The sequence below is a fragment of the Saccopteryx leptura genome, chromosome 4 (genome assembly GCF_036850995.1).
Source record: "Saccopteryx leptura isolate mSacLep1 chromosome 4, mSacLep1_pri_phased_curated, whole genome shotgun sequence".
In the NCBI taxonomy this organism is placed as follows: Eukaryota; Metazoa; Chordata; class Mammalia; order Chiroptera; family Emballonuridae; genus Saccopteryx; species Saccopteryx leptura.
This window is the reverse complement of record NC_089506.1, coordinates 188536353-188643371: the sequence shown is the minus strand read 5'-3', so window position 1 is coordinate 188643371 and position 107019 is coordinate 188536353. Positions and strand designations below refer to the sequence as shown.

Below are 107019 nucleotides of genomic sequence, written 5' to 3'. Positions count from 1 at the left end.
AGAAGCCAGAGGGGGAAGGGTGGAAAAGCAGATGGTCGCTTCTTCTGTGTGCCCTGATAGGGAATCAAACCTGGGATATCCACATACTGGGTGATGCTCTACCACTGAACCAAGCGGCCAGGGCCATTTTATGTACTTTAGCATTGACCTTGCTGCTAGAAAAGTGAAGGCTAAACTTATTCCTCACATGGAGCAACTTCTTTGCAATGAGTTTAATTACTGGTTTATCTACCTTTGCCAGTAATTATGTTATCATCTCTCAGCTCCAAACATATCTTTCCCTATACAGTTAACAGTTCTTTATATTAAATTCTCTGTTAAAAGATGGTATGATTTCTGTCTCCTTTTCAAACTCTGACTGATACACTACGTTCTCTGCTTTCTGAGTTTTCCTTTTCATAAATCAATCTTTCTTATCTTGTATATTTTAAAAAATGTATATTGTATTTTGGAAATAGAATAGAAATAATATTTTTCTATGTAAACTCTGGGTTTCAAAGCTGCTCTCTTCCCCCAGCCGCTCACTCATGTCAACAGCCATGCCATTTGGAATCTTCCCATCCCCCATCTTGAAGCCCTGTCTCCCGTAGCGCTCAATCCTACGTAGAAGACAATGACAATTCCAACTCAGGAAAAAAACACTCAGTCTTCAAGCATCTGCTTAGGCATGGACTTTAAGTCTAGTTTCTGTCCAGAAAAGAGATATATAAATGGCCTTTGCCCCACAACACTGTTTTGTTCTACAGACATCAGTAGAAAAGAGTTTCTAGTAAGTGGGAAGAGGAAATTATTCTTTGTCTGAGGGTCTAGATCACACTTTTCTACAATGATTAATCTCCTCTTGCCTACAGACTTATTCTCACATTTCTTCTCTGCTATGTGTTCTCTGCCTCTAAGTTCATTCTGCTAAGAAGTGTGGTTCTCCCTTTCTTACTGCAGCTGCCTTTTCTTCACATTTGACCTAATTTTGGGCCCCTGAGTGGCTGCATTATCTATGTCTTTGCAGATGCTGTACTTTGGCACTAGTTGAAGCATGTGCAGCTGTTACCCTGTGAATTGCTATGAAGAGAAGAATCAAGACTTTGGGAACTTTACAGAAGAATGAGAAAGAACCAGAGGAGTTGAAAGGTATCCTGCAATGAGGTAACAGAGCTTTGGTTTCAGAAAGAAAATGAGAGCAAGGGAAGTGGATAGATGGAAGGATTCAGGTTTAGGGAACAGGAAATTTTGTCTATCTATATATCAAGCAATCAGTATGGATTAAAGTCACAATCCAGGTGAATTACTGTTTTTAATGTTGTGTGGAATACAAAGAAGGGCACAACGTATTGTGCCTGATTTTTATAAAGTACCATATTTCCCCATGTATAAGACGCACCTTCATTCGAAAAATTTGGAGTCTAAAGACTGGGTGTGTCTTATAGAGTGGTTGTAGATTTCTTTACTTGCATTTCCCATGTTTTCACGCTTGTTTTTGTACTCATTGTTGAAGACAGTGATTCGTCATCAGACACAGGTGAAGACAAGTAATGAATTGTAGTGTTGACAGTGATGAAGAGTTGTATGAATTTTATGATGAATAAAAACTTGAGTTCAATAACTTTATGTAATACTTTTTATTGTCAAATTTTGGGCCCTAAAATTAAGGTGCATCTTATACATGAGATCGTCTTATACATGGGGAAATATAGTAATGTGTCCAGGGCTTAACAAATAGAGCACTGGGTAATGTCCATGTGGGTATGAGACAACATCTTCTGAGTGGTCAGGAAGATGGGAGACTCAGGATTAGATAGGGCTTCAAGGAGGAGAAAGTGGTCAAAAGTTAAATACCACTGAGAACTTGAGAAAGATAGTGGGGTAAGAAACCTCAGAGATGACAATTAATAAAGGCAATCTTGGAGGAGAAGTGGGAGAGGATTCATGATTGGGAGGGGATAAAATAGATATTTTATTTCTAGAATATGTGTAGTAACTCTAGGATAAGATACAGGGTGTTTACTTCCCCAAACCAGTAACCTATGTCCAACTGGAAAGAGTCAGGGATGATGGCTAAGGTATTTTATTTTATTATTTTTATTTTATTTTATTTTATTAGGTGAGAGGAGGGGAGATAGTGAGACAAACTCCTGTATGTGCCCCAACCAGGATTTACCCAGCAACCAGATGTTCAAGTACCAAGCTATTTTTAGTGCCTGACACTGATGCGCTCCAGCGGAACTATCCTCAACTCCTGGGTTCATACTTGAATCAATTGAGCCTCTCTGGCTGCAGGATGGAAGTGGAAGAGAAAGGGGAGAGGGAGGCAGGGAGAAACAGTCACTTCTCCTGTGTGCCCTGACCAGGAATCGAACCCAGACGTCCATATGCCCAGCCAATGCTCTATCCACTGAGCCACTGGCTAAGGTATTTTAGATTATGGTGCTATACCAATAAGCCCAACACTGACCTGTGGCTCTGTATCCCCATTCATGGTTTCCTTGCATGTTCATTTTCATTCATGACCTGGATCAAAGGAGATAGAAAGATAACACTGAACAGTGACAGGGGCCCCAGCCACTGTGGTTTCCACTTCCTTTTTTTACTTTCATAGTCCACTGCTTGATGCAAGGCAATCATCTGGTCCTGAATACATTGTTGGCTGGGCAGCCATGTATACTGATTGCCACCCAAATTCCAAAAGTAACTTCAGGTCTATGTACAGTAATAACTTGTTCATCCATTGGCTGAACAGACTTCCCTGAGATGGCTTTGCTGGCATCCCTTTGGGGTTGAGTTATGAAGTCAAGTTGACTTTTCCCTGGGCATCATTTATAACTAGATAAATTTCTCTTCTTAGTCTGCTCTAGCAGAATGTGTCTGCTTAGATCCTAAGGTTGTGTTGGAGAGTATATGGAGCCTGTAACTCAATTTCAGCAGTAAAAGGGATCAAACTGAGTGGTAGGATGTCTGTATTTCTATGGGAAGATGGTCTGAATTCTTGGGTCTTCCATTAGCTTCAAGAAGTGAGCACTGAGGAGGACATAAGCTCCCTCCTAAAAAGAGGAGGAGGAATAAGAGCTTAGGCAACAGCTCTATGAAGTCGGAGAAGAGATTGCTGGCTCTGTCTTCAGTTTAAATTCTCTTATTATTATTTGCCTTTGGTTGAGTGAACATGATGTGGTAATCATGCTGGAAGAAGATGCCTGACAGTGTAGGATACCTAGATTTATTAGAGCAGAGCTGGTGGCTTTTAGACTTTAAGGAAGACTGTCCGACATTATAGATACAAGGAAACAGAAGTGGAATTTCTAGGTGCTTGATGAAGGTGAGAGAAATGAATAGGTAGGTGGAATTGAGACTAAGATCCTTGTATTTCAAAAATAAATAAATAAAATGAGAGTGTATTTGGAGATTGCTAACAGCAATTGGGGTCAGAATCTCTTTCATACACTCATTCCTGCCTCCCATCCTCATTTGAGTAGAAGCTAAAAATTTACCCAGCTGTGCTGTGCTGTTACTACTCCTATATTCCTGCTGTTGTTATTGCTTCACATTTTTATGGGGCCTCATAATTTTAATTACATTTTCATATCATATACTTACTCAGTCCCTGCTTGGACACTGTTAGAGACAATAATATGGAAAGTTACAATGAGATTGGTGACACCACTCATTTGCTGTCCTACCCCATGGCCCAATGCTCTTTGTTGCTCTGGATTAGAGAATAGGCAGAAGTTAATGTAGAAAGTCAAGAGCAGTTTCACTTTATCCTCAGCTTGATGGTCTCTCCTCCTCATGGCCAGGTTGTCACTGAGTCAAGCTGCATTAGTTTTTTGCTACTCCTAAGACTCATGCTCGACAGTGATAGGCCTACTTTTCAAGTTCCAGGCCAGGTTTTCAGGGAATACGTACATCCTTCTCTGATTTTAGATATCCTGGAAGAGCCCCTAAGTCCATGTGCCCCATGTCAGTAGTCCTTTGGGCTCTCCTCGGGCTTTGTTCTTGGGTCACCTGGTCCTTCTTCAGCCCTATTCTACTTAAACATGTCACCAGCCTCCAAAGCAATACCCATAAGTGTGCCTGTCTTTCCCCCACTTAATTTTGCCCTTGTCTGGGCTCCTGCCTCAAAGGAGGAAGAGATAATTCTTCCATGTAAGTACACATTTTATTTTGTGAGATATTGAGTGTGATAAGCCCAGTCCCTTCTTTTCAGTGTTTTCTGGGTGAGCTGTCCACTGAGAAATATGTTCTTTATTGCATTCTGCTGTCTTTTAATTGGTTAATTTAACCTGTTTACATTTATTGCAATGACAGTCTATAAATTAGGAATTGTTTCTTCCAATTTATTTCAAATAGTTCAGTTATTGTACTTTTTTCTCTTTCTTTACTTTCCAATAAATGTATTAATATTTTTCTGATGATTTGAACATTTTACATTCTATTTTTAGTCTTATATTGGTTACTTATATTTATTTTTACTTACCCCTGTTTTCTTGTCTATCCATATCCCTGAACAATAGAAATATTCTCACATCCTTTAATCTTACCACATGCACCACCTCTGCTATGTTAATATTGTCCAGAAATTAGTTATGAGTTAATAAATATACTTATTTTTATTTTCTCTGATCTTTGTTTTCCTCCTTTTATTAAAATATAATTTATATATATCACACTCACAGATATTAAGTGTATAAATTTTCACAAGTGTATATATCCATATAATCATCACACAATTCAAGATAAAGGACGTTACAGAACTCCATAAGTTTTCTTCATGCCCCCTTCCAGTCACCAGAGCCAACTGCTATTCTGATTTCTATCATCACAGATTAGTTTGTCACTTCCAGAATTATGTAATATGTAACTTTTGTGTTTGTTGTTTTTGCATTTATCAGTTTCTTGAGATGGAAACTGAGTTCATTAATTTGACCTTCTTTTCTGGCAAAGACATTTAATGCTATAAATTTTCCTCTGAGTATCCCACAAAATTTTATCAGCCTGTTTTTATTTTTCTTCCATTCAAAATACTTTCTAATTTCCTTTCAGATTTCTCCCTTGACCCTTTAGGCTATTAAAAAGTGTGTTATTGGCCCTGGCCAGTTGGCTCAGTGGTAGAGCGTTGGCCTGGTGTGCAGAAGTCCCGGGTTCGATTCCCGGCCGGGCACACAGGAGAAGCGCCCATCTGCTTCTCCACCCCTCCCCCTCTCCTTCCTCTTTGTCTCTCTCTTCCTCTCCCGCAGCCGAGGCTCCATTGGAGCAAAGATGGCCCGGGTGCTGGGGATGGCTCCTTGGCCTCTGCCCCAGGCACTAGAGTGGCTCTGGTCGCGACAGAGCGAAGCCCCAGAGGGGCAGAGCATCGCCCCCTGGTGGGCGTGCCGGGTGGATCCCGGTCGGGCTCATGCGGGAGTCTGTCTGACTGTCTCTCCCCGTTTCCAGCTTCAGAAAAACACACAAAAAAAGTGTGTTATTAAGTTTTTAAATATTTGAGGATTTTCTAGAATTGTTATTGACTTCTGATGTATTTTAGTAGTGATCAGAGAATACAAGTTTATATTATTTGAGACATTTGAAGAAAGAGAAGGAAAAAAATGTATGATCATCTCAATAGACATAGAAATAAAGCATTTGATGAAATTAAACATCTGTTCATGATTAAAAATCTTAGCAAACTAAGAAAGAAGGGAACTTAATCTGACAGAGGAAATCTACTTAACCATATTTAATGGTGGATGACTGAATCCTTTTCCAAAATCAGAAATATGGCAAGTTGATCTGTTTTCAGTACTCCTCTTCAACTTTGCACTAGAAGTCTTTTTTTTTTAATAAATAAATTTTTATTTAAATGGGGTGACATCAATAAATCAGGGTACATATATTCAAAGAAAACATTTCCAGGTTATTTTGTCATTTAGTTCTGTTGTATACCCATCACCCAAAGAGAGATCGTCCTCCGTCACCCTCTATCCAGTTTTCTTTGTACCCCTCCCCCTCCCCCCTCCCTCCTTCCCTCCCCCCACCCCCCCATAACCACTACACTCCTGTCCATGTCTCTTAGTCTTACTTTTATGTCCCACCAATGTATGGAATCCTGCAGTTCTTGTTTTTTTCTGATTCGCTTATTTCGCTCCGCATAATGTTATCAAGATTCCACCAATCTGCTGTAAGTGATCCGATGTCATCATTTCTTCTAGCTGACTAGTATACCATGGTGTATATGTGCCCCATCTTCTTTATCCAGCCTTCTATTTTTTTTTACAGTGATTAAAAGCCTTTAAGCAAACTCTTGGCCAATACAGCAAGAATCCATAAAAGAGTAGTGTCCTTAACATGTTCACCAAGTCCAAGTTGGCCCCATCACCATGTCAAATCCCTGAAAAATGCAACCCAACCACAGTTCAGTCTGTAGGATCTGTCACAGGGAGCAGGAGTCCAGGAAAAGTCCACATCCAAGAAAAGTCCGCATGGCACTGGAATTGTTGTCACCATTCTATACTTTGCAGCTTATGTCTAAGTCCCAGTGACCGCTGCTTCTAGCTGGTAATGATTCAGGTAGACTGGAGAAGCCATTTGCAGCATGCGTGGATATGGAGCTTCTGTTCTCCTCTGCCTGGAGAGATGATACCAGGTTGCTCTTCCCTGGAGCTCTGCGACTGTGGCATGGTAAAGAGAACCTTGGGATACACTAAGCTGGGTGGCAAAGGTAGATTCATAATAGAAGTTGGCAAAAGGGGGAAAGAGAGCTCTAAATTAGGAGTAGGTCCCAGCCTGAAATATGAGTGGGGCATTGAGATAGGAGGGATAAAGGAAACACTATATATTAAGAAAAGCAGCAGAACATAGGACTATCAACACCCACAACAGAGATCTTCGAGGGAAGAATAAAAAACCTGACTATTCAGGCCAAACATAGTTAAGTGGCCCTTGTGCAAATGAGATCAGTTTACTTGCTTCTTGGAACAAATACCCTGGGCTCGTCCAGCGTCATAGATGGGGCCGACGGCCCTGGGCACCTTCAGCCTTCGGTGGCAAACCCCAGCTTTCTGGGCAAGGTTAGGTCATAGGTGGCTGGAGCAAGGCTGGAAGAGACTGGACCCTCCCTTAGAGGAGTGAGGGGGAAGCCTACTTTCCAGTGTCCCTGTTTCCTCACAGTAGAGGCATGTAAGCCTGGCAGGCTTTAGCTCAATGACCTTCCTTTCCACTATTGAAGCAGGACCCAGATGGCATCCTAGGAGACCCCTTTGGGGTGTTGGAGCCTTTAAGGGCATATCCTAAAAGCTGGTAGTTTCCCTGATCTCTATTGGGCTTTTTCTGCCTCTAGGTATCTTAAAAGCCATGCTCAGAAGATCTCGCTGAGGGGTTTGAGGATCCCCATCCGCCTATGTACATCTTTTCCATATATCTGGAGCTAATTGGAAAAAGACAAAACAGTGTTATTAGCTGGATCTAATAAAGAAAGTAGTAGTTTGCAGGCGAAAAAGATTTGGTGTCTGCTGTTCATCAGCCAGTCTCGGTGTGGCTTCTTCAGTGTTCCTTGGTTGAAGAGTCCTCTTAGTTTAGTCCAATGTTGGTTTTTCCAGATGATAGTTCCAAAAATTAGTTTGTATTCCACTTTGGTTCTGGGAGGTAGATGTTGGTACATCCGCCTACTCCAGTGCCATCTTGTCTCTCCCTGCACTAGAAGTCTTAATGTAACAAGGCAAGAAAAAAAATAGGTATACAGATTGTAAAGGAAGTAGTAAATCTGTTTCTAGTCACAGAAGACAATATGTTCTATGTGGAAAACCCCAAGTGGCCCTGGCCAGTTGGCTCAGGGGTAGAGCGTCAGCCTGGCGTGCGGGGGACCCAGGTTCGATTCCCAGCCAGGGCACATAGAAGAAGCACCCATTTGCTTCTCCACCCCCCCTCCTTCCTCTCTGTCTCTCTCTTCCCCTCCCGCAGCCAAGGCTCCATTGGAGCAAAGATGGCCCGGGCGCTGGGGATGGCTCCTTGGCCTCTGCCCCAAGCGCTAGAGTGGCTCTGGTCGCGGCAGAGCGATGCCCCAGAGGGGCAGAGCATCACCCCCTGGTGGGCAGAGCGTCCCCCCTGGTGGGCGTGCCGGGTGGATCCCAGTCCGGAGCATGCGGGAGTCTGTCTGACTGTCTCGCAAGGTCATAGGATACAATATCAATATATGCAAATAAATTTTATTGCCATATATGAGCAACAAACAATTAGAAAAAAAATTTAAAGCATTGCCCTGGTTGGATAGTTCAGTTGGTTAGAGCAGTGCCCCAACATGCCACGGTTGTGAGTTCAATCCCCAGTCAGAGCACACACAAGAATCAACCAATGAATACATAAATAAGTGGAACAACAAATCAGTGTTTCTCTCTCTTTGTCTTCCTTCCTTTCTTTATAAAATCAATAAATAAAAATTTTCTTAAATTAAATCACCATTTCTAATAACACCAAACACTATGAAATACTTAGGTAAAAATGTAATAAAATATGTGTAAAATCTGTACACTGAAAACTACAAAACACTTATAAAAGAAATTATAGCATATCTAAATAAATTAAAAGATAATACAATGTAAATGAAATGGAGACTTAATGTTGTGAATATGTCTCCTATAAGGGGAAAATGTCATCTAAGAAGAACTTTCTAAATCAAAATAAATTTAGCACCGCTGAAGGATACAAAATCAACATATAAAAATCAACTGTATTTCTATATTCTAATAGTGAATCAAAGGAAATGAAAGTAATATTAAGAGAATGAAAAGACAAGCCATAGACTGAAGTAAAATAGTTTTAAATCATATTCTTATAAAGAAACTACATCCAAAATACATAAAAAACATTCAAATGTGATAAGAAAACAACCCAATAAAAAGATAAAAAAGATTTCTGCAGACACTTATTTCATGGACATAACCCTTCTCTGATCTTTTTGAGGATAGTAATGCTAATTTTTTTTTAATTCTTTTTTTTTTTTTTTCTGAAGCTGGAAACGGGGAGAGACAGTCAGACAGACTCCCGCATGCGCCCGACCGGGATCCACCTGGCACGCCCACCAGGGGCTACGCTCTGCCGCGACCAGAGCCACTCTAGCGCCTGGGGCAGAGGCCAAGGAGCCATCCCCAGCGCCTGGGCCATCTTTGCTCCAATGGAGCCTCGCTGCGGGAGGGGAAGAGAGAGACAGAGAGGAAGGGGGGGAGGTGGAGAAGCAAATGGGCGCTTCTCCTATGTGCCCTGGCCGGGAATCGAACCCGGGTCTCCTGCACGCCAGGCCGACGCTCTACCACTGAGCAACCGGCCAGGGCCAGTAATGCTAATTTTTAAAAAGATTTTATTTTATTCATTTTAGAGAGGAGAGAGAGAGAAAGAAGGAAGAGAGAAGGAGGGGAGGAGCAGGAAGCATCAACTCCCATATGTGCCTTGACCAGGCAAGCCCAGGGTTTTGAACTGGCGACCTCAGCATTCCAGGTTGATGCTTCATTCACTGTACTATCACAGGCCAGGCCAATGACAGATTTTTAAAGATTTTGTCTGTTATAGTCTCTGCTCATTTGCTTTGATTCTGTTTCTCAAATTAGGATATCTTCAGATGTGTGACAATACCTGGTTGTGTATTCATTTCTAAGAGTGAGGCTTTAGAAAGCTCTTTGGAAGCACTAAGCATATAAGTAGGATGTGACAACAATGGGCTTCACTGTAGGGTGACTGCGCTAGTGGGTTTATTGCAAAACCCATATGTTGTTAGTACTTTTACAAAAGTCTTTCCTCTTGGATAGATCAGATTCCTATGAAAAGAATTTTTTTAAATTCTTCTCTGGGATTGGTAGTCTATGCTTAACTTTCAGTCTTCTAGGAATTGAGTCTGGGAAGAAGGCTGGGGGTGAGGTTCAGGAAGGGAGGGGAAGATCTAAGCATTCAGGATGTAAACATTCTGCTCCCTGGGAAGGACTCCTCAGACATTGCTCTCCATGATCCTTGGCTTCATCCTCTGGGAAGGTCTGCCTTATTCATTACCCACCTTGGTTACATCTGAAGTGGACACTGAAGAAGTGATTTCAAATGTAGCAAAAAACTATCAGTTATCTATTAAACACCTTTACCTATAAACAGGAGCTCTAAACCAGGCCAAATGGAGAGCTAGTTTACTAGCACATTACCTCAGAGATTCCCGAATTTGGGGGAAGATAGATCCTTATACAAGCTCTGGGGATTTGAATTATAATTGGTCTCAACAATCAAGATTATATCATCTCCTAGCTCTGGCGGCCAATTGACACCTGCTAATGAAATAAAGGTGGAGGAGGTCCAAGATGACAGCAGTGCAGGAAGGCACTGAACTTGCCCTCTCCTGTGAACAAAATTTAAGCAGAAGTTCTTCTGGGTAGAACTTTTGGAGAAATACATTTTTTTCCAAACTAAAACGGGAAAATTCACCAAGCACAATGAGCCATTCCCCATTTTCTTGCTGGTACACAGACATGAGTACTGGAGGTACATACCTCTTGCACTATGGGGCAACAAATAACGAGACAAAGATAGCAGAAAGTCTGGATTCTGGATGACATTGTTGAACCACTAATCAGCCCTTGATCTTGTTTTGCGAGAAAAAATAAGACCATCATTCTTAAGCCACTATGTATTGGCTTTCCTGAAATTTGCAGCTAAACCATCTCTAACACATATAACTAAATTAGTTGAGTATTTTTTGACATTTATTTTCTTTTTAAAGTTCCCCTTCTGTAAATTGCCAGTTTATATACTTTGCCTATTTTTGTATTGAACTATTTAGTTTTTTTATGTTTTGTTTTTATTTTTGTTTTTTAGAGAGAAAGACAGAAACAGGCAAGGACAGACATATAAGAAGGTAAAGAGAGATGAGAAGCATCAACTCATAGTTGCAGCAACTTAGTTGTTCATTGACTGCTTTCTCATATGTGTCTTGACCAGGGAGCCTCAGCTGAGCCAGTGACACCTTGCTCAAGCCAGCAACCTTGAACTCAAGCCAGCAACCTTGGACTCAAGCCAGCAACCTTGGGCTCAAGCCAGCAACCTTGGGCTTCAAGCCAGCGACCTGTGGGCTCAAGTCAATAACCATGGGGTCATGTCTAAGATCCCACTCTCAAGCCGGCAACCTGCACTTAAGCTGGTGACCCCGCACTCAAGCTGGATGAGCCCACACTCAAGCCACATGAGCCTGCACTCAAGCCGGCGGGGTCTGGAACCTAGGTCCTCAGGGTTACAAGCCGATGCTCTATCCACAGTGCTACCACCTGGACAGGGCATCTTTTTCATGTTGATTTGTGGTCATTCCTCCTGTTTTCTGGGTTTAATCTTTTGTCTATTATATATGTTGCAAATACAATCTTTTGTCAATCTAAGATGTTTATTTCTTCATATTTGAACATTTCTGAAATTGAGATGTGTCTTATAAACTATGATATCTCATATTGCAGTCGACTGGGGAAGAGTTGGCTTTGCCAGGAAGCCAATGAGATTTAAGTTCAGAGTCCTTCACTTACAGTGATCTCTTCCAAGGCCCTGGGAAGGGTGCTAACATTGTAAAATTTACCATAGTAAACCATTTAGTCTCAATCTGTCAAAGTCATGTATCTTTCCATTACAACTTCTAGGTCAAGTGAAGTTGCAGTGGTCACAGGCATTTTTTTTTTTTAGATTCCATTAAGGGAAATTTGAATTGAGGAACTTGTAGCTTTTATTTAATGTGATTTGCAGTCATTCCTGTGTATAGTTACATTATAGCTAAATATCTAGGTATAGGAACAGCTTCCAGGAATACTCCTGTTCCATGCTGTGCCAACCCAGCATTATGACACAAAGAAAGAGCCAGGGGACCTATCATGGTATGAATGTTTCCTGTGAGACCCAGCACCAGAACCATGTGGATAGTGAAGGAGAAACAAGGTTCAAAATGACCTTTCCCTTCTTATTGAAAGGTAGTTGATACACTGACTCCATACCCCAGATGAAAATAAAATAGGGGCAGTACTCTTGTCCCTCTCATTAGGTTAGTGAAATCTAACTCTCATATCTTTTGTCAAACTGCTTCTCATATCTTATTAGCCAGAACTGGGAAACGCAAGAAGATTGAGAAAGTATAGAATGTGAATGTCATGATTGGCTCAGACAAATAATAATGCACTACACGATAATAATGAATCACATTTGCCTTTATTCTGACTCAAATAAAAATGGGATATTGGGTAAGCAACCCACAATGTCAGTCAAAAACCCCCTCCCCAAGTCTAGACTTTTGGAAACCTGCCTTAGAAGAGCCTGGTGAAAATGTAATAAAATATGTGTAAAATCTGTACACTGAAAACTACAAAACACTTATAAAAGAAAGAGACATACATATGCAGAATCACTGCACAAGAACACACATATGCAGAATCACTGTCTCTCATATGCAGGTCCTGAGAGTTCAGAGATGGAGGAAGAGAGAAAAGAAGCAAGGAGGGCCTCCTGGGTCAATAGGACTCTCATATTATCACCACACCAGAGTCACACACACCAAATTTAGAAAATGATAGCAAATTCCCACCCATCTGAGTAGTTTACCAGAAAACAAAGTTCCCAGAACCCAGTACCTAATGTAATCAAATCTCTGGTTTTGCCAAAGGCCAAAGCTGAGCCTCAGAGGTATCTAAAGGTAAGTCAGCAGGCAAAGAAGAGAAAAGTTCCTTTGTTTCAGCTTCACCAAACTGCTAGTTGTTTTGCATTGGTTGTCTAGTCTATGAACTTATAAAACTGTGAACTTCAATGTTATGGGAAATTTCTCCCACTGAGAATGATTGCATCCTATGTGTACAATAGCAGTAGAGGAAATCCGTTTCTACGTGCTGCTTCCTCTTTCAGAGAATGAAGTTTGGGATATTTTCTTCCTTTTGAAAAATCTGGAAATGTGGCAAAACAAAACCCTCATTGTCAGATCTTACTTGAACAGTTCATCTTTGTCCTAGCATGTATGTTTAAAGCATCTTAATTTCTTTCCTATTCCCTATTAAGTTCCATGTTCCTGATATCCAATTGCTGCATAAATTGTGGTTTCTGCAAATGGCACAATGGAACAACATTTATCAGTATATCTTTGTCTTCTGTGCTCTGTCCAAAGACTGTGGCCACTGATTCTTGCCCAAAAATTGTTCTGTCTCTTGAAACATGCCTCCAAGGAGAAGTTTCTCTCCTGGCCTCATATTGGTTTCAACTTCTGCAGGTTCCTAATCTAAAGCTGTTGTCTCTGAGGCTTTTGCCTTACTTTAGAAATATCCTCCCATTCTCCCCAACTACCCCAAATTTGTGCCCGGTAAGGAAAAGAGGAAAGACTGTAAGTCCAGACTCCATTACAGGCAAGAGTGGTCAATGAAACATAAGTAAAAGTTGTTCTGTGGGACTTCTAAAGCAATTTTGGTACTATGCCTTTCCTCCTTCCTGCTGACCCTGAAATGAATGTTATGGCTGGAACTCCAGCAGCCTTCTTGGGACCATGAGAAAAATGTCAAGGAATCATGGAGACCTGGCTCTTACATCCTTAAGACACCAATTGTCTACTTCCAGACACTTCACTTATTGTGAGAAAAAGACACTTTCTTTGTTTATGCCACTAAAGGTAGTATCTGTTACTACCAGTCGAAAGCAACTCTTTTTTTTTTTTTTTTTTTGTATTTTTCTGAAGCTGGAAACGGGGACGCAGTCAGACAGACTCCCGCATGCGCCCGACCGGGGTCCACCCGGCACGCCCACCAGGGGGCAATGCTCTGCCCATCAGGGCATCGCTCTGTCGTGACCAGAGCCACTCTAGCGCCTGGGGCAGAGGCCAAGGAGCCATCCCCAGCGCCCGGACCATCTTTTGCTCCAATGGAGCCTTGGCTGCGGGAGGGGAAGAGAGAGACAGAGAGGAAGGAGAGGGGGAGGGGTGGAGAAGCAGATGGGCGCTTCTCCTGTGTGCCCTGGCCGGGAATCAAACCCGGGACTTCTGCACGCCAGGCCGACGCTCTACCACTGAGCCAACCAGCCAGGGCCGAAAGCAACTCTTAACACACTTTTTTTTTCTTCTGCTTTTGCATTTTCCAGTATTCAAATAACTTACATTACATTGATGTTGGCAAATATATTTCTGTGCCATATCTTTCTCTGTAAAAGAGATTTTTTTCTGGTGTCATATTTCTCTTGATTATTCCCTAGTCATTTCAGAGGTATCAACTAAACTTTTAATATTTTAACATGATTTCTAATTAGTCCATTTTTGGACTAATTTGGACCCTGGTCAGGTAGCTCAGCTGATTAAAGTATTGTTCTGATATGCCAAGGTTGCAAGTTCAATCCCCAGTCAGGGCTCATACAAGAATCAGCCAGTGAATGCACAAATAAGTGGACCAACAAATCAATGTTTCTCTCTCTCTCTCCCCCTCCCTTCCTCTCTCTCTAAAATCAATAATTTTTTTAAAAATAATAAATTAATCAATCTATTTTCCTCTCCTTCATTATGGATTTCTTTTTTTATTTATTTTTATTTTTTTTACAGAGACAGAGTCAGCGAGAGAGAGAGATAGGGACAGACAGACGAGAATGGAGAGAGATGAGAAGCTTCAATCATCAGTTTTTAGTTGTGACACCTTAGTTGTTCATTGATTGCTTTCTCATATGTGCCTTGACCATGGGTCTTCAGCAGACTGAGTAACCCCTTGCTCGAGCCAGCGACCTTGGGTCCAAGCTGGTGAGCTTTTTGCTCAAACCAGATGAGCCCGCGCTCAAGCTGGCGACCTCGGGGTCTCGAACCAGGTCTTCCGCATCCCAGTCTGACGCTCTATCCACTGTGCCACCGCCAGGTCAGGCCATTATGGATTTCTTATGTCATCTTTTTCTCTGCATTCTTTTTCAATAAACACTAATCTACCCCTAGAGAGATGAGCCCCCTCAAGCTGACTGAGGGGAGGCGATATACTTTGAAATGCAACACAAACAAACCCATATGCTCTCTTGCCTTGGTAATCTAGCCCCAGTTTTAGGAGCAGATTTTAGAGTGAAGAGACTCATGACTTTTTAAAACACAAAGTGTGATAAGTTTAACTTTATGCACTGAGTGGTTTGAAGACATGGAGAAAGGGTACCTCATCTGGTCTATGATGGTTTTGTATTTTTCTGAAGCTGGAAATGGGGAGGCAGTCGACAGACTCCCACATGCGCGGGAGTGACAGTTTAGCTGAAACTTGAAGGGGAATCATGGAGCTCTGGCAAAAGAGAAGTGTCTTAGTTCTCTCTACCATACTGATGGTCCCTGCTCTCCAGCTTGAGCCCAAGGTCGCTGGCTTGAGCAAGGGGTCACTCACTCTGCTGTAGCCCCTCGATCAAGGCACGTATGAGAAAGCAATCAATGAACAACTAAGAAGACTAAGGAGCCACAACGAAGAATTGATGCTTCTCATCTCTCTCCCTTCCTGCCTGTCTGTCTCGGTCACACCAAAAAAAAAAAAAAAAAAAAAAAAGGACTTCAAGAGCTGAGAGAGTTGGCCACAGATATACATGGAGAAGAGGGTTCCAGACAGAGAGAGTGCAGTGGTGTACTTGGTGTGTCTGAGGAACAGCGAGGAAGCCAGATGGCTAAACGGAGTAAAGACTGGGGAGGTGGGAGGTGAAAACACCAGCGAGGTCAAGGGAAGGATGTGGCATAACCAGGAAGGGCTCTGTAAATACGTTGACTTTGCTGTAAGATAAAAGGGATCATTGCAGGATTTTGATCAGGAGATGGACTTGATAAAGAGTCTTTTGGCCCACTGTGTTGAGAATGAACTGTAGAAGGTTGAGGGAGAAGCTGGGAGAATGCTTTGACTTGAGATTGCAGTGGTAGAGGTGTCTAAAGTGAGTCATTTCTTGATATATTCTGAAAGCAGGACCCATAGGATCTTCTGAGACACACACATGGAATGTGCCAAAAAGTGAGACTGTGCAGGTGGCTGTAAGGGTTTGGCACCTGCTCACCTGGAGGAGAGTTGCCATCAGTTGAAGTAGGGAAAGCTCTGGGTAGGGCTGGTGGGTAAGTTTCCTGAGTAAGAGCTATTTTTAAGGATGGATGGAAGCACTCTCGCTGGTTAGCTCAATCGGTTCAGAGTGTCGTTCCAAAATGACAAGGTTGCAGGTTCAATCCCTGGTCAGAGGACATACGAGAAGCAATCAAAGAATGCACAACTGAGTAGATCAACAATGAATGCTTCCCTTCCCCCTCCCCTCTCTCTCCCTTTCTCTCTCTGTCTCTCTAAAAAAATCAATAAATTTAAGTCCTGACTAGATAGCTAGATTGGTTGGATAGAGCATTGCCCTGAAGTGCGGAATTTGCCACTTCCATTCCCCAGTCAGGGCACTTATAGGAGCAGCTCGATGTTCCTGTGTCTCTCTCTCCCTGCTTCTCTCAAAAAACAAAACACAGGCCCTGGCCAGTTGGCTCAGTGGTAGAGCATTGGCCTGGCGTGCAGAAGTCTCGGGTTCGATTCCCGGCCAGGGCACACAGGAGAAGCGCCCATCTGCTTCTCCATCCCTCCCCCTCTCCTTCCTCTCTGTCTCTCTCTTCCCCTCCCACAGCCGAGACTCCATTGGAGCAAGGATGGCCCGGGCGCTGGGGATGGCTCCCTGGCCTCTGCCCCAGGCGCTAGAGTGGCTTTGGTCGCAACAGAGCGATGCCCCGGAGGGGCAGAGCATCACCCCCTGGTGGGCAGAGCGTCGCCCCTGGTGGGCATGCTGGATGGATCCCGGTCGGGCGCATGCGGGAGTCTGTCTGACTGTCTCTCCCCGTTTCCAGCTTCAGAAAATTACCAAAAAAAAAAAAAAAAAAAAAAAAAAACCCACAAAAAACAAACAAAAAAAGATTGATGAAAGCTCATGATGGAAGATTTGAAAAACCAGAGACTCTGCTAGCTGATCTAGCACCTTTCTATGGAACAGAGAAAGGTAGTGGTGGGATTCAGCTGGTTTGCACCAGTTTGGCAGAACCAATACCTAAATTTTTGTTGAGTTCAGTGAGCCAGTTGTTAAGATGGCACTTGAAATTAGGGTTCTCTCTAAAGTGGGCACCTGGGCAGCTGCCCAATGTAGAAATCACAAAGTTACATTCCTTATCCTTTTTTTTTCTTTTTTTCCAAGTGAGAGGAGGGGACATAGAGAGACAGACTCTCATATGTACCCCAACCGGGATCTACCCAGCAAACCCTGTCTGGGGCCAATGCTCTGCCCATCTGGGGCCATGCTAACAACCGACCTATTTTTAGCAACTGAGGCAGAGCTCCACGGAGCCATCCTCAGCACCTGGGACTGCTGCGCTTGAACCAATTGAACCATGGCTGCAGGAAGGGCAGAGAGAGAGAGAGAGAGAGAGAAAAGGGGGAGTGGAAGGGGTGGAGAAGCAGATGGTTGCTCTCCTGTGTGCCCTGACTGGGGATCAAACCTGGGACATCCACACGCTGGGCCAGTGCTCTACCACTGAGCAAACCAGCCAAGGCTGCTTACTCTTTTTTAATGTTCATCTAAGCAAAAGCATATTCTAAGCATCCGTAGTAATGTTTATACTGTCCATAGATGAAAAAAATTGCAAGTGATGATGCCAATCAAGAAGTAATATGGAACCAGAGGAAAAGAGGACAGAGGGAAAGGGGATGATAGGATGGGATAAACCTGAAGGGAAGGGGGGAGGGTGCTATGGGGAAAGGGGCAAGGGAGATGTTGAGGAGAATATGGGGGAGGGGGGATGCATCAGGGCAACACTAGAATCTATGTAAACACAATAAATTAAAATCAATAATAATTTTAAAAAAATTTTTAAATAAGTAATATGGGAAAATGTTACATAACAGTTTTATTGTTTTTTGTCAGGTATTAATAATTTTCATTAATATTTTAAAACTCTTATAATCTAAGCCTGACCAGGTGGTGGCGCAGTAGATACAGCATCGGACTGAGATGCAGAGGACCCATGTTTGAGACCCCTAGGTCGCCAGCTTGAGCGTGGGCTCATCTGGTTTGAGCAAAAAGCTCACCAGCTTGGACCCAAGGTCGCTGGCTGGAGCAAGGGGTTACTCCATCTGCTGAAGGCCCGCGGTCAAGGCACAAAAAAAAAAACCTCTTATAACCTAGTTTTGCGTACCTCTTTTGTTGTTCTTATTTAAGTATTAAATGCATGAAATAATAAACTACCTTTCAGTATATCATTTTTTAATACTTAAAACGGTCATTAGGGCTGAGAACCGGTTATTAAGTTATTTAAATCCCACTACTACAGAAAGGTGCCTCTCTGTGCCCACATAGCCATGGAGAACACAGTGGGGCAAGCAGGCAGGAACTTAGCACAAAGAAAGGAAGGGCCTTTTCCTGTGGGTGTGTCTAGCTCTCTGTCAGGGCACGAGACCAAGCAGACAGATTGTATTTCAGGAGCCTCTGCCCCCTTGGGCTGGCCACCATTGTGCAAGAACATAAACTTGACAACCTTGAGTCTCTACCCCGGCTAGGCTTCATCCACAGGTGGTGAATGAATGTGACTTGGAGTGCCCAGCCTGAAAGAAAGCTGTAGAGAGTGACAGCACACTGCTAAAAAGGGAGAGGAATTCCAAAGGAAAATCAATGAGACAAAATTCTACAAGGAGCCAGGGAGGCGGAGGACTGAGAATAGGTCTTCAGACTTGGTAACCAGCGGGTCACCGGCAATATTAGAGATTAAGGAACACAAAATCAGGTTATTGGGCCAAAGAATGATACAGAAAAGTGATGCATATTTCATATTTTAAACCAGGAGACTAAGGAGCCCCAACAAAGAATTGATGCATCTCATCTCTCTACCTTCTTGTCTGTTGCTATCTGTCCCTCTCTTTGTCTCTGTCACACACACACACACACACACACACACACACACACACACACAAATTCTATTCACAACTCCAGTACTCTCTTAACAGAAAGAAGTTTCACCAAATGGATATTAATAAAACAAAACGACCTCAGAACTACAACGAATGAGGAAAGGTTGTCTAATTTGGCATTACTGTCAACAGAAAACAAGTTATATGAAATTTTTTATTATAACAACATATTTAGTGATTTTCTGAGAAAAGGTGAAAAGATAAATTTTATATAATAAATACGTAGTAATTTAAGAATTCCATATATCATTAAGAGTCCTCCAAATATCACGATGCCATTAACAGAACATTCTATCTCGTGCTGTAATAGTTAAATACAGGTGTCTTTGTGTTGCTAACTTTGGTATAAAAACCATGTGTTTCTCAATTTTGCATTATGAAGGTATATCCCTCAGGGAAGAGAGCCAGAGAATTTTTTATTTAGTATATAATGAGCTTGATCATCAATGTTTAAATATTTTTGACATAAGGTGTGTGGGTCTCTGGCTGTGCTCTGGCGCAGGTCACATAACTTGTAGGGACAAGCCTATTGTCCACAAGGAAGGTGGCCAGCCTGTAGTGAATGGGCCACAATCCTGCTGGGCAACCCAGGCATGGGGCCAGGAGATGCCCCCCACCCCACCTCACTGTCCGTTCTCCCTGTTTCTATTCAGGATCCCATTGCTGCTCCCATTGTCGGAGCACAACCAGTCCTCACTCTCTCAGCCCTGAGAAGAGCAGGGCACAGGTGTGCATGGTGGTGTAAGGAAAAAGAGGTCATATCCAGCCATCTTGGCCAGCAATGTCATTCGTGGTACAACAGGAGAACCTGCCCTCTTTTGCTGCAGGAAGCACAACTCTGTTAATGTCTTGCTGATTTTGGTATCGTCTCCTTCACCCTTAGAAACAAAATTCACCAGTTTGCACTGAAGGACACTGCTTTTTGCTTGTACCAAATACTTACCCAAAGACATCACAGGTTAATAAAGGCCGGTGACAGATTGTGTGCTGAGGACAAGGACTACAAGCGTACTGACTCCAGTTTCCAGATCCCAGCCCTGGACTTCCAAGAAGCCTTCCTCCTTTGATCCCTTGTGTGGAGTCATCACCCTTGCTCACTTGTGTCAGCAAATATAAACTTTCCATTCCCTCCGGGATCTCACTCACCATTACAGCCTTGTGGAATCTGCAGTTCAGGGCTGTTTCCATCACAATTTCTGTCTAACCTCAGTGAATCACTCCGGAGCCATTGATCCCTTTTTGTGAACTGGGACCATCGTAACGCCTAATTGTAACACACATGGGAGGTGGAGATTGCAAGAAACCTGAGGATGCTGGGGCCACCAGGAGCTGGAAGAGGTGAGGAAGGAACTCTACCCTAGAATCTTCAGAGAAAGCACGGCCCTGTTGACCTCCTGATTTTGGACTTCTGGCCACCAGCACTGTGAGAGAATACATTTTCATTGCTTTAAACCAAAGACAAATAAATACCATGGGCCAGTGACGTGCAGTGACACGAAGTCCTGTGGGCTGAGGTGAACTGCAAACTCTGTTCAGAACCTTGGCTAGATAGTTGCCAATTCAGGCCTTGTTAGACATGCTCAGCCTTTCAGAATTATAGTTATTTAAAACTTTTACAAAGAGAGAGAGGAAAAAAATATAAGAATTTATGTTTCAATCATAATTTATCTTAAATCTGAATTCTTTGAAATGCACATAAACAAAATCATTTCATGGCCATTTTCTAAATTTGTTAGGCACCGATGATCACTGGGGACCCCAGGAAAAGGAGTATGCTGAAGCCAGTTGTTAAATTTTGGAAGATGTTATAAGCCAGTTGTTAAACATGGCCATTATTAAAAATTAAATATGTATACAACAATGTGAATGTACTAATACCAGTGAGATATACTCTTAAAAATTATTAAAATGGTAAATTTTATGTTATATATATTTTGCCACAAAAAAATTTTTAATCGAGGAAAATTAAATAATACAAACTTACAATAAAATAATTACATAAAAAATGAAGGAGCCTCATCACTTCCTAGTTATTTTATCATATTTTATTATTACCTATGCACTTGAAGTTATTTAAGCTGTTGTATCTGCACAATAGGAATACTATATATTGGTGTGCTACGTATTTCTTCTGGACTCACATTCAGTAACTTTACACTGGCCGTTGTATTAGTTAGTCAGCCTGGGCTGCCATAACGAAATATCACAGATGGCGTACCTTACCCAGTGGTTTTCAACTGCCAATCCACAGACTGGTGGAGGTCCATGAAAGAGTTAACCACCCTAATGTTGTGAAAACCACTGCCTTAAAGAACAGAAATTTCTTTCTCACAGTACTATTGATAGATGATGGGAAGTCCAAGATCAAGGTGCTAGCAGGGTAGGGTTTCATTCTGATGCCTCTACCCTTGGCTTGTAGGGTTCCAGCATCCTGCCATATGTGCACATGTCCTTTCCTTAGTGCACACAGTGGAGAAAGAGAGAATAAGCTCCCTGGTGTCACTTCATATAAGGACATACCCTATTGGGTCAGACCCCCACATAATTCATTTAGCCTTAATTATTCTTTAGGGCTCCATCTCCAAATATAATCACAATGGGAAGTTAAGGCTTCAACATGTAAATTTGGTCGAGGGGAGACCCAAACACTCAGTCCATACAGTAGTTAAATCAGTATTGTGGAAGTTTTTACAACATGGAAATTGGCAAATGCTACAAGTAAGTGCTTCTCAAATGGAAAGCTGTGAATATTGACCAGCACAGCACTGCTCTGAGGGGCAGGGAGACAATGATCTGCTCTTCCCTTCTCTGTGAGTATCCTCCTCTTCTTCCAATCTGGGAGCTCAGCAAGGTCAGGAGTCAACCTTTGCTTCCTGGTTCTCAGCCCTCTGCTCTCACCTCCTAGAAGCTCAAAATCTGCATTTGTCAGATTGAACAAGAGCTGAAATGCAATCTGGTAGCGTGGGAAGGAGGCCAACACGTGAGAAAGTCTCAGTCACATGACAAATGAAACTTGTGAATATGACAGAGGCAGAAACTACAGATGGCAGCTCTGGAGTCAGACTGCTGGAGCAAATGACTTCCCCACCCTGAGCCTGTTTTCTCAGCTATAAAGTGGAGATAATAACAGTACCTCCCTTAGAAGATCTGAGTGAGGACAGAATGAGGGAACAGAAAACACTGCCCCTGCCCGGAAATACGTGGATCATCGTCACCTGACACCCACCCTTTAAAGTGCCGTCCATTCCTCCATACACACTGGTCAGCACTGCTGCCCACACACTGTGCCAGCTGACAGGCACCCAGAGCTCCATGAGCCAGTGCCCCAGTCAGTCCTCAAGCATCTCCTTGTGTAGCAGGAAGACAGCACAGAAAAAGGAACTTGGTTGTTTTGTGACCTAGAGGACCGGTGACTCTTGTCACTGATAGGGAAGTGGTGGGGAACACGTACTCTGGCTCAGCCCCCACACCACAGCATTTACTACTGTGTGGCAGTTGCTGGCAATTTATCAATACTTTAGCTGAGACTCAAAATCTCACTGAGGATCTGTTGCCTGTTGTGTAAAATGAGAACTATAACAGACCGTGCCTGCCTCCTGAGGTTGCTAGGAGAGTTAGGCACTATTATAAATATACCCTGGATTAGTTTTAATCAAGTATGAAAAGACATGCAAACACAGAAAACACAGTCATGAAGGAAGAAGTTTATACTCACAAATCCCTAAAATCTGGATCCCTATAATCAAGAGGCATGGCAATCCATGCAGGGCCACGGTGGGGGGCACCAGGGGCAGGCAGGAGGCAGAGGGAGCCAGGGGGACATGTGGGCGGCAGCCTTTGTTTTAGTTTCTGTGAAGAAACTAGGCAAGGCCTAGTGGGAAGGATTAGGATTGGCTAATGGGCTCTGTGGATTAAAGGCAGGGGAATAGTGCCCCCTGGAGCACAAGAACCAGATAGAGGAGGTGGGTGTGAGTGTGGACTCTGGTTGGTTTGCATATGAAAGGCATGCTCTTGGGCAAGTTGACTGCTAGCTGCCTCTAAGAATTGGGTAGCTGTAGAAAGGGCAGTCTTTTCCTGGCCATTGAAGCCAAAGATGTCAGAGCATTAAGATTACAGCAAATAAACTACTGTTAATACACTTGCAAAGCGCCCAGCACACAGTAAGTGGGAAGTGTCATCCCTGCCTGTTTCACTCTAACGTGGTGGTACCTTGGCCTCCCTCTACTTGGTGAGTTTCCTCCTTCTGGCTGAACTCTAATTCCCGGAAGGCACACTACAGTGTCTCTAAGGCCCCCTTTTCTCTGACATTCCAGTGAGCTAACAGCAGCCTCACTGTTAGGTGAGATAGACAGTTATCAGGACACGAAAAGTGAGGTGGGGTTACTCACCCACTGAAGGAGAGAGTCAGCAGTTTTAAAATCTACCAAAACAAACTCACCAGATGTTCACATGGCCTTGAAACACTGTATGTTAGTCCCAGTACCAGGAAAGCTGAGTCTTGAAACCTTATATATTAGTCCCAATATCAGAAAAGGGGAGCCTTGGAATTTACAGCTAAAAAGTATATAACCTCCGAGACCCTAACAAGTAGGGGCACTCAGACTGGCTGAGTTTTCCTGCTTGTGCCTTGTGCCAAGTGTATAGCTTTGCTTAATGAACTGCTTGCTTTGCTTGAACTGCTGCAGTCTGTTGCCTGAATCCATTCTCACAAGTGTGACAAGAACCAAGGCGGGAGAGGCCCCAGTGACTCAGGTCTTCTCCGGTGAGAACAGCTATGGTTGCAATTACCTAAGAAGAGTTATAAACATACAGCCTCCTGGGGCTCACCCCAGAACTCTGCACTCTGATGCTGAGGCCCAGAGAGTCTGTGGTGCAGCCAGGTGAAAGCATCCAAAGGGAGCAGCAGGCTCTGTGGACGCAGCCAGACTGCAGTTCGAGTCCTAGGCCTACCACTTGAGCATCATGGACTTGGGGCACTTTCTGTAGAGTGATGAGGACAGAGGGCCCTGGAGATAGATCCAGTAATGCATTCTGTGGGTTGAGGTGTGGCCTCCAGAAGCCTCCTTTCTGAGGAGGTGGGAGTGTGAGCTCACCCTCACCTCTTCACCTCAGGGCAGGTGTGAGATTGCCCAGAAGTAACAGAACAGGGCGTGGTGGGCCTTGGTTCTGCCTGGGACTACGGGGAGGATGAGGGTCCAAGAGCAAGTTGGGTGTCCCTGCTTCTGGGTTAGGGGCCGAGGGCGTTTCACCATCAATGCCTCCCTACTTCACTCTCTAAGGGGCTGTAGCTGGGCAGAGACTCGTGGCTGCCTTTCCTCTCCTGAAAGAGCCTGAGCTGATCCTACTGCCCCTTCGCCTGGGATGAGAGAGAGAAACAGAGAAGCAGAGAAAAGGAGAGAGAGAGACAGAGGTGGGGACAGACTCCTAAGGAGATGAGGCAATCCCTCGCAGAGACAAGGAGTTGAGGTGGGAGAGGAGGGGCCCCGGGCAGCCAAGGTCAGGACCACACTTATCAGCATGAGGATGAGACAGGGACGTATATCATGGCTCTCTCTCTCTGCACTGACCACAGGGGAGGCCCTTTTGCAATAGAGGAAAAGAAGAAGCCAGATTGAAAAAGGAAGTGCTGGTCACTCTGGGACAGGCATGTTTGGGGAAGGCCCCTGCCCTCCCTCAGTCCCCTGAAGGAACCTGATCCTGCCTCTCCTGGTGATCAGAATACCAGGAGGCTGCCCTTCTACAGAGCCCCTCTGGCCTAGAGGCAGGAGAGCAAGGCGATGGGCCTGCCCCTGCTGCTGCCCCTGCTACTGCTGCTGCCAGCATCTCTGCAGGCTGGTGAGTGGCTGGACCACCTGGCTCTGCCCAGGACTATAGGGGAGCCCCGGGGAGGGGCTGTGGCCAGGCGTCAGGAGAAGGGGTCTGCTGGGGTAGCCAGCCAGGCTTCCCGCCTGCAACAAGCTGCTCCTACAGTGCTGGGTCTCCGCACCCTCATCCCCCTCCCCACCCCAAGCCTGGGGAGGCAGACTCCAGCCAGAGGGCCAGTCCTACCATCTCTCACACTTCTGCCCTTGACTGAGGGTGCCAGACGGCCTGCAGTTATCCTCTTTGTCTCTCCAGGTGGCTTCAAAGTCTCTCCCTCTCCCTCCCTCCTCCAGGTGGCTCAGCAAAATGCAAACCAAACAATATTTATGAAGTCAACCAACCAGAGCACCTCTCAGCCCCTGAGGGTGGCTCCATCCTCATCCCCTTCTCCTTCTGTTACCCCGGGAAGCCAGCCAAGAATCCCAGAGAGAGTATATCCTGGAGGTGGGGACATTACCATGGGGAGTTCATCTACAACACAACCCCACCTTTCATCCATAAGGATTTTAAGAACCGCCTCGTCCTGAACTGGACAAAGGGTGCGAGGAACGGCTCCCTCCTGATCTCTAACCTGCGGAAGGAGGACAACAGTACGTACTTCTGCCGAGTCCAGTTGACCACACAGAAAGAAGGCCAGCAGCTGTGGCAGTCCATCCCGGGGACCAGACTCACCATCACCAGAGGTGAGTCCTGCTACCCCGGCCACTGGTGCCCTCGTCCCTCAGGACTGGCCCAGGCGCCTCTCTTCCTGACCTGTCTCTCAAACTCCTCTCCGTGACTCAGACTCCTTCTCAGGCCTCTGACTTTACCTTTTTCATTGTAATCTCCCCCAAACTTGGGCTGCTTTCCTTGCCCACCCCCCTCACTGACCCCCCCCCAGATCCAGCCCCAACCCAATCCCGAGGCTTCAGCACCTTCCAGACTCCCTGGTTACCCTCCCTTCTTTCCCCAAGCTGGGGCTCCAGCCCTGCGCCCTGCCCCTGCCCCATGTCCTCCAGGTGGACTTGACTTTTTCAGGATGTGGCCTGCCTTCCCTTTGTCGTCAGTCTGTGTGGGGCCCCAGCTAGTCCATGTCTGAGTCTCCCCACAGCCATGAGCTCAGCCTGCAGACACAGGAGGCACCAACAGCTGCCTGAGGAATCCCCATTGCCTGGCCCCTGGTAACACCCTGTCACCTGTTCCCAGTCTTCCTGCTTCCCTTCCCCACTCTGCTCCCCAGAACATGGCCCTCAGGGCTCCCTCTCAACCCCATCTCTTCCCTCTCCTTCCCCACCTCCCTCTTTCTGTCACTGTGGTCCTTACCCTCCTTACCTCTCTCATGGCTCTAGCCCCACCTCCACCACATCAGAGCCCTTGGGTTGTCCCCCTTCTCCACGATGATGCTGGTCCTCTGTCCTGGCTGTTAGAGGTCCCTCTGCAACAGCAATAGGGAGGGTCTGTGCACTGTGTCTGGCTGAAACCCTGGTTTTCATCGCCCTTTAGCCTGTACCACAACCCCACAGTAACAGTAGATAGTGCCATCATCATCATGTTACAAATGGGGAAACTGAGGCTTGCAGAGCCTAAACATCAGTCCAAAGTCCCACTGGTGGCACAGGCAGAATTTGAACCCAATTTCACCCTAGAGTCTCCTCTCTTAACCATTATCCTCTAGCCTCGCCTATTAACTTGAACATCTTGTTGAGCTAACCTATTTTTAACTTAATATTGGTGCATTGTATTAATAGTCCTTCCTGTATTACTCAGTGGGGCCTGAGATCTTAAACCTGGGTTTATCTGTCTCCAAGCCAGTGAGGGGAGGGACACTCTCCCAGGCACAGGCAATGAAGGGATGTGTTGTCAGTCAGTTTGATTTTTATAATCACTTGTGCTGCCAACTCTACACTATGTCAGTGATGAATCACTCCTCCCATCTGGGAAGGACACTCTCCGTGCCTCACTCTGTCCACCCTGAGTAAACCACTCGTCCAGCTTGGCCACTGGGATAGTACTGAAGCAAATAGAAAGTGGCTCATATCCTGAATTATTCAAGATAGACTTGGATTTATATTTCCTGTACTTCCTCCATATCTCTTTAAATAGCCTGTTCTGAGAATTTTTGGCTCTCTTTAGAACCTTCTTATTGTTTTTCTAATTTCCTAATTTTCTCTATATTCTTTATCTTTATTAATAATTTTTGAATTTTTAAATAATATTCACTATAAAAGTAATGGATAAATTCTGACCAAGATGGTGAGTTATATACACGTTTATATCCACTGCCTACCAAAATTGATTTGGAATTTTTAAGACAAAAATCCACAATGACAAAAAATATAAGAGCTCAGCAGACAAAAACAAAATTTGGGAAACTAGAAACAGATGGACTAATGTAACTGGCTTACAAAACCAGAGAACCTAAACCCTTTAAGCCAGCAGTGGGGCAACCCAGAAGCACGGTGATTTGCACTACAAAACCCCTTAAGGGTTAAGGGATAGCAACCCCACGTACCCCTGAAAGTGGAAGTGGAAGGGGGTCTAACAACTAGAGGGTTCGTTGAAAATCTGTTTAAGAGCAAGGAATACCCTCCATACCCCTACCCCCAACCCCAGCAGAAGACTGGAGAGTTGCTTTCCAGAAAAAATAAAGAGGGACTCTGAGTGAAGTATCCTGGGCATAACTGGGGGCAAGGGTTCAGTCCTTAAAACTGGTGAGTTGGTGAGTTGATGAGACCCTACATACCCAACCCCCTTGATGCCTCCTAGGACCCAGGCAGGCTGGTGTCCCCCCACCTACCAAGGACAAAGGATCAGCCGACTCTTCTCTGGTAAACCTATCTGATGAGCCCCCCAAAAGATCTAGAAACCTAACAGATCATTCTGCAGCCACTAACATACCAGCACTTTCCCATGCCACACATAGGACTGCTATTGAACATGGTCCTCTGCAAGCTGGGAGCCAAGGGCACAAGGATATTGGGGTCTCTGTCTTGAACTAAATCCTCCAGCACTGAGGACTGTACCATTGCCTCAGCTAAAGACGCCATCTTAAAGTATGACTAAACTAACATTTAAGGAATACTTCTCCCATGAAATGCAGAGAGCAAAAGAAATGGGGTGGGGATGGTTGCAAAAAAAGAACCTAAATAAAACCAAAACAATGGAGGGAGAATAAAACTTTCAAACATCTATCATTCTCTGAAAGAGATCGCATGCATGTAACAAGAAAAGAGTGCTTTAGGAAGGAGCCTTCCAAACAGTAAAGGAGCCCTTGGAAACTAGAGATCTAACAGTAAAGATAGAAAACTTGGAAAAAGAATTGAAAGATGAAGTTTGTGGAAATCTCCCAGAAGGTAGAACAAAAGGTCAAAGATTTGGAAACTGTAGTGGGTTGTATAATAGCCCTCAAAAAGATATGTCCATGTCCTAATGCCCAGAACCTGTGAATATTAGCTTAAAACAGATATGATATGACTCAATTAAGGACTTTAGAGGAAGTGGTTATCTGGGGTCATCTGGGCCTGCCCTAAAAGCAAACCCATGTCCTTATAGGAGAGAGGCACAGAGAGAAGAGAAGGCAGTGTGACACAGAGGCAGGGACAGGAGTGATGCAGCCGCCAGGCGCTGGAGGAAACAGAGCCTCCCGAGGGAGCTCGACCCTACCGCCTCCCTGATTCTTTACTTCTGGCCTCTAGAAGGAACTCTCAGAGAATAAACTTCTGTTGTTTGAAGTCACCCAGTTTATGGTAATTTGTTACAGCAGCCACAGGAATATTACATAGAAACTATAAGGAAAGATGGAGGATTGGCCTAAGAGATCCGACCTCTGAATAATGTTAGTTCCAGAAACAGAGAAGAGAATAGGCCGTGAGGAAGAAAATACTGAAGCAATCACTCTAGAACTTTTCCAGAACAAAAGAACCCAATAAAATGAATAAAGATAAAAGGAACTACCTCAGGGCGCTGCAATATGAAATTTCAAAATGTCAGGGATAAAAAGAAGATTCAACAGATTTCCAAGAAAGAAAGAAACATGAGAAATACAGAAATCTGGGAATCAGTTGGCTTCAGATGTCTCAATAGTAACACAAGAAGCTGAAAGATAATGGCTGAATGGCTTGAAATTCCAAGGAGAAATTGTTTCATTCATTCATTTAACAAATATTAATTGATTGCCTGCTATGTTTCAGGTGCTAATCTGGGCACTGGGGAATCGGCAGTTAAAACAAAACAAAAAATGCCTACAAAGATAGAATTTACTCCTGAGTGTGAGAAGAAGACCTCTCACCCCAACAACAAAAAGCAAATATGAAAATAAAAACAAAATAAAATAAAAAGTAATTGTGTCAGGTGGTAGTGAAGAGAAAAGGAGGAAAATGAAGCAGAATCAATGGGATAGAAGCTACTGGGGAGCTTTTTTCCCAGATGGAACAGAGAGGGCCTCTGGGACACTAGTCAGAGTCCCAGCAGGAAGCAGCCACTCAAACAGGGTAATGAGGAGAATTCTGAGTGGGGCACAGGGTAGGAAAACCTATCAGGGATGGTGAGACACCTGGAACCAGCCACAGGCCTAAGGAACAGGGGAGGGAGTGGGTACTGGGCCCTGGAGAGGAGCTGTGGCCTCTGGGGAGAGCAAGCATGCCCATGAGTGTTAGTTTTATGTGTCAACTTGACTGGGCTAAGGGCTACCCTGATAGCTGGTGAGACATTATCTCTGGAGGTTAAGGGTTTTTGGAAATAATTAGCAGTGGGCATCGTCATTCCCTTGTGGGCCTGAGTAGAACAAAAAGGTGCAGGAAGAGCATATTTGCTGAGCTGGGACATCCATCTTCTCCTCCCTCAAACATCAGAGCTCCTAGTTCTCAGGCCTTCAGGTTTGAACTGGAACTATTCCTCTGGCTTTCCTGGTCCTCCAGCTTGTAGACAGCAGATCATGATACTTCTCAGCCTCCATAATTATGTGAGCCAATTCCACATGATAAAACTCCTTCTGTATCTGGAGAACTCTGACTAATGCAATACCTATCAGGGAGATGGCAAAGAGCTATGACCTGACCTACCCTCTGCTTTCCGTTCATCTCCTGCCATTGGTCACTGAATGGGAACAAAGGGTGAGAGAGCCCATGGATGGGGTCCACAGGACTAGCCTCCAAAAGCTCACAGCATGGATAGAAGAGCTGGAAAGTGGGTCTAGAGAAGCCAAAAGAAAAATCCAGCCTAGGACAGATCTGTAGGAAATAAGGAGAGGTCTTAAGAAGAATGTTCCAGTCAAGAGGGAACAGTGGGACAAAGGTGGTGAGGGGAGACATGTATGGCTGAAGCAGATAAAGAGGCTGAGGGTGACAAGAGGTTGAGTCAAAACAGGCAGATGTCTACATATAGCTATGCAGAACACAACAGAATCAAACTGCATTTAATTCTACTCTAGAACTTGACACTTTTAGTTCATGTATTTCAGGTAGCTTTCCATTTCAGTACACATAATCCATACCTTTTTTTTTTTTAATATTTTATTTTATTTATTCATTTTTAGAGAGGAGAGAGAGAGGGAGAGAGAGAGACAGAGAGGGAGAGAGAAAGGAGGGGGGAGGAGCTGGAAGCATCAACTCCCATATGTGCCTTGACCAGGCGAGCCCAGGGTTTCGAACCGGCGACCTCAGCATTTCCAGGTCGACACTTTATCCACTGCGCCACCACAGGTCAGGCCCCATATCTTTTTTTTTTTAATGCTGCATGGTATCCCATTGTGGCCATGTGTCATAATTTACTTAATCAGCCTCCTATTTAAAGACATTTAGGTTATTGCCACATCACAACAGTGCTGCAAAGAATACCCTTAAACACAGGTCTTTGAATACTTGCGCCGGCATTTCCATAGGACAAATTCCTAGCACTGAAATCCCTGGGCCAAAGGTCACACAGCGGTATTTTACACTGTGATAGATACTCCCAATGCATTTCCAGATGTGCCTATTTATACTCCCATTGTGCCAACACTTGGATCAGTAAAATAAACAAATGAAAACCCAGCTTTGTGTTTTAATCTTCATTTTAAAAAATTATGAATGGATATTAGCATCAGGGTTATGTTACCATTTTATAAAATGCATTAAAATTGCATAGTTTTTCATATATCTCTATGTTCTGGAACCTCCCATCTATGAATTATTATTTATTCAACTTTTACAAGAATTTATCCATAAAACCTTCTGGGCTTAAAATCTTAATGAAAGATAGTTCTTTAATAGTGTTTAATAGACAATAATTTCTTCTTGTCTACCATTGTAGTTTAAAATTTGTTAAATTCATTATTTAAAATTATTTCAGAAAATCATCTATTTCACAGAGCTTTTTAGATATATCAACCTGTAATTGAGCATACGCTTACTCGTAATTCCAGCAGAACAACAAATTGATGTTTCTCTCTCTCCCCTTCCTCTCTCTCTCTAAAACTTAATTAAAAATTAAGTTTAAAAAATTCCAATATAGCCTGACCGGGCGGTGGCGCTGTGGATAGAGTGTCGGACTGGGATGCGGAGGACCAAGTTTCGAGACCCCGAGGTTGCCAGCTTGAGCGCGGGCTCATCTGGTTTGAGCAAAAGCTCACCAGCTTGGACCCAAGTTTGCTGGCTCGAGCAAGGGGTTACTCCGTCTGCTGTAGCCCCACAGTCAAGGCACATATAAGAAAGCAATCAATGAACAACTAAAGTGCCACTACAAAAAATTGATGATTGATGCTTCTCATCTCTCTGCGTTCCTGTCTGTCTGTCCCTATCTATCCCTCTCTCTGACTCTCTGTCTCTGTAAAATAAATAAATAAATATTCCAATATACACTAGGTACTTTACAGATGTTGTTATATCTGGACAGTGAGGAAACAGACCTTTTGCCACACAATCAAGTAGTCAGATTAAAGAGTCTTTATTCTAAGGCCGGCAACCACAAGTGGATTCGCATCCTAAAGAACTCGCGGCCCCGAACAAACTCAGAGGTTTGCTTTCAAAGGCAAAAGGAAGCAAGGGGAAGGGGTGAGCTCCTAGCCAAAGCAGTTTTACAGAAGCCAAACAGGCTTTCAGTTATCGTTAGAACAATCCAGGGAGAAAGTGCTCAGCGAAGCATTTTACAAAAATCAAAAGAATGTTCTCGGTTTATCTTGGCCTTTTACAGAGGTTGTTAAGGCAGCATCCTGAGGGCTTTCCAGAGTCTAGACATTAGTGAACATTTATGGCCTTTACAGAACTTTTTTCATTTACTCATTTATAATCTTGCAAAACTTGTTCTATGGTTGGGAATATGGTGTTTCTACATTTCAATGTTTTCTCACTTATTAAAACAATCTTGTGCCTGACCAGGTGGTGGCGCAGTGGATAGAGCATCGGACTGGGATGCCAAGGACCCAGGTTCGAGACTCCAAGGTGGCCAGCTTGAGCACAGGCTCATCTGGTTTGGGCAAAAGCTCACCAGCTTGGACCCAAGGTTGCTGGCTCGAGCGAGGGGTTACTCAATCTGCTGAAGGCCCGTGGTCAAGGCACATATGAGAAAGCAATCAATGAACAACTAAGGTGTCGCAATGTGCAGCGAAAAACTAATGATTGATGCTTCTCATCTCTCCGTTCCTGTCTGTCCCTGTCTGTCCTTCTCTCTGACTCTCTCTCTGTCTCTCTGTAAAAAAAAAAAAAAATCTTGTAAAAGGGCAAATACTGGAAGATTCCACTTATATGAAATACCTACAGTAGTCAAATTCATAGAGACAGAAAGTAGAATGGTGGGTTCCTGGGCTGGGGTGAGGATGATGAGGAGTTATGTAATGGAGACAAATTTTCCGTTTGGGAAGATGAAAAAGTTTCAGAGGTGGATGGTGGTGAGAGCTGCCCAACAATGTGAATGTGCTAGTGCCACTGAGCTGTACACTTAAATATGGTGAAACTCGTAAATTTTCGTTGTGTCTGTTGCCAGAATAACATTTTTCTGATCCTGTGATCCAGTTATCCCTATTTGTAGGGGATGAAATGAGGTTCTGAGGTCACACCACTGACCAGTAGCGGAGTCAGAATTTAAACTGAGTGGTGTGGATTCTCAGCCCTCAGCATCTCACCTTGTTACTCCCCTCCCGGTGTGAGAGCTTCAGAGGGCTGCTTTCCAGCCCCATTACTCCCCAAACTAGGAAGCAGGATTGACAGTGTCACCCAGGTAGCTCCAGTCTTCCAAGGAATTTGCTTATCTCACCTGTCTTCTTAGACACAGAGAAAACCACCACACGCGCCACCAGCACCATCACCATCACCACCACCACAGACAGCGTCAGTGTCTCAGGGGACAAAAGGAGCTTGGGGTCTTGTTCCTTTAGTATGGAAGCTGCCGTCGGCGTGGCGATGACCAGCACTGTGTTCAAAATAGCAATTTTGGGACTGATTTTCTACCTCAGATGGAAGAGAAGTAAAGGTAAGTGGTCCAGGACCCTGCCATCTCCCCAGGCTTCCCAACTGGGTGTTTTTCAGAACCACCTGCACCAGGATGACCCCAGATCCCTGATGGGGGTAGGTCTGGACATGGGAATCAGCACTGTTAACAGTCTCCTCAAGTGGTGTCTGGGAGTGATCAAGTTTGAAGACCACAGCTTTAAACCAACCCGTCTCCACAAGTCTGATCTTTTCCAGTTCTTGTTCTTGACTTAATCATTTCTTATCAGTCCTCACCTTTTTGTTCATGGAGAGGGGAAGGTCTGCTCTGAAAAATTAAGGAGAGAGCAGACGGAACAGGAAGTTAACTCAGCTCAGCAAGCCTTGGTGGGATACTGTTTTCCAGGGCCTGGCTTGTAATTAAAGATACAAAAGTAAATAAAGTAGAGACCCTGTTTTCAAGGAACTCAGTGGGGGAGGGAAAGGCTGGGGCATTTGCCTGAAGGGCTTATTGCCTCATTTGCAAAGAGCTATGGTAGTTGGGATGAAGGAGGGGGTAATTGAAAAGGACTTCCCAGAGGAGGTGAAACCTATGAAAACTCTATGAAAAGTCTCAAAGAGTAAAAAGGAATTAGCCAGGCAAATGGTAAGGATGGTGTAGAGGTCGCTGTTCTCCAGGAGAAGGAAACCATTCTGGTACTGTAAGTAACTAATACTATGGAGGAGGCTGGAGATGGGAGAAGAGGGCCTTGTAAATCACACCCAAAAGCCTCGAATCCCAGAGGCAAGCAACATGAAGCAGCCCAGTGGCAACCTCACCTCGTCCTAAAGATATACATCAGTCTGCAGTGGAGGGACCAGACATGGGCCAGGCTAGGGTCAGTTTAATGCAGTGGCAGTCGAAGGAGAGAGCCGGATCTGAAAGGGTTAAGAGGGAACAAGTAAGACTTGGTGACTTGATTGATGTAGGGGTCAGGGAGCCAAAAGTCCCATGTTCACAACTTGGGTGAACAGGCTATGATGAAACCACCAAGTAAATTAGTAGACATAGGAGGTCAAAGGCCATGTGTAGGGCAGAAAATTATTCCTCTAGTTTGGGATATGTTATGTTTAAGACACCTGTGTGACATCTGAGCTGGAATGTCAATCAGAAATTTGGATGTATGCACTTAGAGCTCAACGAGAAGACCTGGCTAGAGGCATTCATTATTTGTACCCCAACATCCTCCAAAATTGATTTGAAATTACTTTTAAGAAAATGTACAATGAGAGATTTGCCCTCTTTGATTTTTTCAAATGTCTATTTATTGATTTTAGCAAGAGAGGGAGAGAGAGAGAGAGAGAGAGAGAGAGAGAGAGAGAGACAGGAACATCAATCTGTTCCTGTATGTGCCCTGACCAGGGATTGAACTAGAGGCCTCTGAACTTCAGGACAATGCTCCAACCAACTGAACTATCTGGCCAGGGAGGCTCTCTCTGATCTTAAAGTACAAAGATGAAGAGCATAGAATCTGACTGCCTGTAGTCAATTTTGGCTGGGTCAACTCTGACACAATGCAACTGTTACTCTGTCCCAACTTCCTTATCAGTAAAATGAGCATAATATTAGTAATTATCCCAGGGGTTATCATAACAATTAAACATAGCATTAGCACTTATAATTATCAAGCTACAATAAAATGATGCAATCCTAGTATATAATAAACAAATAAAAGTAATGGAAGAAAAGAAAAAATTCAAATATAAGTAGTATGAAAACAAACCCAAATATATGCAGGAATTATGCAAATATATGTAGGTTAAAAGGTAGCATGTCTAATCAATGGGGAAAGATGGACAATTCAATACATAGTGCAGGAAAAATTGCATAGCCATCTGAGAAAAAATAACATTTTCTGCCTACCTCATAATTTGCACCAAAATAAATTTCATGAAGATCAAAGATTCAAAGAGGAAAAAATGACCCTAGTACTAGAAGAAAGCATGTGAAACTATTTTATAATCATGAGGTAAAAGTAGTCCCTTAAGTAAGACACAAAACCCAAAAGCCATTAATAAAAATATTGATAAGTTTACCTACATACAACTTTGTGTTTAAATTCAGCAGTGCATGCCTGATCTACGGTGGCACAGTGGATTAAGCATAAACCTAGAATCCTGATGTTGCCGGTTTGAAACCCTGGGCTTGCCCAGTCAAGACATATATGACAAGAAATCAATAAACAACTTAAGTGAAGCAACTATGAGTTGGTACTTCTCGCTCCACTCCCCTCTTTAAATTCAATAAATAAAATCTTAAAAAGAAAAAACTCTGCAGTGCAAAAAATGCATCAGTTATCTCCTGAGAGTGAGGATAAGGGTTAAAGATGAAGAGAAAATGTGATCTATAGTCACTAAGAAAATGGAAGATAGAATTTAAGGATTCAACTCATATAAGAAGACATTCATCGATAGAAGCATCATTGCGCATGATGGTGTTTTCCCCAGCAGTATTCAACCATGCCATTTAGTAATCTTTAGGACCTGTCAACAGTTCTATTTAGCAGTTAGCATCAGAGACCAGAAGCAACCATAATTTAAATAACACAGAGTTTATTATTTTCCCCTCATATAAAAGGACCTAGAGGCAGACAGCAGAGGCCACTGTCCTTAGGCACTCAGGCTCCTACCTTTCTGCTAACTGTCCTGAAGACTGGCTTATATACTAAAGGTTGCCTCCTGGTCCAAGGTGGCTGCTAAGACTGAGGCCATTATTTCTGAATCCAAGTAGGAAACAGAAGGAGGAAAGGACAAAAGCCCACGCCTCAATTGTCTGTCTTCCTTTTAAAGAGCCTTTCTGAAAGTCCTACCCACACTTCCCCTTATCTTATTGGCTAGAATTTAGTCCTATGTTCCACATCTATCTGTAGGGGAGCACACTGCCACTCCAAACAAAATTGAGGTTCTGTAACTGAGTAAGAACAGGTGAATGGACACTGAATAAACAACAAGCATTCCATGCCATAGAGACATGCAGGACTGGAGATTCAGCAGCTCGGTGTGGCAGGACAGGGCAGCTCAGGAGGTCAAGGAGCTGGTGAAAGGGCACAATGGAACGGAGGACTCGCAGATGCCTAGATAACCTGAAAGAAAGTGAACAAGAGTTCAGGGAGGTCAAAGCACAGGTGCCGGGGGGTAATGACCAAAGAGAGCTGGAAGGAAAGAAAGTTGTAGCACAAAAATTATACTAGCATTTAGTATTTTAGAGTCCTCATTTCAGGGATTAAAAAAATAAAGTCCAAGGTATTGCTGAGTGGAACGGAGGTTGCTGGAGCTGGGGGGACGGGTGAGTCCAGGGTGTTCAGAGGGTTGTCCCTGTGGATGATGAGACCTCCCAGGTGGGTGGTGGCGAGAATGTCTGTGAACCAGGGGCCAAATGCTGAGGAAATGCTGAGAGAGACTTGAGGATGTGGAGGGAGGCTGGTGCAGGGGGGACGGCAGAGTCCTCAGTGGAGGAGAGGAACAGACTGCAGTGCAAACACGGATTCCAGCCACGAGGTTCATGCACTGGGAGAGAGAAAGAGCCGCCACTCAGAAGGAAAGCACAAGAAGCTGGTTTTCAGGGCAGGAGGGAGCAATGGTGCCTGTGACAAGAGGAAGGAGGAGGGAGTGAGGGTGGGCCAGGGCTCAGCAGTGGAAGGAGCAGGTTTGGGGGTTGCAGGGAGTTCAAGGAGAGGGAAGGGAGCAGAGGGAAAGTTAGGGAGAGAGGGCAGGGTGAGGGAGGCACAGGGTGCAGAGAAGAGCTCCTCTCCAGATTTGGTGTCGAGGACAATAGCAGGACAGGCGTGGGCGGCTTCAGGGTGCCAGCTGGGTGCCAGCTCTGAGTCCTAGGCCCTTCCCACATGGGTTTCAGCAGAGCTGCTTTGCTCCCTGGTTTGTCCAAAGATGGTCTCAGAGTAGACCGGAACAGAGGAGGCAGGAGGACAGGTGCTGTTCATGGGTGACACACTGACACACTGTTGGTCCCTCCACAGGTCTGCAGACTAAATAAAGCCAGAGCCCCAGCCAGGTGAGCGCTTGTCTTCAAAAGGGAACTGGTGGAGGCAGCTGGTTTGGGAAACAAGAAGCGTCCTTATCAGAACAGCACTAGGGAGCCTTTCGCAGCTGATCCCATCCTCCACTTCCCCATGCACATTTTCTAGTGTTCCACACAGTGAATCTAGTTACCCCTTCTGATTCTTTCCCAGAATGTCTCCCTTTTCTCTTTCTCTGGTATGCTCTTTCTCTTCCTTTCATCCCCAGTTCTAAGCTTTTCTTTCTGTTCATCCTGTTTTCTTTCCACCTCAAACATCTTCCTTGCAGAACACATCTATCTCTTCCACATTTTTTCCTCTTTCTAACCCATCATCCAATCTACCCTTTCCCGTGGTGATACATCTGAAGGGACCACAGGAATCATCTGTGTTTTCTCAAAGCAGCTTCCCCACAGGGCTCCCAGCCTAGCGTCCTCTCCTCTGTGCCAGGACTCTCCTTCTTTCCTGGGCACTGGTGGCTCAGCACCACTTTCCTTTTCTCTACCCTTTTTCAGATTTCCACACTTTTTCTTCCTGCAGCCTCCTCCCTCCTTTCTCTCTGCCCCTGACTTTTGCCAGCTGCCTTCCTCGGGTCCCCTTCCAGGATGATGTCTCCTTCTGGGGACCAGGCCTGAGCACCGAGCCAGAGGCTGTGAGATGAGCTTCACTTATTTTCGTTCTCCAGTTCTAACCGAGGCAGTGCCAGCAGAGAGGAACAGCAACTCACCCGTCCGACTTCTCCTCCCGTGCCCCCTTCCTACAAAAGTGGCTTCTCTAGAACAATGCTCCTTCTGTTGGCACTCAGGGACCTCTCCTGGGCATAGCACAGATTGCCTCTCAATGCTCTTGCAGGCAGCCTCCTCTGAGAGCCTCAGACCACTGCCTCCCTCTTCTGAGTATGTCCAAGCAGGTCACAGCGCCCCCACAACACAGCCAGCCCGATGCAGGCTTTAACTCTTTTCTGCCCAGCCTCTAACACATTCCCACCCTTTCCTTTCAGTGCAGGGGATCCTTCCATGGCACTAAGGAGAAGTACAAGATGTCCTCACTCCCCACTCTCCACCTTGGCCCCTCCTTCTTCCCACACACTCCCTCCCAGTGTGCCCCTTTTCCCCTTTCCCATGCCTCACCCATCCCTCCCATATGACCCGGGTCCTCACCTAGCAGATGACCTCACTGCTGAGCCCTCTGCCTATTTCTCTACCCTGGCTGCCATGCCATCTGACCCTGGCACATCTTGATTTTTTTCCTAGGACAACATAGAGACCCCAAGCTGGACCCAAAGGTAAGCAGCTCAGACTAGAGCCTGAAAGGATTAAAGGGAAGCTTGGAAGGAATAGAGGGACAGTGGTATCGGCGGGACGCTCAGGTGTGGGATCACTGCCCTCAGATGGGGTCAGCTCCCCCTCCACTTCTAACCCCCTTCTCCCGTTCTCACCCAGGTGGATGGCATCCTCTATGCCTCGCTTGCCCTCCCCAGCTCCACCTCACCATCAGCACCTCCTTGCCATCCTGTCCACAAGACCCCCCAGGAAGAGACCCTATACTCTACCCCTAAAGTCCTAAGGAGTGGGACTGAAAGATGACCTCCTTAGAGTAAGCTGCACAGAGGGATCACCAATTCCCATAATAACCCCGGCCAGACACAGGTGCTTCAGAAACCAGCAGGGGTTAAAGGTCACCAAGAATCTGAGAGAAACAGCCATCTGCTCTAGTTCCCTCTTCAACTTCATACCCTTACCCACAAAAATAAAAATACCTTGTACGCACACACACACACACACACACACACACACACACACACACATGTATTCAAGGTGAAAACTGATGTCACCTTCACCTTCTGTCCATCTTGCCAAAAATGAACTATAATAGATAGCTCACTCCCAAGGTCCTCCTCTATACTTCTGTTTAGTGATTGCAAGTCCCCCAAAAACTGGTAGGCAGCTTGAAACCCAAGGTCTGCCTTCCAGTCTAACCATCATACTTCCCTTATAACAGGCATCATGTCAGCATTTACATGCTTCACCTCAGACATCAACAACCCTTATGGCATAGGATGTATTCATTTGAGACATGAAACAAAGAGCCAGAATGATTAGTGCTTTTCCCAAAGCCACTCAGCTAGTAAATGGTAAGCCAAGATTTGAACGCAGTCCTGCCCTTCTCAGTGTGCTTCTCCCAGGACTCAGGCGTCATTGCCTTCCCAAATTCCTGTACTGTGCAGCCCCCACCCCACCAGAAACAAAGATGTTAGTGACATGGAGGAGGAGGGAGAAAAACCAGAGGGAAGTATCTGGCTGGTTAGAGATGACCAAATCAAGTAAACCAGTAATCTGTTTAATTAACATATAAACTGGTTTAATTTAGCCAATTAACCTAGTAGCCAATGATCAACCCCAATACTTACCAGCTGTCTGGACCTTCTGGAAGGGCTCTCCCTCCTGCTCCCAGGGAAGGATGAGAGAACAAAAGAGCACAGAGCGACTCCTCAAAGAAGGCCCTCGCGAACTCTGCATCATCTCTATGCTGTGGCTCCTTCCTCTGCTCCAGCTCTTCCCCAACATCTTCTGTGAGTTGTTTCAGGTTCAGGTCACTGGATGCTTCATCGTCAGGGCTTACACTGCCAGCATCCTGAGGCAGTGGTTCCTCGGGTCCAGGTCCTTCTGTCCCCACCATGGGACAGACCCCACAGTGAGCTAGCCCTTTGGCACCATTTTAGCCTCTTTTCCTCAGACTTAGTTGCAGATGACAGGATTGCCCACACAGAAAAATGTACCGTCTATGTTATCACAAATGGAAGGGTTTCCTTCTATTTTAAGGCTGAGTAATATTCCTGTGTTTGTATGTATGTACATATATATACATATATGTCTCACATTTTCTTTAGCCATTCATCTGTTAGTGGATACAACCTACAGTAGGTTGTTTCCTTATTGGTCTACTGTCAATAATCCTGCAATGAACATTAGAGTACAAATATCATTTTGAGATTCTGACTTTATTTCCTTTGGATATATACCCAGAAGTGAGATTATTGGATCATATGATAGTTCTATTTTTTATTTTTTGAGGAACCTCCATACTGTTTTTCCATAATGGCTGTAACAATTCACTTTCCCACTAACAATGCACAAGGATCTATTTTTCTCCACACCTTTGCCAGCACCTGTTATCTTGTCTTTTTGATAATAGCCATCCGAGCAGGTGTGAAGTGACATCTCATTGTGGGTTTGATTTAATTTCCCTATTACTAGTGATGTTGAGCATCTTTTCATGTACCTGTCAGCTATTTGTATGCCTTCTTTGGGAAAATGTCTATCATGTTATTTGCCAATTATTAAATTTGGTTATTTGGGGGTTTTGCTATTGAGCTGTATGAGTCCCGTATATATTTTGAATATTAAATGCTTATCAGATGCACTGTTTGCAAGTATTTTCTGCCGTTTCATACATTACCTCTGCATTGATTGTTCCCTTTGCTGTGCAGAAACTTTTAGGTTTGATGTAATCCCACTTATTTATGTTTGCTTTTATTGCCTTTGCTTTTGATGTCATATCCAAAAAATCATGACCAAGATCAATGTCAGGACCTTTGTCCCCCATGTTTTCTTCTAGAAGCTTTACAGTTCACGTCTTACATTTAAGTCTTTAATCCATTTTAAATTAGTTTCTGTGTATGGTATAAGGGTCCAACTTCATTCTTTTGCATGTGGATATTCGGTTTTCCCAACATTATGTGGTTTTCCATAAAATTGATTACTACACACGTGAAAACAAATTATAGTTACCCACAGGAAATGAATAAATCTCAGGATCATAATACCAAGTGAAAAAAAAAGCAAAAAAAAAAAAAAAAGCAAATTGTAGAAGAAAGTCTATAATATGATTTCTTCATATAAGGTTCATAAACACAAAAACAATCCTTGTGTAGAAATGCAAATGTGGTTAAGACTACAAAGAATTTCAAGGAAATGATGAACACCCCATTAAGACAGTGCTAGCCTCTGAAGGGCCAGGAACGGAATAGAATTAGAGAAAAACATAGAGAGACTTCAAAGTAATGACAACACATCTTTCTTAAACTGAATGGTGAGTACACAGGTGTTTGTTGCATTGTTCTTTGTACCTTTTATTTTTGAAATGTTCTCACGAACAATTAATATTTGACAAAAATATTTTTAGACTGTTTAAGGTATATGAGGAGAGAAAAGAGCTCTCAAGGAGACTGAGAAGCAGGCATTAAGTGGAGAACAGAGCAGTGTGTAGTCAAGGAATCCAACGGGAGGTGGTGTGGAATGCAAGGTTCAAGAAGGAATGTCAAGTCTTGCTGGGTGGTCAAGTAAAATGAGCACTCAGAGTCCTTTGGATTTGTCAATAATGATGTTCATAAAGAGTTGCCCAGAGCCATTTTAGTGGATTGGTCAGAGTGGGAGCCAGTCTGAGCAAGAAAGTGAATGAAACTTATGAAAAGGAATCAGCAAGGATATAAAGGAAATGTCTGGTAGGAGTGGGTGAGGGACTGCTCCTTTTCTAGAGGTAACTTTAGGTGCAGATGCTGACGAGTTTTCGGGTATGGTGTCTTGAAGCAGAGATAGCTGGAACAATGGTTTTTGCTTTCTCTGTGATTAATGCTGCCCCCTTCTGGGAGTGAGGAGGAAATGGTGTGGTGTGATTAGCAGCTGCTTGGGAGAAGGGCAGAGACTTAAAAGGACTTACCAAACATTAGAGATGGTCAACTTTTAGCATCACCGATTTATACACACACCCATCATAGTACATGGAAACAATTCTTTGCAACTTCTTCTATCAAGTGGAGACCACTTCTTTATCCCTAAATCAGAACTGGCCTTATGAGTTGCTTTAACCAACAGAAGGTGATATAAGTGATAATCTGTAATTTCTGAACGTAGCTTCTGCCCTAGCACTGGGAACCCCTCTGCCACCATGTGAACAAGCCCAAGCTAGCTACTGTTGATTGAGAAACGATGCAGAGGCCCCCGTGATCTGACCAATTCCAGCTGCGGCACCCTGATGGGTGATAAGGCCACCATAGATTATTCAGCTCCAGTCAAGGCAGTCCTGATGAGTCACAAAATTGTAAGAAATAACATTTTGTGGTTTTAAGCCACTACTTTTTGGGGTGGTTTGTTGTATAATAAAAGTTAATTCACTCATTCTTTAGTTAATTTTTGAAGCATATTCATAACTGATTGATTCCAGTCATTATGCTTTCATCTGAGTTTTCATGTGCTCCTGATCCTTTTAGAATGTAAACTCAAGAAAAAATTTCTCTCCAAACAAGCTATGTTTCCTATTACTAAGAAGAAAAACTACAAAACCCCGTGTGTGTGTGTGTGTGTGTGTGTGTGTGTGTGTGTTGCTAGGGGGTTTAGAGCCAAAATGTAGTGTTCCGTTTCAGGAAGTATCCAGATAAAAGTCTCAAGTTCAATAAGTTATCTCACCTTCTACCTGGTTTCTAACTTCTTTTTAATCTTTGTTTTAATTATGCTATGTTATATACATATATCTATTGTAGCCGCTTGGAATTCTTTTATTTATTTGTTTCTAATTTTATTTAGAAAATTAAATTTAATGGGGTGACATTGATCAATAAGAGCAGTGGTCCCCAACCTTTTTTGGGCCATGGACTAGTTTAATGTCAGAAAATATTTTCATGGACCGGCCTTTAGGGTGGGACAGATAAATGTACCATGTGACCGAGATTCAAGCATCAAGAGTGAGTCTTAGATGGATGTAACAAAGGGAATCTGGTCATTTTTAAAAAATAAAACATTGTTCAGACTTAAATATAAATAAAACAAAAATAATGTAAGTTATTTATTCTTTCTCTGCGTACCGGTACCAAATGGCCCATGGACCAGTACTGGTCCGCAGCCCGGGGGCTGGGGACCACTGAATAAGAAAGAGTACATAAGTTTCAGGTCAACATTTCTATAGCATTTGAACTGTGGATTATGTTGTATACCCATTACCCAACAGAATTCTTTTTGAAAGTAGACATAGTTAAACCTATTAATAGTCTTCTACCTAAACTCAAGCTTTCAGCCCCTCACCTTGTCTTCTTTCTTATCACAGACATTTATCTCTCTAGGAATGTGACTAACAAAGTCTTCAGGGCTACAGCCAGAAAGCAGCCAAGAGAAAGAGCAGCTTCAGTGAGTACATCTGGAATAGTTTGGAGTAGAGGTTAGCTGACCTAGAGGGTATGTCAATAACTGGAATTAGCCTCTCCCTAGTATTTAGAGATGGGCAATGGAAGCTGGAAGCCTTTATTCACATGCTTGCTCTGACATTTACCAAATCACTTCACTTAATTTACCCACCTATTTTTAAGAGAATGATTATAGTACATGTACATGACACAGAGTAAACGCTCAAAAAAATGTTAGTTTTTTACTGGTTAGCTTGTCATATTTTTCTCCTTCCCTATAACCCTAGTCCATCGACCCCCATACCACCCCAGGCTACCACTGAGATAAGGGCACTTTCTGTCTTGCTGCAGCTGTTCCTTCTGCACTATTGATAGCATCCTAGGCTGCCTGGCTGGCCGTGTCATTCACATGATGAGGGACTCCATGCTACAGCAGTGATGGGAGTATCTGTCTGACACTGAGCCCTGTAAGTGGCCATGACAGGATAACAGCAGGACACTTGAAGCCTCATGAAGAAAAAGGTGAAGAGGAAGGGCTTTGAGAGACATACCTTTGCATAAGTGGATAGGATGCTGGAACTTTTAAGAGGATTGGCAGGGTAGATACCTAAATCCTGGACAAGGAATCAGAGCTGGGCAACAGGCAACAGACACCCAAGTAGATCAGAAAAACAGCATGTATTTATTTCATAGCATTTATAGATAAAATACTGAGCTGTGAGGCATTCTAAGAAGTATCTTCTGCTCTCAAGTGGAACAATGGGGAGAGGACATTTCCAGGAAAAAGACCAATCCCAGGCATTACCTAATGCTAAGTGAATAATATAGAGATTGCATTATAAGAGTTTAAAATAGGGTCAGAAAAATCAGGGAAGTTTTTCTATAGATGAGCAGAGCTGAGCCTGGATAGTGAAGAGAGGAGAGACAGCAGGAAAAGAACAGGATCAAAGGCCTGCAGGATAAAAGGAGGATGGATGTGATCTTGTTTAGAAGGAAGTAGCCAGTTCGGCCAAACTGGAGCAGACTGACTTGAAAAGGATCAGGAGAGAAAGTTTGGGTTATTCTGCAGGTAATGTGTAGCCATTAAATATTTATGAGTAGAGGAATCTAATCATATACGTCAAGTTTTCCTGAGATTTTCCACAAAAAGGAAGCTTCTAAGTACACTCTGAGTTCAGCCTCCTAATATCTTAAGCACTGCTTTTCCTCTGTTATCTCTCTCGCTCTCCCTCCACGCCATCCTCACTGCCTCTAATGAATCATTTGCACCAGTATCTATTTGCTTGTATCTATTATGGACTCCCCTAGCTGCAAGCAACTGGAAACAGTCCAAGCAGCTTAGGCAGGAAAGTTGATTAGCCAGCCCAGGTGACTGGTGAGTTAGGCGGTGGATCTGACTTCCAGCGCTCAAGCTTGTCATCAGGTCTGTTTCTCTTAACTTCATTCTCAGTCTCCATTTGGTGGCCCCAGCCATTAGCTCTAGCAAAAACCCTAAGATTTCCAAGGCTGGATTTCCACGTTGGAGACAGTCAGTGTGGCCAAAGAGATGTGTTGCCCTGAATGACCAACCCTGAGTAATAAGCAGAATACCTATGTTCAAGAAAGTTACTCAGGACTGGAATTTATATTTGTACAAGGTAGAAGTGCATAGCTCTAAGGAACCCGACTTCTCATCTCTTGTCCACGGCCCTGAAGCCAGTGGACCTACCCACATGCCACATATCAGACGGCCCCTGATGGCTATGGAGACCATTTGGGGAATAGTGCTGTATTGGCAGGCCCAGAGCTGGTCCCTGCACATACTTCACACACCATTGGTCTCCCTGCACTCCATGGCCCAAGACCCGGGAGGCCTGGCCAGGGACCCCCACACCATCGTAATGCTGGGGTCCATCCACTTTACCACCTTCCCTGCATCCATCTTTATCTGATGACTGGCAGGGATCTGGGCAGTTGGGTTGCACTCTTGTGGTTATCAAATTGGTCAACACCACCACAAGTCTGTGGATGGTAGAGAAAGTTTCACTCTGCAGGTGAACCAGCTCCTCCAAGCTGCCTTTGCTGACCTATGTGTGGCCTTTGGGGACACTTGTTAAATGACCTCCAGCCTGGCCCTGCCCAACAGCATCCACCCAGGAGGCTTATCATCCACAATAAGATGGACTTCCTCCCCTCCTTCATCTGCCCCACCTAAACACTTCTGCCAGTTCTGGGGCTGCATGGATGGAGGACATGGGGACTGGGACAGTTGTCAAGAGGACCACAGCCATAATTTGACTTCTGGGATATGGGCCAGGTGCCATCAACTTCTCTCACCTCAGAGACTGTTATGGCTTCCTAACCACAGCCAATTCAATTCTTGCTCCAACTCCAACCCCTTCTCCATTCCGAACAAGAGTGGTTATTTTAAAACAAACAAGACTAGGTCATTTTCCTGCTGAAAAGCCAAAGGCTTCAATCTTAGGAAAAATCCAAACCCTTTACCATGCATGGTCCATGAGGCCCTGCATAATAGCCCCGCCTAACTTTGCAGTTTCATTTATTGCCACTCTTCCAACCCCACGGATTCTTGCTGCTCAAGTAGGTCGAGTCTTTATATCTGCTGTCCCAGTGCCTGGAGTACCCCTCTCCCAGATCCTCATATGGCCAGCTTTCTCCTCATTCAGTTCTCTAATCAAACATCATCTCAGAGGCTTTCCCTGACCACCCTCCCAATCCAGCCTGCTTTTTTCTCATATCACTAACCAGACTGTAACTATTTGGTTTACTATTATACATAGTTGTTATTTACTTGTCTGTTTCAATAGAATGTTAATACCCATGAGGGACCAGGAGTTTGTCTAATTTGTTCACTGTTGTATCCCTGTGACCTAGACCAGTGCTTAAGATGTTGCAGCAGTTAAGTATTCATTGACTAAGTTAATGAATGAATGAATTAAAGTCAGATGACTATGGTGTTACTTCTATACAACCTGCATTGCAAATGGCCAAAAGTGTCCCCGTTTGCTTATATTCCTGATTATAGTTGCATGACTGTTACTATTAATGCTTCACATTTACATTAGGGCAGTATGATTTTCAATGTAGTTTCCTATTTTTATTTGGAACAACTCTCTCATGGACATTTCCCCATTTTATTAATGAAGCTCCCAGAGGTGGCACACAGCTGACCCAGTCCTTAATCCTAATTTGGTTGCAAAAATAGTGGTACTGGTGACAGCAGTGGCAGAAGCACTCTGTCCTTCCTGGAATACCAACCTCCTGGAGGACTCTTCGTGACCACAGAGTGCTTTGATTCTGGCTGACTGGGTCCTCATGGTAACCTACACATCAGTTCCTTGGCTGAAGGGTTGGGGGGACGGGCTTCCCTGACAGGAGTCCAGTCTCTCCCGGGGCTTAACGGTGCATTGTAGGACCCTTGTTTCAAACCACGGGACCCTGCCCGCCGTTCCCTGAGCCCTTTGTCTCTGGATTCCAGGCTTCCCTGACCACCCTGAAAGGGGCCCCGTGACCAGGCACGACCACGTCGGCAAGGCCTAGGACCCTCTTCCGGCTCCGCTCCTGGGCCACTGGGTCTTCACTCAGAGCCTGCCACGAGTCCTCATCCCCGTCGCGTTAAAAAACATCACCCACCACCACTACGGTGCCTAGGGCCGTGCCCGCCACCACCACGCTCACGTCCCGCTGGCCCCCATGGCCGGGCGTGGCCCACACCTCGAGTCCCGGCCCCAACCGCAGGGGCCGCTCCTCACCCAGTCCGTGGGGCAGGTAGCGGCCCCCAGCGAGGCAGAAGTCGTGCGAGACCAACAGAGCCGCATCTGGAAACAGTCCCAGGTTCCCGATATGATCCGAGTGTCCGTGAGTCCCCACCACCAGAGTCACGTCGGTGGGGGCGACACCCTGCCCCGCCAAGGCTCCCAAGAGCGCCTCCCGAGCCCAGGGGCCACCGGTGTCCACAAGGATGGGGCCACGGGCTGCCTCCTCCAGAGCGGTCTTCGCCTCGCCGCCCTCGGGCGGGTGCTCTCGATGACTGGAGGCCTGGCCCCAGGCCCGGGGCAGGACAAGGGTCACAGAGCCGTCGGCCCGCACGGCGCCATTAACCCCCTCGGGTTCCGCGTAGCCCTGCAGTAAAACCACCACCGAGTAGGGATCGCCAGGTACCCGCAGAGGGGACTCCCCGAGCAGCGGCTCGGTCCGCACTAGACGGCTCATGGCCGGAGAGGGATGGGCTGGGGAGAGAAAGGGGGCCTGTGAGCCACTGTCCAGTCATTCGGGTTCCTACACGCGTCCGGCCTCTACAAATGGAACCTCCAAGTCTGAGTTCTCTGCCACCCCTTCGCACTCCTAAGGTGGTATCACTCTCAACACCCTTCGAAGATGGTATCGTCCAACCTTTTCTTGCACTTGAAGCTGTGTAGGCCCTTCAGCGTCTTCGACCCCCGCCTCGCTGCTCTCACGTAGTAGATTCACGCTCATCACTCCGTTAGGGATGCCCTTTTCCTTTTCCCTCACTATAACCGAAGGCACTCTCTACCCTGCACTCGGTATTACGCCCATTTGGAGGAAAGACCGGAAGTCGGGAAAGCGCAAGGAATTTTGTCCTCTACGAGTGCCCGTAAACTGTAGTATGGCGGCCGAGGTAGAACCACACATTGAATTTTAATCCGGGCGCATTCTCCGGCATGCGTGGACAGGAGCCGCGCACACCCAAGCCTAAATGCTCAGCCCGGTTATCCCTGCCAGCCTCTTTGGGCTGCAACATTACAGAGCACCATCAGTTTCTAACAGGACTGCAGCCAACAGCCCAATTCTCTGGGCGGGGCGCTGCTACATCCACCAGCTCTGATGCGGGCACGGCAGTTGTTTGAAACTTGGACGCAGCTGTTTTTTGTTGTTCTTTTTCAGATTTACTAGCGATATCAAAAAATTGGCACCTCTTATTTTATGTGGTTGGTCCTCGGTGAAGTTAGTGTGAAGTAAACCAAGAATGTACCCCACCTAATTTATCCCCATCCCCATCCAGTGTCCCCTCCTCAGTCACAGTTCGTTGGTAAGTAGCCTCCTGGACACAAGTGGTTTATGTAATCCGCAGAGAATGCCCTTCTGGCTTCTTCCTTGTGAGAGTCCCCAAGGCCCACAACTCCTATGCCATTGCTGACCTCTGGATGGGGTTGGGAGTGGTAGAGGTGTTTAAAGGGGAAAGCCTTCACCACCGTCTCCACACACACCTACATTAAAGAGCAAGATGGCAGCACAGGGCTCATCTGTTGGGGTAAGGTTTTCACCTACTGCTCACATTCTTCTCATAGTCATGCTATGCTGTACCATCAGGATCCTGCCTGAGACCAGGTGGGAGAGAACAACTACAAGCTCTGGGGTGAGTCACTCACACAGACACACACACACACCCTTAAAGCTGTGGGGCAGTGAGAGCTCAGACTTCAGCACATTCTCCGTGACCCTTACCCTTCCTGGGGGCTCAAAAGCAAGGGTCAAAGATCCTCTGGGTCATGCTTGGGGTGGCCTGGTGTGTTAGTTATTTCTTCTTCCTTTTTCTTCTCTTCTTGATCTTGTTCCTCTTCCCCTTCTGTCTTCTCTTGCCCATCTGTGATCTCCTTTCCAGTCCAAATTTCCTGTAGACATGCTAGGTTGGGTGATAGAAAACAATTTAGATTGTTTGGGGGGGGGGGGGGGTAGTGGATGTTGTGGCCTGGCAGGAAAGGCACCAGCCCACACTCACCAGTTTCAGCAGCTGGGAGCACATGACCTTCACAGAGAAAATGCTGTAGGGGCTGCTCCTGATGGTGGAAGTACCAGTCTCCCACAACGTCTTCAAATTCCTCCAGCATTGTCTCACACTGGTCAAGTGGAAGGGGTCAGAGGGTATCTGCTCTGCTGGGTTTTGGAAACCCTCTAATATGCTCTACTGCCTGTCTCCCCACCCCAACTTGGAGAGGCAGGTAGCCAGGAAGTTAAACTTGGCTTAGTAGATGTATGATCCTCATTCATTGAACAGACATTTACTAGTACTTACTCTACTAAGTAGGTTATTAAAATAAGTCTCAGCTCCTTGCCTGTAAGATGGGAAATGGTAATCAGGTTGTTATGAGGCTAAAATGAGGCAGCAGCTTAAATGTATGTGCCCCCCCCAAATTTTCACATAGTATGTACTCAGTAAGTGGTAGTGCATATTATTAGCCTCCATTATTATTCTTGATATACTCCTGGGTGCAGTTCAATCAATGACAGTTCTCTGCCCCCTTCACCCTGCTGAGGTAGACCTCCTTAGGCTCTAGCTCCCTTTTCAGGTTCCCTTCTCACTTCCCTGGGCTGTATCCTATCCTACCTGCTTCTTGAGGAACGTGACTTCCACGCTGGGCTCGTCCCACAGCTCCAGAGGGATCCCCAGATCCACCTTAACCCCCTTCTGCACCAGGCCTTTCAGCGTTGACATGGTCTGACTCTGCCCCTGAGAGATGGGAATTTGGGATCAGCCCAGCCCACTACTCTACTTCTTCCTTCCCCTTTCCACCATACCAGCTTTGCCAACTACTGGAGACCGAGGGGTGAGTTCCATGAGAGTGAAATGAGGGAGTCTAAAGATGAGGAGGGGGTGCTCAAGAACTGGGGAAGATGAGCCCCAAAGAATAAAGCTCTGAGAAGTGCCCTGGAAAAAAGTCTGACCTTGGCATATCTCAGTGAGCCTTTGCGCTCAGCATGAACACTGTAATCCAGGATCTGCTCACATAAATTCTCCAAGGCCTCTTCTAGCCTTGTCTCTCTGTGGAGAGAGGGGAAACAAAGACTCCCTGAATACGGTACAAGCTCCCAGGACTCCTCTGGATGTTGGAAGGTGGAGGAGCACCAAGAAGGACTCACGAAACGCTGTAAGGTATGTGTTTCTTCCTCTTGCCTGTGTCCAGCACCTGCCCCAGCTCCAGCACTTCTTGAGATCGACCAGTGCGACTCAGCTTTTCCTGTAGCTCCAGGCTTAGCAGCTTACACACTAGATGTCCAAGGGGACGTGAGAGATAAACAAACATGCCAGCAACTCATTCTGCAGGTGAGCAAAGGTAGCAGAGCATGATGGTTACAAGTGCAGACTCTGGAGCCAGCCTGGCTGGTTTGCAATCCTAACTCAGCCACTTAGTAGCTCTGTAACAATCCTTCTGTGGCTTGGTTTCTTCACCTCTAAAATGGAAATAAGACCTCATAGGAGTGTGGTGAGGATTAAACAAATCAATCCTTATAAAGCCCTTAGAATAATGCCTATACTAGTGAGCACTGTATAAGTCTTTGCTGTTCTGCAGTTATTTATTGAACTCCTTTTGGACATATCCTATGTCCAAGAATCCAGTAAAAGAATCCAGAGATTAAAGTCAGGAAAACAACAAAGTAGGAAACCAGAGCACTGGTTTCTGTCTATAGGACATTGCCAATGTAGTTGGGGACACATATAAAAGATGGCAATATGGTGTAATGGATCCTCCACTAGGGGTTACGACCAAGAGCCTTAATCTCATTAGAAAATGCAAAATTCATTCAATGGCTATGTATTGACTTCTTGCTAGCCTGGTTTCCTTAAGGGTGAGCATTGCATCTGTTCCACCACTGTTTTTTCCAGCACTTAGCATGTGATCTGGCACATTATGGGTCCCAAGAAACAGAGTGGCCTATACAGAAATGCCAAATGAACTAACACAGGGGCAAGTAACAGAAGCGCCTACAATATGCCAGGCACTATGCTAAGACCTGGAAGACAGAGGTACTCTTTTTACCTCCAAGGGCTTACAATACAGTGGGAGGTGACAGATAAGAAAGAAGAGTTCCAAAGGAGGTAACATTTAAATTGGATCTTGAAGACCCACATACAGAAGGGAGAGGGTTACTCCAGGCAAAGGTGCAAGAGGATAAGGCAGGCTCGCTGACCCCTGAGAAGTTCAATGTGGCTTAAGCATGGGCACTTTGGAAATGGGAGTTGGTTTATGGAATTGGGGGGGGGGGGGAGAGATAAAATAAAGAGACATATGCTCTGCCCTAAAAAAAAAAAAAAAAAAAAAAAGAGTATTCAGGCCCTGGCCAGTTGGCTCAGCGGTAGAGCATCGGCCTGGCGTGCAGGGGACCCGGGTTCGATTCCCAGCCAGGGCACATAGGAGAAGCGCCCATCTGCTTCTCCACCCCCCCCCTTCCTCTCTATCTCTCTCTTCTCCTCCCGCAGCCAAGGCTCCATTGGAGCAAAGACGGCCCGGGCGCTGGGGATGGCTCCTTGGCCTCTGCCCCAGGCGCTAGAGTGGCTCTGGTCGCGGCAGAGCGTCTCCCCTGGTGGGCGTGCTGGGTGGATCCCGGTCGGGTGCATGCGGGAGTCTGTCTGACTGTCTCTCCCCGTTTCCAGCTTCAGAAAAATAAACACACAAAAAAAGGATTCAGATCATTGCAGGAGGCCTGCACAGGTATTAAAGCAAGGACTGTTAAGATTGGGTCTATGTCTAGAAAAACTGACAGATATGAGAAGAGTGGGATCACAAGTGAGAGGATAGGAAAGATTATAACAAAGTCTTGAGAAATAGTGATATTGAAATGCAGGTTACCAGTAAAAGAATCCAGAGATTAAAGTCAGGAAAGCAACAAAGTAGGAAACCAGAGCACTTGATGACCCAGCTCTGAGTGCCCTCTCCCAGCTAGGCCCTGCATATTATAATGCAGCCACAGAAGATGCAGCTTGTTGTAAAATCCATACAGTACACACCCTTTGGAAAGCCTCACACATATGGGGAACCTCTCCCAGTTGTGTGGCCTCCTCTTTCATTTATGAGCTTCAAGGGCTGATTTACTCATTCCCAAACCCCATGAGTAGAGCGTGGGACCTGTAATTTGGGAGTGTCTCTCCCAAGGTGGGGCAGAGGGTGTCCACAAAGTATGAGCCTTAAACCCCGCTCCTGCAGTATCTCCAGATTTGGGTCTAGTGGCATGGAGAAAACACGCACACTGAAGATGCTAGGCAGAGTGGGTGGTCTTGCACAGTTAATCCTCGAACTACAATTCCCACAAACCATTGGGGCCCAAACCAGCCAGAAAAAGGCTCTCTCTGGAGGTCTCAGGAGTATTTCTCTCCCTTGATCCCTTTCGATTTCCGCCAAACTCCACCAGAACCTCCCTCTAGTCTTCAGAGGTTGAGTGACCCACCCATCACAATCTATTTGGTCCGGCCCAGACAAAAAGGTGGGACCGAAGGATGCGAATAAGAACTCCCTTCAGGTACCTTCGCATTTGCTGGGCAAGCGTTCTGTGTCATCGTCGTCCTCCTTCGGCGTCCCAGCCCAAGCTGGGACATGCACAGTCAAAATGAAAAGCAACATTCCCAACCGCACAGGTCCCATGACAAAGTGCTGTCCACAACCAGCCACCCTTTGCCTTCAAACCAGCTTCGAGAAGGCAACGGGCCCTTTTAATTCGGAGACAATTGGCAGAGATTTTCATCTAGCCTAGCACGGAGGCGCACGCGCAGTGCGGGGCAGAAAGTGGGTAGGGTCATCCATGCCTTCCCCGCCTTAGTTTTGTGGCGCCTCCTGAAGGTCCTGGCTGTCGCGTAGTGAAGGAATAAACCGAAGTAATTGTGACATAACTGTTTGCTCTTTATACGTAGACGTCGAAACAGCGTTTTTATATCGTTTCGGGCCTTGAGTGTAAAGGACTTATTCCGACACGGAGAAGGGGTAGTGACTTGCTCCCTGTCTCTGCCAGGACCTGCTCCTGGGAGGGGGCGGTGCCAACATGGCGCCGAGCGCCGGTTGAGCGGCGCTTTGGCGGCGGTGAGAGTTGTTTTCCTGCGCGCGACACTCGGCTGGCGGGGGAGGGTCGAGTGGTACCCGAGACTAGACCCCTTGACGGGCCTGTGTGGGGACCGGGAGGAAAACGGTTGGTTCTGTGTCCGTACGTGGGGACTCTGTGTTTGCATTGGCGGGATGTTGGGGGATGAGGTGGGCTCTCTGCTCCTTGCGTTCTGGACCCATATTGCCTGAGGACCTTCGAGCCGTTTCCCTGCTAGGGTAACTACACACATGTAGCTCAAGTTAATCCTCCGCTGTGAAGCATTTCTGCTGACCACTGACCCGAGGGGCTCCTGAGGCTATCGAATGTTTTGAGCCTTTTCTGGCAGAGGGCATACCGCAGGGTATTGAAGGATTAGTAGGAGTTCTCCAGGACACTGGGACACGTCCGCTTCTTGTATACCCGGCTCCACGCACAGAGTATGTGTTGAATAAATGTGTTCCCTGCAAATAAGACTTACAAAAGTGGTGGAGGAGAGTTGGGATGGTTTGAGAAGAACCAAATTCTCTTTCGCCTCCATCTTCTCATCTCTCCAACACATCCCCACCTACACCCAGTCAGTCTTAAACATTTTTGACATTAGTCTTCCTAATACCAGTGTCAAGCGAGCCACTTTCCTTTTGACCGCAGAGTAGATTCCAAGTTTGGGCCTGTACTTGTTCATCTTGATATTAGTGGTACCGAATATGTATTGAGCACCTACATCTCTAAGCCTCACAATTCATTTATTCAACAAATATGTGGTGAGTACACTGTCTTAGGCAACAGACTGCGGTCTTGCAGTACATCAGTGAATATATAATAGACAAAGATCTCTGTCCACTGGGTGCAAGTGGAAGGAGGTGTGGTGATAAACAATTAGAAATGATACAATATATATTACTAGGTGGTAAAGGCTTTGGTGGGGGGAAGAATGGGAATGCAATGTGGTATTAAATAGTGATGGAAATTGGCAGCCAAGCTGACATCTGGAGAAGAGCATTCCAAGCAGAAGGAACAGCAAAGGCCATAAAACAAGAGCATGCCTGTCAGCTTTAAACAGCAAGCAGGATAATGGAGGCTGGATCAAGGTGGAAGAAGGAAGATCAGAGATAAAATGTAGAGAGAGCCTTGTAGACCATAATAAGAATTTTTAATTGTACTCAATGGCAAATGGGGAGCCATTACAGTGTTTGTGCAAAGAAAGACCCAGTATGAGTTATTTGACAAAGGCCTTCTGGCTGCTGTGTTGGAAGTCAAGAACAAGGGTGGAAACAGAAAGAGCTTGTCAGGAAGCTACAGAGGTTGTCCAGGTGGTATATGATGAGGACCTGCAGTGGGAATAGAGGAATCAGGTTGGATCACCTAGTAGATTTAAATGTAAGGGCTCAAAAAGAATGAGCTCCTGGGCCCTGGCGGTTCAATACCTGGTCAGGGCACAGGGAAGAAGTGACCATCTGCTTCTCCATCTCTCCCCTTTCACCCTTTCTCTCTCCCTCTCTCTTTCTATTTTCCTCCCACAGCCATGGCTCGGTTCGAGTGCATCAGCCCCAGGCACTGAGGATGGCTCCTAGCTTGGTTGCGAGCATGGCCCCAGATGGGGGTTGCCAGGTGGATCCTGGTAGGGGTGCATGTGAGAGTCTATTTCCCCTCCTCTCACTTGGAAAAGAAAGAGAGAGAATGAGTCCCTGGATGGATGGTGTCACTGAGAAGGGAAGGAAAGCAGAGACTGGAGCAGGTGGAGAAGGGGAGAACAGGAGTTCAGTTTCAGTGGAATGTGATTTTAGGTAGTGCAATACACAAGTCTGGAGCTAGGAACTTTGGCCATCATCAGCTCATAAGTAATACTGAAAACAGAGATTGATGTCACCAAGTAAGTAAGTAAAGCTAGAGAAGACGACTAAAGCTCAAGCCCAGGACATTCCAACATTAAGCAGGTGAGAAAGGAAGAAGAACCAATAAAGGAAACCAAGAGGTAATAGGAGGAAAAGCAGAAGGGGGTGCCACAATGAAAGTTAGTTTTCAGAAGGGAGTAGTCAGTTATGCTATGTGCTGCTTTATGGTTAAAGAAGATGAGGACAGAGAGTGGGCCTTGGATTTAGTAATGTGAAGTCATCCTTGACCTTAATGAGCAGTTTCAGGGGCCCAGTGGGGTCAAAAGCCTGATTGGTATAGGTTCAAGAGAGAAGGAAAGGAGAAGAATTAGAAACAGTTAAGACAACTTTTTCAGTGAGTTTCATTGCAGGGAGGAGCCAAAACATGGGGTATAGCATATAGAGAAAGTGATTTTTTAAAAATATATAATTTGGTAAAATACACATAAAACTCACCATCTTAACCATTTTTAAGGGTAATCGAGCTATGTTAAATACATTCACATTGTTGTGTAACCATCATCACCATCCATCTTCAGAACTTTCCGTGTAGTAAATCTGAAATTTGGTGCCAATTAAACAATAACTCCCCATCCCCCCTCTTCCAGCTCCTGGCAACCACCATTCTACTTTCTGACTCTTGAGTTTAACTACTCAACAACCCTCACATAAGTGGAACTATACCGTATTTGTCCTTTTGTGACTGGCTTCACGCAGCATAAATGTCCTCAGGGTACATCCATGTTGTAGCATGTGTCAGGATTTCCTTTTTTAAGGCTGAATAATACTCTGTTATATATCACTTGTTTTTTAAGATGGAAGAAATAACTGCATTTTGTAGGCCAATGGAAATGATCTGGTAGGTTGAGAAATTGATGCAGAGAGATGAGAGAAACACTGGAACAATGCTGGGGGTATTTAGTGACACACATGATAGTTTCTCTATAGTAACAGGTAGGAATAGTAACAGTATGTGGACACCAGTGCTACTTGGTGGATAGACATGATGGTGGGAGTCTGGAGGTCCCGATGGCCAAAAGTGAGGAAGGAGAAAAGATGTCATGTAGGACAAAGGGAGGCTGAGTTCATTGAGGTATATATAGTATGCTTGTCTTACAGTATTAAGGGTCCATTTGAAGTTTATGGCCATGAATTTAAAGAGAGAATTAGTAATGGACAGTTGTGTGCTTTTCTTACTACACTGAATTATATATAGGTTCAGGGTGGGAGATTGTATTGAATCAATACTGTATTTGTGTCAAGCATGAATAATGATGCAAGAAGGGGCAAAATAGATTAAGGTACGTGCAAAACAACCCTAGGTAAAAAGTATTTTCCATATTTTACAGAGAAGAAACCCAAACCAGGAACAATTTTAAGTAATCTGCCCAAGTAACATAGTGAGGTAGTGCTAGGGCTGGGATTTAAATTGAAAGCCAAGATCATTCCAATCTATCTCAACTTGTACAGTGCCTAGCATAGAATCAGAGCTCAATGAATTACGGTGAATTGGATCAGATTGCTGCCTCCTTCTGTTATACCCAGTACTGACTCGTGGGGGTGTGCAGAAGGTACCCCCCAGTTCCTTCCTTACATCCTTCTTGTCCTCTATTTGTTGTGACCTCTTCTGACCAGACATCCCCTCTTTGGATCGTGTGTTAATTTTTATCTCTTTGGCCTACCCCATCCCTCTGCTAGGGTCTCCATCTGTCTCCTCTGGGGCATCATCCTTCGGGAGAGGAAGGGGGGTCTCCAGAATGGCCGAGGAGAAGAAATTGAAGCTCAGCAATACTGTGCTGCCCTCAGAGTCGATGAAGGTGGTGGCTGAGTCGATGGGCATAGCCCAGATTCAGGAGGAAACCTGCCAGCTGCTGACAGATGAGGTCAGCTACCGCATCAAGGAGATTGCACAGGTAACCTGGCCCCTGTATCCAGCCCTGCACTGTACTGAGTGTACTGCCCAGGTTCCCTTCTTGCGCAGGGTCTCAGGCTGACCTTTCTTCTCCCACCCCCAGGATGCCTTAAAGTTCATGCACATGGGGAAGCGGCAAAAGCTCACCACCAGTGACATTGATTATGCGCTGAAGCTAAAGAATGTTGAGGTGATTAGGACACACAAGGCCGAGATGGGGGCTGGGGGTGCAGAGTGGTAAGAGCAGTTCTCCCAGAAACTGCATTTGCCTTCAGCCTTGCCACCACAGGCTCTCTTCCCACCCCAATGTCTGTCTGTCTGTCTCCCTCTCTCTCCTGATACAGCCACTCTATGGCTTCCACGCTCAAGAGTTCATCCCTTTCCGGTTTGCCTCTGGTGGGGGCCGGGAGCTTTACTTCTACGAGGAGAAAGAGGTCGACCTGAGTGACATCATCAATACCCCTCTGCCCCGGGTGCCCCTGGATGTCTGCCTCAAAGGTGAGGGGAAAGGAGAGCAGGGTGGCAGGGGAGGAGGGAAAGGAAGAGCAATGCTTATGGGTTTGAGGAAGCTCACAAGGACAAAACCCTCAGTGTGGGATCCCTGGTGAGTTGCAGGAAGTGGGAACAAGAATGAAAACACACATTCCTTAGTGTGGAGGGACTCCCTGGTATCCATGTCTAGCAGTTCAACTTGACACCTTCCTTCCTCACAGCTCATTGGTTAAGCATTGAAGGCTGCCAGCCAGCTATCCCAGAGAATCCACCCCCAGGTAACCTTCCTTCCCAGAGCCCACCTCTCTCTCTCACTCTCCCTTCTTCCTTTACATCTACTGGTCTCATCACCTTTTTTTTTCTTTTTTTTTTTTTTTTTTTTGCATTTTTCTGAAGCTGGAAACTGGAGGCAGTCAGACAGACTCCCGCATGCGCCCGACCGGGATCCACCCGGCACGCCCACCAGAGGGCGATGCTCTACCCATCTGGAGCGTTGCTCTGTTGCATCCAGAGCCATTCTAGCACCTGAGGCAGAGGCCACAGAGCCATCCTCAGCGCCCGGGCCATCTTTGCTCCAATGGAGCCTCGGCTGCGGGAGGGGAAGAGAGAGACAGAGAGGAAGGAGAGGGGGAGGGGTGGAGAAGCAGATGGGCGCTTCTCCTGTGTGCCCTGGCCAGGAATCGAACCCAGGACTCCTGCACGCCAGGCCGACGCTCTACCACAGAGCCAACCGGCCAGGGCTCTCATCACTTTTGTGACTGCTTTTCCACCAGCTCCTAAAGAGCAGCAGAAGGCTGAGGCCACAGAACCCCTGAAGTCAGCAAAGCCAGGTCAGGAGGAAGATGGACCCTTGAAAGGCAAAAGTCAAGGGGCCACTCCAGCTGACGGCAAAGGTCAGTACTACCATGACAGGCCTCTTCTGGCTTGTTGCCCCAAAGCCAATGGTCATTTGTGAACTGGGTGAGGTCAGGGTAAGGGGTGAGTCACAGGGTAGAGAGCCCCAAAAGGGATCACACAGCCTAAGGGAAGCTGGGTCTTCCTGGTTAGAAGAGTGGAGGGTCAAGGTTTGTCTGGTACCAAGGCCTCTTTTGAAGCTTTCTTTTTCAAACCCATCTTCCCAATTCGCACAGGGAAAGAGAAAAAGGCACCACCCCTGCTGGAGGGGGGCCCTTTGCGATTAAAGCCTCGAAGTATCCATGAGTTGTCTGTGGAGCAGCAGCTGTACTACAAGGAGATCACTGAAGCCTGTGTGGGGTCCTGTGAAGCCAAGAGAGCGGTGAGGCCCCACCCTCCTGCCTTTACCCCGAGACTCCTTCTCTTGGAGGCCCCACAGTTCATCCCGTGGTATCTGCTCCCCCTCACTCATTCCCCTCCTCTCACAGGAAGCCCTTCAGAGCATCGCAACAGACCCAGGGCTTTATCAGATGCTGCCGCGATTCAGCACCTTCATCTCGGAGGGGGTGAGAGGATCAGGAAGGCCAGCCCTAGGACCAAGTTCCAGGGGCTGAGGAGGTGGCAAGGGATGCTCATCTAAAGGGTCTCCCTGCGCATCACTTCTCCCGCCTGTAGGTCCGTGTGAACGTGGTGCAGAACAACCTGGCCCTGCTCATCTATCTGATGCGCATGGTGAAAGCCCTGATGGATAACCCTACGCTGTATCTAGAAAAATACGTGAGTGGTTCTACCCACCCACCTCCATCCAGGGTTTGGAGACCTCACTGTCACCAACAGGAAGTCATTTATCAAAGTTAGCTAATTTGCCACTTCTCTCTTAGGTGCATGAATTGATTCCAGCTGTGATGACCTGCATTGTGAGCAGACAGCTGTGCCTGCGGCCAGATGTGGACAATCACTGGGCACTCCGGGACTTTGCTGCCCGCCTGGTGGCCCAGATCTGCAAGCATTTCAGCACAACCACTAACAACATCCAGTCCCGGATCACCAAGACCTTTACCAGGGTGAGCCAGGAGAACACGGAGCATACGCCCTTTCACATCTCTACCTCAGGGTTGTCAGCCAGACCGTGAGAGCTTCACCCAAACCAGTGGTGGGTCAGTTGTAGCTGGGGGAAGTGACACTAAAAACAAAAGGCTGAGTGGAGGAGGAAAAGGACGTGACACTAAAAACAAGGGGCAGAGGGCAGGGGGACTGAGACTGGGACTTGAGCCATATGGATGTGTATTGTCTTGATGATCTACCAGGAAAGTGTGTGTAGGAGAGACGTGGGTCCTTACCAATTAGCCTTTCAGGTCCATTTATCTGAATCTATTTTTCCATTCCCTTTCAGAGCTGGGTGGACGAGAAGACTCCGTGGACCACACGTTACGGCTCCATCGCAGGCCTAGCCGAGCTCGGACATGATGTTAGGCATAGGGGGAAGCACTGGGGGAGGGAGGTATTATGAGGTCCTAATGGGCAACAGCCCATCACCTGGGAGACTCGGTGGTGACCCCAGGACCCTGGCTTCTACCCTTCCTTTCCAACAGGTGATTAAGACTCTGATTTTGCCACGGCTGCAGCAGGAGGGAGAACGGATCCGCAGTGTCCTGGATGGCCCTGTGCTGAGCAACATTGACCGAATTGGAGCTGACCACGTGCAGAGCCTCCTCCTGGTGACCAGAGTCCTCTAACCTCCCCCTGTTCTCCCCAGTAATCCCCCCTCCCTCAAACATACATTCAGGTAAAAAAACAAACAAACAACAACATACATTCAGGTAAAATATTTAGCAAGCATGTGGTGTCTTTTATTTACTTATCCCATCTTTGCCTCATACATTCCAAGCACACCACAGAGTCCACTGCCTTCAAAGCTTTTGCATCACTATGACCTGTTCTGTGGAAGGCAAATGCCCTATGAATCAAAACTACCCCTCAGATGTTACTAGAGTATTCAGCATGTTCTCTGTTCACACCAGTGGTGCCTGTTCTCGAATGAAGAAAAATCACAGTATTCCTTAAACACACTACTATCCCAGCACTTTGTCCTCCAATGAGAACCTACTGAAGTGATGGGTAATGTCCTTTTTCATGCCTTCACCACACTTCTGAGTCCCAGCCCTCTTTCTACCTGGCTCTTTTGCCTTCTTTCTGCAGAAGCACTGTGCCCCTGTTCTGGCAAAGCTGCGCCCACCACCTGACAATCAAGATGCCTATCGGGCAGAATTTGGGTCCCTTGGACCACTCCTCTGCTCCCATGTAGTCAAGGCCCGGGCCCAAGCTGCTCTGCAGGCTCAGCAGGTCAACAGGACCACTCTGACCATCACTCAGGTCAGTGAGAGTTCGGGGAGGAGGAAGGGCGGCCAAATGGAGAGGAAGAAGGTGAAATAAAGAAAAATGGGAGCTGGGGGAGTAGGACCGAGCCCTGGTTTGCACTGGGATAGGGAATCACAGACACATCCACGCTCAGGCAGTTTTGTGAAATGCAGGGCCCTCCGAGTCTTTAAGTCTTGGAGGAAGCTAGGTCCCCAACCCCAGTGAAACCCACTGAGAAGCAAATGCCCCTCTTTTTCTTAGATGTTGACATTTTCTTGCCTTTTTACAGCCCCGGCCCACACTGACCCTCTCCCAGGCCCCTCAACCTGGCCCTCGGACTCCTGGCTTGCTGAAGGTCCCTGGCTCCATCGCACTGCCTGTCCAGACACTGGTGTCTGCACGAGCTGCTGCCCCACCTCAGCCTTCCCCTCCTCCAACAAAATTTATTGTCATGTCATCATCCTCCAGTGCCTCATCCACCCAGCAGGTATGTGGAGCCCTGGGGAACCAGGGATGGCGGGGAGCATGTCACCATTGCTGCCCTGTGGAACCGAGACTAGAAACCAGTCACCTCTGGGCTTCAAGACAGGAGTTAAAAGGAGCACTTAACAGGGCTCACAAATGAGAGGATGAATTATTTGGTTGGAAGAAGTAAAGTACTCCCTAGGCCTGGGAAGTAGAGAGGACACAACATAACAGACACTGCCGTTCCGCTCTTCCCCCAGGTCCTGTCCCTCAGCACTTCAGCCCCTGGCTCAGGCTCCACCACTACCTCTCCTGTCACTACCACAGTCCCCAGTGTGCAGCCCATTGTCAAGCTGGTTTCCACCGCCACAGCTGCGCCCCCCAGCACTGCCCCCTCTGGTCCCGGCAGTGTCCAGAAGTATATAGTGGTTTCTCTTCCCCCAACAGGCGAAGGCAAAGCAGGCCCCACATCCCATCCTTCCCCAGTCCCTCCTCCATCCTCAGCCCCCTCCCCACTTGGGGGCAGTGCCCTCTGTGGGGGGAAACAGGAAGCTGGAGATAGCCCCCCTCCAGCCCCAGGGACTCCAAAGGCCAATGGCTCCCAGCCCACTGGGTCTGGCTCTCCTCAGCCTGCACCTTGATGCCGTCACACATCTGCCAGCCTCTTTTCTCCCCCAGATTCACACACGCACGCAGGCGCTGGGTGGGAGGAAGTAGTCATCTGCTTCTCTCACCTTAACTTTCTTTTTAGATATTAGATATTGTACAGCCAACTCTTCATAATAAAAGTTTGATTTGTAAGTTCTGATTCACCTCAATCCTTCCTGTGTCCAACACCATGGGAGGGTCTAACCTGTTGAGCCCTCTTGGTCTCTAGGACTTAGGACTCTTCCATCCAAATCTATAGCCACAGGCCAGAAGACTGGAAAAAACAGTCAAGTCCTTCTCTTGAGCCACAGGCCACCACCTTTGCTGCTGTGTCCTTGTGTGGGGAGCCTCAGATCCGAATGACATATGCATCACTGTGGCTTAGGTGTCGCACCCACTTGTGGGGGTTGATGTTGCCGCAGGGTCTGAACGCCAGTCTGAGGAAGCGAACCTGGAGGCCGGAGCACGTGTGCCGGGGAAGTTCAAAGGAGAGGCTTGCAGGGCCCAGCCCCAGAGGAGCTGAAGTAGAGGGCCCTTGACCAGGAGGTCCAGGCAGACCTGGGACTTCCATCTGTGAGTGAGAGGCAGAAGGAGGAGTGCTGAAGGCACAGAGAAGAAGGTGGGCAGGGAAGCCAGTGGGCCAGGAAGGTGACCATACTGGCAGGAACAATGCAGCAACATTAGGAGGGATGAGTCAAGGGGCTAAAAATGGAGGTGGGAGAAGAGGGCCTTAGAGAATCAGCAGCTAATACCTGGAAAAGGCCTGAGAGCTGAGAGCCTCCTTGCACCCGAGGCAGGTCCCAGCGAAGGGCTCCATCCGCCAGCTCTGCCCTCTGCTCTGGACTGCTCAGCTCCTGAGACAGGCTGGAGTTTGGAAGGGTGCTAGGTTCAGCCCCAGACTGCTTCAGAGGCAAGCCGGTTCCACCCCGCAGTGCACATTCTCCTCCCCGGCGCCATCCTGTTGCCCAAGGAAGCTGGTAAAACTACGCAAGACCCCACGATTCGCACACACTAACCTGACCACCCCTCGAGGCAGGGGAAGGTGCAGCCTGATGTTGAGAGCCTGGCTGCCAACGGAAAAGGAATGGAGTCAGCCCCAGAAAGACTTGGCTCTACCCTTCATTAATGTCACAGCTGGAGTTCAGCACAAGTGCCACCCCACCCCCTTCCCAAACTTTTGAGCCTCTAACTAAACTGATTTCAAGACTGGTGGCTGCATCTGAAAGCCAAACCAACAGGTATCTGGACCCTGCCTCCTACTGTCCGCCTACTCCCACTCATACCTCTTTGGGGGCAGGTCACATCGTAACTTCAGATACACGTGGAGCCTGGGTGAGAGGGTATAAGACCGTTACTCTGGCATACCCACCAAAAGCCTCCATGCATATGCTAAAGGAAGGGGAGAAGGGCTGAAATCGACCCACCTCCACTAGGCGCAAGTGTTCATGAGGGTGAATCCACTTGAGAGGAGGGCTTTCTCTAACTTGTACCCTAGACCACTAACCACCATCTCTCTACAGTAAGTCTCTGGAGTAGATACATTGGCTTGGGTTCCAGAGAAATTCTGGAACAGGGTGAAATGGCCTCACCTGCCTGAGTCTCGGTCCCACTGCACAGAGGGAAAGAGCCGGAAGGGGAGTGGGGAGGAGAGGTCATCTGAGAGTTGGTACCGCATTACAGTCAGCTGAGACAAGGGAAGAACGGAGGTCAGTTTGGTCCCCTCACACCTGAATTGCCTCCCTTCCCTTGGGTAGGTGATACTAGGCCAGCCCATCCTGACCTCGCCCTGAGGTGGCTGCAAGCGGAGGATTCGATGAGACTCAAACTCATCCAGGTGCACCAAGTTGTGAAATGAGACCTCATCCACCCGAATTCCCGGTCCATAACCTACAAAGAGAGAAAGCCTCCTGTGCTAACCCATATGCTGGGAGAGAAAAGCAGGGATGGGGTGGGGATTTGTTTCTAACTTTTCTCCACGAAACCTCTGGTACTGACCTATACATAGAAAAGAAAAACCCACTTTCTCCTTACCTCTCAGTTCTGATTTCCCCACACAAAATTCTTCTGTCAAGCCGATGCGCATCTCTGTCAGAAAAAGGACATTAGAAAAAACCACCAAATTATTATCATACCTACCACCAAGAAGCTGTCCTAAACCCAAACCTGGGCCCAGCTTGTCTACTTCTCACCAGAGCCACTGGGAAGGAAGCTCTTGAGTCGGATCTCTCCCTGCACATCTACCTTGAGCAGCGAGCCCTGAAAGTGGCAGGGAGGTTAATGCCCAGAGGTGACCTCCCCAACATGTTTCCCAGGTACCCGCTATCCTCAGCTCCAGCACTGGGGGCCCAGACTTACATTAGATGCTATCAGTACGGACAGTCTCTCAACCACATCCAAAAACACTTCATTCTTTTGGCTCTGAGGAAGAGAGGGGATTTGGGTGGTTGGAGGCTGAATAGCCAGTATTCTAAAGTATAACAGTAACCTGACCAGTGGTGGTGCAGTAGATAGAGCATTGACCTGGGATGTTGAGGTTGCTGGTTCAAAACCCCAGGCTTGCCCAGTTAAGACATAAGAGAAGCAGGCCCTGGCCAAGTAGCTCAGTTGGTTAAGAGCATCATCCAGAAACAACAAGGCTGCAGGTTCTATCCTCGGTCAGGGCACACACAAGAAGCAAGCAAAGAATGCACAATTGAGTGTAACAACAAATAAATGCTTCTCTTCCTCCTCCCCTCTCTCCCTTTCTTCCTCTGTCTCTAAAAATCAATAAAAATTAAGCCCTGGCCAGATAGCTCAGTTAGTTGGCGTGTCGTCCTGGAGCACAGAGGTTGCTGATCAGGGCACATACAGGAGCAGCTTGATGATCCTTATCTCTCTTTCCCTGCCTCTCTAGCTCAAAAAAAAAAACACAAAACAAAAAAAAACAAAAAAACAAAAAAAAACCCACAAGAAGCAACTACTACAAATTGATGCTTCCCACTCCTTCCCGCCTTTTCTCTCTCTTACCCCCCTCTAAATCCAATAAGTAAAATCTTTTAAAAAGTAAATAAATAGAGCAGTGGAGGGTAGGGCCCTGGGATGGGAACACAAGGGAAGGGAAGGGACTGGATTATCCAAGTCTAGGAGAGGTGGGAAGATGCAGAGATCTTGGATGCTGGGGTTCTATTTTTTAAAAAAAATCAGAGGTCTGAACCTGTTTAGCCCTCCCTCACCTGGTCAGAGCGGCTGGACAGGACTGGGCGGCTGGCTGCACTGCTGGGGGCCACTTTACTCTGTTGTGTCTCGGCCCCAAACTAGAAAACATCCAAAGTAATCAATCTTCAAGGTCTAAAGCTCCCCACCAACCCTTCTCCCTCCTGGTCCTCTTTCCCTCCACTGACTGACCAAGCCAACGCTGCTGAGGTCAAAGAGGCTGAAGGGCTTGCTGACCACGGCCTCAGTCTGGATAAAGTTCCTCAGCATCTCTATGGATGTGGTCTGGACATAGCCATAATCCTAGGGGCAGAGAAAGAGCAGTCTTTGAGTAGGCAGTGGAAGCAATAAGTGAAAAGGACTAGGCTTAGTCTCCCAATCAAGGAATAGAACTTCAGTGAACAAGAATAATGAAGGAAATCCTTGGACCTTACCAACACTTCATCCAGGAGTTCATAGACAAGACCCACGTTGCGGGAGATGGTCCCCTCCCCCAGGGAGCCACAGTAATCGCCCAGAAGAGTGGCTAACCTGAAGGAAAAGAATGGAGTGTGCGTCCCTTCCTCCTCTCAGACCCCCACACCCAGCTGTCCACCCTGCCCTCCTCACCGAGAGAGCAGCTCGAGGATGCTGAAGGGAGAAATGTTTTCTGAAGTCGTGGCCACCAAATAGAGACCACTGTGTCTGATGTGAATAAAATGACGGTCATCGTGGTGCTGGGGCAAACGCGGGGGGAGGGGAAGACAAAGCATCAGGCAGAGTTGTGCTTAAGGGCCCATGAGACTCGGGGCTGGTATCCGGGTCCCCCTACTTCCTAGGAGTGCAACTTAGGGTGGACTAGAAACCTCCCTAAAGCCCAGCTTCCCCAAGTGTAAGCGAAGTTAATGATAGTCTTCACCCCAGGGGTGCTGAGATTTAAGAGGTGTGAGGAGCTGTGCCTGCTGAATTGTTAGCACGCAAACTTTCCTCAATTTATTTAGACGACTGTACCCAACCCTAGGGGAACCTCTCAAGAACGCCGCCCTTGGAAGGAAGAGGCGCCCCCTCCTACTAGAGATTGCCTTGAATACCACCCCCACCCGTGTGTGGTTACCATAACAACCGGGGACTCGTCTCCGGGCAGTCCGGTCAGCTTCCGGTAAAAGAGCTCGGCCACATCCCTGCCGCCACTGTCCCCGCGGACTGACGGGTTGAAAGGCAGCTAAGGAGCCGGAGACACAAACTGGCTCTAGGACACTCCTCCTACCCAGACCCTCCCCTCAGGGCCCGTGGGTCAAGGATACAGTCCTTGTAGATGAGTGGATCCCCCTTGGAGGACAGAATGAAGAACTGGGAAATCATGGCCGTTCAGCAGAGTAAACAAGGAGGCGAAAGTTGGGCCTGCCCCACACACTGGCCCCGGAACAAAAGGACGCATGTGGGCTGGCCCTTTAAGAGCGATTCTCCTCCGACGCGGGAAACCCGGCGCCTGCCTCGTCTCGCCTAGCCTGACCCACTGGATACCCGCGCCGCTGCCCCGTCACTCAGTCCAGGCTCCCACGGTAATTGGCCAAGACGGAAGCCCGCGGCAAGTGGGAGGGACACAGGGTCTCCTCTTGGATTGGTCCTCATGTAGCGGCGCCGGTCACGTGTTGGGCGACGTTTCGCGCCAATTTCGGTTGGTCAGTCGCAGTCCGCCGCGCGTACGTTCGCTGCCTGAGACCCTGGAGCCCGCCAGCTGCTGGTGCACGGCCCTCAGCAGCGATGGCACTTAAGGACTACACGCTCGAGAAAGGTGAGCATCTACAAGCTTGGGCGGTCTGTCTTTAGCAGGAAACCTCCTGACCAACACCTGTTGGCGTGAGCTGAGGTCCTGGGGGGGGGGGGGCTGGACTCGGTACGCGAGGTCAGAGCCCGGGTTCGGAGGCGGGGGAATCTGAGGCAGACGGTGCCTGGGAGGCGCGCGCAGACCCGAGATCGCAGAAGAACCGGTGATCGTGTCCGGGAAATGGAGTGGGGGTCGTATTGGAGTGGGGAAGGCTTCGTCACGAGGAGAGACTGGAACCTCAAGGGACCCTATCTAGTGTGTAGAATCAGAACACCGACGGTCCCGCTTTCTTCCGCGCTTTTCAGTAGTGCCCGCGCCCTCGAGACGGTGAGCCCCGGGGGCGGGTTAGCCACAACCGCTGTGCGTGGGGATTGGCCATTTTAGGACAACCTACAAGCGGAAGTGAAGAAGAGCGGAAGTTGCGCGAACCGCTGGGGGAGGGTCGTGTGTAAACAGTGTCCTTCCGCGCGGTAGCCTTGGAGAGAGCTACTGAGGGTGGGGCGTGCCTGGATTTAGGGCTTTTAACGCGAGGCCAGGAGGAGGAAGTGGGGCGGGGAGGGGGAAGACGGAAGGGCCCGGCCCAGCCGGCCAATCGCCGAGCGGGCTCCCGCCCTAGGCGGAGGAATCCCCAGGCTGTGAGGAGGCTGCATCTGGGCCCATGTGCTTCTTTGTTTACTAAGAGCGGAAGCAGTGGCGGGAGAGGGGGTGGGGTGAAGGATGGGCCTGGTGGCAGAGATTTAAGGGACCGAAAGAAAAGGGGGAATCATGCGAGTGTAAGAAAACCTAAGAACCTTGAGACTTGAGTGTGCTGCCGGTAGTGGCGGGCCTTTGGGAAAGGGCACTGAGATTTCTAACGAAGGCAGAGACTGGAATTCCCCAGGGAGAGGGTGTTGAGTAATACTCTAAACTGCAGGTGCCCCTAATTTTCTAGATAAAAACAGACTCGTGAAAAGGAGTTCTTCTGCCCAGTTTGGGGAGGGTTATGTAGAGTGATTTAAATGTTTACATAACTAATTAGTTCTTATGGAAAGTTTGTTTCTTAAACTGTTGTTTGAGGGGTTTACAGTAAGATATGTGAGAGAAAGGAAGGTTGATTCTCATGATTTTACTTTTACATTTACATTACAGAAAAGGTGAAGAAATTTCTGCAAGAGTTTTACCAGGATGATGAGTTTGGCAAGAAGCAGTTCAAATATGGAAACCAGTTGGTAAGTCTAAGATTAGAGGGAGTTGGGTGGTCACTTACAGAGCTGTAAGAGGTGGCCTAGTTTATTTCAGCAAGTATATTTGTATGTGACGCGTGTAGTTTGGTACCTGATATCTGGTGACTGTAATACATTATGATAAAATGATTTTGGGAGCTGAGCGAGGCTGTCTTTTGTGGGTAATAAGTGAGTGTTGTTCTCTCTCACACTGCTCTTCCTCCCCTGTGAAGGCCTGGAATCTGCCCTGAGCACACAATGAGATGGGTTGGTGCGTGTGAACAGTGTCCAGCAGAGCAGACTTGGCTCTGAAGTGTTCCTGACTCTTCCCACCCCAGGTTCAGTTGGCTCATCGGGAACAAGTGGCATTGTACATAGACCTAGATGATGTGGCCGAGGAGGACCCTGAGTTGGTGGATTCAATTTGTGAAAACACCAAGCGCTATGCAAGGCTTTTTGCTGATTCTGTTCAAGAGCTGCTGCCCCAGTACAAGGAGCGGGAGGTGAGTGTTTGCAGGACAAGGAACGTATAGTTATGTCAGGAAGCTTCTCAGATGTTAATGTTTTCTAAGCTGGCGGTAAAGAGAAGAATGATTTTTGCCTAGTGTTTTGTTCGTTTGTTTTAGATTTTATTTATTCACTTTAGAGAAGGGGAGAGAGAGAAGGGGTCAGGAACAGGACACATCAACTTCCATATGTCTTGACCGGGCAAGCCCAGGGTTTAGAGCCAGCAACCTCAGTGTTCCAGGTCGACACTTTTTTTTTACAGAGACAGAGTGAGTCAGAGAGGGATAGACAGGAACAGAGAGAGATGAGAAGCATCAATTATTAGTTTTTCATTGCGCATTGCAACACCTTAGTTGTTCATTGACTCCTTTCTCATATGTGCCTTGACTGCGGGCCTTCAGCAGACCAAGTAACCCCTTGCTGGAGCCAGTGACCTTGGGTTCCAGCTGGTGGGCTTTTGCTCAAACCAGATGAGCCCGTGCTCAAGCTGGCGACCTCAGGGTCATGGACCTGGGTTCTCTGCATCCCAGTCCGACGCTCCATCCACTGCGCCACCACAGGTCACTGCCTGATGTTCTTTATCCCCTATCTTCTTGCTTCTAGGTGGTCAATAAAGATGTTCTGGATGTTTACATTGAGCACCGGCTGATGATGGAGCAGCGGAGCAGAGACCCTGTGGCAGCTCGAAGCCCCCAGAACCAGTACCCTCCTGAACTAATGCGTAGATTGTGAGTGGTCTCAGTGGAGGGAGAGTGGGGGAATTTGTTCTCCAGGACCTTACTAATGACTTTTTTTACCCTTAGTGAACTGTACTTTCAAGGCCCAAGCAGTAATAAGCCACGTGTGATCCGGGAAGTACGGGCTGACTCTGTAGGAAAATTGGTAACTGTGCGTGGAATCGTCACTCGCGTCTCTGAAGTCAAACCAAGAATGGTGGTAGCTACTTATACTTGTGACCAGTGTGGGGCAGAGACCTACCAGCCGGTATGTATGAAATAAGGAACAGGAACATACTTAACATTGTTAGTGGTGTGGGTAAGAATTTTCTCTGTTGATATTTATCTGTCAATGTTGTCCTAGAGTAGTTCAAGATACCCTTAATGGTTTCATGAAATGAAATGTGATTCAAGTGACTGACTTTAAGTAGCTCTTTCTGATTTTCTCTGGTGCCTTCTTACATCATAGATCCAGTCTCCTACTTTCATGCCTCTGATCATGTGCCCAAGCCAAGAGTGCCAAACCAACCGCTCAGGAGGGCGGCTCTATCTGCAGACGCGTGGGTCCAAATTCATCAAATTCCAGGAGATGAAGATGCAAGAACATGTGAGTTTGGAGTATGTTGCCCGGGGAAGGTGGAACATAGGAGTCAATTTGAATAGTGTAGTCCAGGGGTCCCCAAACTGCGGCCCTCTGAGGCTATTTGTCCAGCCCCTGCCGCACTTCTGGAAGGGGCACCTCTTTCATTGGTGGTCAGTGAGAGGAGCACTGTATGTGGTGGCGCCGCTCCTGTACAGTACGTGGGACGCACACGTCATGGCTCCAAAAGTGCATTGTATCACTTGTTACGACTAGCAGTGACAAATATGGAACCAGACATTGACTATCTCATTAGCCAAAAGCAGGCCCATAATTCCCATTGAAATACTGGTCAGTTTGTTGATTTAAATTTACTTGTTCTTTATTTTAAATATTGTATTTGTCCCATTTTGTATTTTTACTTTAAAATAAGATATGTGCAGCGTGCATAAGGATTTGTTCATAGTTTTTTTTATAGTCCGGCCCTCCAGCGGTCTGAGGGACAGTGAACTGGCCCCTGTGTAAAAAGTTTGGGGACCCCTGGTGTAGTCACTCATGGAGTGGAAGACAGAAAAAAAGAAGGAAGAGCTGAGGCAGAGAAGTCACCTAGAACAGGAGGGATGTTTAACTAGAACTTTTTGACCGAGCTGGGAAGGGAAGTGGTAAAGGAGATCTTCACCATTTTCTTCCTTTTGGCTCGTGTGAAGGTGGGCAGGCCAAGAGGTATTAGAGTGGCATTGCCTAGGAAGGCGCTTAGGTCCTTGGGGGACTTATGTTCCTTTTTCCTTGCCTGTTCACCCTCATCCCCCATAGAGTGACCAAGTGCCCGTTGGAAATATCCCTCGGAGTATCACGGTGTTGATAGAAGGAGAGAACACACGGATTGCCCAGCCCGGGGACCACGTCAGTGTCACTGGTATCTTCTTGCCAATCTTGCGCTCTGGGTTCCGGCAGGTGGTACAGGTAAGGAGAGAAGTTTGAAATGAGAAGTGTTCTGTATTCTCTCTTGCCTACTCACTCTCTCCATACCCACATGGAAAACTATTAAGAGCAAAACAAAATAGAATAAAGGGTTTTGTCGGGGATTTTTGAAGGAATCCTGTGGGTGGGTAAGTTAAAGGGACTTTCACATCCTGGTCTTTTCCTGTTCAAGGGCTTACTTTCGGAAACTTACTTGGAAGCCCATCGGATTGTGAAGATGAACAAGAGTGAAGATGATGAGTCTGGGTCTGGAGAACTGAGCAGGGAGGAGCTGAGGCAAATTGCAGGTGAGGGTCTGAGGGGAACACTGGGAATGTTTCTTCCTAGCACTTTTTTCCCCCTAATTTTTTTACTTTTCCTCAGAGGAGGATTTCTATGAAAAGCTGGCAGCTTCCATTGCCCCAGAGATATATGGACATGAGGATGTAAAGAAGGCACTGCTGCTCCTGCTGGTGGGAGGTGTGGACCAGTCTCCTCGGGGCATGAAAATCAGGGGTAAGAGGAAATGAAGGAGAGGCTTGGGTAAGAAGGCATTTAGAAGAAGGGATGACAAGAACTAGTGTCCCTTTAGATCACAAAATTAACAAGTTGGCATCTTGGTTTCATGGGCACAGAGAAGGATTGGAAGAAAGTCCTTGGTGTGGGGACAGTGGCAGACTTTAAAAATATTTTTCTGTTGTTAGACATCTTGGATTAAAAGAATAGTCACAGGGGCTTCTTTCTCTTCTTCCAGGCAACATCAACATCTGCCTGATGGGGGATCCTGGTGTGGCTAAGTCTCAGCTCCTGTCTTACATCGATCGCTTGGCCCCTCGCAGTGAGTAATCAGACCCTGGGAAAGGAAACTGTAGAAGATGGGTAGGACCACCATGTTTAGTCTCTTCCTTAGGGGGTTTGGAAAGTGGGAGAGGGTTGGGGAAGGAAGATATTGATATTGCCAAAGAGCCCATAGATCTTTAACCCAGGAAGGCCTGGATGGGTCAGTAGAGTAGATCACCTTACTGCCCCCATTATTTGTCTCCTTTGCCCTTTTCTTGCTCTTTTTCTTGTTCCTTTCCTAAACATGTCTTCTTCTTTTCTCTCTTCCTGACCTTGCATTCAGGCCAGTACACGACAGGTCGAGGCTCCTCTGGCGTGGGGCTTACAGCAGCTGTGCTGAGAGACTCAGTGACTGGAGAACTGACTTTAGAGGGTGGGGCCCTTGTACTGGCTGACCAGGGTGTGTGCTGCATTGATGAGTTTGACAAGATGGCTGAGGCCGACCGCACAGCCATCCATGAGGTCATGGAGCAACAGACCATCTCAATTGCCAAGGCAGGCATACTAACCACACTCAATGCCCGCTGCTCTATCCTGGCTGCTGCCAATCCTGCATATGGGCGCTACAACCCTCGCCGCAGCCTGGAACAGAACATACAGCTTCCTGCTGCACTCCTTTCCAGATTTGACCTCCTCTGGTTGATCCAGGACCGCCCTGACCGAGACAATGACCTACGGTGAATGAAGCTCAACACTCAAGGAGACATCTCTTAATGATTTGGTGGGGGGGGGGAGGGAGTGAGGAAGGAGAAACTGGAAAGCTCTCTGCTCATGAAAACTGCTGCACAGTTGTTAGGGAAATGGTGGGTCTGGGCTGAAACGCTATTAAGGGTTTTCCGGGAATGTTTGTCCTTGCCGAGCTATGAAGAGATGGGGGAGCTGAGGGAGGAAGACGGGGCACAGGGTGTGTAGCACCAAAAAGAGTTCCTTCTTGCCTCTACTATTCCCAGGTTGGCTCAGCATATCACCTATGTACACCAGCACAGTCGGCAGCCTCCTGCTCAGTTTGAACCTTTGGACATGAAGCTTATGAGGTAGGAGAGTTGAGTAAGGACAGGTGCTTCAACAGGCAACTGTGTGGCAGTGTCTTGGGTCTTGCGTGTCTCCTGAAAAGTTTTGTCTTAAGAGTATGTGTTTACTACCACCCTCAGTCTGCCTTGTTCAATGTCCTGGATCTGAGAACATTGAGTCTAGGTCCCCAGCCTGGCCACACAAGAACACACATCAAAATCTATCTTACATACCACTGACCTGGCTTGGATGAGGCAGGTTTAAATTTTAGGTAAAGCTGGGTCCTGCTCCATGGATTCTTGATGCCACTGTTTTCTCCACAGGTCCGTGCAGAGACCCCCAGTAAACCCTTTTCTTACTGTTTTCTATTCTCTTCAAGTAAACAATTGTCTTAAACAATACAGGGTGGGGAAAAATTAGGTTTACAGTTTGTATGGAAAATACTGTAATAAATAAAACAATAAACTTAGGTTTTACGCACAACTTTAAACTTACTATTGCCCCATCTTGTGCATTTGTTCCCTTTACCTGTATCATGCTCAAAGGAGGGGACTTGACCATTTCTTGTGACATTAAAAGTTGGAAATAATTTGGGATGCACAGAGAAATGCATCAGATGTTTAAGCCACACAGATAATTCTTTTTTTCCACTTCAAAGTTATCCCCTAGTCCCAAGAGTTTTCTTAAATCAGAAATTTAAGCAGAAAAAAACATACTCTTCATCCCCCTTTTTTCCTTTCCCACAAACCTGTCTTGCAGACGATACATAGCTATGTGCAGGGAGAAGCAGCCCACAGTGCCAGAGTCTCTGGCCGACTATATCACAGCAGCATATGTGGAGATGAGGAGAGAGGCTTGGGCTAGTAAGGATGCCACCTATACTTCTGCCAGGACACTGCTGGCTATTCTGCGACTGTCCACTGCTCTGGTGAGTGCCCAGTTCCTGTTCTGTTATTGGGAGGGTTGTCTATTTTGACACTTAACTGGCAACCTGTTGTAACATCCTTTTTTGCTGCCTCCTCCCTTCTACTCAAGCCCTGCCGGGGCTAAAGTGCTGACAGTGCAGATAGTGGTCCTCTCCGTGCTACCGCACTGTGGGTACTTGCTGCTCCAGCAGGGCACGCACAGCGTCCATGGAGGGAAAGGCCTTCTCCCTGTTTCTCAAACCTCACTGCAGTGATGGGTGGGGTGAATTTCATTGTGTCCTAGCTCCTGTGCTAGAAACCTTCATTTCTGTCCTCACATCTTGGACCTTAGTCCTGGGGGCTCCAAAGTGCTGTTCGTGCAGGTAGTGTGATTACCTGACCTACTGCTGAGCTAGCACTTCCCGAGCCCCAGGGATACAACCTCTCCGCCAGTTGCCTTCTAGGCTGAGCTCCCCAAGCTGTCATGGTGGGGAGCCCAGTGAAAATCTGAAGGGTCTAGTCTCCCTCACAGGACAGCTGAACACCGGGACTGGCCAGTGTTGAGAGGCGGAGACTTGGGCAATTGCTGGACGCTGCCCTGGGCATTGCACTTGTCTCGGTCTGACAGTGCCGGCCCCTCACTGCGGATGTTTGTGGGGGTGGGCAGGGGGCCTCCACTCATTTTGTGAGTAGGCAACACAGAAGGAGGTTCCCTGACTGTTCTACTCCCCTCCTCCTGTTCCCTTCTGTCCCTACCTTCCCCTTAGGCACGCCTGCGAATGGTGGACACAGTGGAAAAGGAAGATGTGAATGAAGCCATAAGGCTAATGGAGATGTCTAAGGACTCACTTCTGAGTGACAAGGGACAAACAGCTAGGTGAGTGGTTTAATGGAAAAAGAAATCAGGTGTTAACCTTGACTTTCTTGAGCAGACCACTTATCCTTGTGGCTTCTGCAGTGACATGATGATGGCCTCAAAATTCTGACACTATTCTCTGATGTGTTGATTGCTCATTTGTACCCTGATCTTACCCATGCTTTTTTCCTTCAGGACCCAGAGACCAGCAGATGTGGTATTTGCTACTGTCCGAGAGTTGGTCACCGAAGGCAGAAGTGTCCGGTTTTCTGAGGCAGAGCAACGCTGCATATCTCGTGGTTTCACACCTGCCCAATTCCAGGCAGCTCTAGATGAGTATGAGGAATTAAATGTCTGGCAGGTCAATACTGCCCGGACTCGGATTACTTTTGTCTGATTCCAGTCTACCTGAGACACAAGTCTACTCTGCATACAGTGCTTTAAGCCCTACTCCCTCTCTTCCTTTAAAGGCCTAACAATGCCCATGAGAAAGGAGGATCCCTTCTGTTTCCTGAGTTGCACTTGTTTTATTCATTTTTTTTTTTTTTTTTGCTAATAAAGTGTTTGTAGATTGCCACCTTCTTTTAAAATGAGGTGTATTATGTGTTCTAGATTCAGATCTTGTTTACTTTATACATATCTGCCATCCAAATGCATGGAGTCAAGTACCTGCCAAGCACTAATACAGACAAGGGATGCAGCAAGGAGTAGGAATCCCACTTTATAGAGACTGATTTACCCAGATCTCCCCTAATTGGACCTCATGTATACTGGACCTACTTCTGTGTGCCGCTCAGGTTCTCAGGATACATTGGCAGTATGAAACATGGGCCTATCCATACCAACTCTTCTTTCTTCTGAAATGCCTCCAGCAGACATCTCATTACCTTTCCCTAGTAGTCCTCAGCTACTTGAAAGTCTAAAGAGGGTAATGGAAATGAGGGACCTGGAGGAAAGGCATGTGGGAATGTTATAATTGCATAGAATGGTCCCCATGTTTACACCACATGGCCTTATTTCTAAAGTATGAATGCTAGTACTTCCTCATAGAGCTGAGGTGCCTGAGTCAGACACATACATACATAGTTTAGGAAGCATTCAGTATTCACAATAATCGGGGAGCATCTCTTGGTAACAGTCAGTGCCCACAGGATCAAAGCTTTCAGTTGTCCCTGACAGTCTTATAGGGAGATGTGGAAGTCCATCTGACCTGACACCCAGAAATGGAATCGCTTCAAGTGGTAGTGAGAACATAACCACTGCAAAGTATGCAGAAGAGGTTAATAAGGGACCTCAGCATCTCTGAGCAAGGCTGGAACCAAGGGCCTCCTTTAAGATCCATCCAAGTTGAGAAACCTGTGTTACCTAACAGAGGACAGAGCCACTGGAAGGGGTGCTGAGGGGCTGCTCCCCTTTTATTAATGACAGGTTTCTCTAAAGGGAGAGGAGCACCCCTCCCCTCTGGGATAGTTGTCTGACCCCTGTGCATCATCTCTTCAAGTACTCAGAAGAAGAGACCCCGCATCCTCCTGCCGATGCCTTGTCGATCGTAGAGGACGTTGAACTTGTTCACGAACTGGTTCATGGTGTTGCATGTTTTGGTGATGGTGCCAAGGTAGGCCATGAGCCCCACATCATTGCATTGCTGGGAGAGAACAGAAAGAACCAGTTCCCCAAGGGATCTGGGTCCCTCACAGCATGCCCAGGGAACAGCTGAGTCCCACTGTGCTGCATGCAGAAATGACAGTTAAGGTCCACCTCCCCATCCTGAGTTTTATACTCACATCATAAAAGTCTGTCTTAAACTTGTCTGTGCTGAGTACTGGGAGGCAGTGACACAGAGCATAGGCTTCCCGCAGGATCTCATGGTTAAAGGGGACCTCTCCTAAAGACAAAAAGGCTGCATTAATGTCGATGCTGTCACTTCCCCAGAAGAGGAAAGGTGCCAGGGATACCTCTGTCCTACCTGCTTCAGAGGCCTTGACGTACTCCAAGATGAGCTTGACGCGGCTGTGCAGCATCTTGATGGCGCTATGCTGTGCTATCAGATGTTCAGCCACTACAAGGGGATGGGGACAGGCCACCACAGTTGAGGGGGCTGTAACCACACCTCCACCTGCCGTGCAAGGAACTCCTACAGCCTCACTTACCAGTGGAGTTCTCTCCACTGCCTGTTGCTGTCATTCGGGCCACATGGTCTACACCAATGCGTTCAGCTTCCTCTGTGGCCAGAGTATAGGTCAGTTCAGCAAACAGCATTGTAGCCTGTGGAGCACATAGGAAGAGTCAAAAGCAGGAAGCACCAGGGGCAGGATCTGAGGGTTGAAAGGTAGGGCATTACCTCTCCATTGATTATATCGATGACAGACTCAAAAACGCTGACGGGAAGCTGTAAAGAAATGGAGAACTGCTCTTAAACACTCATAAACCTGTGTGCTAAAAATTGGGCGTAGCCCTTTCTCTTTAAACCCAAGGACGGAGGGATTATCTCCATTTTACAAATGAGGCAAATGCAGGTTAGAGATTAAATGACAAACCCAAAGTCACACAGCTGGTAAGTGGCAGAATGGAGATTCAACTCATCAAAGATATCATAGTAAAAGGGAATAAGGATAAAAGATCTGCATAGTGACAGAAAAGCATGACAAAGTGAGTGTGTGTGGTCAGTGTACTCACATCCGTGTGCTTGGTCATAGGGTTCAACTTAAGAAAGAGGGGGCTCTCAATTATCTCGCACACCTGGAAAAGGAAGATGATAGACACAAATATCAATGTTCATTTTTCTTCTTCCCCTCTTCCTCTATTCTGTCCCAACATGCACATGTGTGAGCAGGTATACCTGCTTATGGACATGGATGTCAGAGGGGTCAGGTGGCCCTCCTGTGGTATACCAACCCAGAAACTCCAGCTCCTTGAATACTTGTTTAACTGGAGAGAAAGGGGCCAGAACACAAATTATTTATTTAACCATCCTTCCTTAATTTGAAGCTCCTGATGTATTTTTCATCAGCTTTTCCCCTCCCCCCTCAAATCCTGGCTCAGCTTAGAATAATTAACACTTCTATCCCTTATCCTTTACTATCTTTGAGCAGAATACCTGAACGCGTTCTTTTCTGAGATCTCTTCATCTACTCTCCACTTTTCCACCACATTCATCCCATATCCTGTTTATTTCTTCCTGATCCCTTCCATCTTTCCCACTCTTTTTTTCTGATCCCATTTCTATTCCCCTCTCACACTGCTCCTCCTTGGTGTAATAATATTCCTTGTCAATGATAATCTTCTCTTCAACGGTGTGTGACAGCAGCTCAAAGGAGTTCATCACCTCGATATTTCGGCCCTCCTGCTTCCCGATCAGAGCCCCAATCACTGGGGAAGAGAAAGGCACGTTAACAGTTGAGGATAAGAAATCCCGAAACTTCCCTAATCACTATAGCCAGAGGGTTATGCACCAAGTAGTGAAGAAAGGTGATTTGGGCAAGGGGCAACTGGCTTCAGAAAACTAAGTTAAAAAGACCACTATCTGGGGGAGATGACCAGAGGAGGTTGCAGAATGAGGCAGAACACTCACCCTGCATTGGCCGCCCCTCCTGGGAGCGCATTCGAATCCAATGGTCTGAGATGTTTAGAATGACGAGGGGATGAAGAGCGACTGAAACACTCCCAGTCACTCCGGAAGCCATCACGCTGGGGACTACTAAGGGTGGAGGAAAGGAGAGAGGGTGAGAGCCGGGGCCCAGGTTCTTCCCTGGAGATGGCAGTCTGGGCCATACATCCCTCCCCCAAGTTATCCCAGGGGGCGATGTTCCGTCCGCCCTCCTGACTTCTTCCAGGACCCAGAAGGCGGCCTTGACGACCCCGAAGGCGGTCTCCAGAGGCCGCCACCGCGGAGCCCATTACCTGCAGCATCCACCTCCATCCCGCTGCTCCCACCCGTGCCGTTCGCCGCAGCTGCCGCCGCCGCCATTTTCCCCGCGCCCGCCAGCCTGGGCCCCGCCCCCTCCCGGCTTCCGTCCGGCGAGGCGCATGCGCAGTGTCCCTGGGACGAGTGCCTACTCTGGCGCCAGGTGGCCATGGCTATTCCTATCAATCCTGGGCTGGCCTTTGGGCGGGAAAGCTCAAGACCCCCAGCGCCCTGAAGCTGGTGGATTTTCCTACACCCAGATCCCGCCTCTCCTCTGCGGCTGGCCTCCAAAGATTTATTTGACTCAATTGTGGGATTCAACTGGTTTGCACCGGTTTGACAGAACCCTTACCTAATTTTTGTTAAGTTCAGGAACTGATTGATAAAATGGCACGTGTAATCAGGGTTCCCTCTGAGGTGGGTGCATGGGCAGTCGTCCAGTGTGGAAATCACAGATTTATAGTCCTTACTCTTTTAAGGTTCATCTGCGCAACAGTGTATTCTGAGCGCTGACAGTAATGCTCAGTCCACTCATAGGTGAAAAAAATTGCATGTGAAAATGCCAATCAAGAAGCAATATGGAAATATTGTAAATAAGTTTTACTGTTTTTTGTCAGGTATTATTTAATATTTTTAATTAGTATTTTAAAACTCTGTTGGGCAGATAAAATATATTATGCTCACTTTGTTTAAGCCGGCGCTGCCCACGAGGAGGCCGTCGCCCAGGTGATATTAATGTGTGTCTCTGTGGGCAGGTAGAATCCTTGTAGCCTGAGGCTTGGTTTTGGGATTAAGCCTTTCCCACCCTTTTTAATGTGGGGCAGTACAATCCAATCATGCCTCAGAGAAGTGTCTTTGTATTAGAGACTTCCCTGTTTTGTATATTGGATTAAAGGTTTTGAATCTACACTATAAAATGGGGGCAGAACAGGAGCTTGCTCTCTTGGTTCCTGGGATGATTAGAATGAGAGAGCAGAGAGAACAGAGAGAGGCCACGTGGAGGAGGCCAGAAGAAGCAGCCAAGATGGCGGAGTGTTGAGTGAGAGGTCAGTTTGTGCAGTTTGATGTGCAGTTTGACGCTGGAGAAGGAAGGAGATGGGGAACTGAGGAGAATAAGGCTGGTGAGCTAGAAACCTTTGATTCTAGGAAACTCAGATAAGTCAGTAGCTTTGTGAGCACTGAATGTGAGTGGGTTTTGGAGCCCAGTGTGTGTTTTTACTTGCCCGCCGGGTGCAAGCTAGAATTAAAGATGACAGCCCATCAGTTCTTGGCTCCGTTGTTTCTTTACCGACTATCCGAATCCAATGTGACTGTCCGAATCCAATGTGAACCTGCATGGGCTGGGCTGCTCTGATGGTGGCCCTGGCCGTGGATACTGGCTTTTTTTTTTTTTTTTTAATTTAATGTTATTTTATTTTATTTATTCATTTTAGAAAGGAGAGAGAGAGGGAGAGAGAGAGATAGTGAGAAGAGAGACAGAGACAGAGAGAGAGAAGGGGGAGGAGCAGGAAGCATCAACTCCTTATGTGCCTTGACCAGGCAAGCCCAGGGTTTCGAACCGGCGACCTCAGCATTACCAGGTCGACGCTTTATCCACTGCACCACCACAGGTCAGGCGCGTGGATACTGGCTTTACAAACTCTTATAATCTAGTTTTGTGTACCTCTTTAATTCTTATTTAAGTATTAAATGCACAAAATAATAAACTATCTTTTGGTATATTGTTTTTTATACTTAAAACGGTCATTAGGACAGAGAACTGGTTGTTAAATTATTTGAATCCCACCACTGATTTGACCCCACCCCACCCTCATCTTTTTTTTTCATCAGTAAAATTGTAATAAGACTGCCGAGTTCTAAGTCTGTTGCAGAATGAATGAAATCTCATGTTACTACCTTCAAAATAAAATCCAAGGCAGCCTGCGATCACTGGGGGACAAAATTTTTGTTGCAACAAAAAACACTTGTTCTTAGCTAATTCAATTGTGCTGAGCTCAAATCTGACATACGTTTTTCTCTGTAAGCTACAGGTTTTTTGCAATTCAAGATTTTAGGTTTTTATCTTATTGTAAATTTTTCAACATTTAGTTTAACATAATGAAGTAGAATGTCTTCTTGGGCATCATCCTTGTGACAATATAATAATTTATATAATACAGTAAATACACTAATACACTAAAAGTTATGATTGCACCAGAATTTGTCTACAATTTTGAAATAGAACATATTAAAACACTTATTTTGGCCCTGGCTGGTTGGCTCAGTGGTAGAGTGTCGGCCTGGCGTGCAGGAGTCCCGGGTTCGATTCCTGGCCAGGGCACACAGGAGAAGCGCCCATTTTGCTTCTCCACCCCTCCCCCTCTCCTTCCTCTCTGTCTCTCTCTTCCCCTCCTGCAGCGGAGGCTCCATTGGAGCAAAGTTGGCCCGGGCGCTGAGGATGGCTCCATGGCCTCTGCCTCAGGCACTAGAATGGCTCTGGTCGCAACAGAGCAACGCCCCAGATGGGCAGAGCATCGCCCACTGGTGGGCATGCCGGGTGGATCCCGGTCGGGCACATGCAGGAGTCTGTCTGACTGCCTCCCTGTTTCCAACTTCAGAAAAATACAAAAAAAACAAAACAAAAAAAACACTTATTTTAATCATAAAATTTTCGCAAAACTTATTTAAATTCTATTCGGGCAAAAATTTGTTTTTGTAGCTCTTGCATTTGTGTACTTATTGAGGACAATCTCGTTTGATGCTCCAGCAGTAGTCTGCTCATCGGGGAAACTTATCAAGGTGATTGACTGTTCAGGAAGTGAATCTCAATGCTCATGTTACATCCAATGTCGCAGAAAGCCAACAGCATCCTTTGAACCAGAAGTTCATAGATTTCTGCTTCTTTGTTGCCAAGAAAGTTCTTTGTAACTGCCACAAAAGACTGCCATGCTGTTTTCTCCTCCTTATTCATCTTCCTGGCAAATTCTTCGTCACAGATGAGGGTTCGAATTTGAGGTCCATCGAATACACCTGCCTTTATCTTCTCGAAAGACAAGGCAGGAAAAGCAGAAATAATATGTTGAAAGCATTCAGTTTCTCTATTCAAAGCCTGAACAGATTGCTTCATTAAGCCAAGTTTGATGTGAAGTGGGGGAAAAATGATCCTGTCTCAATTAACTACAGGTTCATTCACAATATTTTGCATCCCTACTTCCAGAGCTTCACGTTTCAGCCACTCCTTCTGTCTCTAGTGTTTCTCCCGAGCTCGGCTGTCCCACAAACACAGAAAGCAAGGATAGTTCGTGAAACCTCTCTGTTGTCCTAGCAGGAAATTTACCATTTTAAAATCCACACAAATGGCCTGACCGGGCGGTGGCGCAGTGGATAGAGCATTGGTCTGGGACGCGGAGGTCCCAGATTCGAGACCCTGAAGTCACCAGCTTGAGCACGGGATCATCTGGCTTGAGCAAAAAGCTCACCAGCTTGGACCCAAGGTCAATGGCTCAAGCAAGGGGTTACTCGGTCTGCTGAAGGCCCGTGGTCAAGGCACATATGAGAAAGCAATCAATGAACAACTAAGGTGTTGCAATGAAAAACTGATGATTGATGCCTCTCATCTCTCTCCGTTTCTGTCTGTCTGTCCCTATCTGTCCCTCTCTCTGACTCTCTCTCTGTCCCTGAAAAAAAAAAAAAAGATCCACACAAATGATCCAGTTATGCTCCTCATACTTCAGAAAGTCAAGGACAATTTTTATGTCATTATAATCTTCTCGCAGGTGAGTTGAATAACCAGTTGGAACCACTGCATAAACATTACCGTTGTGTAAGAGAACACATTTCAGACTCCGTTTAGAGCTGTCAAGAAATAGCCGCCATTCTGTTGGACTGTAAGTGGGAACATCTAGCTGGCTGAGAAGACTACTGATATCATGACAGTAAACAAAGTGTTTGTCTTCGGAAAAAAAGTCCACAAAAATTTGTTCACACTTCCTGAAATGGGATACTTTAGCTGAGCGGTGAAGTACATTCTTTTCTTGAAGCCTGGAGGCTAATAACTCAGCTGTTTTCTTTGATAGGCCCAAATCTCTTACTAAGTCATTCAATTCAGGTTGGCTAAACTGCTGAGGGGTTAATGACTGCTTGGCATCAGAAGAAGACCCTTTAGATTCTACAACCATTTCCTCATGCATCTTATCAAAATACACTTGATCACCATGTTCACTTTCTTTGTCCTTAGAAGAAATAAAACCATTGAAAACTGGAACCGGGAGTATTTCAGAGTGTGGGATAGGTTGTATTGCTGAAGGAATATTAGGATATGTGATCATATGCTGTTTTTTTCTTGCCAATGCCCTTTGTATGGGTCAGACAGAAATAACAGTCACTGCTGTGGTCCTTAGGTTCACGCCAAACCATGGGAATACCAAAAGGCATTCCTTTCTGTTTTCCTTTTGTCCAGTCATGAAGCATTTCCTCACAATTATGACACACAATATGAGGAGCCCAATTCTTGTCTTGATCGCCAAGGGGAACTTGAAAATAGGCAATATATGCACGTGTCACAAATGATGAAATATTGCGCCTTTGATGTTGAAGTGTGTAACAGCTACATATATAACAGAAGGTGTCAGGACTATTCTTACATTTATGCCTACTCGAAGAAGCCATGATTCAATCTTAAAACAAAATAAGAGGGTGTTTCTATCAGATAATAATTTTTTACATTTAAAAACAACTACAATTATGTAAAAGTGATGTTTGTAAAACATTAATTGCCTTGTGGTTATGTTCAATCCAAGAGTCGTTGCCCTTTAACTCCAATTTTTTTTTTAGAAGTTTTTTTTAAATTTATTTATTTTATTTTATTTTATTTATTTATTTATTTATTTTTATTCATTTTAGAGAAGAGAGGGGGAGAGAGAGAAGGGGGGAGGAGCTGGAAGCATCAACTCCCATATGTGCCTTGACCAGGCAAGCCCAGAGTTTCGAACCAGTGACCTCAGCATTTCCAGGTGGATGCTTTATCCACTGTGCCACCACAGGTCAGGCCTTATTTTATTTTTTTACAGAGACAGAGAGAGAGTCAGAGTGGGGGATAGACAGGAACGGAGAGATGAGAAGCATCAATCATTAGTTTTTCGTTGCACATTGCGACACCTTAGTTGTTCATTGATTGCGTTCTCATATGTGCCTTTGACCGTGGGCCTTCTGCAGACTGAATAACCCCTTGCTCGAGCCAGTGACCTTGGGTCCAAGCTGGCAAGCTTTTTGCTCAAGCCAGATGAGCCCACGCTCAAACTGGCAACCTAGGGGTCTCGAACCTGGGTCTTCCGCATCCCAGTCTGACGCTCCATCCACTGCGCCACCGCCTGGTCAGGCTAACTCCAATTTAAAAACCAATGCATGCCATTAAATGTAACAAAAAGAAATTAAAATTGCATAAAAAGTAGAGCATGTACCAAAAAACAGATTTCAGATTTGGAATCAGCGATGCAGAAATATATAGAAACAGTTCTAAAATCTCATGCAACAGAAAATGAAAAAAAAAAATTGTTTCCCAGTGAATCAATCTGGTCCCTGCCTGCCAGCCAGCCCTGACCTTTACTTTTCTACCCCTTTTCCCCAAGTTGAGCCACACTGCCTCTCACATCTGTTCTTTTCACATGCCCTGCTCCCACGTGAGGGCCTTCTGTGCCTCACTGTAAACCTGTGACCAACTCGGGACCTTAGACTTGGGTATCTAAATAATTTTTGAATGAATGGATGAATCGTTTGGGATGGAACCTGGTCTTGAGGCTCCATCTGCATGTCCTATCTTTCCTTCTTCCAAATACTGATACAGTACTCAAACATCCCCCGCATTTTCTAACCCCTCCTATCCTCCCTGTACTCTCCATTTCCATGAGTCTCACCTCTGGCAAAGAGACCAGCAAGCAAGCAATGAACAACTGAAATGAAGCAATTATAAATCGAAACTTCTTGCTCCCCCTCCCCCAATTCTCTCCTCTCTCTATAAAAATCATTACATAAAATTTTAAGAAAAAGTTTTTTAATTTTTAATTTTATTTTATTTTATTTATTTTTAGAGAGAGAGAGAGAGAGAGAGAGAGAGAGAGAGAGAGAGAAGGGGGAGGAGCAGGAAGCATCAACTCCCATATGTGCCTTGACCAGGCAAGCCCAGTGTCCTGAACCAGCAACCTCAGTGTTCTATGTCGATGCTTTATCCACTGCACTACCACAGATCAGGCAAGGAAAAAAAAAATGTTTATCTCATTTTAATCCCCAGTGAAAAAAATTTCGGCCAACTAAAATGTTTATGGAAGAAGAGCATACTGTATATACCTTATTTCTCAGGTAAAATGAGATCAGAAAAATGTATGTCTTTTACATGATAGTTTCTAAGGAGTTTAATGCTTTTCAGCTAGATTGAAGGTTAAAGACAAGATAAGAATTATTCTGGTGTTAATAAAATTGATAGGACCCTGGCTGGTTGGCTCAGTGGTAGAGCACTAGCTGGCATGAAGATGTGCTGGGTTGAATTCCCGGTGAGAGCACACAGAAAAACACCCATCTGCTTCTCCACTCCTCCTCCTCTCACTTCTCTCTCTCTCTCTCTCTTCTTCTCCTGCAACCATGGCTTAATTGGAGAGAGTTGGCCCTGGATGCTGAGAATGGTTCCATGGCCTCTGCCTCAGGCACTAGAAAGAGCTCAGATGCTGAGCAACACCCCACATGAGCAGAGCATCACCCCCTAGTGGGCTTGCCAGGTGGATCCCGGTTGGGCACATGCGGGAGTCTGTCTCTGCCTCCCCTCCTCTCATTGAATAAAAACAAAATAAAACATCAACCTGGAATGCTGAGGTTGCTGGTTCAAGTCCCTGGGCTTGTCCAGGCAAAGTACATATGAGAAGCAACAACTACTAGTCCTCCCACCCCCGTATCTTCTCTCTAAAAGAAAAATAAATAAATAAATAAAATCTGTAAAAAGAAATATTCAAGTTGGAATTGTGTTAAGACAACCACCACCATTCTCTTCCTACTGTCCAAAAAACTTAAATATAACACATCACTTTGTTGTTGTGATAACTTTTCCTTCCACAGGCTAGAGATAACTGAGCTGGTGGGGAATATCTCTACAGTGAGTCTGCAAAGGAAAGATAATGACTACTGAAGTGAGGGCCCTCCAGGAAATAATCTAGACTGGATCACCAATTGCTTTGAATCTATGGAGTTGTCCAGAAATTCTCCTCTTTAAAGTCAGGGTTACTCATCCATCCATCATTCATTTATTTAACATATATTTTAGGAGTGCCTACTATGCAGCAGGCACAATTCTAGGTACTGGGCATTAAGAACTGAACAAAACAAAATTCTGACTTTGTGAAGCTTGCATTCTAGTTGTAAGAAATAGACACTAGCACACATCAGGATATTAAGAGGGATTGGAGGAGTGAAATTTTACATGGAAAGGAAGACTCAAATGGAGTAAGGGAGCAAGATATGAGGATACCTAGAGGAAGAGTATTCCAAAGGGAACAATTGCAAAGATCTTCAGGCAGGAGACTGCTTGGTGTTTTCCAGGAATAACAAGAAAGTCAATTGCTGGAGTTGTGTGAGTGAGGGAGAAAGTAACTGGAGGTGAAATCAGAGAAGCAACAGAGTATCAAGGGCCATTATTAGGACTTTGGCTTTCAGTCTGAGCAGAGGCATGGCATGATTTGACTCATGGTTGAAAAGGATCACCCAGGCTGATACATGAAAGTTAGACGATAGGGGCCATAGAAGCATAGACTTGAAGCTATTGTCCTAATCCAGTTGAGAGATGACCACAGCTTGGACCTGGGCAGTAGAGGTAAAGGTGAGAGATGACTCCAGCCTGTAGCTGTTTATATGGCCCAGTGTACCATTAGAAAGAGTCTCTAGCCTGACGACTAATGATATTGTATTACTGTATTGCATATTTGAAATTCTCAAAAAAAGAAAAGAAAAGGATGTCCCTTCTGGAGCTCAGGCTCGGTTTCAGTCCCCACCTGCCCCCCTCACCCAGCTGCCCAGGGGACAGGGCACAGTCTGCGAGTCCTGGTTGGATTCAAGATGCATTTCTCTCTTTCTTTCTTTCTTTCTTTCTTTCTTTCTTTCTTTCTTTCTTTCTTTCTTTCTTTCTTTCTTTCTTTCTTTCTTTCTTTCTCTCTCTCTCTCTCTCTCTCTCTCTCTTTCTTTCTTTCTTTCTTTCTTTCTTTCTTTCTTTCTTTCGTGTGTGTGTGTGTGTGTGTGTGTGTGTGTGTGTGTGTGTGGCAGAGATAGAGAGAGTCAGAGAGAGGGACAGATAGGGACAGACAGACAGGAAGGGAGAGAGATGAGAAACATCAATTCTTTGTTGTGGCTCCTTAGTTATTCATTGATTGCTTTCTCATATGTGCCTTGACCAGGAGGCTAGAGCAGACCGAGAGACCCCTTGCTCAAGCCAGTGACTTTGGGCTCAAGCTGGCGAGCCTTGCTCAAACCAGATGAGCCTGCGCTCAAGCAGGCGACCTCGGGGTCTCGAACCTAGGTCCTCCATATCCCAGTCCGATGCTCTATCCACTGCACCACCACCTGGTCAGGCTCAAGATGCATTTCAAAAGTAGAGCCAACGGGATTTGTCAACTCAAGGATGTTGGGGTCTCAGGAGAAGCAAAGGAATTTATACCCGTCAGTGTGAAACAAGGTTGTACTGGTCCGTGTGTCATGTTGGCACACTTATGGAAGGGAGGTGTGTTCCCATTGCGAAGCTTCAGGACTGACAGACCCAGCGGGGGTCAGATTGCCGCCAAAGCTGCTGCCTAACTCAGGCAGACCATGGGATGGACTTGCAGGGTGCAGTGGAGCTAGTTATAGACAACAAAGAGTGTTAAGTGATCCTCCTGCCTCCTGCAGCTCCTGGGTCTAAGATGTTCTCTCTCCAGGTGCTGGGTTATTGCTCTCCTTCCACAGCCACAAAATTGGTATCTCACATCCCAATAGTTATAACTTCTCCTTTTCTCCTGTTATCAACTATTTGCATCAAAACCTTTTGTCCAGAAAGGTCAGACTGTGAATGAGATAGGGCATTTTTACAAAATTTACAAAGATCCTTTACACCCTCCACCTTGGCACATGTATTTGTTCCCTATTGTCTCTAGCTTTTGGAGATACATTCCTTGTATTCTTTGGCTCATGGTCTCTTCCTCCCTCATCTTCAAATCCAGTATTTTTAGCAACATCTTCATAACTCTCTCTTTGTCCCTCTTTCCCCATCATCACATTGCCTTCTGTAGCAGATTCCCTACCACTTTCTTACAAGTATACTTGAGATTCCATTTAGTGCCCACTGGGCTAATCCAAGATAATCTCCCCATCTGAAACTCCTTAACCTAATCACATCTGCAAACCCCCTTTTGCCATATAAAGTAACATTCACAGGTACCAAAGACTAGAATATCTTTGGGGGCCATTATTCAGCCTGCCATAACTGTGTGGGCAATCAATCGAGTGATCTAGAAAAACATCAACCCAACCAGAGAATCCTGGTGACTGGACCAAAATTAAGCTGGCATTCCCTAAGCTTCCTTGTGGCTTGGCTGTATGCAGAGGATCTACCAACTATGTTGGTCTAGGGTAGTCATTGGGGGAATAAAGGAAGTATAATTCCCAAGGAATGATCAAGGCAGAATCTTCAATTTTCAAAATAAATCTAGAGAGTTCCCCACCCCTTTCATCCTCATCATTACTGAAGAAATGGCTGACCAAAAGGAGACAAATGCTTTGGAGGGATGGCTACATTCACTGAGCAGGCTGCCTTACTAAGGTGTGTAGACCAGGAGGAGGTAATAGAGATAGAGCTGATTTTGGAGGAGGCTCTTGGCCCATTGTTGGGTGTTGGGTGGATTTTGTGACAAAAAGCACACCGGCGTCAGACTATTGATGGTCCACAAAGCTTAAATATGGTCTAGTTCAAGAGCCATAATGATGTGGCCTGGGTCAGGGGATCAGACTGAAACAGGGACACTGGCACCAAGAGAGCCCCTAGAGGTTGTCAAGGTTCAACAGAGTCAATTTAAGGGGTACAGGAGGGAGTCGATGGGCTGTGCAGGCTTGATAAGCATCTTGGTGCCAGTCTGTTTTATCAGACATCAGGTCCTCACCACGGGCACTCACATGAGTAACCCAACAGTCAGAGTCACGGAGTTCACTGCCCCAAAGGGTGTGTCTGTATTATTCTATATCTGTAATCTTTCAAGTGGTGAACTAAGCAGCCACACACACTAATAGCCCAAGTCAGTAAAATGTTACACAGCTTCTTCAGGGGAGCACTGGCCAGACTTACAACAAAAACGGCCTTGAATTCTGCCCACTGAGTTCAGTCTTTCCTAACTGGCCCTGAGGCTGGACAGTAGCATTCATTTCATGGACCCCAACAGGTTTCACCTTAGTTAAGCTACAAGTGAACCAAGCCGGGGCATTTAGGGGGACCTCTGAGACTTGATGATTCCACTGATCCATGACTTTGCTTCAAGTGATTTCTCCCAAAGCAGTAGCTGCCACTTTTTCATGCTGTAAAACCTCTCTAGGACTAGGCTGATTGCGCTCCTAAAAATACCCTATCTATTTAACTAATGAGAACTTTTAGGCTCTTCCCATCTTGTTAATCTTGAAGTTCAACTTGATTCACACCACCACCACGACCAAAACGGGGGTATCAGGCTGGAGAATTAATTACAAAGCCTCTTGAGTCTAGACTTCTACAGCAGCAGGTGTACCTAGTGGCTATTTCCAGCAGGTGGCAATGTTGCATTAAAAAATGGCCTCTGAAAAATTGGCAGCACCTGGCCGTTTTTGGCACTTTGGTCATCCTTGTGCCCAGCACTCTGTCCTTGCTGATGGCCAATCTAGACTGTAGCAGGAACCAGGTACTGCACTTTCTCCACCCAAGCCACCATAAGCACCATCACACACGCACACATGCACACACATGTAACATCCACCGGGTACAAGAACAAACGTCGGAGACTTTCAGGAGTATAGATGTAACTTTATTGGCCAGTTTTACCTGCGCAGGGGCAAATTCCCGAGGTGTCCAGAGACACTGTGCCCACAAGGAGCTGCAGATGGGAATCGCACCTAGTGCTCACAGCTAAATCTTTTTATAAGCTAAGCAAGCAAGCCTAATACAGAAGCAGATGTGGCGGTAACCTATTTGCTAAGGGGGTTGCACATAGCATAGCAATAGGGGCTGGGGTCTAGCTCATTGGCGAATTCCAAACCTAAACTTCTGATAAGGGTCTTTTAACCAATAGAATGCAAATGTTTGTCTCTTTTTCTTTTTTTTTTTTTTTCTTCTCTCTCAGCCTCCCAGAGTCCCTATCTGTCTCTGCTTCTTGAACGACCTTGGGCATGTTATTCCTAACAGAACAGGAGCAGGACCTGCCTGTAACCCTTAAGTTCCCTGTTCCATTAGTGCCCTGCTTATTTTCTGATCTTCTCTTGGTCCTTACAACACACACATGCAAGTACCTATGCACACATGCATGTGTGATGTAGCTCTTTATCCATGAGGATGAACTAAGAGTCAATAAGGCGCCTGACCAGGCACAGTGGATAAAGCGTCAGACTGGGATGCAGAGGACCCAGGTTCGAGACCCCGAGGTCACCAGCTTGAGCGCCAGCTCATCTGGCTTAAGCAAAAAAGCCCACCAACTTGAACCCAAGGTCGCTGGCTCGAGCAAGGGGTTACTCGGTCTGCTGAAGGCCCGCGGTCAAGGCACATACGAGAAAGCAATCAATGAACAACTAAAGTCTCGCAACGAAAAACTGATGATTGATGCTTCTCATCTCTCTCCGTTCTTGTCTGTCTGTCCCTGTCTATCCCTCTCTCTGACTCACTCTCTGTCTCTGTAAAAAATAAATAAAATTAAACAATTCAACCTTTAAAAAAAAAAGAGTCAATAAGGTGTTGACTCTTCATTTACACCTGGAGGTGGCCAGGAGAATTTAATCTATAAGTAAATAGTCATTAATTTTTTAACTGGTTAAGGCTCTGTGGAGGTACAAAGATAAAGTGGTCTATATGCCTCTCCCCTAGGAGTTACAATCTAGAAAAAGACAATAAATGGTGTTTGGATGTTTCAGGAACTAGTAAACCTTGAGCCAATCTCAGTGCACTGAGGAGCAAAAAATTATCTTTCCTTGTCCCCCATGTCCCTCTTTTTCTGTTGTTGTTGTTGTTTGGGGTTTTTTTTGTTTTGTTTTTTTTTACAGAGACAGAGAGAAGGATAGACAGACAGGAACGAAGAGAGATGAGAAGCATCAATCATCAGTTTTTCATTGTGACACCTTAGTTGTTCATTGATTGCTTTCTCTTATATGCCTTGACCGCGGGCCTTCAGCAGACTGAGTAACCCCTTGCTGGAGCCAGCGACCTTGGGTCCAAGCTGGTGAGTTTTGCTCAAACCAGATGAACCTGCGCTCAAGCTGGCAACCTCGAGGTCTCGAACCTGGGTCCTCCGCATCCCAGTCCAACGCTCTATCCACTGCTCCACCGCCTGGTCAGGCCCCATGTCTCTCATTTAATCAGTTGCCAAGTGCTCTCGTTTTTAGCTCTATGAAATCTACTATACCAATCTTCCCCTCCTTATCTCTTCCTCCCTCCCTCCCTCCTTTTCTTTCTTTCTTCCTTTCTTCCTTCCTTCCTTCCTTCCTTCTTTCCTTCCTTCCTTCCTTCCTTCCTTCCTTCTTTTCTTCCTTCCTTTCCTTCCTTCCTTCCTTTCTTCCTTCCTTCCTTCCTTCCTTCCTTCCTTCCTTCCTTCCTTCCTTCCTTTCTTCCTCTTTCTATCTTTCTTTCTTTTTATTGATTCCAGAGAGAGAGAAAGAAAGAGAGAGAGAGAGAAAGAGAAACATGGATTTGTTGTTCCAACCTCAGTGCTTTGGGACGTTGCTCCAACTAGCGGAGCTATGCGGCTAGGCTTCTCCTCCCTGTTTCTGACAGCTATTCCCTCAAACCAGATAGGTCAATGTAAGTAGGAAGCCTGCCGTGCCATCATAAATACCAAGGATATCTCTGCTCACCTGTAACTCATCCTGATACCTGGTGGGAACTGCATTCTTCATAACTATGACCCCTCTGCTCTCACCCTGCCTCCTGCTTAACAGAAAACCTAGGCTCTCTGGTATGATTTACCCTAACTTCCTGATCTCTAACCTAACCTAGAATGTATATACATCCATATCCATCACCTATAGTTGTAAAGGATGAAACTTGCCTATAGTTTCATCAAAACAGCTTTCAGGAGCCAGTCGTGACTCAATGGCTAGAGGCATGCCCAGTAGACTGAGCAGTAGCAGCAGAGATAAATGGATGGTCTGCTGTCAAGCATGGCCACTGGGAGACGACCTACCAGGTACAGGTGGACAATGCCAACCACCCACAGGAGGTGGAGAGACTCGGGGCTCCAACCCAGCCACATCTATACAATCATAGGACATGCCATCACAGGGTGTTGACTATACAAAACTGAAAACTTCACTTGCAAAAAACCCATTTGAACTTTGACCACAGATGAAAATAACTATCTGCCAATTGAGCTGACTGACCTGCCAGCCCATCCAGAGCACAGCACCCACATTCCAGCTGAAGCCTTTCCACCCTGTGGCCACCAACGGGAACTACTGGGAACTTCTCCTGGTATTACAGTGCATTATTTCCTCCCTTTTTTTTTATGTATTCATTTTTTTTAGAGAGGAGAGGGAGAGACGGAGAGAGAGAGAGAGGAGAGACAGAGAGAGAGAAGGGGGGGAGGAGCTGGAAGCATCAACTCCCATATGTGCCTTGACCAGGCAAGCCCAGGGTTTCGAACCGGCGACCTCAGCATTTCCAGGTCGACGCTTTATCCACTGAGCCACCACAGGTCAGGCTATTTCTTCCCTTTTTCTAGCCTCCGGGAAATCTTTGTTATAGACAAGAAGGGGTGGCTGAGCACCTAATTGTGCCCCCAGATGTGTACTGGGGTCGTGTGTGCATGCTTATTAGTAAGCAGAGAGGACTTGTGGGAAGAGAGGTGAATAGAATAGAAGCACAGAGGAGAAAGCTGGGTCAGTCATATCCCTCAGAGAGTGGCTGCATCCCTTGCCCAACTCTGATTTGTTTTTGTTTTTTTAAAGATTTTATTTATTCATTTTTAGAGAGGGGAGAGACAGAGAGAGATAGAGAAAGAGAAGGGGGGAGGAGCAGGAAGCATCAAATCCCATACATGCCTTGACCAGGCAAGCCCATGGTTTTGAACTGGTGATCTCAGCGTTTCAGGTCAATGCTTTATCCACTGCGCCACCACAGATCAGGCTTCAACTCCAATTTGGATCCTACCTTTGGATTCAGAATCTCTCTGGAGCCCTACATCACCCCTCCCCCCACTTTCCTCGAATTGGTCTGGAAAGATTACTGTATTTCCCCATGTATAAGACCTCTTTTTTTAAAAAAAATTGGGGGTCTAAAAATAGGATGCATCTGATACAGTGGTTGTAGTTTTTTTACTTGCATTTCCCACTTTTTCGCACTTGTTTTTGCACCCATGTTGTTGAAAACAGTGATTCGTCATCAGACACAGATGAGAACAAGCTAATGGATGGGAATTTTGACAGTGAGGAGGAATTGTATGAATTTTATGATGAATAAAAGTTGAGTTCAATAACTTTATGTAATACATTTTTTTTTTCAAAATTCAGGCCCCAAAATTAAGGTGCATCTTATACATTATAAGAGCCAATGAGGCACTGGATTGCAGCACTAACAACCCCTTGGCACCATGAACCTCAGGTCACTGGGCACGAACCACTTACCCTGTGATGCCCAGAGTGCTATTGCCATAGGGATGTACCTTGTACAGTGATGATCCGAAGGAATTAGCACAGCAATTCTGACCAGAAGGTAAGGATTAAGAGTCCCTTCTTATTCGCATGATGCAGAGAATACAGTCCCCACACAGAATCTTAGGGCACTCGGTTTAAAGGTGAAAGAGAACTATAGAATCATGCATATGTTTTCAATAAAATAAAATCTGTTAACAATAAAAACGAGCTGGAGTGTGTCTCTAATTCAGTTTGGGATCCAGGTGAATCCCTAATCGCAGTGCTCACACCACAGAACTTTCATAGAAGGACATCCGGATGTCCCCTCTGTCTCTCTCCATACCTTCAGCCTGCTCCCTCTCTCTAAGTCTGGGATTCCCAAGTACTTACATGCATGTCCTCTTGGGTCTTATATTGGGATGTGGGACAGGAGGCCCCAGCTGAGGGGAAGAAACTGACCTGGGAGTAAGGATTCCAAAGTATAAATCTGGAGCAAAGATCCTGGCCTCTGGGCTGGCCTTGGGCTAGCACAGGGTCTTGTCCTCAGGACCACAGCTCTTGCAAGCCAGCTGCCCTCTCCACAGTGTCACTTAGTGAAGGCAGCTACCAACCAAATGGGTTCCATCTTGTTCAATTCACTTGCCGGCCTGTATCAGCTTTTTTTTTTTTTTTTTTTTTTTTTCCCTCGCTCACTACATCTAGAGATCTAGAGTGCTGGACTGCCCTGGGGTGGTAGAGATGGGACACGTCCATGTGTGTTGTCTCTTGGACATGGGATTGTCGCTTGGCATAAGGTAGCTAAGGAAAGTGGTTAAATCTCTTCTATAGGAGGCATAAGTGACATTATTTTCAAAGGCGTGCTTGGAGTGTGGTTGTTGAAGCTAGTAATAGGTTTCAGCAGCTACTTCTGCAGCAAGGGTGCCCTTTCCCCTCACCCCCCCCCCAACTTGTTGGAAGGAAGGTAGCCATCCCCAACTAAACTCAGAGAGAGAGCTTCTCACCCTTACCCAATGGTTCTCAACTGGGGGCGATACTGTCCTTCAGCAAACTTTGGTACTGTCTTGAGACATTTTTGGTTGTCACAACTGGAGGTGTGTGCTACAGGTATCTGGCAAGCAGAGATAAGGGATGCTGCTAAATATCCTACTATGCACAGGACAGCACTCCACAGCAGAGAATTATTTAGCCCCCAATTTTTTTTTTTTTTTTTTTTTTTTGTATTTTTCTGAAGCTGGAAACGGGGAGGCAGTCAGACAGACTCCCGCATGCGCCTGACCGGGATCCACCTGGCATGCCCACCAGGGGGCGATGCTCTGCCCATCCCAGGCGTCACTCTGTCGCGACCAGAGCCACTCTAGCGCCTGGGGCAGAGGACAAGGAGCCATCCCCAGCGCCCGGGCCATCTTTTGCTCCAATGGAGCCTTGGCTGCAGGAGGGGAAGAGAGAGACAGAGAGGAAGGAGAGGGGGAGGGGTGGAGAAGCAGATGGGCGCCTCTCCTGTGTGCCCTGGCCGGGAATCGAACCCGGGACTTCCGCACGCCAGGCCGACACTCTACCACTGAGCCAACCAGCCAGGGCCAGCCCCAAATTTTAAAATTTTAACCCTTTGACACACACACGCGCACACACACACATACACACACACCTGTCCCAGGGCTCAAGCTGGCTCAGGAGGCCTGGAGAGGACCAGTTCCAGTATTTCTCACCTCAGAGACTCCTGATCCCTCTTCCTTCTTCTCCAGTGCCCCCCCTTTTTTCTTTTTGTGACAGAGAGAGGGACAGACAGACAGGAAGGAAGAGATGAGAAGCATCAATTCTTCATTGAAAGACATTGGTTGTTCTTTGACTGCTTTCTCATATGTGCCTTGACTGGAGGGCTACAGCAGAGCACGTGACCTCTTGCTTAAGCTAGCAACCTTGGGCTCAAGCCAGTGACCTTGGGCTCAAGCCAGCAACCTTTGGGCTTAAGCCAGCAACCACAAGGTCATGTTTATGATCCCACATTCAAGCCAGTGACTCCGTGCTCAAGCTGGTGAGCCTGCCTTCAAGCCAATGACCTCGAGGTTTCGAACCTGGGTCCTCTGCATCCCCGTTTGACGCTCTATCCACTGTGCCACCACCTGGTCAGGCACCCAGTGGGCCTTTCTAGATTTATTTTACAGGCCCAGTGCCCATTCCTGCCACTGAGACCTTGATATGTCTCCCTAAATTGGAACCATCTCAGGAAGCAAGGAAAATGGAGTCTGGGGCTTCTTATGCAGACTGATCCGTGTCCTCCCCTACAACCAGCAACATGGGACAATGGAGCTTTTGCTAAACCACAGACCAAGAGAGTCCACATTTACACGACTCAAGGAAACCACTCCAGGGCCTTCACTGAACAAAGACCAGTATTTCACTGGGATTTTCACTCCCTAAGTTGCACTTCTCTTGCTAAAGAAAAATGACAACAAAAGGGTTTCTTAAAGCTTTATTTGGAAATAGATCCCCCCAAAATGGAAAGCAGTAACTACAGCAGTGTTAATAGCAGTGTTATTTATAATAGCCAAAAAGTAGAAACAACCAAAATGTCTAAATGTGGTCTGTCCATACAATAGAACCTTACTGAGCCTTAAAAATGAAGGAAATTCTGACACATGCTACAATATGGATGAACCCTAAGGATGTTATGCCAAGTGAAATAAACCAGTCACAAGAGAACAGATACTGTATGATTCCACCTATTTCAAGTACTCATACTCAGATTGAGACAGAAAGCAGCATGGTGGTTGGCAGAGGCTGTGGGGCATAACAGGTGTGTGTGTGGGGGGGTGGGGATAGACTGAGGAGTTGTTAAATGAGTGCGGAGTTTCCAGTTGGGGGGATGAGAAAGTTCTGGTGATGATGGTGGTGTCATGATATAACAATGTGCCACAGCTGTAGGTCCCTGGCTCTACTTATCTTTCCATTTCAGTTACAGAAAAGAGAAGAGAAGAGAAAGAAAAGAAAAAAAAAAGAAAAAGAATGAAGAAGACTAAAATAACAAAAACCACCAGAATTGGCCTGAACCAAGATGGCACTAGATCTGACCTTTGGGAGACCCTGAACTTCATTCAGTATATATTGATTGTAATACATTAGCATGCTAAATAACACACATGCTGGTGCTATGACAGATCTGACTGGGACTATAAAAGAAAAGAAAAGGAGTGTCTTTCCAATTCAGGAAAGAAACCCACCTATAAGCAAATGCATTATGGTTGTCCCCATAATAATCCCCCCTGATTTCTCTAGGAGGAGAAGTTGATGTGTGAGTCTGACTCCCACTTCTCTATTCTCTGGCCATTGAATAAAAGCTTGTGCTGCTGAACTCTCAGATTTGGTTTCATTTTTTTTTTTTTTTTTGGCTTCGTAACACCAAATGGAATAAGAACACTTGGAAGGACAGAGGGGTCTTCCCTAAGAGAGAGCCCGACAGCTGGGACCTGGATAATCTAAACTGGTAACAAATGTACTTAATGCACTGAACTGTGCAGTTAAAAATGGCTAAAATGGGAAATTTTGTGTTAGGTAGGTATAATTTACTTCAAAAAAAATTCAAATCTCTTTTAGGAGTGCACAGGAGCAGCTGTGGACGTGACTTCAGGGCTGTGATGTCGACAATGGGTCAAGCAGCTCAGTGGAGCTACAGACATTATTGGGAATTCACCATTTTTACTTATTTTTTTAAATTTTTTTTAAGATCTTATTTATTTATTATAGAGAGGGGAGAGAGAGAGAAGGGGGGAGGAGCAGGAAGCATCAACTCCCATATATGCCTTGACCAGGCAAGCCCAGGGTTTCGAACCGGCGACCTCAGTGTTTCCAGGTTGACGCTTTATCCACTGCGCCACCACAGGTCAGGCAATTCGCCATTTTTAAAAAATGAATGTCCCTTTTCTGATCCAGAATCTGCATTGCAGTTTAGAATGATGTCTCCTATTACCTATAGCTTCTCATATTTTCTTAGTCTTTCCTTGTCTTTCATGGCCTTGATGAAAGTTTATTTTTTGGTAATTCCTATGAAAAAATTTTTTTTAATTCTTAGAAGAGGTTTTCTCAATTAAATCATGACAATTTCTTTTTTTTTCTATTTTTTTTGTTTTGTTTTGTTTTTGTTTTTTGTTTTGTTTTTTTTTTTTACAGAGAGAGAGTCAGAGAGAGGGATAGTTAGGGACAGACAGATGGGAACGGAGAGAGATGAGAAGCATCAATCATTAGTTTTTTGTTGCAACACCTTAGTTGTTCATTAATTGCTTTCTCATATGTGCCTTGACCGCGGGCCTTCAGCAGATTTAGTAACCCCTTGCTGAAGCCAGTGACCTTGGGTCCAAGCTGGTGAGCCTTGCTCAAACCAGATGAGCCCGTGCTCAAGCTGGCAACCTCAGGGTCTCGAACCTGGGTCTTCCTCATTCCAGTCCAACACTCTATCCACTGCGCCACCGCCTGGTCAGGCAAATCATGACAATTTCTTTAAAGTTTTTATTTACTGATTTTACAGAGAGAGGAAAGAGAGATGGGGTGGGGACAAGAAGTTTCAACTCACAGTTGCTTCACTTTAGTTGTTCACTGATTGCTGGTCATACGTGCCTTGACCGGGCAAGCCCAGCATTTCTAACTGGCAACCTCAGCACTCCACGTCGATGCTCTATCCACTGTGCCATCACAGGCCAGGCAAAACCATGACAATTTTTTCGAGATTTCTTAGGGCCACTTAGGCGGATATTGTGTGTGTGTGTGTGTGTGTGTGTGTGTGTGTGTGTGTGTGTGTGTACATATATATGTATGAGGGCATACTGGACATAAAGAGTGCCATAAAGATTCACTTGCTCATTTGTCAGTCATTGAACAGTTGCTATTGAATGCCTGCTAAATAATGGGCAGTGTTCTAGATTCTGGAGGACTACAGTGGTAAATATGCCAATATCCTGGCTCTCAGGGACTCAAGGGGGAGAGCAAATTGCTGACAATGAAAAAGTACACACAACAGTTTCAGTCACTAACTCTAGAATATTTTTTAACCAGTTAGAAAATTTTATTTCATATGGGAAGATTAAGAGGCTGTATAGGTGGTCATTTTAAAATATTGTTTATTGAGGTATAATACATTAACACCAAAGTCCATAAACCCTAAGTATACAACTCATACATATTGAGATACAGATGACAATACTGACTGAAACAAAAAGTTTAAAGTCAAAATTCACAGAACTAAATAAGTGTCAAACAAATTTAACTACACTTTTCTAGCATCTGGTCTAGCTCTAAGGACAATGCAGGAAGATTGGAAACTCCAGACAGTGGGAAATTCTGCAAGATAAATCAACCTTTACCTTAAACAAATAAATCACAAGGAAGAAAAACTAATTCACAGACTAAAAAAAAACAACACCTTAAGATATATATCATCTAATCTGAGTATTTACCTTATTTGGATCCTAATTCAAACAAACAATTATAAAGTCAGCTCCTGGTGTGTCACGGAGTCTCCTGAGTGCTTCTTTGTATATCAGGTACACCTCATATTAAATTTGGACTTTATTCCTTCCCTTGCTGGGAACAATAATGTGATTAATCTGTCATTTGGAGTAGATTATTTCTTTATACTGCTTAGTAAGAGATATTATCCTGTATGCTATTGGTTTGGGAGATTATAATTCCTCTAGCAAACCTTTGCTAAATAAGTTGCTGTCAAAGAGAGACTCAGTCTCTGAGTATTAGTCTTGCTGCCTCCTTAAAACAAATACAAAACAAACCTACATTATTTTTGGAAAGTCTAGTCTCCCCACAGAGCCTTGCTCTTTATCACTGTTTCTTAGCACATACCTGCACCTGCAGTTTCAGCTCGCTGGAGGGTCTGGCCTCTCCACTCAGCTAGCAGAACGGGAGGTGCATTCGGCATACTAGTGTCTTGTGCACCAAGCAGGCTGTAGGTTTCCTGGGCTTCTTGGGCAGTTATAACAGTACTTCAAAACCAAACAATTTTCTTGAAGAATCTGTGACTTCTTTGGAATATATTATGTAGCACCATTCTTGGGAAATATGATAAAATACCATATATAATATTTAAAAATCATTTTTTTGACAGAGACAGAGAGAGGGACAGATAGGACAGACAGACAGGAAGGGAGAGAGATGAGAAGCATCAATTCTTCGTTGCAGCTCCTTAGTTGTTCATTAATTGCATTCTCATATGTGCCTTGACCAGGTGGCCACAGCAGAGCGAGTGACCCCTTGAGCAAGCCAGCCACTCCAGGCTCAAGCCAGCGACCTTTGGGCTCAAGCCAGCGACCATGGGGTCATGTCTATGATCCCATGCTCAAGCCAGCGACCCTGCGCTCAAGCTGGTGAGCCCATGCTCAAGCCTAATGGTTCCGCCCTCAAGCTGGCAACCTCAGGGTTTCGAACCTGGGCCCTACGTGTACCAGTCTGACGCTCTATCCACTGCGCCACCGCACCGCCTGATCAGACTCACTTCCTCCCTCCATCCCTCCCTCCCTCCCTCCCTTCCTTCCTTCCTTCCCTCCCTCTCTCTCTCTCTTTCTTTCCTTCTTCCTTTTTCTTAATTCTTGCTTGAATATAAACTTTCTCTTCAGTTGTCAGCAAGAAATGAACAGACCCTGTTTTCCTCCCAACGGGGCATGAGACGATTTCAGAAACATGCCTCCTCCTCTGATTTGGTAATTTAAGTTACTGTCTTTAGATTGAAGTCATTGAGAGTAAGATCTGTTGCATCTGCAGAGCTGAGTGGGTGGTGTACTATAAATTAGATGCAATAAAGATTGGAATCAAATGATAGGCAGGGCTCTAAGTGGGAATCAAGAGGGACCTTGTTACTCAGATCACAAGAGCCTGTTTTGTATAGTCTGTAAGGAATGGATTCCTCCTGTGAAGGCATAAAAGTGAGTGGCAGCGAGGGACTACTAAACCTTGCCTCTCATTCCCTCAAGCATTTCACACATTCTTCACAGCAGTATGTCTTCTCCTGTTTCCTTGGATTAGTAACATCCCCAAGTCTTTTCTGCTCTCCTTGTGCAAGCTGGTCTGCACCTGAACTCTCAGATGGACTGGAATGTTTCCTTCAGATTTTAGTATTTTAAGGGGGCATTTTTACATGAAATTGTTGGGGAAGGAGACATCCACCCTCCCCCACCCTTCTTTAGTTCTTGAAACTGGACTAATAAAATTAACAAAAGGCCAACTAACAGGAGAAAAACCAATTTAAAATGTGGGCACGTTAGATCACAGATGATGGTCAGAGAAATGATAGACCAATTATTGTTTTATACTTTTTAGACAATAAATTTGTGAAGAATCAAGAGGACAGGTTTGGATGTTCGTTGATGAAGAATCTAATCAAAACAAAGTTTGGGGCTGGAGAGTAAACTAGTAACAAGGTTTTTATCTTAAACTTCATCACCGAACCCACCTCACGCCCCAGCCCGGACGGACGGCGACTGAGCATGCGCCCTGAAGCGAAGGTGCACGGCGTCCAGACCGGCCCCGCCTGCAGGGGGCGCGGTTCGGAGGCCGGGCGAGGGCGTAAAGCCCGACTGCCCCGTCAGGGTTAGGGCCCTACGCCGGCGCCGCGCTTCTCGAGTCAATAAACCACCGAGAGGTGGAGTCCTCCCATTTTCCTAGAGAAAACAATTGGAGAGGAGGGGAGTTGGCGTGGGGTAGGTAGCCAAAAAAAAAAAAAAAAAAAAAGAACCGACCCGGAAGTGAAACGGAGGGAGCTTCCGTTCTTTGTTCTGTCCCCGGTGTGTGGTTCTATGACAGTGCCTAACAGGCTCTGGTCCGTGTCCAGCCCCCCCAAATCTTCCGTCCCTGCCCCCGGGGTGAGTCCGGTCGCCCTCGGGGCTCGCGGTGAGACGGAGGCTGTAGTCGCCGGGAAGAGGGTGGTGTCCGCGCCGCTGCGACCCGTGGGGCCCCCAGGCCCGCCCGGAGCGGGGTGCCGCCGCGGCGCTCCTTCCCCCGCAGCTGGTCCCGGACTCCGTTTCCTCAAGGACGCCCCTCCCCTGAGCAGTACCCTGCGTGGGAGGGAGAAAGGGAGTTCGGGTTCTGGTTTTGTGATTTAGCGCCCAGCTCGAGCACTTAAAAGTTCCAGGGGTCCCTCTCTTTAAAATAGCTTATGACAGCGACCCTGACTTGGTAGTTGGAGACGCTTTCAGTTGAGGTTTACACAGTTACTTGCGCCCGCGGCAGGAGAGGTCTGTTTTTACTTATCTGCGTTTTAGGGTCAGAGAAAGTTCTCTGAAGTGTGTGCGGTTGGAACTAGGTCTGAGAGGGAGTGGGAACTCAGATTACGGGAATAATTCGCTGGCGACCAGTAGTAAATCGAGTCTTTTACGGGGAGTGGGAGTGGTACAACTGGCTCCTATTTGCAGCTGTATTAAATCCCTAATTTGATATTCTTTTGAACTGGAATTGAACACAGATCCGGTGTTTACGCTCTGAAGAGCATGTGTAAACTTTACCAGAGGATTAGCATTATGATGAACCTGTAAACTGTGGACTAATTAGAGGAAATGTAGGTATTTAGCCCCAAGAAGAGTTGTTTACGGAGAGTGGTCATCATTTGATTTTTGGACAGTGGTGTGGAAGACGATTCTATCGTTCAAGGTCCATAGGGCACTAGGCCTGTGTGAGGTGAAAGTCCAAGGGGACAGATTTTCAGTTTGTCATCTCTGGTTGCTGCGTGTGGAGCAGTGGGACAGACTTCTTGCTGAAGTGTTGACTGTATCTAGCAAGTTAGTTGACAATGTTAAGAACTTGAGAGGCATTTCCTACCCTGAATGAGAGGTTGGTGTGGAGAACTTTCACTTCCCTTTCAGCTTTCTTCAGCGGTGTGACACAAATACCAGTTTTCGTCTTAATTAGTATTTATTAGTGTATGTCCTTTTTTCCCCCCTTACCTATAAATGTCTAGATTAGAAGTGAAGTTTACGTGAATATTTTAAATTCCTTTTTTCTTTTTACCCCCTAATCGTACAGCATTGGCATCAACTGAACTCAGAATTCTCAAGAAGTTGAACCGAAGCTCCAAGTAGTTGCTGCTCTGGCCTTCTAGGGATAACTCCAAAGAAGGTAGGAAAGAATTCAATAGGCAAAGCTTTCTGTGACTCGTTTTTTTCTGCTAGGTCATCTTTCTCAGTCCCCAGAAGCAGCTCCAGGGAGAAGGGTTGGCAGTGGAGGAGGGGAAGGGCCCTGCCTGCACCTGAGCCATGGGAGCACAATGGAGATTTTTCTTTCTATGAGGGACATTGTTTACTGATCCAGACAGTGGGGACTTGTTCTCAACAATATGCCTTTGAGTTCCAGCATTGGTTAAACCAGCTATGAGGAGGGAACATTGCTCTTTTCCTCTGGAGTCAGCTTCTGATTTTTCTTTCTAAGAGTTTGGATTGAAAGCTGATTTATTTGGGATGTCTGCTTATAAACAGTCCTGGAAATTGTAAAGTTGGTTGATAGAAACAAAGAGATGGCTGGCTCCAAGATATAGTTTAAAGCAGGGGTCCCCAAACTATGGCCCGTGGGCCGCATGCGGCCCGCTGAGGCCATTTATCCAGCCCCCGCCACACTTCCGGAAGGGGCACCTCTTTCATTGGTGGTCAGTGAGAGGAGCACATTGACCATCTCATTAGCCAAAAGCAGGCCCATAGTTCCCATTGAAATACTGGTCAGTTTGTTGATTTAAATATACTTGTTCTTTATTTTAAATATTATATTTGTTCCCATTTTGTTTTTTACTTTAAAATAAGATATGTGCAGTGTGCATAGGGATTTGTTTTTAGTTTTTTTTATAGTCCGGCCCTCCAATGGTCTGAGGGACAGTGAACTGGCCCCCTGTGTAAAAAGTTTGGGGACCCCTGGTTTAAAGAGACCCAGCTGGCAGAGTGGCAGTGACAAGCGGGTATATTACCCACCTTAAGCTGGTGGTCCTGGTTCATGCCTGATTCAGTGCTTTTCACTGTGTAATGATATTGGTGGTGGGCATTTTATATCCCTGTTGCCCAAAAACCAGAGTTCTCTGAACTCTGGAGCTCTCAGACCAGGCCCCTCCCCTTTTTATGCCTTGTTTGAGTGCAACAGTCTGTGATGATGAAACAAATACTGTTTGCATTCCTGGTTTCTTAATCTTTTCAGTAGCACCTTGCAACACTGTTTTGGCATTCAACAGATGTTTGTTATATTAGTGAATAAACAGATAAAGAGAGGGAGATAGACAAAATCCAAGGGGTTTTTTTCTGTGCCCTTGCCTAAGTGTAAGGATGCTCTCATGGCTGCTGCATCTATTCTAGATCTGTTGATTCTTGCCAAAACATTCAGTGAAGTGGAAACTTCTGCCTGAGATTCAAACATTAGTCTAGGTGTTAATGTTACATTTTATTCATTAGAGCCATAGAAAACAGATCTCTTTTGATTGTTGTACCACTGTGGGATTATGGACATTAGTCAGATTAAAACCAGAGTAGTCAGTAGTTTTGTGGGCTTTTTAAATTTTATTTATTTTTTTATTTTATTATTATTTTTTTTATTTAAATGAGAGGAGGGGAGATAGAGAGACTCCCATGTGTGTCCTGACTGGGATCCACCCAGCAGTGCCCATCAGGGGCAATGCTCTGCTCATCTGGGGCCCATGCTTGCAACTGACCTATTTTTAGCACCTGAGGCAGAGGCTCCATGGAGCCATCCTCAGTGCCCAGGGCCAACATGCTTGAATCAATCGAGCCATGGCTGCAGGAGGGGGAAAGAGAGAGAGAAAGAGAGAGAAAGAGAGAGAGAGAAGTGGGAGGGGAGGAGAAACGGATGGTTGCTTCTTCTGTGTGTCCTGACTGGGAATCAAACCTAGGACTTTCACACGTCAGGTCAACGCTCTACCACTGAGCCAACTGGCCAGGACCAGTAGTCTTGTGTTTTAAAAAAAGTATTGGTCCCTGCTTCAGGGGCTTATATTCTGACCCAGTGAATGTACTGTATTGGCAGAGAAAGGAGATAAAAAGAAAGTTGGCTGGTACCTTCTCCGTGAGAGGAAATAATAGCATCTGAGACTAGTCTTTTAGATCTGGGTTAATATATGTACCCAGTCCCTGTGAGGAGACTCAGGAGGACCATTAAAAAGGGCAATATCCCACCTTTGACCAGGACGGGGAGCAAAAACAATTTTAGAAAGAAAGGGGAGGAACACCTGAACAAATGGTGGCGCAGTGGATAGAGCGTCGGACTGGGATGCGGAAGGACCCAGGTTTGAGACCCCGAGGTCGCCAGCTTGAGCGCGGGCTCATCTGGCTTGAGCAAAGAGCTCACCAGCTTAGACCCAAGGTCGCTGGCCCCAGCAGGGGGTTACTCGGTCTGCTGAAGGCCCGCGGTCAAGGCACATGTGAGAAAGCAATCAATGAACAACTAAGAAGTCGCAACGTGCAACGAGAAACTGATGATTGATGCTTCTCATCTCTCTCCGTTCCTGTCTGTCTGTCCCTGTCTATCTCTGCCTCTGTAAAAAAAAAAAAAAAGAAAGGGGAGGAAGAATTGATCTTATTTAACTTTTTTTGTTTGTTTGCTTTTTTTAATTTTTTTTATTCAGTGAGAGGAGAGGAGGCAGATACAGACTCCCGCATGTGCCCTGACCGGGATCCACCCTGCTAGCCCACTAGGGGGCGATGCTCTGCCCTTCTAGGACTTTGCTCTGTTGCTCAGTGACTGAGCTCTTCTTGGGGCCTAAGGCGAAGGCCATGGAGCCATCTTCAGTGCCCTGGTCTAACTCACTCCATTCGAGCCATGGCTGCAGAAGGGGAAGAGAGGAAGAGAGAGAAGCCAGAGGGGGAGGGTTGGAGAAGCAGATGGGCACTTCTCCTGTGGGCCCTGACCAGGAATCGAACCTGGGACATCCACGTGCCTGGCCAATGCTCTACCACTGAGCCAACTGGCCAGGGCGGATCTTATTTAATTTAATATAGCTGTTCTGTGAAATAGGTGTTTCTCCACGTTTTATAAATGAGAGAACTCATTAAGGATCTCCTCTAAGGATAACACCTAAATTTAATGTAACAACTAGCAATCTATAATAAAGTTATTTTCCTCCTACCAAGACTAATGTTTATGAGAATTTTTCTTTTCTTGTCTATAAACAAATGGCTTTCTCCATTATCCCAAATATTTTTTTAAATTTATTTATTGATATTAGAGAGACACAGAAACATCCATCTGTTTTCTGTGTGTGCCCTGACCAGGGATCGAACCCACAACCTTTGCATATTAGGATGATGCTATAACCAACTGAACTATTTGGCCAGGGCCCAAATATTCTTTTTTTTTATTATTGTGGGGGAGGGGGTTTATAGTGAGAGACAAAGACAGACGGAAGCAGAGCAATGAGAAGCATCTATCCTTGGTTGTGACACCTTACTTGTTCATTGATTGCTTTCTCACATTTGCCTTGACGGGGGGGGGGGGGGGGGGGGGGGGGCTTTAGCAGAGTGGGTGACCCCTTGCTCAAGTCAGTGACCTTGGACTCAAGCCGGCGACCCTGCACTCAAATTGGCGACCTCGGGGTTTTGAACCTGGGTTCTCAGCATCCCAGGCTGACACTCGATCCACTGTGCCACTGCCTGGTCAGGCCCAAATATTCTTAAAAGTTGATATGATATATACATGTTTTACAATCTATGTTTGCATTCTCTTTTTTACTTTACTCTGATATTTTTCATTTTGATAGTTGCTTAGTATTTCATTATGTTAATATCTTATTTGGCACTGGTATTCCCCATTTTTTGTTATAAATATCCCTTAATATGTGGAGAGAGCCAAAGGTGGGATATTATCAAGGAACTTGGGCACTTTTAGTGATCCTCATGTAATCTCATTACAGGGAGTGGTAGTATTTATATTCACCAGGGTCTTAAACACTAGTTCCAGTAGCTGCATTTACTCTTGTCGTTCTTGGGTACTAAAATGCTAGCTAGCTCCCCTCTCTATTCAGGAGGTGGGTTTTTGGTGTGTTCTTTTTTTTAATCTTTGAACTCTGAACTTTTGCTTCTGCAGTGCTTCCTTATTTTCATTCAAAACCTGCTTCCTGCTGAGTCTGCTAATAGGAGACCAGAGATAGGGGGCTCTGGCCTTACCCATGGAAACTCAGGCTGATCATGCATCTCAGGAACCTCAGGCCCTGCTTGAGAGTGGTAAGGAATACGAGATTCATTCACTTCTTTTTTTTTTTTTTTAAGAGGGCGAGAGAGAGATGAAAAGCATCAACTCGTAGTTGCTTCACTTGAGTTGTTCATTGATTGCTTTTCATATGTGCCTTGACCAGGAAGCTAACGTCAATACAGTGACCTCTTGCTCAAGCCAGCGACCTTGGGCTCAACCCAGTGACCCTGGGATCATGTGAATGATCCTGTGTTCAAGCCAGCAACTTTAGGGTTTCATACCAGGCCTTCAGCATCCTATGTTGACAACACCAGTCAAGCTCATTCATTCTTTTATTCAGTCATTCGGCAGTCATCAGGGACTAGGCTAACCACTAGAATCCTGACGTGATTAAGACATAGTTCTTGCCATTCAACAACTCAAGGCTGACTTGGGATTAATGTACAGCTTGATAGGTTTTATAGATGAGGCATTTTTAAGGGCTGTGGTTTTCTTGTGCAGGATTAAGAAAACTATGACAGGCCCTGGCTGGTTGACTTGGTTGGCAAGAACGTCATCCTAATGCACCCAGGTTATGGTTTTGATCTCCAGTCAGGGCACGTATAAAAAGCAATCAGTGAATGTACAACCAAGTGGAACAACAAAAAAACCAATGCTTTCTTTCTCTTCCTCCCCTTCTCCCCTCCCCCCGTTTTTTTTCCCCTCTCTCTTTTCTCTT

General features: G+C 46.1%; 8 protein-coding genes across 19 annotated transcripts in view; 4 read left to right on the top strand and 4 right to left on the bottom strand.

Moving 5' to 3' along the window:
- The first annotated feature begins 24556 nt into the window (after positions 1–24556).
- Positions 24557–38753, top strand: LOC136402470 (paired immunoglobulin-like type 2 receptor alpha). 2 transcript variants are annotated; one of them, XR_010750976.1, is made up of 6 exons: positions 24557–24737; positions 25058–25447; positions 32982–33185; positions 37156–37190; positions 38448–38479; positions 38637–38753. XR_010750976.1 is itself a non-coding variant. In XM_066379931.1 (5 exons), exons 1-4 carry the CDS (start codon positions 24680–24682, stop codon positions 37170–37172), a joined length of 669 nt encoding a protein of 222 aa, XP_066236028.1. In that variant the 5' UTR covers positions 24557–24679; the 3' UTR covers positions 37173–37190; positions 38195–38248. The 2 variants fall into 2 exon arrangements, 1 of the variants encoding a protein (XP_066236028.1); XM_066379931.1 differs by lacking the exons at positions 38448–38479; positions 38637–38753 and adding an exon at positions 38195–38248.
- Positions 38754–46489: 7736 nt separating this feature from the next.
- MBLAC1 (metallo-beta-lactamase domain containing 1) lies at positions 46490–48064 on the bottom strand. Its single transcript, XM_066383653.1, is given in 2 exon segments — positions 46490–47635; positions 47717–48064. Coding segments are annotated over 2 exon segments (999 nt in total). The 5' UTR covers positions 47846–48064; the 3' UTR covers positions 46490–46765.
- A 189-nt stretch (positions 48065–48253) lies between these two features.
- On the bottom strand, positions 48254–52885 carry CNPY4 (canopy FGF signaling regulator 4). Of its 4 annotated transcripts, none has more exons than XM_066382222.1 (7): positions 52629–52885; positions 50249–50375; positions 50054–50150; positions 49716–49838; positions 49110–49227; positions 48836–49013; positions 48263–48597 (listed from the first exon to the last, which is right to left on the bottom strand). In XM_066382222.1, exons 1-6 carry the CDS (start codon positions 52744–52746, stop codon positions 48862–48864), a joined length of 735 nt encoding a protein of 244 aa, XP_066238319.1. In that variant the 5' UTR covers positions 52747–52885; the 3' UTR covers positions 48263–48597; positions 48836–48861. The 4 variants fall into 4 exon arrangements, with proteins under 4 accessions (XP_066238321.1, XP_066238319.1, XP_066238320.1 ...); XM_066382223.1 differs by having other exon boundaries at positions 48264–48530; XM_066382224.1 differs by having other exon boundaries at positions 48254–49013; positions 50249–50426; positions 52629–52764.
- Positions 52886–53127: 242 nt separating this feature from the next.
- Positions 53128–61976, top strand: TAF6 (TATA-box binding protein associated factor 6). Of its 3 annotated transcripts, none has more exons than XM_066382215.1 (15): positions 53128–53178; positions 56749–56963; positions 57066–57152; positions 57307–57460; positions 57676–57732; positions 58228–58347; positions 58585–58730; positions 58837–58914; positions 59024–59125; positions 59230–59412; positions 59742–59816; positions 59941–60066; positions 60548–60721; positions 60996–61193; positions 61432–61976. In XM_066382215.1, exons 2-15 carry the CDS (start codon positions 56808–56810, stop codon positions 61810–61812), a joined length of 2037 nt encoding a protein of 678 aa, XP_066238312.1. In that variant the 5' UTR covers positions 53128–53178; positions 56749–56807; the 3' UTR covers positions 61813–61976. The 3 variants fall into 3 exon arrangements, with proteins under 3 accessions (XP_066238312.1, XP_066238311.1, XP_066238313.1); XM_066382214.1 differs by having other exon boundaries at positions 53152–53284; XM_066382216.1 differs by lacking the exon at positions 53128–53178 and adding an exon at positions 56522–56621.
- A 141-nt stretch (positions 61977–62117) lies between these two features.
- Positions 62118–66540, bottom strand: AP4M1 (adaptor related protein complex 4 subunit mu 1). Of its 2 annotated transcripts, XM_066382217.1 has the most exons (15): positions 66295–66540; positions 66105–66193; positions 65621–65727; positions 65446–65542; positions 65204–65314; positions 65032–65112; positions 64175–64237; positions 64009–64075; positions 63851–63904; positions 63600–63706; positions 63409–63503; positions 63103–63147; positions 62836–62886; positions 62572–62683; positions 62118–62390 (listed from the first exon to the last, which is right to left on the bottom strand). In XM_066382217.1, exons 1-15 carry the CDS (start codon positions 66350–66352, stop codon positions 62169–62171), a joined length of 1359 nt encoding a protein of 452 aa, XP_066238314.1. In that variant the 5' UTR covers positions 66353–66540; the 3' UTR covers positions 62118–62168. The 2 variants fall into 2 exon arrangements, with proteins under 2 accessions (XP_066238314.1, XP_066238315.1); XM_066382218.1 differs by lacking the exons at positions 65446–65542; positions 65621–65727.
- A 110-nt stretch (positions 66541–66650) lies between these two features.
- MCM7 (minichromosome maintenance complex component 7) lies at positions 66651–74968 on the top strand. Of its 2 annotated transcripts, none has more exons than XM_066382212.1 (15): positions 66651–66785; positions 67947–68026; positions 68359–68523; positions 69131–69255; positions 69331–69511; positions 69713–69850; positions 70637–70786; positions 70977–71091; positions 71168–71299; positions 71538–71621; positions 71907–72300; positions 72574–72657; positions 73394–73562; positions 74307–74416; positions 74591–74968. In XM_066382212.1, exons 1-15 carry the CDS (start codon positions 66755–66757, stop codon positions 74790–74792), a joined length of 2160 nt encoding a protein of 719 aa, XP_066238309.1. In that variant the 5' UTR covers positions 66651–66754; the 3' UTR covers positions 74793–74968. The 2 variants fall into 2 exon arrangements, with proteins under 2 accessions (XP_066238309.1, XP_066238310.1); XM_066382213.1 differs by lacking the exon at positions 66651–66785 and adding an exon at positions 67455–67591.
- An 816-nt stretch (positions 74969–75784) lies between these two features.
- COPS6 (COP9 signalosome subunit 6) lies at positions 75785–78395 on the bottom strand. Its single transcript, XM_066382220.1, has 10 exons — positions 78296–78395; positions 77967–78092; positions 77633–77764; positions 77235–77323; positions 77072–77134; positions 76737–76784; positions 76546–76660; positions 76362–76454; positions 76180–76280; positions 75785–76040 (listed from the first exon to the last, which is right to left on the bottom strand). The coding sequence occupies exons 1-10, from the start codon at positions 78360–78362 to the stop codon at positions 75900–75902; spliced, it is 975 nt and encodes a 324-aa protein (XP_066238317.1). The 5' UTR covers positions 78363–78395; the 3' UTR covers positions 75785–75899.
- Positions 78396–100810: 22415 nt separating this feature from the next.
- ZNF3 (zinc finger protein 3) overlaps positions 100811–107019 on the top strand; it is an 11605-nt gene continuing 5396 nt past the window's right edge. Inside the window, exons 1-3 of one of the 4 annotated variants that reach the window (XM_066382211.1) lie at positions 100811–100831; positions 102150–102242; positions 106197–106333. In XM_066382211.1, coding sequence (XP_066238308.1) covers positions 106279–106333 — 55 coding nt within the window. In that variant the 5' untranslated portion in view covers positions 100811–100831; positions 102150–102242; positions 106197–106278. Of the gene's footprint in view, positions 100832–100886; positions 100994–101137; positions 101686–101729; positions 101958–102149; positions 102243–106196; positions 106334–107019 lie in introns of those variants that run through there. The other 3 variants (XM_066382207.1, XM_066382209.1, XM_066382208.1) reach the window with 3 other exon arrangements.

What these genes read in the sequence shown, in the direction of transcription:
- CNPY4 (XM_066382222.1), bottom strand. Translation starts at nt 52,746, where the DNA reads ATGGGACCTGTGCGGTTGGGAATGTTGCTTTTCATTTTGACTGTGCAT. An exon ending in GCTCACTGAGATATGCCAAG is followed by an intron (nt 49,839 to 50,053) that starts GTCAGACTTTTT and finishes CCCATCTCTCAG; the next exon opens with GGGCAGAGTCAGACCATGTC. An exon ending in GCTCCCAGCTGCTGAAACTG is followed by an intron (nt 49,014 to 49,109) that starts GTGAGTGTGGGC and finishes CACCCAACCTAG; the next exon opens with CATGTCTACAGGAAATTTGG.
- MCM7 (XM_066382212.1), top strand. Translation starts at nt 66,755, where the DNA reads ATGGCACTTAAGGACTACACGCTCGAGAAAG. An exon ending in CCCAGTACAAGGAGCGGGAG is followed by an intron (nt 68,524 to 69,130) that starts GTGAGTGTTTGC and finishes TCTTGCTTCTAG; the next exon opens with GTGGTCAATAAAGATGTTCT. An exon ending in TCGGGGCATGAAAATCAGGG is followed by an intron (nt 71,300 to 71,537) that starts GTAAGAGGAAAT and finishes CTCTTCTTCCAG; the next exon opens with GCAACATCAACATCTGCCTG.
- LOC136402470 (XM_066379931.1), top strand. Translation starts at nt 24,680, where the DNA reads ATGGGCCTGCCCCTGCTGCTGCCCCTGCTACTGCTGCTGCCAGCATCT. An exon ending in GCCAGCATCTCTGCAGGCTG is followed by an intron (nt 24,738 to 25,057) that starts GTGAGTGGCTGG and finishes TCCCTCCTCCAG; the next exon opens with GTGGCTCAGCAAAATGCAAA. An exon ending in CAGACTCACCATCACCAGAG is followed by an intron (nt 25,448 to 32,981) that starts GTGAGTCCTGCT and finishes CTGTCTTCTTAG; the next exon opens with ACACAGAGAAAACCACCACA.
- AP4M1 (XM_066382217.1), bottom strand. Translation starts at nt 66,352, where the DNA reads ATGATTTCCCAGTTCTTCATTCTGTCCTCCAAGGGGGATCCACTCATC. An exon ending in CCGTACTGATAGCATCTAAT is followed by an intron (nt 64,076 to 64,174) that starts GTAAGTCTGGGC and finishes TGCCACTTTCAG; the next exon opens with GGCTCGCTGCTCAAGGTAGA. An exon ending in AGCTCTCAGGCCTTTTCCAG is followed by an intron (nt 62,391 to 62,571) that starts GTATTAGCTGCT and finishes TCTCACTCACAG; the next exon opens with ATGGAAGTCCCAGGTCTGCC.
- COPS6 (XM_066382220.1), bottom strand. Translation starts at nt 78,362, where the DNA reads ATGGCGGCGGCGGCAGCTGCGGCGAACGGCACGGGTGGGAGCAGCGGG. An exon ending in GGAGGGGCGGCCAATGCAGG is followed by an intron (nt 77,765 to 77,966) that starts GTGAGTGTTCTG and finishes TCTCTTCCCCAG; the next exon opens with TGATTGGGGCTCTGATCGGG. An exon ending in CTATGACCAAGCACACGGAT is followed by an intron (nt 76,785 to 77,071) that starts GTGAGTACACTG and finishes ATTTCTTTACAG; the next exon opens with CTTCCCGTCAGCGTTTTTGA.
- TAF6 (XM_066382215.1), top strand. Translation starts at nt 56,808, where the DNA reads ATGGCCGAGGAGAAGAAATTGAAGCTCAGCAATACTGTGCTGCCCTCA. An exon ending in GCACCTTCATCTCGGAGGGG is followed by an intron (nt 58,915 to 59,023) that starts GTGAGAGGATCA and finishes TCCCGCCTGTAG; the next exon opens with GTCCGTGTGAACGTGGTGCA. An exon ending in CGCTGTATCTAGAAAAATAC is followed by an intron (nt 59,126 to 59,229) that starts GTGAGTGGTTCT and finishes CTTCTCTCTTAG; the next exon opens with GTGCATGAATTGATTCCAGC.